This window comes from Stenella coeruleoalba, assembly GCF_951394435.1.
Source record: "Stenella coeruleoalba genome assembly, chromosome: 11".
In the NCBI taxonomy this organism is placed as follows: domain Eukaryota; kingdom Metazoa; phylum Chordata; class Mammalia; order Artiodactyla; family Delphinidae; genus Stenella; species Stenella coeruleoalba.
The window spans coordinates 60,398,096-60,532,932 of NC_137157.1; the positions used below are offsets into that span (position 1 = coordinate 60,398,096).

Consider the following 134,837-nt stretch of genomic DNA (forward strand, 5'->3'; position numbering starts at 1 on the left):
AGTCCTGGCTTGGCGGCAGCCCTGTTCCCTCTCAATGTCCCAGTGTCTCTGCCCTCGCTTCCTCTTGCTCCCCAGCCCCAGGGTCCCTGCCAAGAGAAAGAGATTCCTTACCAAGGACATGAGGACGCCGCTTCGGGGAGACCAGGCCACTGCCTTAGTCAGGAGACCAAGCAGAGACAGGAAGTGAATAAGGGGTCAAGCTGGGAAAATCTGGAACGCGGGGAGCTACAGTCCCCTACGACTTCACCTTCTTCCCAGGCTGCCTTTTCAGCCTCATCTTTCCTCTCCAAGTCCCCGACCACGGCCTCTGCTCCCAACCCATTTCCAGGGGTCAGGATCTCTAATTCTCACCGCACCCAAGTGCTGCCTCTATCCCCAGCTCTTCTCATGGCTATTTAAGAAGCGTCTCCCGTTCCTCAGAGGCCCTTGCACACACCCCCAGCACCACAGGGAGCTCTGCTTCCTGCCTGCTGGGTTGGGTGTTAGGCCGCTGTCTCGGTCCTTTGCTCTTTTTGCAGACTCCATCTGAGCTCTGCCCTGGGCCCCAGTCCTCAGTGCCTCCCCTCACCACCTCTGATTCCCCATCCTCTTCAACTCTTCCTTGACCCCTTTCTTCTGTTGTCCAAGTCTCTGGGGTGCACAGTCCTTCGTGTGTCCTCCTCTGCCTCTAAACACTGCTTCCCTCTCTCCACAGGAGGAAGCTCATTATGGCTGCAGTCCCCTGGCCATGCTGACAGCGGCGTGCAGCAAATTCGGTGGCTCCAGCCCTCTGCGGGACTCAGCGACACTGGGCAAAGCAGGCACAAAGAAGCCATACTCTCTGGGCAGTGACCTTTCGGCCCCCAAAACCATGGGCGATGCCTACCCAGCCCCCTTTTCAAGCACCAATGGGCTCCTCTCACCTGCAGGCAGTCCTCCAGCACCCACCTCGGGCTATGCCAATGACTACCCTCCCTTTTCCCACTCATTCCCTGGGCCCACGGGCACCCAGGACCCTGGGCTACTAGTGCCCAAGGGGCACAGCTCTTCTGACTGCCTGCCCAGTGTCTACACCTCTCTGGACATGGCACACCCCTATGGCTCCTGGTACAAGGCAGGCATCCACGCAGGCATCTCACCAGGCCCTGGCAATGCTCCTACTCCTTGGTGGGACATGCACCCTGGGGGCAACTGGCTAGGTGGCGGGCAGGGCCAGGGTGATGGGCTGCAAGGGACACTACCCACAGGCCCTGCTCAGCCTCCACTGAACCCCCAGCTGTCCACCTACCCATCCGACTTTGCCCCCCTTAATCCTGCCCCCTACCCAGCTCCCCACCTCCTGCAGCCAGGGCCCCAGCATGTCTTGCCCCAAGATGTCTATAAACCCAAGGCGGTGGGCAACAGCGGGCAGCTGGAGGGGAGTGGTGGAGCCAAACCCCCTCGGGGTGCAGGCACAGGGGGCAGTGCTGGCTACGGGGGCAGTGGAGCAGGGCGCTCCTCCTGCGACTGCCCCAACTGCCAGGAGCTAGAGCGCCTGGGCGCCGCGGCGGCCGGGCTGCGGAAGAAGCCGATCCACAGCTGCCACATTCCGGGCTGCGGCAAAGTGTATGGCAAGGCCTCCCATCTGAAGGCCCACCTGCGCTGGCACACGGGCGAGAGGCCCTTCGTCTGCAACTGGCTCTTCTGCGGCAAGAGGTTCACCCGTTCGGACGAGCTGGAGCGCCACGTGCGCACTCACACCCGGGAGAAGAAGTTCACCTGCCTGCTCTGCTCCAAGCGCTTTACCCGAAGCGACCACCTGAGCAAACACCAACGCACCCACGGCGAGCCAGGCCCAGGACCCCCACCCAGCGGTCCCAAGGAGCTGGGGGAGGGCCGCAGCGCCGGGGAAGAAGAGGCCAATCAGACGCCCCGACCTCCGGCCTCACCGGCACCCGCAGAAAAAGTCCCTGAAGGCAGCCCAGAGCAGAGCAACCTGCTGGAGATCTGAGCCGAGTAGAGGTTTCCAGCCCCTGGGCTGCCTTGCCAGTCTCTCCTGGCTCTGTGGACCACTGCTTGCCCCTCACTCCCTTTGCCCCATGCATGCTGCCCTTTGGGACTCGCTCCATCTCTCCCCCCATCATTCTGGGCCTGGGTATCTCCTCGCATGCCTCCTCCTCTCACTTCCTCCCCCTTGCCATGGGCCCCTTCTGCAAACTCTCATCTTAGGCCCTCACCTCTTGCCTGATTTCTGCTCTCAGGGCTTCTGAAGCTCTTTCCTCGCCACTGCTCAGTATCTCTCTCCTCTGCTCTTACCACACCAACTCATTTTCTCTCCATTTGGGCTCCCAACACTTTATTTCTCCATCTCACTAACTCCTTGACATGCATCTTTTCTGCTTCCCAAGCTTATTTACCACTATCCCTTAGCTTCCAGGCTCGTCTCCTCAGTGGACTTTGTAGTCCATTGCCTTCCATGCTCCAGAGCATTCTTCCTTTTTACAAACACAATGATGATGATGATGATAATAATTTATTGCCCCCTGGTGGCCTCTTCATTAGGGACCAGAGTTGGGGGATTGGGGTAAGTGACCTGGCAGGGAGCAGGGTGCCAAGAGGGGGGCAGACCAGTGGGGATCTGATCCCAAAGATGGGGTGACCCCAGGGTCAGGGAGGCTGCCCCCAGGCCTGTATATTTAACCCCTATGTTCCAAGAGAAATGAATAGTAATAATAATAATTCTATTTATCTAAGTTATGATGACAGGTCAGGTAGAGTGAGCTGGGGAGGGAAGCGGGTCCATTTCTGCTATGGAAATTTTAGCCAAATGCATCCCTGTCTAGAAAAAGTGATAGTGAGATCTTGTTAATAGAATTTCTATCATCAGGGTCTCAGTTAATGGTGTTTCTCATAATGGAATCTCTGCTAATAGGGTTGATTAGCTAGATCTCTGTTAAAAGAGTTAATGGGGTATCTCACAATTAGGGGATCCCTAATATTTCCAGCCCTGGCCAGAAGCTGTGAAACCTCAAGTCCTATGGAGGGGAGGACTGGAATGTACCCCAGCTCCCTTGACCCCAGAGCAGGTTCTTCCACTGCCCCTCCCCTGACACCATGACCCCATCAGGCTAATCCCTTGTTGCCATGGTAACAGAGAGCTTGCAGCTGCCATCTTAGACATGCTCTTTGGGGAAGCCCACTTAACCGGAGGAGGACACTGGTTTGGAGGTGTCTCTCTAGAAGAATAGGTGGGGAAGGCTTTCTCTGGGATCAGATCAAGAAAATCAAGTATTTATTGAGTGCCTACTCTGTGCAAGGCACTGTGCTAGGCTGGTGCCTAGAAGCCATGAGAAAGAAGAATTTATAGAGCTAGGAGGACAGAGGTTCCCAAGCTGACTTGGGGGTGCGTCCACAGGCCCCCAACCTGGGACTTCCGATGCTCCCAACTCCACCTCCAGTGACTTTTAAAGCCGCTTCGTGCCTTTGAATGCCTTTCCTGTGACTTTGGATCCTCCTTTTCTATCTCTTGCTCCCTCAAGGCCCCAAGTTAAAGGTTTAAAGCCGCCGGAGCTTGGGGAGAGGGTAATATTGTGGAAGGGAAGGGATCATGCCCTCATGGAGTCTTTTTTTTTTTTTAATTTAATAAATAAAAAATTCGATTTAAAATTTTGTCCTGGTGAGAAAAGAGGAAGAGGAGGGGAGAAGAGTGAGCCACAGGATTTCTGGTTGGCAAACTGGGGAGTCCCCGCGGGCACTGTCGTGCCTGTTTGCACGTTACGCCCGGGGTAGAATACTTCGGCGGCCCGGCCCTGCGGCGGAGGTCAGTTTTTGACCGCCCAGCCCAGAGCTCTCTGCGGAGTTGGGAAGGCGAAGAGGTTTTCTTCACCCGGCTCTTTCTCGGGCTCGGCACCAGCGGACACAGCCTGGACAGCAGCCGGGCGGCGCGCCGGCCCCGCGGTCGCCGTGCGGACTACGGCGCGGCCCGGGCCGGGCGAGGTGCGGCTACCGCGGGTGGACCCGCCTGGCACGTAACCCGCCCCCGGCCCCGGGCCTGCAATCAGTCGTGCCCGCCACGGACTCAGCGGAGGAACAAAAGCCACTCTGTCGCGGCCAGACCCCAGCCACAATAGGGCTTTGTGCGGCCTCCGCCCCCTACGGCGCCCCCGCCGGGCGGAGGGGCGCACGAGCCGCTCCCCCAGCCTGGGCCCGACTGCGGGCGGCGCCCCCGTCCGCCGGTGCCCCTTGCGGGCTCGGGAGAGGCGCTCCGCGCTAGAGCGGGGGAGGGGTCGGCGGGTCCCAGGCGGTGCTCGGGCTGCCGGTCCCCTCCCCACCCCGCCCCCGTCCAGGTGCGAAATCTCCTGCCCTTGGGCGGGGCTCCGGGCTTCAAAGGCGCTTTGAAGAAGGATCCGAGTTCCGAGGACCCTCCGGCCGGCCGGGGGCCGCGGCGGAAGAGCGGCTGAGAGGGGCGGGAGACGCCTGGGCGCGGGGCTGCGAGAGTGGGCGGCCCGAAGTGGACCCCCGGGCTCGGCGCCCACCCCGCGGGGCCGGCTCCTCGGGACCCCCCAGGGCCTGGCCCTCTCGCCTCCCGGCCTCCGCCTGTCCGGTGCCAGCTCCCGCCCGCCGCAGCCTCGCGGTCCTCCCCTCCCCGGTCCCTCGGCTCCTTTCATCTTCCTTAGACTCCGCTTGGGGTTTTGCTGGTTTCTGGGAGATAAAAACCGCCTCAAATAGCGGCGGCGCGCTGCCAGGACAAACAGGGCCGGGCGGGCCATGTGCGCCTGGTTACCGGCCCCGCGCCGGGGCGCCGGGCTTCGGCGCGCCCAGGAAGGGGCGGCGGGCCGAGGTCCAGGCACCCAGGCTCCCGCGATGCCTCCCGCCTCCCAAAGTGGGGGGCCCCATTTTAGAAGTTTCGGGCAGTGGCCAGGACGCTGCCTCGGTTTCCCGCCCAGGTCGTAGGGAGGGGCCCCGGTGGAGACTGCCCGCCGAGCGCTCTGAGCCCCTGGGGCGGTGGGTCACAGTCACTGTGTCGCCAGGGCCGCCGCGCCCCCTGGTGAAGTTAGTGGGGAGTGCGCTAGGCCTGGACTTCAGCCTCCCAAGAATCTGCAAATTGTGAAAAACCATTCAGCAAACCTTAAATAAGCTGTATGGGGGAGGCGGTTGTGGAGTATGAAGACACAGAGCACTGTTCCTTCTCTCCAGGTCACATTACAGGGTAAGAGGCAGGCACCTAACTGATAATTATAACACAGTCTGTTGGTGAAAATCAGGCTTCATTCAAGGGAGGGTGGAAGTCATAGTCCCAGGCTGTAGTGAGTTCTTGGGGTATCTGGGGTTGGATGATACAAACAAAAAATTTGTGGGTGGCTTCTCACTGCTCTCCACCAGTCTGTCAGGGTCACGGACTCCCACTTTTCCTTCAAACCTGTCCTGCTTCCCCGTCTCAAGGAGAGCTTTCCCAGCCAATTTCTCCAAACTATCCCCAGTTTTAATAATCTGCTCTTTAAGTTTTCTGTGACTTCCCAAGTGACAGTGAACTAATTAAATGGGGGACGGGCTACTTAAAGAGTTGTCTGTGCAGTATCACCTGCGGGCTTTTTGGAACTACAAGTTCAGAGCTCCACCCCAGAATTTGCATTTTAACAAGATCCTCAGATGATTCCTATGTCCATTAACGTTTTGGAGCCCCTGGTTTTCTGACCCGGGAATAACTCTTGGGGGAACTTTTCGTGTAGAAAGGAGGGGCAGATATAGAATCCGAGAATGTTAAACCAGAATGTCTCCTATAGTATCCAATGAGACTGGCTGCTCTTGGGGATGGGGAACTGTATGCCTTATACAGTTCTGGGTCCCCAGAGCTTGGTCCTTGGAATTGCTCATTAACATCTGTTAAATGAATGAACCAATGCCCAAGGTCACCTAGTTCATGGCAGAGTTAGGGCTATTCATCTCCAATATCTGCTTAGCACTTTACAGTTTATTAAATGGCTTTGTTTCCATTACTTTGTATGGGAAACAGCCATGTATAATAGTTAGGACACTGCAAGTGAGGGAGCTGAGTCTCAAAGAATTCAACGATTTTCCCAAAGCCACACAGCTGTAAGAAGAGGAGCCCCCATTCTGCATTAGATTCCAGTTCCAGTTCCATCCTTTGGGGTTAGAATAAGATCAATCTCACTTGTTTTAAAAAATTGATTTACGATATTATATTAGTTTCAGGTGTACAACACAATGATTTGATATTTTTATAGATTATACTCCATACAAAGTTATAAAATATTGGCAATATTCCCGTGCTGTACATTACATCGTTGTAATTTATTTATTTAATACCTTGTAGTTTGTACCTCTTAATCCTCTTTACTTGTTTTTGCCCCTCTCCTCTCAATCTCACTTTCATTCTGTAGTCAGAATGCCTTATACAGGTTTTGGTATTTTTAGGTCCGATCTCCCTGTGCCTCTTTCCTTATGGTGATATAACAGTACCCATCTCATGGAGTTGTTGTAAAGATTATACAAGCACTTACCATAATAAGTGCTCAGGAAATGTTAATTTCCCAATTGTTCCCACTTTTCCTTCTAGGAGGCCTAACCCCGTGGGCTCTAGGTTCCGGCGGGCACTGCACTCTCCCTCCCAAGGCCTCCCGCCTGACTTTCCGCCTTCCGGAGGCTTTCCCTCAACTTTCCAGCCAGCTGCCCCTGACACAATCCTGGGAGAGTTTAATTGGGTACTGCCCTGAACGTGGCTTATTTTGGACTTTTCGAGTGCTGAGAGTGAGTAGGAGAGCGTGTTGAGGAATTCGGAACTGGGAAAAACAGCAGTCTCACAGGAAACAAAAAAACGCTCCGACCCTTAAATAGTGGTCTGCCTTACGGACGTGTTTACACCGGCCCCCTCCGGCCGCCAGGCGGCGCGCGAGGACGCCGGAAGTCTGTCCCGGACTGCGCATGCGTCCTTCTTCTCCGTTACTCTTCCATTCACTTCCGTTGAGCTTTGCATAGCAGTTTGTCCCAGGCGACAACCCGTACGCATCCTAATCTAGCCAGGGAACTAAGAGTCGGCGGAGCGGGATCCGGGAGTTTGCTCAGTCCGGACGTCTTCGGGACCGGCAGGATGTGCTCCCTGGCGTTGTTCCCTCCGCCGCCGCCTAGGGGACAAGTCACCCTATACGAGCACAATAACGAGCTGGTGACGGGCAGTAGCTATGAGAGTCCGCCTCCCGACTTCCGGGGCCAGGTGGTCAGGGCGAGGAGGGAGGAGACCTACAGGCGTGGGGGGCAGAGTCGGAGAGAATGGGGGAGCAGAGGCAACGTGATAGGGGCGGGGTCGAGGTCCCCAGACTGGAGTATTGGAAATAGCCTGGCTCAGGCTGGAGAAGAATAGAAGGACTGGGATGTATTTAAGAGCTGGGATTGGAGGATAAGGGATGCTGAGGGGCTGTGGTGCGGGCCTAGTGGGAACGGAGAGTGAGGGCGAATCTAGGGGATGTGAGGGTGCAGGAGGACTTCTGAAAAGTTGGTACAGAATCTGGGAGAACTGGGAAGGCACAACCTGGGGAGTTTTTTCCTGTGGTGTTTCTGGGAAGGAAAAGGAAGAGAAACTTACATTTATTGAGCGTTTGCTTGGAAGAAAGGCTCTGAGTCAGGTGTTCTCCACAAATGTTTTAATAATGTGATTTAATCACAGCAACCCTATGAAATATTATTCTAGTTTTACAGATAAGGGAGCTAAGACCTGTTTCCCTGTCCCACAAGTGTTATATATATATATATTTTTTCTTTTTCCTTTAACATACTTATTGGAGTATAATTGCTTTACAACGTTGTGTTAGTTTCTGCTGTATAACGAAGTGAATCAGCTATATGCATACGTATATCCCCATATCTCCTCCCTCTTGCGTCTCCCTCCCACCCTCCTTATCCCACCCCTCTAGGTGGTCGCAAAGCACCAAGCTGATCACCCTGTGCTATGCAGCTTCTTCCCACTAGCTATCTGTTTTACATTTGGTAGTGTATATATGTTAATGTTGCTCTCTCACTTCGTCCCAGCTTACCCTTCCCCCTCCCTGTGTCCTCAAGTCCATTCTCTACATCTGTGTCTTTATTCCTGTCCTGCCCCTAGGTTCATCAGAATCTTTTTTTTTTTTTAGATTATATATATGTTCGCATACGGTATTTGTTTTTCTCTTTCTGACTTACTTCACTCTGTATGACAGACTCTGGGTCCATCCACCTCACTACAAATAACTCAATTTCGTTTCTTTTTATGGCTGAGTAATATTCCATTATATATATATATGCCACATCTTTATTATTTTTTAAAATTTATTTAATTTATTATTTTATTTTTGGCTGCATTGGGTCTTCGTTGCTGTGCACGGGCTTTCTCTAGTTGTGGCGAGCGGGAGCTACTCTTCGTTGCGGTGCATGGGCTTCTCATTGTGGTAGCTTCTCTTGTTGCAGAGCATGGGCTATAGGTGCCTGGGCTTCAGTAGTTGTGGCATGCGGGCTTCAGTAGTTGTGGCACGCAAGCTCTAGAGCGCAGGCTCAGAAGTTGTGGCTCACGGACTTAGTTGCTCCGCGACATGTGGGATCTTCCCGGACCAGGGCTTGAACCCGTGTCTCCTGCATTGGCAGGTAGATTCTTAACCACTGCGCCACCAGGGAAGCCCACATCTTCTTTATCTGTTCATCTGTCGATGGACACTTAGGTTGCTTCCAGGTCCTGGCTATTGTAAATAGTGCTGCAATGAACATTGTGTTACATGACTCTTTTTGAATTATGGTTTTCTCAGGGTGTATGCCCAGTAGTGGGATTGCTGGTCATATGGTAGTTCTATTTTTAGTTTTTTAAGGAACCGCCATACTGTTCTCCATACTAGCTGTATCAATTTACATTCCCACCAACAGTGCAAGAGGGTTCCCTTTTCTCCATACCCTCTCCAGCATTTATTGTTGTAGATTTTTTGATGATGGCCATTCTGACCGGTGTGAGGTGATACCTCATTGTAGTTTTGATTTGCATTTCTCTAATGATTAGTGATGTTGAGCATCTTTTCATGTGTTTGTTGGCAATCTGTATACCTTCTTTGGAGAAATGTCTATTTAGGTCTTCTGCCCATTTTTGGATTGGGTTTTTTGTTTTTTTTTTTGATATTGAGCTGCATGAACTGCTTGTATATTTTGGAGATTAATCCTTTGTAAGTTGCTTCGTTTGCAAATATTTTCTCCCATTCTGAGGGTTGTCTTTTCGTCTTGTTTATGGTTTCCTTTGCTGTGCAAAAGCTTTTAAGTTTCATTAGGTTCCATTTGTTTATTTTTGTTTTTATTTCCATTTCTTTAGGAGGTGGGTCAAAAAGGATCTTGCTGTGATTTACGTCATAGAGTGTTCTGCCTATGTTTTCCTCTAAGGGTTTTATAGTGTCTGGCCTTACATTTAGGTCTTTAATCCATTTTGAGTTTATTTTTGTGTATGGTGTTAGGAAGTGTTTTAATTTTATTCCTTTACATGTAGCTGTCCAGTTTTCCCAGCACCACTTATTGAAGAGGCTGTCTTTTCTCCACTGTATATTCTTGCCTCCTTTCTCAAAGATAAGGTGACCATATGTGCATGGGTTTGTCTCTGGGCTTTCTGTCCTGTTCCATTGATCTGTATTTCTGTTTTTGTGCCAGTATCATACTGTCTTGATTACTGTAGCTTTGTACTATAATCTGAAGTCCGGAAGCCTGATTTGTCCAGCTCCATTTTTCTTTCTCAAGATTGCTTTGGCTATTCAGGGTCTTTTGTGTCTCCCTACAAATTGTGCAATTTTCTGTTCTAGTTGTGTGAAAAATTTGATAGGGATTGCATTGAATCTGTAGATTGCTTTGGGTAGTATAGTCATTTTCACAATGTTGATTCTTCCAATCCAAGAACATGGTATATCTCTCCATCTGTTTGTATCATCTTTAATTTCTTTCATCAGTGTCTTATAGATTTCTGAATACAGGTCTTTTGTCTCCTTAGGTAGGTTTATTCCTAGGTATTTTATTCTTTTTGTTGCAGTGGTAAATGGGAGTGTTTCCTTAATTTCTCTCTCAGATTTTTCGTCATCAGTTTATAGGAATGCAAGAGATTTCTCTGCATTAATTTTGTATCCTGCTACTCTACCACATTCATTGATTAGTAGTAGTTTTCTGGTAGCATCTTTAGGATTCTCTCTATATAGTATCATGTCATCTGCAAACAGTGACAGTTTTACTTCTTCTTTTCCGATTTGGATTCCTTTTATTTCTGTTTCTTCTCTGATTGCTGTGGCTAAAACTTCCAAAACTATGTTGAATAATGGTGGTGAAGGTGGGCAGCCTTGTCTTGTTTCTGATCTGAGAAGAAATGGTTTCAATTTTTCACCATTGAGAACAATGTTGGCTGTGGGTTTGTCATATATGGCCTTTATTATGTTGAGGTAGGTTCCCTCTATGCCTACTTTCTGGAGAGTTTTTATCATAAATGGGTGTTGAATTTTGTCAAAAGCTTTTTCTGCATCTATTGAGACTATCATGTGGTTTTTATCCTTCATTTTGTTAATGTGATGTATCACATTGACTAATTTGTGTATATTGAAGAATCCTTGCATTCCTGAGATAAACCCCACTTGATCATGGTGTTTGAACCTTTTAATGTGCTGTTGGATTCTGTTTGCTAGTATTTTGTTGAGGATTTTTGCATCTGTGTTCATCAGAGATATTGGCCTGTAGTTTTCTTATTTTGTGACATCTTTGTCTGGTTTGGTATCAGGGTGATGGTGGCCTCATAGAATGAGTTTGGGAGTGTTCCTCCCTCTGCTATATGTTGGAAGAGTTTGAGAAGGATAGGTGTTATCTCTTCTCTAAATGTTTGATAGAATTCGCCTGTGAAGCCATCTGGTCCTGGGCTTTTGTTTGTTGGAAGTTTTTTAATTGCAGTTTCAATTTCAGTGCTTGTGATTGGTCTGTTTATATTTTCTGTTTCTTCCTGGTTCAGTCTCAGAAGGTTGTGCTTTTCTAAGAATTTGTCCATTTCTTCCAGGTTGTCCATTTTATTGGTATATAGTTGCTTGTAGTAATCTCTCATGATCCTTTGTATTTCTGCAGCATCAGTTGTTACTTCTCCTTTTTCATTCTAATTCTGTTGATTTGAGTCGTCTCCCTTTTTTTCTTGATGAGTCAGGCTAATGGTTTATCAATTTTGTTTATCTTCTCAAAGAACCAGTTTTTAGTTTTCTTGATCTTTGCTATTGTTTCCTTCATTTCTTTTTCATTTATTTCTGATCTGATCTTTATGATTTCTTTCCTTCTGCTAACTTTGAGTTTTTTTTTGGTTCTTCTTCCTCTAATTGCTTTAGGTGTAAGGTTAGGTTCTTTATTTGAGATTTTTCTTGTTTCTTGAGGTAAGGTTGTATTGCTGTAAACTTCCCTCTTAGAACTGCTTTTGCTGCATCCCATATGTTTTGGGTTGTTGTGTTTTCATTGTCATTTGTTTCTAGGTATTTTTTGATTTCCTCTTTGATTTCTTCTGTGGTCTCTCGGTTATTTAGTAGCATATTATTTAGCCTCCACGTGTTTGTATTTTTAAATTTTTCCTGTAGGTGATATCTAGTCTCATAACGTTGTGGTCGGAAAAGATACTTGATACGATTTCAGTTTTCTTAAATTTACCAAGGCTTGATTTGTGACCCAGAATATGATCTATCCTGGAGAATGTTCCATGAGCACTTGAGAAGAAAGTGTATTCTGTTGTTTTTGGATGCAGTGTCCTATAAATATCAATTAAGTCCATCTTGTTTAATGTATCATTTAGAGCTTGTGTTTCCTTATTTATTTTCATTTTGGATGATCTGTCCATTGGTAAAAGTCAGGTGTTAAAGTCCCCTACTATTATTGTGTTACTATTTCCCCTTTTATGGCTGTTAGCATTTGCTTTATGTATTGAGGTGCTCCTATGTTGGGTGCATAAATATTTACAATTGTTATATCTTCTTCTTGGATTGATCCATTGATCATTATGTAGTGTCCTTCTTTGTCTCTTGTAATAGTGTTTGTTTTTTTTGTTTTAATTTATTTTTGGCTGCATTGGGTCTTCGTTGCTGCACGCAGGCTTTCTCTAGTTGTGGCGAGCGGGGGCTACTCTTCGTTGTGGTGTGCGGGCTTCTCATTGCAGTGGCTTCTCTTGTTGCAGAGCACGGGCTCTAGGCACGTGGTCTTCAGTAGTTGCGGTGTGCAGGCTTCAGTAGTTGTGGTTTGCAGGCTCTAGAGCGCAGGCTCAGTAGTTGTGGTGCATGGGCCTTGTTGCTCCACGGCATGTGGGAATCTTCCCGGACCAGGGCTCAAACCCATATCCCCTGCATTGGCAGGCAGGTTCTTAACCACTGCACCGCCAGGGAAGCCCCTAGTCTTTGTTTTAAAGTCTATTTTGTCTGATATGAGGATTGCTATTCTAGCTTTCTTTTGATTTCTATTTGCATGGAATATCTTTTTCCATCCCTTCACTTTCAGTCTGTATGTGTCCCTAGGTCTGAAGTGGGTCTTTTGTAGACAGCATATGTATGGGTCTTGTTTTTGTATCCATTCAGCCAGTCTATGTCTTTTGGTTGGAACATTTAATCCATTTACGTTTAAGGTAATTATCAATATGTATGTTCCTATTACCATGTTCTTAATTGTTTAGGGTTTGTTTTTGTAGGTCTTTTCCTTCTCTTGTGTTTCCTGCCTAGAGAAGTTCCTTTAGCATTTGTGCTGGTTTGGTGGTGCTGAATTCTCTTAACTTTTGCTTATCTGTAAAGGTTTTAATTTCTCCATTGAATCTGAATGAGATCCTTGCTGAGTAGAGTAATCTTGTTTGTAGATTTTTCCCTTTCATCACTTTAAATATGTCCTGCCACCCCCTTCTGGCTTGCAGAGTTTCTGCTGAAAAATCAGCTGTTAACCTTATGGGGATTCCCTTGTATGTTATTTGTTGCTTTTCCCTTGCTGTTTTTAGTATTTTTTCTTGTATTTAATTTTTGATAGTTTCATTAATATTTGTCTCGTTGTGTTTCTCTTTGGGTTTATCCTGTATGGTACTCTCTGTGCTTCCCAGACTTAATCGACTGTTTCCTTTCCCATGTTAGGGAAATTTTCAAGTATAATCTCTTCAGATATTTTCTCAGCCTCTTTCTTTTTCTCTTCTTCTTCTGGCACCCCTATAATTCGAATGTTGGTGCGTTTATGTTGTCCCAGAGGTCTCTGAGACCGTCCTCATTTCTTTGCATTCTTTTTTCTCTTTATTCTGCTCCCTGGCAGTTATTTCCACCATTTTATCTTCCAGCTCACTTATCCATTCTTCTGCCTCAGTTATTCTGTTATTGATTCCTTCTGGAGTATTTTTTTTAATATATTTATTTTATTTATTTATTTTTGGCTGTGTTGGGTCTTCGTTGCTGTGCACAGGCTTTCTCTAGTTGCAGCGAGCAGGGGCTACTCTTCGTTGCAGTGCACAGGCTTCTCATTGCGGTGGCTTCTCTCATTGTGGAGCATGGGCTCTAGGCGCATGGGTTTCAGTAGTTTGCAGCACGCAGGTCCAGTAGTTGTGGCTCATGGGCTCTAGAGCACAAGCTCAGTAGTTGTGGTGCACGGGCTTAGTTGCTCCGCGGCATGTGGGATCTTCCCGGACCAGAGGTCGAGCCCATGTCCCCTGCATTGGCAGGTGGATTCTCAACCACTGCGCCACCAGGGAAGCCCCTAGAGTATTTTTTTTAAATTAATTAATATATTTATTTTTGGCTGCGTTGCGTCTTTGTTGCTGCGTGCGGGCTTTCTCTAGTTGCAGTGAGCGGGCGCTACTCTTCATTGCAGTGCACGGGCTTCTTATTGCAGTGGCTTCTCTTATTGTGGAGCACAGGCTCTAGGTGCATGGGCTTCAGTAGTTGTGGCACATGGGCTTCAGTAGTTGTGGCTGGTGGGCTCTAGAGCGCAGGCTCAGCAGTTGTGGCACACGGGCTTAGTTGCTCTGCAGCATGTGGAATCTTCCCAGGCCAGGGCTAGAACCCGTGTTCCCTGCATTGGCAGGTGGATTCTTAACCACTGCGCCACCAGGGAAGTCCAGCCCCTAGAGTATTTTTCTTTTTTTTCGCGGTACGCAGCCCTCTCACTGTTGTGGCCTCTCCCGTTGCCGAGCACGGGCTCTGGACGCGCAGGCTCAGCGGCCATGGCACACGTGCTTAGTTGCTCCACAGCATGTGGGATCTTCCCGGACCGGGGCACGAACCCGTGTCCCCTGCATCAGCAGGCGGACTCTCAACCACTGCGCCACCAGGGAAGCCCCCCCAGAGTATTTTTAATTTCAGTAATTGTGTTGTTCATCACTGTTTGTTTGCTCTTTAGTTCTTCTAGATCCTTGTTAAATGTTTCTTGTATTTTTTCCATTCTGTTTCCAAGATTTTGGATCATCTTTACTATCATTACTCTGAATTCTTTTTCAGGTAGGTTGCCTATTTCATCTTCATTTATTTGGTCTTGTAGGTTTTTACCTTGCTCCTTTGTCTGTAACTTTTTTTTTTTTTTTAAAGAAGATGTTGGGAGTAGGAGTTTATTAATTAATTTATTGTATTTTTGCTGTGTTGCGTCTTCGTTTCTGTATGAGGGCTTTCTCTAGTTGTGGCAAGCGGGGCCACTCTTCATCACGGTGTGCGGGCATCTCACTGTTGTGGCCTCTCTTGTTGCGGAGCACAGGCTCCAGACATGCAGGCTCAGTTGTTGTGGCTCACGGGCCTAGTTGCTCTGTGGCATGTGGGATCCTCCCAGACCAGGGCTCAAACCCGTGTCCCCTGCATTAGCAGGCAGATTCTCAACCACTACGCCACCAGGGAAGCCCTGTAAAGTATTTTTTTTGTCGTTTCTTTTTTTCTTTTTTTCTCTTTTTGATGGTGGTGCTGTATTCCTGTCTTACTGGTTGTTTGGCCTGAGACGTCCAGCACTGGAGTTTGCAGGCAGTTGGATAGAGATGGGTCTTGGTGCCGAGATGAGGACCTCCGGGAGGCCTCACTCTGATTAATATTCCTGAGGTTCTTTGTTAGTCCAGCGGTTTGGACTCGGAGCTCCCAGCACAGGAGCTCGGGCCCGACCTCTGGCCTGGGAACCAGGGTCTTGCAAGCTTCGTGGCATGGTAAAAAAAAAAAAAAAGAAAGAGAAAAAGGAGCAGTACAATATCAAAGAATAAGAAACAAAATAAAATTAGAAAGATAAAAAATATATTAGGAAAAATAAAACTATAGTTGAAGCAACTGGTTGCTGGGGGTTACTCCTGTCCCCTTAGGTGTCCATGGTTCCCCAGCGGTGCCTGGTAGGTGCCCTAGTTGTGAGGAGACACGAATTCCACATCCTTCTAGTATGCCATCTTGACTCCGCCCCTCTCCACAAGTGTTATATTTGTGGAAATGGGAAACAGGTCTCTGGAGCCTCTTACCCTCAGCCCTGCCGAGGGTTGGAGATGGCAGGACGTTCAGTAGAGATTAGGGAAGAGACTGACTCACTGTCATATCTCATTTCTGGCTCTAGTGGATCAATCTTCCTGTCCTAAACCTTACTAAGGATCCCCTGAAGACCCCTGGGAGGTTGGACCATGGCACAAGAACGGCCTTCATCCACCACCGGGAACAAGTGTGGAAGAGATGCATCAACATTTGGTGAGACATGGCAAAGGGTCTCTTGGGCCAGTGGTCTGCAGATCCTGGAGGCAATGAGGTCACCACCCCCTCTGCCTTGGCCTCCCAGCCCTCTCTAGCTCAGAGCTGTGTATCATTCAGCATATCAAATTATCAGTCCTTTTTGTGGAAGTCAAGGCTGTGCAACAGTAGTTCCATTTCAACTCCAGTGACTTGCTTTCCTTTTTGGTTTAATTCTGTGAACCTGTTCCCTCCTTATGTCATTATTACTTTCTGAGCCTTTACTTGAAGCTCAGCAAGGTTAGGTATAAGGTTGCAGCGAATAATCTCATACATAGGTCATTCATTTTGCACATGTAGGAGTGAAGCCTGGATTGAATTCCTGGCTGTGCCACTTTTTAGCTGTGTGACCTTGGTCAAGTTACTTAATCACTCTGTCCCTCAATTTCATCTGTAAAAGGGAGCCTATCTTACAAGGTTGTAGTGATGATTAAATGAGTAAAACACTTAGAACAGTGCCTGGCCCATATTAATCCCATCAAGAGTTAGCTATTATTCTTACTATTATCATCATCATCATATGTAGGATGAATTCCTACAAGTGAAGTAGCTGGGTTCAAAGGGTATGTTCATTTGTAATTTCATGAGCTATTGCCATATAGTCCTCTGTTTAAATTGTACATATTTACAGACCTACCACCAGTGTATGAGACAACTGTACTCCAATAAAAATTAAAAAACAGGGCTTCCCTGGTGGTGCAGTGGTTGAGAGTCCGCCTGCCGATGTGGGGGACATGGGTTCGTGTCCCGGTCCGGGAAGATCCCACGTGCCGCAGAGCGGCTGGGCCCGTGGGCCATGGCCGCTGAGCCTGCGCGTCCGGAGCCTGTGCTCCGCAACGGGAGAGGCCACAACAGTGAGAGGCCCGCGTACCGCAAAAAAAAAAAAAAAAAAAAAAAAAAAAATTAAAAAACATCAACAAAACAAACACAGTGTATGAGAGTGCCTGTTTCCTAACACATGTGCTATCAAGCTTTGATATTTGATATTGCATTACAGTTTAATTTGCATGTCTCCTTGAGTGCAGCTAAACATCAAGTCATGGTCTGAAAAGCCATTCAGTCCTGGGTGCTTTCTCACTTTCTGCCTCTCTAGCTGCTGCTTCTCTTCCTGCTCTCTTTTTTTTTTTTTTTTTTTTTTTATGAGGTACGCGGGCCTCGCACTGTTGTGGCCTCTCCCGTTGCGGAGCACAGGCTCCGGACGCGCAGGCTCAGCGGCCATGGCTCACGGGCCCAGCCGCTCCGCGGCATGTGGGATCTTCCTGGACCGGGGCACGAACCCGCGTCCCCTGCATCGGCAGGCGGACTTTCAACCACTGCGCCACCAGGGAAGCCTCCTGCTCTCTCTTAAATGTTGGTGTCCCTAGGCTGGACTTGTGATTGATGCTCCACACCTGGGTGTTCACTTGTCTGCCCAACACCCTCGGTTAGAGATATTCCACAGGCTTCATACACTCAGCTTGTTCAAAATCAATCTCTTCATTTTCCTCTCTAAGCTGGCTTCTTCCTTGTGATTTTCATCTCAAGGAATAGCCTTCCTAGTCATATAGAAGCAAGTGGTTTGAATGTAGGCTCTGGGGCAGGCAGACAGGTTGAATCCTGACTCTGCTATTTCCTACTTAGTTCACCTTTGATAATTAACCTCTTCACACTCTCTGTTCTCTCATCTAAAAATGCTGATGATAACAATACCTATTTTGTAGGGTTGTGATAAAGGCTGAATTAGATGATGCATGTGACGCATCTAGCCCAGCCCTGGCACAGTGTAAGCAGTATTAGATGCTATAATTATCACCTGCGTGTTTCCCTTGATATTGCTCTTTCCCTTACTAATGTCTAATTAGTCCTCCAATCCTGTCCATTCTACTTCCTCGAGCACTCAAATCTGTCTTTTCTCCATCCCCAGTGGTTCAGGCCACTTTGGCCTTTCTTCTAGATTCCTGAAGTAGCCTCTTAACCCATTTCTTTCTCTCCATTCTTTTTCCCCTCTAATCTGCAGCCAGACTGATCTTTCTAAAATGCCAGTGTGATCAGTTTATTCCTCAGCTTAAACTCTTTCTGTGGCTTTCCATTCACTATCTTAGGGCAAGTCTTTTTTTTTTTTAATAATTTGTTTCGTAAATTTATTTTATTATTATTTTTTATAAATCTATTGTTTATCAATCGATCTATTTTTTCTAAATCTATAAAATTTATTTTTGGCTGCGTTGGGTCTTTGTTGCTGCGTGTGAGTTTTCTCTAGTTGCAGTGAGCGGGGGCAACTCTTCGTTGCAGTGCATGGGCTTCTCATTGCGGCGGCTTCTCTTGTTGCGGAGCACGGGCTCTAGGCACTCGGGCTCAGTAGTTGTGGCTCGCAGGCTCTAGAGCACAGGCTCAGTAGTTGTGGCGCACAGGCTTAGTTGCTCCGCGGCATGTGGGATCTTCCTGGACCAGGGCTTGAACCCGTGTCCCCTGCATTGGCAGATGGATTCTTAACCACTGTGCCACCAGGGAAGTCCCTTAGGGCAAGTCTTGACTCCTTGATCTGTGCACAAAGCCCTGAAAGAGCTCTGAGCCTTAGTTGCCTCACTGGTGGACAATTTATATATTGTCCTCTCATGGGTACAATGAAAGGACTATATAAAGTACATGTCACATAGTTGTCACTCATTAAGTGTGAGTGTTATTTTTAATACATGTTTATTGAGTGAATGAATAGATGAACTTAGAGAGCAGACTGAAGGGATCAGAGTGACTCACAGCTCCCTCTCCTGTTCAGGCGTGATGTGGGACTTTTTGGTGTGCTGAATGAAATTGCAGACTCAGAGGAGGAGGGTAAGTGTGTTTACCTCTAGCCTTCTCTAGTTTTATGGTTGCCATCTCCCGTCCATATTCCCCCTAATTCATCCCAATACCTGTTGGCCCAGCGCCTTTCCCTTTAGCCCTGTATTTCCCAGCCCATTTGACTCTGCTGGTACCATCTTCTCTTCCCCTCTACCTACCCCCATACCATAGAGTGGGTGTCCGGAGCACTTGTTGGGTGGAAGGATCTGGGGAGTGCTTGCCCTTGCTCGTCCCTCACCTAGGAGGGTGCCCAGTGAGAACCCTGTGAATGGTTTAATCACAGCTGCTTTCTCAACCCCACAGTGTTTGAGTGGGTGAAGACGGCATCCAGCTGGGCCCTGGCACTCTGTCGATGGGCCTCCTCCCTCCATGGGTCTCTGTTTCCCCATCTGTCTGTAAGTTTGGCTTCCCCCCGGCCCTCCCTGGCTGCTGCTCCCCCACTCCCACCCCCTCTCCACTTCCTATGTCTTAGGGTCAGGGTGTGATGAGAAGACTGCAGAGGGTATGAATGGTGCAGCTCCCTTGTGGGAGCATCGAGGGGATAAGCTCCTTTTTTCCCAGTGCAACCTCTATCCGCTTTGTTATTACAGCTCAGGAGTGAAGATCTGATTGCTGAATTCGCTCAAGTCACAAACTGGTGAGTGTACAAGCTCTGGAGCTATTGTGGGAAGCAAGTCCTGAACCTTGGAACTTCTTCTGGGGAGAGGGAAATCAAGGCAGAGACTCCTCATACCCCTTTCCTGACTGCTCCCCACATTCTCCCTCCTACCGCCCCCAAAAAGAAAGAAAAGCAGTGAAAAATAATAGTGTCCTCACACAGAAGGGAACCCGAGCTCTGGGCCGGGAATGGCGAGGTGCAGGTCGGGACTCCTCACCCTCACTCCTGCCCCAGGTCCAGCTGCTGCTTGAGGGTCTTTGCGTGGCACCCACACACCAACAAGTTTGCGGTGGCCCTGCTAGATGACTCCATCCGTGTGTATAATGCCAACAGGTATGTGTGGGGCACGCTGGGTGGACTCGGAGTCTTCATTCTCCATCGGTCAGTCCCCACTTCCTTCTCCAGCCTTGGTGCCCAGGGAGTCCTGCAGTTCCTGGGCCTGGTCCATGGCTCCTTCCAGAACTGGGGTCAGGGAAGCCCCACAACTGGATGCGTCCTCTTTCCAGATCCAGTCTTTATCCTGTCCTCTGTCCCACAATACCCACAGGCCCTGGATGATCAGCTTTCTCTCTGGATTTCCCTCCTCAACCACAACTCAGGTCGCTGCGCCTTAGTGTCCCTGCTTTGACCCCATCCCCTCCCCTTTCACCCCAGCACTATAGTCCCCTCCCTGAAGCACCGGCTGCAGCGAAATGTGGCGGCCCTGGCCTGGAAGCCCCTCAGTGCCTCCGTCTTGGCTGTGGCCTGCCAGAGCTGCATTCTCATCTGGACCCTGGACCCCACGTCCTTATCTACCCGGTGAGTCCCAGCTGTCTCTCTCTTACCTTGGCCTGAGGGTCGTGGCCATGCTGGTGTGGTGAGGAGGTCTGGAAGGAGAAGTTCTTTTCCCTCACAGCACTTCCCAGGGCTACGGGAGAAGCAGACCTAAGGCCAAGGTGGAGGTGCTGAGAAGATCTAATCTAGAGAAAGGGACAGAACTGGGGGCTTCTGGGATTGTGGGGAGTTTGTACCTATGGATCATGGATTGGAAAGACTGTCTCTTTCAGAGGACTGCCAGATGTAGGTTTAAAGGAAAGGGGGAAGGGAATTAATATGGATAAAAGCTGAAACCGATGAAATTGGAAAAAATCCCCATGAGGACTAACTAAATATAAAACCAGAAACTGGTTCTTTAAATTATGAATAAAGAAGAAAACCTTTTGGCCAGCCTTAATAAGGTAAAATAGAAAATCAAAGTACACTATTTTCAAAATGGGAAAGGAGAGATAACCGCAAATATGGAAGAAAATAGAATTATTGAGCATATTATATATGTTTAGACTAACAGATTTGAAAACCTAAAGGAAATGTTTGTCTAGCAAAATATATGTTATCAAAGTGGACTGTAGAAGCAAGTAAAACGGATGAGCTCTACCCCTAAAAAAAGATGCCAGTCTGAGATGGTTTTATGAGAGTTCTATCTAATTGTCAAAGAAAAGATAATCTCCATGTTATCTGAACTAATCCAGATCATAAAAAATTTGGAAAGCCTCCTGATTTATTTTCCTTTTAATAAACTTTGTGCATAATTTTAGATTTTTAGAAAAGCTGCAAAGATAGTAGAGTTTTGGTATACCTTTCACATCATCGTTAACGTCTGATATAACCATGTTAGATTTGTCAAAACTAAGAAACTGACATTTGTACATTGTTATTAACTAAACTCCAAACTTTGTTCTAATTTCACCAGTTTTCTCATTAATGTCCTCTTTCTGTCCCAGGATCAATCCTGATTTCTTTCTTTTTATACAAATCTTTTTTAAAATATATATATATATTATTTATTTATTTGGCTGTGCGGGTCTTTAGTTGTGGCACTCGGAATCTTTGTTGTGGCATGCGGGATCTTTCATTGCGGTGCATGGGCTCTCTAGTTGTGGCACACAGGCTCTAGAGCACACGGGCTTGGTTGCCCCACGGCATGTGAGATCTTAGTTCCCTGACCAGGGCTCGAACCCACGTCCCCTGAGTTGGAAGGTGTATTCTTAACCACTGGACCATGAGGGAAGTCCCCATCCTGATTTATTTCCATAAACCTAATGTAACCTAACCTGACAATAGGTGGTATAAGAAAGAAAATATTTGAGCATAGATTTTATTTATTTATTTACTTACTTCCCTCCTTCCCTCCTTCCTTACTTTACTTCCTCACCATGCCTCGTGGCTTGCGGGATCTTAGTTCCCCGACCAGGGGGTTTTTTTGTTTTAAATTTTTATTGCAGTATAGTCAATTTACAATGTTGTGTTAGTTTCTGCTGTACAGCAAAGTGAATCAGTTATACATATACATATATCCACTCTTTTTTTAGATTCTTTTCCATATAGGCCATTACAGAGTATTGAGTAGAGTTCCCTGTGCTATACAGTAGATCTTTAGTTATGTATTTGATATACTGACCAGGGACTGAACCTGCGCCCTTGGCAGTGAAAGCATGAAGTCCTAACCACTGGACTGTCAGGGAACTCCCCTGAGCATAGATTTTAAAATGCTTAATAAAATATTAGCAAATAGAGTCCAAAAGCATATTTAAAAAAAAATCGTAACCAAGTAGAATATTCCAGAAATTAAAAACTATTCACCATTAGGAAGTCTATTAAAATGATTGTTACATTTGCAAATTAAAGGAGGAAAGTGTTTCTATAAATAAATGCCCTTCTCAATAAGCAGACATTCAGCTGAATACATAAACAGGAATACAAAGAGACAACCTAAACATAAAGAGTATATATGCAAAATCAGTGGCTACCATATTGAACAGTGAAATAGGAAATACTAAAGGTATTTCCAGTAATGTCAAGATAAAGACAGAGATGTCATTACCACCATTATTAACCAACATTATTTGTGGAGGTTCTTTTGAGGGCAGTTAAGACAAGAAAAGGAAACATGGTAAAGTCTTGTGAAAGAAGAGAAAATTATTTTTATTTGATGATATGATTTTAAACCTAGATAAGACAAGAGATTCAACCAAAAAAACCTATTTAATCTAATAAGAAATTTAAGTAGTAAGGTAACTGGATCCAAGAAACTGAAAATGTAATAGCTTCCCTTGGTACCAACAATAATCAGTTGAGAAATTACAATGGAAAATATGTTCTATTTACAACAGGTACAACAATTACTATAGATTACTAGGAATAAATTGTTAAATTTATTTAATCTGTTAGACATCTGAAGAAAGTGGTTGAAGAATATTAAACAAGAGCTTAATTAATGGAGGGATGTGTTATATTCCTGGGTAGGAAAATTTAATCATGAAGATGTCAGATTAAGTGTATTTCCCATCAGAATTCTGCTGGTTTTTGTTTGTTTTTGTGAACTGGACAAAATAATAGAGTTTTTATGAGAGAATAAATGTGGAAGGATTGCCAAGAAAAGTTTGAAAAGGAAGCATATTGAGAGGAGATTTGCCCTACCAGGTATTGAAATATTTTATGAAGTTATAGTAACAGAAAGTTATTGGCATAAGATCAAACAGATCAGTGTAACAGAACAACATTCAGGAACAGATCTAAGAATTTATGGAAATTTAATATATGATGAATTTGGATTTGCATTGCAATAGAGTAGTTTTTGTTTTTTTTTTTTTAGTGGTTTTGGCATAATTGGCTATCTATTTAGAAAACAATACAGTTTGTCCTTGCTTTACATTTTATATACAAATAAATTCCAAGCAGACAAAAGAACTAAATGTAAAAATAAATAAATAAAAGGACTAGAAGAATGTATAGAATGCTTTTTGGCCCATTCAGAATTATAGTATGATAATTATTATTTTTTTGGCTGCACCGTCAGGCTTGTGGGGTCTTAGTTCCCTGACTGGGGATTGAACCCTGGCCCTCAGCAGTGAGAGCGTGGAGTCCTGACCACTGGACCACCAGGGAGTTCCCAGTATGCTAGTATTATTAAAGTTGAAATGTTTGATAATATCCAATACTAGCAAGACTAGGAAAACTACAGGTAGAGTATATTGTGGTACAAACTTTTCAGAATATATTTGTTGGTATATTTATCTTTTGAAAGGTTCAAGCCTTTTTTTACCTGCAATTCCACTTTAATACTCTATTCTACACAAATAATGACGAGTACATAAAGATATAGGGAATATTTTTTGCAGTACCGTTTGTAACAGCTGAAATATCCATTTGTGGTGGCCTGACTGAGTAAATTGTAGTTCATCTATTCAGTGGAATGCAGTGGGGCCACTGAAAAGAATGAGATGGATCTCTGTAAACTGATGTATTGTAAAGTTAAGAGAGTTAGTTGTAGACTGGTGACCTAAGATCTCATTAGAGCTTAAGGGGGGTATAGTTGGGAGGAGAAAGGACAAGGTGGCATTAATTTGGCTAGTAGCCTGTACCTGTCAGGCCAAGAATGTGGCTCTGGAGATACAGAGCTGACGGACACAGCCAGGGCCCCTCAACTAGTTCCCAGTTTAGTGGGGGGGGGGGGGTTTGCCACGTGCGCCGTCTTTGATGAGGAGAAAATGATGTGGGAGCGCCGGGGAGGGAAGCTGATTCTGACAAGGAAAGGCAGAAAGACAGAGTTAGGAGCACAGGCTGAATCCTGGAGAGTGGTGGATAACTGTAGGAAGAGAAGAGATTGGAACCTTGAAGTGATGGCATGGATTGTCCCATGCTCCAGGCAGGATGGTCCTGTGGGGAGAGGGCTCTCATCTAGAGCAGAACATGCATCTCCCCAGCCCAGTACCTTCTAGCTTTACTGGTCAAAAGTTTTTGTCTCGTTCAGGCTTTTTTGTCCCTTTCACCTGTTTTCCTTTCTGGACCTCCTGATAGTGACTGCCCTTCCTTCCTTCTTTTTCTTTAACTTCCATGATCCTTATTCATTTTCCCCAACCTGGATTTGAACTCAGAGGGGCCATTGGGATTGGGAAGTTTTAGCAGGAGGAGGCAGGGGAATAGAATCATGGGCTTTCTTCCTGTTGTCTTCTAACTCCACACCCCGTTTCCCCTCGGCAGACCCTCTTCCGGCTGTGCCCAAGTGCTCTCTCACCCTGGGCACACGCCTGTCACCAGCTTGGCCTGGGCCCCCAGTGGGGGTCGGCTACTCTCAGCTTCACCTGTGGACGCTGCCATCCTGGTGAGTTGGTCCCCACGCCTCTTCTGGTCATTTCAGCCACCCCAGACTTGAGGAGAGAGCTTTCTTTGCCTGGTGGTGGGAAATACCCTGGGGGAAGGAGAGGAACAGCTGTCCATTCAATCTTAAACATATCCAGGGAAAGGTGCTGCACCAGCCTGACTCCTCAGATGTAGATTTCTGCCTGCTGTCAGTATAGACATAACCCTATTTCCTCCTGTTTTAACTGTCCCTTTCCCACGTCCTCCCCTCTGGTTCTTTGTACCTTAAGGAAGGGCGGCCCCCCGTGGGATGGTAGGGATGCTTGAGTCTCCCCTGTCTCACTCTCTTCCCCTTTCTCCTAGGTATGGGATGTCTCAACAGAGACCTGTGTTCCCCTTCCCTGGTTTCGGGGAGGTGGGGTTACCAACCTGCTCTGGTCCCCGGATGGCAGCAAAGTCCTGGCTACCACTCCTTCAGCTCTCTTTCGGTGAGTAGGGGGAGGGCGGGGAGGGGGGCAGGAACGACCTAGAGAAAGGCACTAGGCTCCTGGAACTGCGAGTGCCACAACCTTCTGTCCGCGTTCCCATTCACCTGAATGTGGGACTGACAGGAAGGGAAGTCCAGGCTGTGACACCTAGAGTTCCTAAGCTGTGACCTGCCTCTCTTTGGCACAGAGTCTGGGAGGCCCAGATGTGGACTTGTGAGCGGTGGCCTACCCTATCAGGGCGATGTCAGGTAGGAGGGACTGTGCGTCTCAGGAGCGGGGGCGGAGGTGGGCCCTGCTCCCCCAGGCGTGTCCCCCCACCTCCTCTACTTCTCTTCCTCGTGTGCTTCCCTCCTGTATTCCCATAGACCACTCTTTCCCTGCCTTTTGCTCCCTGACCCCAGACTGGCTGCTGGAGTCCTGATGGAAACCGCCTGCTGTTCACTGTGTTGGGGGAACCATTGATTTACTCCTTGTCGTTCCCAGAACGTTGTGGTGAGTCCAGGGAAACACTTCTGGATGCACAACATCTGGGGTAGTCGGAGGGAGACAGGAACCATCTGGAATATGCTGCTCTGAAGGATAAAGGGAAGAAACTTGGGGAAAAAAAAAAAGGAATAAGCTTGGGAGCCTTGAGAGGTGTTGATGCCTGTGATGGAGAGGAGGCAGGGGCCAGTGGGAGGCCCCTTTCTTGTCCTTAAGAGCCTCTGCCCTGATCCGCAGGTGAGCGAAAGGGGTGCGTTGGAGGCGCGAAGTCAGCTACGATTGTGGCAGATCTGTCTGAGACGACAGTACAGACACCAGATGGAGAGGAAAGGTGAGCTGGGTGGGCGAGGGAGGGGCAGTGAGACAAAGCTGGGAGGGACCACGCTGAGCCCTCCCAACCTGCTGTTCTGACCCACAGGCTTGGGGGAGAGGCTCACTCCATGGTCTGGGACCCAAGTGGGGAGCGGCTGGCTGTGCTCATGAAAGGTAAGAGGAGGGGAGGGAGGCCTTTGCTCCGGCCGCACCATCTTCCCATTAATTGGCTGTTTCCAGGCCCTGGCTGCAGTTCTTCTCTGCCCCTGCCCCTACCCTGGGATTCTGCCTCCAGAGTTCCTTCCTATCCCTGTATCCACTTCTTACAGGAAATCCACGGGTCCAGAATGGTAAACCAGTCATCCTCCTTTTTCGCACTCGAAACAGCCCTGTGTTTGAGCTACTTCCTTGGTAGGTGCTGGGCAGGTGTGGTCCCCCCCCCGGCCTCCCATACCAAACCCATACCCTCTACACCTGCCTTCTGCCTCCAGCAGCCTGCTCACCTTTCCTTCTGCCCCTAGTGGCGCTGTCCAGGGGGAGCCAGGAGCCCAGGCCCAGCTCATCACTTTCCATCCTTCCTTCAACAAAGGAGCTCTGCTCAGCGTGGTGAGTAGGCCAGCTGCTGTGGTTGCAGGAGTGGGCTGAGGAGCAAGGGCTGCAGCTGCTGTGTGGCTCTGCTGTATGGCCTTCTTTGGGCTCAGACTGGTCAGACTTTGCTTTCCCCTCTCTCTGCAGTGCTGGTCCACGGGCCGGATCGCCCACATCCCTCTGTACTTTGTCAATGCCCAGTTTCCACGTTTTAGCCCAGTGCTTGGCCGAACTCAAGAGCCCCCAGCTGGGGGCGGAGGCTCTATTCATGATCTGCCCCTCTTTACTGAGACGTCCCCAACCTCTGCCCCTTGGGACCCTCTCCCAGGGCCACCCCTTGGTCGGCCCCACTCCCCTCACTCCCGCATTCAATAATAAAAAGTGTCCTTTTTTTGTTTTCCATTCGATTATGAGACTCTTATCTTTACCCAACATTGGGGTATACTGAAGAAGAAGAAGCCGTGGACTTTGGGTTAAGATCTTGGCTCTTTCACTTTTTAGTCATTTCTTGTGAATTTGGTCAAGTTATTTACCCTTAGAAACTGGAGAGTTTCCAAACGATTTGGAAAGCAAAGCTGAGAAAATACCTAGCACAGGCTCTGGCACATAACAGATGTTGTACTTTTCCCAAGTTTCAGCAAGTTCCCAGAATGATACAGGGCAGTAATGGAGAAATACTTCGTCAGTATGAGACAGAAGAGATTTTATTGGACTAGGGAATTTGTGGGAGGCATAGGTGCTGGGCGCTGGGCCAAGGTGGCACGGGCCATGCTCAGGGCACCCTCTCGGGTACGGTGCCCACCAATGAAGCCACTGGTGTGGACAAAGACACAGCCAGGAATGCCACTGACCTGGTCCAGGGCCGCATCCCGAAGACCCCGCCATGGCTCTGGCAGGGGCAGCCTATGAGTAAGCAGAAAGAGGGAGTTGGTGGCAGCAAATGGAGGCCTTGAGGAACTGGGAGAGGGGGAGCAGAAGCCTAGGTTAGTGGCCTCCTCCTCTGATAGGGTTGAAACAGGCCTGAAGGGCTGCAGGGCGGTCCCCTAGGGCCTCACCTGCTCTGGAATGAATGCAGCTCCTTAGGCACACACTGTACCCGCCACTGTCCAGCCTGGTCCGTGTAGATAACAAAGGCGATGGTCCCCGGGGGGGACAGCCCCGATTCCAGGTGGTAGAGGTGCTCCTTCCAGGGGCATCCACCCTTCACCAGTTCTATTATCTCCCCACTTGGGTCCACCTGAAAAGGAAGTGGAGCAGGGATAGAAGGTTTAGGGTAGGAGTGGGAGCCCCTGTTGGCCAGCAGCCCACCAGGAATCACTAACCTGAGCCACAGTGCCTCCTCCCAGGCCAGTACCTGGAACCGCTGGGCCAGGGCCTCTTCCACCAGGGCCCGGGCTGGCAGCCAGCTGTGCTGGTAGAAGTCTAGTCTCTGCAGAAACTCCTCTCGAACCAGGTCCATTGCACGCTTGAATCCGGCCTGGGAATCACATGGGAATTAGAACCACAGTGCTGGCCCAAACTGCTAACTCTGCTAGGGCCTGACGGGACAGCCTCTCTCATTTTCCCGAGGTTCTCACGTGCCTCACGGTCTCTTCCCCACGGTCGTCCTCACCTCAGTGTCTTGGTTGGGCTGGTTCCAGGTGGGATTAAGCCGAGCAACCCGGGCGCTCAGCGTAGTGGTCACCGCGTACCGAGGCTCTCCCTCCTCCCACTGAGAGATCCCGTTGTCCACCGCATCCACCTCCTCCACGAAGTTCTCGTACATCTAAGGCAGCACAGGAGAAATGCTCTGGAGGGCGCCTGCCATTTGCATAAAGCTTCATAGGCCTCAAAGTTTGTGCATACACTGTCTTTAATCTTCACTACAGCCCTGCAAGGATCTCCCAACATTAACTGGATGAGGAAGGGGGGAATTGGGGAGTTCAGCAGCTGGCTAAAGGTCAGAGCGCATACAGTGCTGGGGCTGGAATTCAGATCACCTGATTTCTAATCCAGTGCTCTACTACCGCTCAAAGCCTGAGCCAAGGCCAGCCTGTGTGGGGAGGGGGGCTGCTGCCTTCTGAACAAGGAAAAGTCTAGAGTTCCACGAGGGGTTCTGTGGGAGTGGATCCTCATGGCCTGGGGGTGTAAAGCGCCAGGTGAGCTGAGCAGGCTATTCACTGATCCAGTTAAGAGGTACAGGAGGAGGGCTCCCCTGGTGGTGCAGTGGTTAAGAATCCGCCTGCCAGTGCAGGGGACAAGGTTCAAGCCCTGGTCTGGGAGGATCCCACATGCCGTAGAGCAACTAAGCCCACGATCTACAGCTACTGCGCCTGCGCTCTAGAGCCTGTGAGCCACAACTACTGAGCCCATGTGCCACAACTACTGAAGCCCGCGTGCCTAGAGCCTGTGCTCCACAACAACAGAAGCTACCGCAATGAGAAGCCCGTGCACTGCAACAAAGAGTAGCCCCTGCTTGCTGCAACTAGAGAAAGCCTGTGCGCAGCAACAAAGACCCAACGCAGCCAAAGAAGATGAGTACTGGACTAGACATCAGGGCTGGGATGTGGTCCCAGGGAAGCCCATGATGTGCCACGTGGCATCAGCAGCTGCTGCATCTCCTGAGGCTAAAGAAATGGTAGGATGGGGCTTCCTTGGTGGTGCAGTGGTTGAGAGTCCGCCTGCCGATGCAGGGGACACGGGTTCATGCCCCGGTCTGGGAAGATCCCACATGCCGCGGAGCGTCTGGGCCCGTGAGCCATGGCCGCTGAGCCTGCGCGTCTAGAGCCTGTGCTCCGCAACCAGAGAGGCCACGATAGTGAGGGGCCTGTGTACCGCCAAAAAAAAAAAAAAAAAAAGCTATAAGGACATACTATACTGTATGGCACAGGGAATACAGCCAATATTTTATAATAACTATAAATGGAATACAATCTTCAAAAATTGTGAATCACTATGTAGTTATACCCGAAACATACAATATTGTACGTCAACTATCCTCAATAAAAATAAATAAAATAAAAAAACCTTGGGCATAATTTAGTTCAATTGCTTAGAAAACCCTTAGCAGTAGAAGGGAAAATTGACCCAGGCAGTCTAAAACCTTAGTATTCCAGAAGCTCCAATTTATCGTTCATATTTCTTCAGTTTTGGATCAGAGAACTGAACTCAACAGCCTATCTGCAAAAAACAGAGTTGACTGCACCTGCAGTTTGACTTGCTGTGAACTTCACATTAGTGGGGTCAAGTAGGAGTCCTCAGAATCATCGATCCAACATGCACAGATCCAACATGCACACCGGGGACGCTAGCCCTGTTCTTTCCCCAACCACAGGCACCTGCTGAGCTGCCTGCAGGGGGCGCTGGTGGAACCTGAAGAGGTTTTCATAATCAATCCCTTCCCAGTTTCCCAACTCAGTGTGCCTCCAGTGAATACGGTGGTGCCCGAGATATGCTGCCCTCCACCTTCAGGGCAGCCAGAACCTCAGCCATATGCTTCCAAACATAAGCAGCCTCCTCTATTACCAATTTGTTGAAGAACGTACGTACGTCAGGTCATGCAAAGAAAGCCCTTCCCCATACATTACCTCATCCACTTCTCACAAGCACCCCAGGATGGAGGCAGGAAGAGATTAACCATTCCCCTGTGAGAAGGTGGGCCTGGCTGAGGGAGAGAGCAGTGGGCCAGTACAGGTCAGGAACCCCGACCCGAGCCCAATCCTGAGTGCCACTCCGGCCCGCCTGGTGGAGACGCATGTGGGGGGCATCTCTATCCTCGAGTCCCCACCTTGTCATAGAGGGTGCCCACCACGCTGTCCTCTTCGCTAGTAACCAGCAACTGGGCCAGCAGCTTGTGCCCGAAGTGCAGATAGATGAGTCCCGCACTGCTCAGCTTGGTCTGCCACGGCTTCCCAGGGGACAGGGAGCTCATGGTCTCCGTGAAAGACCTGAGGAGCACAGGGAGGTGGGGCTGAGGCAGAGCTGCCCCGGTTCACCCCCAGTGTCGTGTGCACGTGCAGGCACAGTGGGGTGAGGCGGCTGGGGAACGCTATGGGAGTCGGGAGAAAGCCCAGCTGGGAAGGCTTTGGCTTGTCCTCAGGGGTCAACATGGACATGAGTTTGGAGTCTCCATTCATGCATTCATTCGACAATGGTTAACTAAATGCTTACCACATGTCAGGCTTTGTGTTGTAGACATTAGAGATGAAAAAACTAAGACCTGTCCCTGCCTTCAAGTTCATCCACCTAAGGTGGACACACACGCACAACCAACCAAGGGAATGCTCTAGCGAGTTATAAACAAGGAAAAGGCAAGAGGGAGGAAAGGGTTCAGGAAGAGAGCATTCAGGTCATTTCTGAAAGAAATGCCTATTTTATATACTTTTTAAAAAAATTATGCAGTGTTTGACACATAAAAGAATATATTTAACATTTCTGGAATATAAAACATAAAATGAACACCCATGGGGCTTCCCTGGTGGTGCAGTGGTTAAGAGTCCGCCTGCCAATGCAGGAGACACGGGTTCGAGCCCTGGTCCGGGAAGATCCCACATGCCACAGAGCAACTAAGCCCATGCGCCACAACTACTAAGCCTGCACTCTAGAGCCCACGAGCCACAACTAATGAAGCCTGCACACCTAGAGCCCGTGCTCCTCAACAAGAGAAGCCACCGCAATGAGAAGCCCATGCACCGCAACGAAGAGTAGCCCCTGCTCATTGCAACTAGAGAAAGCCCGCGTGCAGCAACGAAGACCCAGTGCAGCCAAAAAAAAAAAAAAACCTAAATAATGTCAAGTGCCACAAAGAGGTTAAGGTGAGACCCTCAACCAGCAACCTTAGCTTGGTGTTGAGGTCACTGGTGCCCTTTCCACAAGCATTTCCAGTAGAGAGACTGGGAGAGAACTGGCTGAATGAATGAATAAATGAAAGGATGGATGAATGGAATGTGCAGCCAGGGTCAGCTCTTCTTCTGAAGAGTGGCTGAGAAGTGAGGGTGAGAGATTAGGCTGTAAATACCGGGAGCATTCCCTCCCGACATCATTTATGAAAGTAATACGTGTATTTGGAAAAAAAGGGAGAGAAATAGCGAGGGAAGGAGAGAGAGAGAGGGAGAGAAACAGACTTAAAACAATATAAAACCTCGGAAATAACCACTTTATACAGCGTGGTGTATATGAGGTAGGGTTTGGGTTTTTTTTCCCTTCTTTGTTTTCAAGATGGGAGATGCTTAAGCAGAGTTTCTTGCTGTAGGCAAGAACTAGAAACCCTGCCATGTGAAGCCCCAGAGCATAAAATGATACACTGGAAAGGGGGCAAGCAGAAAGAAACAATGTCTCCTGAGTTGGGAGAAGGGAGCTATTCAGGAGTGAGAAACTGAGGCTGTCCATGCAAGAAAAGCTCGACTTTCTTTAAAGGGAAGAGACAGGATCACTCACTAAGGTAGTTTGATGAGGCAGGGGCTTGAGGAGAGGGGAGAAGGACTGGAATGGTACTGTGGATAATGGGCTACCCTCGGATTAAGATTGATTTCCCAGTGGAAGAGTGTCAACGACAAAGGAAGACAACACACACCTCAACTATCACCACCCACCACAATCGTGTGGGCCCAGCAGTCTGAGGTGGGGCAGCAAGGGCACATGACTGGATTAATCCCAGCTGGGGTATTCACTGGGGTGACGATGGGGCTGGTGGGAGAAAAGCCTGACTGAGCCAAAGAAGGAGGTGAGTTGGAAGGGGTCCAGGGACTGACCCGGGCCAAGAGAGGCCCAAGGCCAGCTAGATGGGTGCAGAGCAGGTGGAGAGCTGGAAGCACGGAAGACGGTAGTCCCATGGGGCTCAAGAGTTTGCTTTCCAGGATGAGGCGGTTCCCTTCGCTGACGCGGACCACGGCAGTAGACTGGAGCACTGAGAAGAGTCAAGGAAACTTAAAGAAATGGTAGTGGGAACCCACCTCTGGTGATGGTCATATCGGTGTCTCTGAGGGTCGTACTCGCCACCCACGTCTACCACGATGTCACAAGAAGCCAGTTTCTCGGGGTCCCGGGTCCGCACAATCTCTGCATCCTGCAGGGGACACAGGAGGTGAAGAGGCTGCCGGGGTCGCACGGGTAGGGGATTAATGTTGGGCTTCCAGGGAGCCGGGGAGGGGAGGAGGGTTTCTCGGGCGGGACCCCGTTAGGGGGACGCGATTTGCCCCGGAGACTCGCCGGCAGCCCCCCGGTCAGTTTGCGCTGCCCGTACCCGGTACTCGGGCAGGAGGCGCAGCAACGCGCACGCCAGCGCCTCATCGCAGTGGAAAGTGCCGTTGTGCGTCCCGATTCGGGGCGGGGCCATGAGGTGGCTGCGGGGTCGTTTGGAGAGTGGGACGGACTCCAGGCTGCGCTTGAGATGCGGGCTTCGGCGGGGTGGCGGCAGCAGCAGCAGCAGAGGTAGAGAACCGCGCAGGAAGCGGTGACCCATGCAGCTTCCCCTGTGGGGAGGCAGGAGGCCGACCCGGAAGAGAAAGCGCCCGGGCAGCCCCCACTTCCTCTTGCCGGCCGTTTCCACGACAACCGGCCGCAAAGGGAGGGCGCGCCGCCCGGCACAGAATTTCGACCCCCCGCTCCTCGAAGGGCCCCGGGTGGAGCCTCCAAGATGAGCACTGTATCACCCCTGCTTATCAGGCTCCGGGAGGGGCAAACCCTCTCACCACCGCCCTCCCATCTCATCACCAGTCCCTTGCCTAATGCAAGAAAAGACCAACACTCTGCCCAGCTGGCGCATTTATTAGCATTAAACACAAGACCCTCCTCTTCCCGCATTGCAGGAAACCACGCCCACAAAGTCCCAGGCCCCTGAAGCAGGCGCCCTATGTCCGATTTCTGAAACAAGCTCTCAGGCCTTGGCGGTAGCCTGAGGTGCTCCCAGGGCTGTGAGCTGCTGAATTTTCTGGCTCATCATCTCCATGACAGCTGTGGGAAAAAAGAAGAGTCAGACCCTGGTCAGGAACTAAAGGGGAGAACCCAGAGTTAAGGAAAAGTGACAGGGAGACAACCAACTACAGTTAATAAAACTTTTAACACAGTGATCCACTGTGGAGGGCACACACAACACAAATTTAGAGTCTAAAATGTGTCAGTAAATATGAAAACCACTGGGATATAAAAATGAACAAAATACAGTATTCAAATGAGTCAGATATAACCAGAAAATAACGTGGAAAAGATGTCTGCCTTTAGAACAGTGGTTCTCAATCCTGACTGTATAACAGAATCACCTGGGGAGCTTTTAAAAAAACATTGTTCCCTGGAATCCCTGCCACCCCCGCCCCCCCATTGACTTACGGTTGATCCTTGAACAACAGGGGTTTGAACTGTGCAGGTCCACTTATTCGGGGTTTTTTTTTTTCAGTGGTAAATTCTACAGTACTACATGATCCACGACTGGTTGAATGTGCAATGCGGAACGGAGGATATGGACGGCAGACTGTAAAGTTATATGCCGATTTCCTTCTACTTCACCAAGGGTTGGCACCCCTAACCCGCACACTGTTCAAGGGTCAACTGCAGTTGGTTTGGAGTGGGCCCAGGTTCTCTTTTTAAACTCTCTGGGTGATTCTTAATGTGCAGCCAGGGCTGTAATTGCTAGCATAGCTAGTTAGGGCTGTATTTCTTCGCCGGGTGTTCATTTACATGCATCTTCTCCCTCATCCCATCCACACTAAATAGGAACTCAAACACAAAAACAAAGACATGATTCCCTTTCTGTAAATTTCTCAAGCACGGAACCCAGGAATCTATAAATAGTGGGTATATATTGCACAGAATCTAAAGAATAACACATCAAGACGCCAAAGAGAAAACCATGGTTTTAATCCAGCAAAGGGGACATCCCCATGGATCACAGTGCAATCCCTGTTTATTATGGCCGTAGAAAGGGTTCAAAGAGGTGCCCAAGGCCAAGCTTACCCTGTTTCATGGCATGCTTCTCCTGCAGAGCTGGCTGGATTTTCTCCATTTGCTTGGTGAGAAAGTCTATCTTCCTCTTGAAGAAGTCCCTAGCATCCTCAGCCGTCTGCAAGGTCAGAGGTGAATGAGGGGTTAAGAGGAGACCCCATTCTGCACTCTAGAACTCCCCTTCAGAGGGGCATCCACATGCTTCCTTCCACTCACCTTCTCTACATAGTAGCCAGTTCCCACATCGATGAGCACATGTTCCACATCATGCAGCTTCCCAGGGACATACATCTGAGAAGCAAGGATTAAGGGAAAACTAGCCCAGCATGAGTCATGATTCCCTGTCAGCTAGTGTGCTTGACCTCCTAACGCCCTTCTTTCTAAAAAGCTAGAAGGCAGGAATTCCCTGGCGGTCCAGTGGTTAGGACTTGGCACTTTCACTGCCGGGGCCCAGGTTTGATTCCTGGTTGGGGAACTAAGATCCGGCAAGCCTCAGGGTGCAGCCACAAAAATTTAAAAATAAAAAGCTATAAGGCCCAAGGACCAAATAATCTGGAGGCCTACAAACTCCAAATGCAGAGAGACAGGGAAGTTGGTTCCTTATGGAGAAAATCACATATGCTGATCTTGCCCTCATCCCATCTGCCACCTTCCAAGCAGTTCTTACAATTCTTCCCATTAGCCCTTCCAGAAAGACTAGAGTGATTTTTTTCCTGTTGCTGTTGAGTAGTTGAGTGAAAAGGCAGCCTCACTTTCCCTTTAACACTCCCAAACATGAATTAGCTAATTCCTGATGAATTTAATGTTCATTATTTAAGCAATCCCTACTACACTGCTATTCCTGTGTTTCCCTTTCAGCCTGTCAGTTCTCTGGTACAGTTTACAGGTGCCTATTGTCATAACTTACTCACTCAAGTAAAACATTCAACAGGTAGACACAATCCAGGTTTCTTAGTAACAACAGTTTAGGAATAAGAGCCACAGTTGAACTAAAATTGAGGATTAATAAACAGAACCAACACCCTTGTTTCTGTATCCTCTCTTCTAATTGCTTATGTTTTCTAAGTTACTAGTAGAACTGTAAACCACCAGTTTTACTTCCCTATTAGGTTATATCCTCAAACAGCAAAGGGAAATAATCACACCTCAATTCTACATACACCTGGGTGCTCACAAAGCATTAGCTGGATGTTGGCCCCGGGTTAGAGAGCAGAGCTAGGAAGCGTGTATAATAGTACTCTCAGAACCATCTGAGCACTCTGGAGTAATTAAAACCTCCCGTCCTTCTTGGCAGGTTAGATGTGAGGAGAAAAGGCGAGGGCAGGGTAGCAGTTCCTGCAGAAAGGATACAGAACTCGTCAGTGGGACCAGTAATTCTTTCCCTGTGAAAGCAATTAAGACAAACAAGTGGGGGAGGTTGGCAGCTCCAACGTTTAGACATTAAAGGGAGTTTCAACACGGCACAGCACCTAGAGACTGTACAAAAAGGACGGAAATAGGGAAAACAGGAGCAGAAGAATGTCCTGGACATTTCAATTCTGGGTAAGCAACATGCAAAGGGCTCCCGTAGCAGTATACAATACATAATGGACTGCTCTCTCGTCTCAGGTAAGGGAAACTGAATTAGGAGGCGGGAAGAGAGAAGCCGGCTCGCAACATCCCCCAGGTTGCCTTCACACGCCTACCCCGTACCCTCGTTGCTTTTGTTCAGCACGTTCAGACAGTCCTTGGCTTCCACATACTTGGTCTGTACCACCTTGAGCTGGGCAATGGACGTGGACAAGAACTCCACTTCCTACAGAGGATGGGAATAAGGGTCAGTGTGAGGGCTGGCGGGAGAAGGGGGCACAGCCGGAGAAGGGGCGGGTCCTGGCACCGCGTGGCGGTTTCGCCTGGGAAGGGAAGCCTCCCCAGCTGGGGAGGAATGGAGTGGGGTGAGGGAGTACCCGTGGTGGGGAGGGATGTGACGCGGCAAAGCGGTGTCTCTGGGGCCCATCCCCACCTGGTCCAGCTGGTTCTTGAGCATTTCTAGCTGCGGCAGAGTCAGCTCGGTGATATTAACCGACTGCGCCATGCTGGGAAGGACGACTTATGAAGCTGAAGCCGGCCGGGCGAGCAACGCTCTAGCCATCCTCTGTGCATCTCGATGGCTGCGTCGGGAGGCCTCGCTGCGCCAGACGTCTCTATGGTCCTCCGTCCCGGAAGGGAAGGAAAGGCTGGTTAGTCTCTGTGACTCCCATTGGAAGAGAAAGGGTAGAGGCACTTTATTTTCTCACAACGTCCCAAGCCTAGCGTAGTCAAGTTGTAGCAAACAGGATTCCTACGCTCAAGGAACCTAACCATAACCACAGCGTTGTAAAGCAATGTATGCTACTCCACGTAGGTGGTATAAATCTAGTGACAACAGGCAAGGAGGAAGCCTGTGAAGTTCTCCGAGTCGGGGGGAGTAGCACTGTGAAAGGAATGCTTTGGGGAGAGGAAGCGGGAGTCTGGCGGTGGAGAGAACACAAAGGAGGCCCGTTATCAACTAAAAACTACAGCAGTGGGTTTATTAATCAGTGCAGTGTGCTAAATTACCATGTGCTAGAAGTGAGGGATACATAAGAGTGTTAAGATACGTACTTCTGGGGGCTTCCCTGGTGGCGCAGTGGTTGAGGGTCCGCCTGCCGATGTAGGGGACACGGGTTCGTGCCCCGGTCCAGGGAGATCCCACGTGCCGCGGAGCGGCTGGGCCCGTGAGCCATGGCCGCTGAGCCTGCGCGTCCGGAGCCTGTGCTCCGCAACGGGAGGGGCCACAGCAGTGAGAGGCCCGCGTACCGCAAAAAAAAAAAAAAAAAAAAAAAAGATACGTACTTCTGAACTTAATCTAGTTGGAGAGATAAACCGTACATCAGCATCAGAACCCCCCAGAATCTGCTGCTAAAGTGCATGGCACTAACAAGTGTAACAGCTGTTTGTGGGGAAAGGACAGCAGCCTATAACATCCGCTTAGGAGGGGGGCAAAGCAACTGAGGCATTAAACTTGTGTCACTCCCGGGATACCTGAGGGCAGGAAGACAGGATAGACATGAGGGTACCTGGCCAAGACACTCTCAATGGATCTGTCTCTACCTTTCCTTGGGCCTTTGTCCCCACTTAATAGCATTTTGATGCCCCTCTCTCCTTCAGCTTTGTCTGCTGAGGCCAAGACAGGCCCAGCTTTGTCTGTTGGTTTTGCCTTTCTTCCCAAGACTCTCAGACTTGAACTCCTGCAAGCTATTCTTATCTATTTATAGTACTACACAGTAGGAAGCCAGCAATAGTCTTATCTTCAAATGTTCTCAGAGGAACTACACAAAACAGGGTTTAAGTGATGTATCTTTATTATATTAAAAATTAAATCAAAAGGAAATGTTGCATATAAAACACTGGGGAAAATCATTTAAAATATTTATCGTAAGGGCCAAATCTAAGTTTGGAGGTAGAACAGTCACATGGCTTCTATCAGCAACAGGAGAGCTCCAAGGGGGTCACTGCAGGGAGACAGGCAAGCCATAGGCTACAGGTGCAGCCCCAATAAGATACTTGAGTCGGGGAGCCTGGCGGGCCTGGCTGACATAGTACAGAAGTGGGGCTCCTGGGCCTGCTCCAAGCCAGCCCTGCAGCAAAGCCTCTGTGTAGCGGTCAATGTCACGGTCAGTCACATCCCAGAGGTTACCTAGAAACAGGGGGCTGGGAAAAGAGAAGGAAGAAATACAAAGTAAGGGTCTAAAACAGAACACCTAGGAAAACACGACTGGTGGTGGTGGTGGTGGTGGTGGTGAGTGAGTTGAGAGGGATTAAGCCAATGAGGAAATCCCTTGACCCATAGTTCCAGGAGGAGGATAGAGGATGGCAAAGGGTTAAGGGCCCAGGTATGCCAGGGAAGTAGGGTGGGAGGAAGGAGGTGGGGCACAAAAGAGGAAGGATTTAGGGTTCAGACCTGGGAAAGCACTTGGGATGGGGACCTAGGATGGACTTTGCCCCTCGAGACTCACCAGCCAGCCATGATATACTTGAGCACGATGCCAGCCCCCTCCAGGTTTCCGTGCACAGCCAGGGCTGCACTGCTGCAGCCGAACAGCAGGGCCACCGCCCGGCAGCTCAGCCGCAGGACAGCCTGCCCATCCAGGAAGCGGGCACCAGCCCCATGCCCTGCATAGCTGAGGCAGAAGGAGGCGAGATGAGCCTGACCTAGCAGGGCCAGGCCTCTGCTGTGTCTCCAGAGGTGTCCTGAGCCAGTCAGGGGCTCCAAAGCCCCAGAGCAAACCGTGGTGATACCCACCCTGTGGGACTGTCCCTCCCCCCACCTCCCTGCCCTGAGCACTCACATGTACAAGTCACGCTCCGCCAGGGCCGCCTGCACCTGTTCTGGGCTCGGCACCTCCCCGACCACCCCTTTCCAGCCAGCTTCACTACAGGGAAAAGGTAGGAGTAAGAAGGGTTATGGGGCAAAGAGGGCAGAAGGAACAGTAGGGAGAACGTGGGCTGCAACATTTGATTCTGGAGAAAAGGACATTTGCCCCTGTGTTGTGCTACCCCTCCCCACCCCGCTTCTTACTCTTCTCCCGCTGACCTGCTAAAATGAGCTCGGAATTGCTCCTCTGTGCTTGACAGGTTATTGTGGGGATTCAGGACGTAGAAGGTACTGCGAGGATCCACACCTTGGCTCAGCACCGACGAGGCCCCGGACTGATGGGGAGACAGTGGTGATCAGAATCCTGGTCTGGCCCAAGGGCCCAAGCTCCCACAAACCCCAAGCCCCTTTCCACAGCTGATCCATTCCTAAGACCTCCTTCTTCTCTTCCCAGGTTTCTCTACCTTTTCTTGCCCAGTCCCCAATCACCCCCAGTCCCCACTCCCTGAACCCCGCACCTCTTTGATGATGGAGTAGCTGAGTAGGAATCGGAAGGAGGGCAGCCGAGTGACAGGCAGGGCCCGGAGGCTGGGCATGCTCTCCCACGGGAGCTTCTGTAGGTCCTGGGCAAAGAGCACTCAGAGGTTACTGTCCTGAGCCAGGGGTACACAGGAGTCAGAAAGGGCATGGCGGCGAGTAGCTACCCACTGCCCACCAGGCGCTGCCCCTCCGGCCCCTGGCTCCTTACCTTGTCCAGCACCAAGACAAGATGCCTACTGCTTGGTACCGTCTGACCCTGTAGACGCTCTACTGCCTCACTCAGGAGCTCTTGGGCTCGTTCTGGCAGGGCTGGGCACAGCCCATAAGCCAGGGCCTGAACGTCCTGTGGGGTGAGGGTACTGGCACCACTGAGCATGATCTGCAGGGGAACAGTGGTCATTGAGTACCATAGCTCCCATCTCCACCCTCAGTGGCAGGTGGGAAAGTTAAGGCTACCTTCTTCCCCTTCCCTGATTGCTCAACTCACTTTCAGCAGAGTGGGGTCAGGATACTTCCAGCCACATTCCTGCAGCAATTCTTGTAGACGGGAGGCCTCCTGGGCAGGGCCGGGGTCCTCACTGGATGGCAGCAACAGCCTCCGCCAGCAGCCCAGCACATACTTCTCTAGGGAAGTGGTGAGAACCTGAATGCAGAACAGAGCTGTCAGTCAGAAAGGAAGCTGAGTTTCTTTCCCCACAGGCACCGACATGTTGGAGACGAGGAAATGGGTCTTCCAATAAGTGGATGTGCCTTACTTATCCTACTGCCAGTCATAAAAGGCAAGAAGCGAGAAACATTTTTTCATTTGTTGAGACTCTGGGGGAGTATAGATAAGACGATTTGTAGGGGGACTTCCCTGGTGGTGCAACAGTTAAGAATCTGCCTGACAATGCAGGGGACACGGGTTCGAGCCCTGGTCTGGGAAGATCCCACATGCCGTGGAGGAACTAAGCCCGTGCGCCAAAACTACTGGGCCTGCGCTCCAGAGCCCGCGAGCCACAACTACTGAAGCCTGCGCGCCTAGAGCCCGTGCTCCGCAACAAGAGAAGCCACCGCAACGAGAAGCCCGCGCAGCACAACAAAGAGTAGCCCCCGCTTGCAGCAACTAGAGAAAGCCCACATGCAGCAATGAAGACCCAACACAGCCAAAAAAAAAAAAAAAAAAAAAAAAAAAATATATATATATATATATATATATATATATATATATATATCTTTAAAAAAAAGATGATTTGTAATAAATCACTACGTTTTGACAAATACGAACAGGTGGGCAAAAGCTAAAGCCAGGAAGTGAAATGAAAGCTGTGGTCGGGAGGCTGATACTTGGGCTTAACTTCTTTTTTTGTACTTATCTTTAAACATTCCATTGCCATAACCCCTTCCAGTCTCAGACTCTTGTTTAAAGTGCTTCCCAAGTGACATAACTTTTTATTTAGGCCTACACTTCCAGAAAGGACTTGAGGTGGCTCAGCAAGAACCTGGGACCCCTGAGAGAGAAGATATTCCTAGGGCAGGCCGATCCCACCCCACGCTGGGGACACACACCTCCATCCTGCGGTCCAGTTCCAGCCGCCCCGTCCACCATTCCCGCTTGTCAGTACAGCTGCTGTTCTCTTTCTGTTCCTTCTGGATGGCATCAAACTCTTTCAGGGCTGAACTCACAGAAAGCTGAGGGAGATGGGGTTGTAAGAGTTCTGCTTGTCCACGTGACCTCCATCTCTCCATCCCCCAGCCACAGCTTGACCAGAAGCCTGCCCCAGCCCAACTTTGCTCCCCAGCCCAGAAAACCTACCTTGTTCTGGGCAGTGGGGATCTGCACAGTGACTGGGGGATTGTCTTTTTCCAGCCGGGTCAGCAGGAGGGTGTCACCCATGGTTCCAGGCTGGAGGGTGGCCAGGGCCAACACACACACGGTCACCCCTGACACACAGGACGTGCCCAGAGTTATTTCAGCTGTTACAAAGAATTCCCTTCCCTGTCTTCTGCATGCAATCCCTGTCCATCACTCAAGACAACTCCTAGAAGATTTCCCTGGCCACTGGAGTTCAAAGGTGCTCTCCCTTACCCTAACAGCTCCCTGTAGTCAGAGACCATGTTTTGTATTTATTTGTGTCCCTACAGAAACTAACAACCACTACCCCCCACCACTCCCCACATACAGTGAGGCACTCAAATCATCCGTGAACATGTTTCGTGTTAGCATAGGAAGACCCATGACACTTGAACCAACTTACCCCTAAAGAAAGAAAAACACTGAATTTGCTGGTAACTCAAATTGAGATTCAAAAAAAAAAAAAGAGGGGCTTCCCCGTGGCGCAGTGGTTAGGAATCTGCCTGCCAATGCAGGGGACACGGGTTCGAGCCTTGGTCTGGGAAGATCCCACATGCCGTGGAGCAACTAGGCCCGTGAGCCACAACTACTGAGCCTGCGCGTCTGGAGCCTGTGCTCCACAACGGGAGAGGCCGCGACAGTGAGAGGCCCGCGCACCGCGATGAAGAGTGGCCCCCGCTCGCCGCAACTGGAGAAAGCCCTCGCACAGAAACGAAGACCCAACACAGCCAAAAATAAATAAATAAATAAATTAATTAATTAATTAGAAAAAAGAAAGACTTCTAGATTTAAGGTATGTCTGTTTGGTGAGAGTTACAAAATGTCTAATCAATGGAAAATTTATGATCCTTCCGTAAGGATCATAAACGTGTGTGTGAACTAACTAATGCCTTAAACTCCTTCACCCAACTCTTCCCTAAGAAGAAGAATAAAAGAACAGCAGAGGCACTGATGCCTGCCGCCATACCACTGGGGATCAGAGCCAGGCGCTCCTGGAAACTCTCCTTCTCAGGCTGGGGGAAGTGGCCAGATCCTGATGCTCTGAAGGAAAAGAGGCGCTGGATGCGGGCCAGGGGTATGTCTCCAGGCCTCTCCTGGAGGTTCAGCCCCTGCAGCTGCTCTGCTATTTCAAGCGATCCTTGGCGCTTCTGGGCCTTGCTGCAGGCAACACAAGAGGGGGTGAGTTCTGCCTCCTTCAAAGTCTGGACCACTCCCCCCAGTCTGTCCCAGCACAAGCCTTAGGGATGGTGGGCACTCACCTGAGCTGCCTGTGGAGGTGGATGAGCAGCTGGTGGCGACAGGTGATGGAGACAGACTCGGTGACAAGGCAGGCAGTGGCGTAGGGATCCCGGTGGCCCAGGCACAAGGCCAGGAGGCGGCAGAGGTGAGCGTAGAGCCCACTAGGAGGGCAGTGACTGACCCCACGGAAAGCAATGCTTAGTGAGTCACAGATGGAATCCAGGATAGAGAGACCTAGAGGAAGGTCAAGACACCGATGAATCCCCGACTTCCTAACTGATAGGAACTTTCCAAGAATGAGTGTCTGTCTCCTCTCCCACGTGGAAAACAGCAGCTACCACTTATGAAGGGCAGTGTGCCAAGTGGGGAGCTACGCAGTTTACATGCATCAACTCTCTCCATCCTCCCCAAATTCCACCTTACGGTTAAGTAAATTGAAGCTCAGAGAGGTGGAGTGACTAGAGTTCAGCTAGTAGACAAAGAGTGCTAGGATTCAAACCCAGGTCAAAGGCTACCAGATCCAGATGGTCCAAAACCAGAACCAAGGACAGTAATGGAAAGGCACTGGGATCAAGTGATCACACCTTTGTGGTCAGCATACTTACTGACGGCTACGGGGGCCGAGGGGAGTCGGAGCGGAGGACCAAGATCCTTATCTCTCTCCTTGTCTGGGCCCCGGACGGGCAGCTCTTCTTTGCTGGCATCCCGTCTCAACACCTCACATTCTCCTATGGATGAATCGAGCCCTGGAGCTGGGGTCTTCCCACCTGGGCAGACAACACGACTTTCCTGTAGAGTTCCCTCTTCCTGCCATCCCCTTTGCTCTCCCTTCTAGGGTCTGGTCCCAGAGCCAGCAAAAGAACTTTCTTCCTGTTCCATCTTTGGCACCAGTTATTTCTCATGTTTTGGCCCCAGGGCAACCCCAAAAAATCATGGACCTCTATTTTCCACCCTTGCCATCATACCTGAGGCTGAGTCTTCCCCATCAGGGCCCCTGAGGATCTCAAAGCTCATTTCCATCTGCTTGTCAGTCAGTTCCTCCTCAAGGATGGTCCTCATCATCTCGGGGCCCAGCTCCTCACAATGTCCTGATGCCAGCTTCTTGACCCTCCGGCTTCTACCACTGAGGCCAGGGTGCCCAGGGGCACTGCCTGGGGCGGCCACCGAGTTTGTCTTCACGCTCGGGCCCTTCCTGGCCCGGCCCCGGCCCCGGCCCCGGCCGCAGCCCCGGGAAGCAGTGCCCCGTCCCTTGGGTCCCTCTGCAAGCCGTGCCCCAACTGAGACAGGGTCTTCCAGGTCACTGTCATCACTGAAGTTCACCTAGGATGGTGGGAAAGGGAGAAGGGCCAAATGACGAGACATTGTCCGCCAGCAGGTGGCGCTGTGGAGGCGCCATCATAGAGGCCCTTGGGGAAGATTTAAGAATCAACCTCCCAGGTATTAGGCCACACTCAACCAGGGGCAGTAACCCTGGGTTGTGGAAGGAGGGAGAGGAGGAAGGAAGAGAAGATAAGGAGGATGAAAAGGGAAAGGAACCGTATAGAGTGAAGAAAAGTCCCTTCTGTCTGAAACAAAGATGGACTTGAACTAGGTCTTGCTGTGGAAGATATAGGGGTCCTGCAGTAACAGAGCTTAAGGTTCCCCACCCCCACCCCCGCCAGCCCTAGGAAGCTATTCCAGAGACACCTGCTCTGCAGAACTCTCCTGCAGGATCACCCCCACTCAACACCAGTACCACCTAGCCACAGTCCCATCTCACCTTGAGGCGTGTCTGGGACCTCTGTTGTACCCTGGGGGCCTTGGGAACCTCAGGCTTGCTCTTTGTAAGGAGGACTTCCTCAAACACAGTGAAGGGGACACGAGGGCCACCCTGCCTGACCCGGCCTGGGGGCTTAGGTGTACAGGGTGGTCCTCCACCTTCCAGACCTTTCAGAGAGGTATTTGAGAGCGGCAGGGTAGCAGAGACCTCTTGCTGGCGTCTTCGTCCACAATGTTTTTGGCTCCAAGGCTTAGAGTGTTCTGAGCCTGCAGGGGTCTTTACTGATGGTGGCTGCCAGCCCCAGGAGCTCGCAAAAAGTCGAGGAGTGCAGCAGCTGAGGCTAGCCAGCTTTGCAAGGGCCTGAACCAAGAGCAGGTTGGCTCGCCAGGGCTCCAGGTGGGGTATCCGAGCCACCACAAACTTTAGCCCCAACTCCAGGATCTTCCCCAGGCTCTTGTTTGACGGCTGGCTCAGCCCCTCCAGTGCCAGCTGTGCGTATGCCTGAGCCGAGATCTCATCGAAGAGGCCCAGGACAGGAGAGGGGGGTGCTTTCTGATTCAGGGAAGCTTGTAGAGCTTGGGTGAGGCGCTCACTGGCTGCGGGGCAACACTTCAGCACAACCTGCAGCAGATCCAGGCCCTGGGCCTGATGGCCCATGGCCAGCCTCGCGCCCGCTGTGATCAACACCCAGCGCAGACAGACTACTGAGAGGACAGGGCTGGCACAGAGTGAGCAGTCACAAGTGGGCAAATGGGTCAGGAAGCCAGGGCTGGGCTGGGGCTTTGTTTTCAGGATCGGGGAGGAGTTAGTAGAAGGTGCTACAGGGCCAGGCTCCTTGGCCACGGTGGCCACCAGCTCCAGGTCAGGGCCTCTTAGAACAAGCTCTTCCTCTGGAAGCTCTGGAGGATGGGGCACCCAGGCCCGCTGCTTCCCCTTCTGCAAGTGGACCTTCTTCACAGAGTCTGGGTGCTGCGCTAGTCCGACAAACTCTGAGGGAAGAGTGGAAAAAGAATTACAAAATTGGGAGAAATGATACCAGTGTGTCCTGAGCTACCTCAGCGGCCAACGACCTATGTTATTTACTTACTAACTGTTCATATACGTTACTGTACTAACATACTAAATATTAGCATACTTACTATTTTTTCGAAAATTTCGAAAATTTTTCCTAAAATTTTCTGCCCTTCTAACAATGCATCAGCACAGCCCACAGAGCCCCCATATCTGCAGCTCAGAAGGCTGCATGGCTCAGGCCAGAAGGCCGGCACCCAGAGGCCCAAGTCTTAATCCTGTCTCTGGCCCCTGACTAGCCCCATGATCCTGGCCTCAAACATTGAATTTCTCAATTTTCTGAGTTTACAAATGAAAAAACTCTATGTTCCCAACTCAACTTTCCAGGATTTTGTGTGGGTCCAGTGAAATACTACAGGTAAAAGTGGTTGATAAGGAAAAAAAAAAAAGCACCATAAATACAATATTTTATTATTAGCTTAAACCCTTCTGAGGATGCTACATTTGTGCTGCCCCATACAGTAGCCACATGTGCGGCGTCTGAACACAGGAAGTGTGGCGAGTACCTAAGGCACTGAATATTCAATTTTATTTAAATTAAAATATATTAGTGCTGGGAATTCCCTGGCAGTCCAGTGGTTAGGACTCAGTGCTTTCACTGCAGGGGCCCGGGTTCAATCCCTGCTCCAGGAACTAAGATCCCGGAAGCTGCATGGCACAGGCAAAAAAACCAAAAAAAACCAAAAACAGAACAACAACAACAAAATATATATATATGTATGTGTCTGTGTGTGTGTGTGTGTGTGTGTGTGTGTGTGTGTGTGTGTATATATATATATATATATATATATATATATATAAGCACTGAAAACTAGAAGCAGGTAAGGTAGTCCTGGACAGCCTATCTGAAGGAGGGACACCAATGGTCTGACTGAAGTGAAGGGAGCTTTGCCCTGGGACACAAGTCAGTCTGATTTAGGAGAGAACCTAACCTTGACATGTAAAGCTGTGTTGCAGTGTGTGCATCACTCTCACCACCGCCCACGGGCATAGGGGCCGGGCTGCTCACCTGTGCAAGACTCGAGCAAGAACAGAACCTGCTGCAGGTCCGACTGACAGAGGTCGATGTCATTGCGCGCCAGCTCCAGCTCCCCCTTCAGCACCAGGAACAGGGCACACCTGGTTGGGAGAGAAGATGACGACCCATTAGTGGAATCCTTTGTTTTCCTGGAGAGTCTTTTTTTAAAAAATAAATTTATTTATTTATTTGTTTGTTTGTATTTTTGGCTGTGTTGGGTCTTTGTTGCCATGCGCCGGCTTTCTCTAGTTGCAGTGAGCGGGGGCTACTCTTCATTGCGGTGCACTGGCTTCTCATTGTCATGGCTTCTCTTGTTGTGGAGCACGGGCTCTAGGCACGCGGGCTTCAGTAGTTGTGGTATGTGGGCTCAGTAGCTGTGGCTCGCGGGCTCTAGAGCGCAGGCTCAGCGGTTGTGACGCACGGGCTTAGTTGCCCCGCGGCATGTGGGATCTTCCTGGACCAGGGCTCGAACCCATGTCCCTTGTAGTGGCAGGCAGATTCTTAACCACTGCACCACCAAGGGAGCCCTCCTAGAGAGTCTTTCTGCCCCTTTCCCAGGCAGAGCCATTACAGTCTTTTCCAGTGTCCAGAAGGCCTTTAATTCCTAAGGCTGACTTCAGGCACTCCCTGACGAAAACCCTCTACACTCATCTCTCAAACCAACTCACCCTCGTGCCTGAGGACAGGATTTCCCAGACCGAACTCCTCACCAAAAGGATCCTCCAGGCGAAGAGATTTAGGGAAACATTGTATACTAGATCTCCCTTTTGGAGATTGATAATGTGTGTTAGCATACTGGAGGACATGGTAAGTCCTATAGGAAATGAAAACATCTAATCTTGATTAACTCAGCATTTCCCACTTGTTCGCCATGGAATGCATTCTTCCACCAGCCCGTCCAAATATAACGTTAATCTGTGGAACAGTTTGGGAACCCACGGTCAAGGTCGTAGGCACTCAGGTTTGGGAATCGGCATCCTCTTGGGCCCTGTACTCACTGGCGCGGTATCTGCAGCTTTGTTGTAAGTTTCAGGGCCTCCAAGCAAAAGGCTTTGGCTTCGCTCACACTACCCAGGTGGACCAGGCGGGAGACCAGCTTCTCCGAGCAGCTTAGCACCTCAGTAAGAACCTGCCATTTTTGTACCAGATTTTCACCTGTAGCAAAGGAGAGAGACGAGACCATCATCATGTGGAACCAGGACCCGCAGCCTGGATCCTCTGCAGACATAACTGCCAGCCCCGCCATCTAGCCTGTTCCTTCCACCTTAGCTCTCCTCCTCGGACTTACCGTAGTCCAGAAATGGTGTCTCCACAGCTGTCTTCTGAGCCGAGAGCACATCGCTGCCCATGAGCAGGAGGATGATGCTTCGGAGGAGCTTGTGGGCATCGATGAGCGCTATCTCAGGTGTCTGCCAGCCTGCGCAAGCGTGGGGGGAAGGTGGGAGTGACAAGAAGGGAGATGATGTGGCCAGAACTTCCACCACCTTCAAACAGTAAGAAAGCAAATGCGAAGCATGCTCTCACCCTCTCCCTCCACACTCAAGGCAGACAGAGCTAATCAATCACAGAACTCTCTCCCCCGAGGCCACATGGAGTCTCAGAACCCTTGTCAGTGTCGTGTTCAGGGCAGTCACTGAGCAGTCAGTTAGAGTCAGCAAGCAAGCTGAAACTCATCTGCTATCTCAGGCCTGCTCTGGGCAGCTTCTAGTTAGGCTCATCCACGCAGCTGGACAGCAGAGGGGACGAGGGCAGAGAAGAGCTGACAGCGGACAAACCACACAAGGAGGGCCATCCACCCTCTTCTTTCACCTTGGGCACAGAGCTGCTCCCACAGGGAGGCCGAGAGGCTGCCTGATGAGAGGCTCAGGTAGACTGCCACAAGCTGCAAGGCCTGGACGCGCAGCAGGTACCAGGCCTTGGATGGCCTCTGGAGGGCAGGGTCCCGAAGCACAGACAGCAGCAGAGAGGCACCCTCAGCCACCTGGGGGGAGGGGGCAGGGGCGGAGGAGAGCAGTGAGTGAGGCAGGATCAGCAATTCAGAGCTCAAGGTGCCCCTACGGATCACGTAGCCCAGACCCCTGCTTTTCAGACGATAAAAGCTGGAGAGCAAACTAGAGCCTGAAAGGGCAGGAGACTCAGCCAAGTCACACAGCTAGTGTGTGAGGAAGCCCAGCCTTTTGGATCCCACTGGATCTCCAGTTGAGGGCGCCAGTGTCATCCCAGTTTCTAGTCACGGGACAGACTTTCCCCCTTGCCCCAGAGGGAGCTGGAAGAGGATGAAAAGGATGGAATGGCTCCTAGAGAAGCACACGTGGACGATCCACGGGAGAGGGCAAGGCGAGATGTTTCTGCTCCTCGGGGCCATGAACATTCTCTCCAGCTCCAGGGAAGCCTCAGGAGCCAGACAGATTATCTGGAGAATCCTAAAATCCTTCCCATACCCAAGACCTTCGGGGATCAAGAAAGTGAGAAGCACCTTCTGGCAAGCACAGTAGAGCTGACTTCGCAGGAGGTCACAGGTCAGGGAAAGGAGCAAGCATGTATCTGTGGTGCGATCCAGAAGCTTCAGACTTGATTCTGCCTCTTCCAGGTACAACTGAGGAAGCAATCGGGGGTGCGTGAGCATGCTGGTGAGGAGAGGCAGCCGGACTCTCCAAATTAAAGCAGATTAAAGCATTTGCAAGCAAAATGTTGACCTTGTCCAATTAAATATTAAATTATTTCAAATATTGTAGTCTACGTAGGAATTATTCTCACTCACTAAAATGCTCATTTAGTACCTTTCTGTTAACCACTAAGCTAGAGAGACAAAGCTGGATAAGCTGTAAGCGGGCCCTTCCATCCAACAGCTTGCAATGCGGGGGCGGGGGGGGGGGGCGGGGGGGGGCGGGGGCACCCAGGACCCAGGGAAAGTGGTTGATTTTACCCTTGAAGAAGGGGACATATAAAATGCTTTATGAAGGAGACAACTGAGCTAGACCTTGAAAAGGGTTTGCTGAAGGAAAATAAAGTTGGGGCGAGGGTGCATTTAGGGTGAAGGGTCTACCACAACCAAAGACAGCGGGGTACGTATGAGGAATATAAAGTAAGTGGTACAGATTAGCATAAAGTTCATGGTGTGGAGCGGCGAGACAAAGAGTGAACCAGAATGTAGAAGGTGTGCAATCCAGAGTAAAGCATCTGGACAGTATCCCTCAGGTAGCGGAGAAGCCAATGTAATCCTTTAAGCAGGAAAAGAGATAAGATCAGATCTGTGCCTAACATGATGCCGCTAGTAGCCGGAGTGGAAAAGGGAGGAACTGGAGGCCAGGAGACCAGTTAGGATACATTGTTAACAGCCCTAAGTGAACAAGAAGCATCAACTGGGACAACAGAAATGGCTGGGAAACCCCGGATTAGCAGCGTATTGCCAGTGCAGACTAGGTAAGACTGAATGAACAGTTGGTTTGGCAGTGGGACGGAGAAAGATCCCTCCTCTCCCCCAGCTGCGTCCCAACCACTCCACACTTTACCATCCTTCAGCCAAATGTGGCACGGAAGGCAGAGAAGCCACTCCTTCAGCAGCCTACCTTCTCAGAGGAGAGCTGGGTCACCGAAGCCAGGTCCCCCTGCAGCCCCAGGCTAGCGCGGCTGGGCACTCACCTGGGCGTAGCTGGGACAGCCGAGTGTCAGGAGGAGCTGGGTGGCGTGGCAGGAGGAGCCGGCTGCCTTCGCGTGGTCCTCCAGTCTCTGGGAGACGATCCGTATGAGCAGGAAGACCTCCAGAGCTCGCAGGGGCTGGGAGGCCAGGAGCAGCACATTTGCCCAGCTCGCGCTCAGCCTTCATTTCTAGCCCCTCCCCTCCAGCCCTTTGGGACCTTGGTCTGACCTGAGGGCCTGGCTGGAATGTGGCCACCCAGACCGAGCAACCACTGGCCATCCTCAGGGAGCCGGAGAGGAGAGCAGCGAGGGCGTCTGCAAACCCTCCTACCCCCTCACTTGTTTTAAAGCCCACACGCCAGTTGTCTTCAATAGCCAGGATTTCCTGAGCGTTTGCTATGTGCCAGGCACTGTGCCAGCTCACTTTATTTTCATAGCAACTCTAACCCTAATCTTACAGACGAGGAAACTAATAGGTTAACATATGTTAAGCTTCTTGTCTAAGTTCGCATAACACGTATGTGGTAGAGCCGAGACTCAAATCTAGGGCTCAGGCAGCTTCCCAGGCTCCTCCTGCTAGGAATATGACCTAATGCCCACAGTAACAAAGATCCTCTATGTGCAACGTCCTTTTTCAGAGGTTCCTAACATGGGGTCCAGGGAAGAGCTTCAGGGAGTCCTTGAAACCTGACATTGCATGTAAAAATGTAAAATTGTATCTGTAGGCATTTATGTATTTTTTCTGAGTATACAGGTCTCAAATTATCTGATAATTACCAATAATTATGGCTACCGTTTGAGTATTCCGTTTACACACACCATCTTTCACGCATTATCTCACTGAATGCTAACAAGGCTATGAGTTAGTAGTATTATTACCCTCATTTTAGAAATAAGGAAATGGGCTTGGAAGGTTAAGCAACTTGTTTAAGGCCATGTACTAGTAAACGCTGGAGCCTGGATTTAACTCAGGGAGACTGGTGACACAGCCCACACTGGATGACATGACTTCTCAGCAAGGACACAGGCCAAAGAAGGTGAAGGAGCTGGGTTTCTGGCCCGTGTCAACGCCCTGCCCCGTTACCTTTGCCACCAGCTGGTAGAGGGCCGCTAGGATCTGTAGGGAGGCTGCTGTCTGCTGCAGACACCGCACAGCGGGGGCCTGCCCCTTTGTAAGCACCTCCTTCCACAGGGCCAGGGCTTGGTCCAGGCATGTGGACTGAGCTGTAAGTCAGAAGAAAGGGACCAGCCATTCTCTCAGTGTGGGCATCTGGGGAAAGGTGGTCCTCTTCCCCATAATGGCCTCTGCCCTTGTGCCCACCTTCCACTCCACAGGGCAGCCTCCCTCACACCTGGGGCACCCACAGGAAGCCACAGAGGAGGCCCCATCCCACCACACTATGTTCACGGTCCTCACCAGCATCTGCAGCCAGGTTGAAGGCAATGTTACTGTATAGGAAACGATCTTCCTGGAGTTTATCTTCATAGTTCAGGTCATTGACTTCAAACTCCTCCAGGTTACGAGGGGCCTGGGCCCTCCGATCCCGCTCAATACCCTGGATGGGGCGACCAGGGTGAAAACACGGTTGTCACGAGCTTACTGGGGCCCAGGGAAAATAAACCCTGTATCCAGTCCTGCTTAACCCACAGCAGCCATGCTCACCTCCTGCATTTTGGCCTCCAGGGTACAGATGTAGAGCCACAGCAGGGCCTGTGCTTTATCATCCAGAAGCCGATCCTCGGCCTGGGCCTCGGGCCTCACAGACTCCAGAAGCTGCAGGGCTTCCCGGATGGCATCCAAGGCAGAGCTATAGGGAGAAGATGCACTTAAGCCAGGCTACTGTGAGTGCCTGCCACGCTGTCCTGGGAAGGGCCTTCTGCAGCACAGCTGGCCTCATCCTTTGAATTGAGTTCCATGACCACAAACTCAAGGGAGTGCTCAGGGACGTGGAGAGGGAAACGGGCTCCAGGAAGGGTAAGAGGAGCTAGGGCAAGAAGCAAGAGTGGCCTTCCCAGGCTTTCCTCCTCACCAGTCGGTCTGCTGGGCAAAGTCGTGATAGCAGAGCACCTGAGCCAGTTCCACCAGGTGGGTGGCTCGGGCCCAGGCCCCGGCCGGAGTTTCCTCGGGGCTCAGCTCCAGCAGGTCGCAGATGACATTGAAACGTTCCTGCCCCGTGTTGGCCCGCACCGCCTTGTAGGTCCGCAGCTCCTCCCTGAGCAGGACGGCCAGGGTCTCTGGGTCCCAGCCGCTCAGGCTGTCTCGCAGCGTCCTGAGAGAGGGCAGGCTCAGCACCGGGGAGCCCATGAAGCACGGCGCCTCTGCCCCAGGCCAAGGAGTCCCCGCCTCAGCTTGCTGAGAGCTCCAGTGGGGAAAGCAAGAGCAATTGCCTGTCACCGCTGTCCCCCCAGCTACCCAGCACAGTGGCTGGCACACAGTCGGCACTCAATCCATAATGATGAATGGAGGAAACAGTGCCTTTTTCAGACATGAGGATGAATGTGACCATGAGTGCCAAAGCAGCCCTCTCCAGGGGATAAAAATGGTTGTCCCCTCCCCACCAACTCACTTCAGCTGTAGCTCCTTGTCTCCGGCTCTGGCTGCATCCATCTTGACCCGGACCCAGAAGGTGACTGGCTCAGTCATGTGTTTGGGGCCACAGGGCTGCAGGGCTGCCAGCCACAAAGTCACCATCTTGCAGCCCTGGGCCTGTTTACCCAGTTTCTTCAAACTCTCTACGTGCAGCCGGAAGCATCTGTGCAACTGACCAGAGGAAGAAAACAGACCAAACTGGAGAGAGGAAGCAAGGAGTCTGTACCATGGGGGAGGATGTGTGTGCTCAGGGTCCTCCTGCCCCCAAGCCCGCCCCACAGACACCTAAGAACTAAATATCTGGGTGCTCTCAACCTGAGGCTTCGACCCATCCCACCCATATATCCGTCACCCACACCCCTGCAAACCTGCTCCTTCTTTTTTTTTTTTTTTGTTAGAAGATGTTGGGGGTTAGGAGTTTATTAATTTATTTATTTATGCTGTGTTGGGTCTTCGTTTCTTGTGCGAGGGCTTTCTCTAGTTGTGGCAAGCGGGGGCCACTCTTCTTCGCGCTGCGCGGGCCTCTCACTATCGCGGCCTCTCTTGTTGCGGAGCACAGGCTCCAGACGCGCAGGCTCAGTAGTTGTGGCTCACGGGCCCAGTTGCTCCGCGGCACGTGGGATCTTCCCAGACCGGGGCTCGAACCCGCGTCCCCTGCATTAGCAGGCAGACTCTCAACCACTGTGCCACCAGGGAAGCCCCTCCTGACCCTTCTCAGCAAATCACCACCTTCTCCTGAGTTGGAAAGGCGAGACCATCTTGGCCTCTTCCTTCTCCCTCCCTCACACCAGCCACTTTCCAGGTTAATCCTTGACTTCTTGCACTCACCCACTTCTTTCCATCCCTTGGGAAGCTGTTTCAGTTCAGACGCCCACCCTTTCCTGCCTGGGCTGCTAGAGCCGCCTGGGTGCCTGGTGTTGTCCTTTCCTTCTGTTTATTCGCCACAGTGATGCCGAGAAGCCCAAGATACCAATCCGATACCAGGCCTCCACTTAAATCGAGAGGCTCATCAAACGAAACCCAAGGCCCTCTCTGACCCGTCTTGCCAACCCATCATTTCATGGGTATTCCTGCTTTATGACAGTGGTTCTCACTCTGGTTGCCCAAAGGACCACGTAGAGGAACTTTAAGAAAAATATCCAGATGCCTGGGCTCCAGTGCCAGAGATTCTGAAGCAATTAGCTTAGGACAGGCTGTAGAATTTTTTTTTTTTAGTTCACTCAGGTGATTCTAATGTCTAGTCAGGTTGAAAACCACTGGCCCAGGACAAGGCTAAATATAAAAAGTGAATCCAAAAAAAAAAAAAAGTAAACATGAAGGCGTGGTGAGATTAAAAAAAAAAAAGTGAATGAATCAAAAAAATTAAATAACAGTACAGGTGAGGTCCGGGAAACACTGCCCCAGGTACTGCTGCCAACATGCAGCTCCTAACTCTCTACTCCAAGGCAGGGTCCTGGCCAGGCCCTTTCACGCTACTCGAGCCCCTCCTCCCTTCAATATAACCTCCCTCCTGCCCTCATACCTTCTCAGGAGGCACCTCAGGATAGGTGTCTGGCTTTGCCAAGCCCAGGTGCTGACAGAGGGGCTCGGAGATGGCACAGGCCTCGGCATAAAGCTTGTGACTATAGAAGTTGTAGGCCAGGTTACTGGTGTAAGAGGCTGCAGGGGAGAGAGACGACAGCTGACCGCAGGAATGGTTCCACTGCCCTCTGCTGTTGGAGGGGCAGCAGAGAGATGCTAAACCTGTGGTCAGCTCAGCAGTCCCCAGATCAGCCAGGAACCCCCATCGCTAGGGAATGAGAACGGGACAGCTCTCCCCTTCATGCTCCAAGTCAGCCCATGCCCTCCATTCCAGGAAGGTAACCCCACACCAGGCAGCCTCTCTGCACTTGTTTTACAAGAGCCAAGTCCTCATCCCCACACAGGGCCTGTCTCTCCTCACATGCCAATCTCTGTCTTCATCTTGCTCCAAAGGTCAGCATTTTGGGGGAAACGCTCTGGCCTATCCTTTACTTCCCTCTCCTTCCCTCATTCCACTGAAGCCACAGTAGCCTCCCTGCTAGTCCTTGAAGACGCCAGCCCCTCTCCTGCTGTAGGGCCTTGACACTGGCTGTTTCCTCTGCCAGGGGACGTCCTTTCCCAGTTTTCCACATGGTCAATTCCCTCACACCCTCCAGGCTGTGCTCATGTCACCCTCTCCAAGAGGCCTACTCGGACCACCCTTTTTTTTTTTTTTTTTTTTTTTGGCCACGTGGCATGTGGGATCTTAGTTCCCCAACCGGGGATTTGAACCCACACCCCCTGCACTGGAAGTGTGGAGTTCCAACGACGGGACCGCCAGGGAAGTCCCTGACCACCTGTTTAAATGGTAATTTGCCCCCCCTCACCTGCCCTGACCTCCTAATTCCCTTTCTTATCCTGCTCTACTTTTCCTTTCCCTCCATATTTCTGATCACTTTCTAACATGTTGTACTTCAATTATTCTACTGTTTATGGTCTTTCTCCCCCAACCAGAATGTGGCTTCATGAGAGCAGAGATCTTCGTTTTATTTACTGACATATCTAAGTACTCAGAACAGTGCTTAGCACATAGTAGGTACTCAATAAATATTCACTGAATGAATACAATTTTCCTAAGTTCTAGTTTAGGCAGCTTCTTGGCTATCGATGTAGATGGCTGGGAGAAAATAAAGAAGGTCTTCAATATCAATACTCTGTGGGAAGAATTTTCATACTATTAATTTTTGTGACTCCTGATGACCTGTGGCCAGGTTCAACCTGATAATGTGAATATGAAAAACGCTCCAAAACCTTCTAGTGACTGAACTCATTAGGTTTATATGATTCAAACTAAAGGGCTATGCTTTTTGTAAAACTGAGGGGGAAATTTATTATGAAATACAAAACAGGTAAAACTAATTGATGCTGTTAGGATAGTTAGTGGTTACTGTTGGGGTGTGGGGACCAGAAGGGGGCACAAAGAGGGGTTTTCTCAGGTGTCTATGTCATGCTCTGTTACTTGACCTAGATGTTGGTTACAAACCAAGCTCACTTTGTAAAAATCCATCAAGCTGTCTGCTTATGATCTTTGTATTTTCCTGTATGTATATTTCAATAAAAAGAGTGGGGAGAAATATTCATGCCTGTTGGTTAATATATACATATACATAGTATATATACATATAGTAGATATACACAGTATATCTCTAGAGGGATACATAAGAAATTGACCATATTAGCTGCCTCTGCAGAGTGGGACTTGGGTGACTAGGATTAAGCACAGTAGAGGGACTTTTCGCTGTACGCCCTTTTGTGCAATTTGTATCTTGAATCATGTGAATGTTCTACCTGGTTTTAAAAAAATTAAGTTATAAATGTTCTACATTTTCATGAAACAAATACCAAGTCAGATTTCAAAGCCAATGAGAAAAAAATTCACATCTGCTATGATAAATGAGCCTCATCACTTCTCTCCTGCTGTTAAATACAGAGATCCTTATAAATATCTTTCTCACTGCCTCCCTGAGCCATAGGGAGGTCCCACAGAACTATCCAGCTCCTGCTACCTGCCTGCCTAACAAGCGATGACCCTCCCAAGAACCCTGTATCTGGGCCCTAGGACACTAACCAGTCATCCCCAGGTAGTCAGTCAGCTCTCGGCCTGACAGGCCCTGTAAGGCCTCCATCATCCAGACAACAGTAGATTTGCAACTTTCCACTAGCTGGGCCAGGTCAGCCAAATCACCTTCCTGAAGGGACAAAAAAGGTGAGAGGAAACATAATAGGTCTAAGGTGATGTCCACCCCACCTCGTGCCGAAAGCCAAAGCAACCCCAGAGCTCTACTGAGGGCAGTCAAGCAACTCCAGACCCTAGGACCGCTCCAGGCTTTTTGATTCCAGATGGTACCTGACAGCCTTGGGCAAAGTCATAAACCACCGTAGTGTAGAGGTGAAGTCCCTGAAAGTGCATCTGAACCAAAGCCTGCAGTTGCTTGGCGGAGTCCCCACAGACCTGAGGAAGGAAAGGGGAGCTTGGTTTGAGGGACAGGGAGCTCCAAGCTGAAGACTGGCCCAGAGCCCTGGAGAGCTGAGACAGCCGGGGAGTAGGAAGAAGGACATCAGGATGGGCCACTGCCCTCTCAGCGTATACGAGGCTGCTTGCTGGCTGGCAGGCATGGTCCAGAGAGCAGCTTACCAAGGCGGGAGCCAGGGCTTCCAGATCTTACCCAAGACCCTAGCCCGATGGAGTCCACAGAACCACATTCCCACCCTACCTCTAGGTCCTTAACTCACGCCATCCTGCAGCTGCCGGATGAGGCAACAGTAGCTTCCAAGAAAAGCAAAGAGGCCCAGAATGGCATCAGGTCCATAGTGCCCCTTGGTGCCTCGCTCCAGGACTGAGAGGAAGAACTGGCAGCTGTCACACAATGCCCGCAGTGCGGGTGACGGTGCCTCCATGCTGTTCTTCAGGACAGCTGATGCCTTGAGCAGAAGCTTGGCCACCGCCTGGGGTCCTCCCTCGCCAACCTGCTGAAGTTCAACTGCCAGCTGGCAAAGCTGGAGGCTGGGGGCCAGACTGGTGCTCCTCAGGTAATCGTAGGCCTTCTCCACTGCCCTCGTGGCTCTGGCGTGGTGGTGGCCCCAGCAGAGGCGACGGCAGTGTTCCAGGGTGAGCTCCAAGAGACAGAGGGCCCTCTGCGGGGAAAGAGGACCAGGAGAGCCCCCTCCCTCTCCCACCAAAGCTCTGATCACATGCCTGGAGAGCAGGTCACCTAGGAAATCAGCATCTGCTTCATTCAGACCATGCCCACTGCCTTCAAATAGCTGATTGGCAGCTACCACTCGACAGGCTGTGGGAGAAGCAAAGTGGGGAACCTCACAAGGGGTACTTTCATCCTCCAAGAGTACTAGAAAGCTCAAGGCCTTTAGCCGAGCTGACAATGCAGCCTGCCGCTCCACCAGGGCTTCTGCCCCCTTCCAAAGCAGAGAAAAGCTGCCCCGAGCCACAGCCTCATAGTCCTGGGGAGCAGCTTGTCGAGAACACTGCACCAAGCAGGTATGGAGGGGCTGAGCGACTCGGAGTGTGGCCTCTGGGATTCCCTGTGCAGCAGTGTTCCGCAGAAAGATGAAGAGAATTCGTTCCAGGTAGAGGGGTGGGCGCTGGGGTGTAGACATCAAGTAGCCATCGCAAGCCACCTCTGCCAGCTCCAGCAGGCTCCCCAGGTGCCTAGGGCAAGCCAGCTTGACAGTCAGCTGCTGGTTGCAAGCCCTCAGGATGGCATCACAAGCTTGCCTCCTCTCGGCATCAGATCGGCAGCTGGGAGAATCAGGTGGAAGCTTGGACAGGAACTCCTAGGAGGAGAAGAAGATGTGAATGAGGCTACCAAAGGAGAAAAAAAAAAGATAGGGAAAGGAACTAGAAATGAGATGGCTCAAGAGTGGATCTCCTACTAATCTGTCTCTTCAAATAAGTCAAAAAACAAAACAGCTCAGCTTGGTAAGCCAGGTGTATCCACAGCCAAACAGCACTCCCACCTTCAAGTCAGGCAGCAGCTCTTCAGCCTCCTTTGGACTTCTTAGCAGAGTCCCAAAGTTGACTCCTTTGAAGCTCCTCATGGTGCCGCGGGACTAGGGGAAAGAAAACGGATTAGGGAAGGCGGAGAAGATTTGTAAAGGAGCTAAATGAAGGGCGGGAGAAGGGCTTGAAGGCCGCGGAAGGCGGGGGGTGGGGGTGGGGGCAAAAAATCCCATCAGAAATCCTATCGGAAAAACATACATGCCAAGACGCCGGGCTCCCGTTATAAACCGACGCTTCTGCTATTCCTTCCTCCCAGCCTATCCCCAGCCTCACTACCCGTCCCACCAACCAACGCCCCACACCGGAGGCCTCCACCGAGCTCTTCAGCACCACCAGGACGTCCCGAGGTCTCCCGACCCTACCTCGTAGAGACGCCCGGCCTCTTCCTCAAGTCAGCGCTGGGGCCCCATTCACCTCGGCGCATACATACGTTCACGAGTACCTCCAGGCCTTCCGTCCCAGAGATAGTTCTTCTTCCCAGAGGCAGGACTTACCCACTAGACTGAGTACTCCGCAAGGATCCAAAATGTATCCTTCGTCTTCCGCGCCAGCCCCTCCTTTCAAATATGCCCAGCGACCAATCAGCGAGAGCTACGTAACGTCGGCGGGCCGCGAGGCGCGCTGGGAGTTGTAGTTTACTCACCGCGCTGCGTCCTCACGTGACGCCGGCCGGCGGGGTTTAGCCGCTATGAGGGCGAAAGCCTTTCGGGAATGCGGGTTTTTCCACATTTTCTAGTCGGGGCCGACTTCCTCAGCTACATGTAGCTTAGCTGCTATTGTGAAGGCCAGTCCCCTGCCTCCTTCTCCTCCCCTTTATCTTCAGAGCTCGGAAAGAGTTTAAATTTGCAGACAAGGGAAATAGGTTAGATAACAAAAAGAACTTACTTGGAAACTCGCGGTTTGGGTTACTAGGAAAAAAGGGTATAGCCTTTCATAGAATTCTTTAAAAATATAGTTTTCCGGGGCCACTGACATGAGTACTGTGGCGACTTCCAGCTCTCTCTGCCTTCCAGCCTTGCTCCTTGCATCAGTTGGATTGTTTGAGGAAGACAGAGGATCTTCTTGATGGGGGATGGAGGGTAGAGGGGTGGGGTGGAAGCTGTGAGTTACGACGGGAAACTCATTCACTGGGATATTTCGCAGTTTTTAATCGCTTATATTCGGTAAGTACTAACTACTTCCCCAAACATACACGTTCACTTGGCTCTGCTTCTCTTCCCTTCCTCCAAAGAATTCAGTTCACAACTTTGGGTCTTCCAGTTAGCTTTTCCCTGATGAACTCTATTAACTCATCCTTCTCTATTATTGGTTTTCTTCATCATCATCAACCTCTTTTAGGAGCTGAGAATCTAGCAGGGAAGACTATTTAAAAACAAACAACAAAAAAAAGCAATGACGAAGAATCTCAGCGCTGTAATGGTAATATTGCTGCAGGGGCTGAATGTGTATGATACATCAGTTCTCTCAGTACTCATTTCGTCTTGCTTACTCCTTAGCAGTCAGTGCTTTGACAGTGTTCTAGGACTTTTTCCCTATGTATATCTATTTGATTCTCCTGAAGGGCAGAAAACATCCTTTTTTTTTTAAAGAAGATGTTGGGGGCAGGAGTTTATTAATTTAGTTATTTATTTTTGCTGTGTTGGATCTTCGTTTCTGTGCGAGAGGTTTCTCTAGTTGTGGCAAGCGAGGGCCACTCTTCATCGCGGTGCGCGGGCCTCTCACTATCGCAGCCTCTCTTGTTGCAGAGCACAGGCTCCAGATGCGCAGGCTTAGTAGTTGTGGCTCACAGGCCTAGTTGCTCCGCGGCATGTGGGATCCTCCCAGACCAGGGCTCGAACCCGTGTCCCCTGCATTAGCAGGCAGATTCTCAACCACTGCGCCACCAGGGAAGCCCTAAAACATCCTTTTTTTATGCGTCTTCTACTTCTAACAAAAAGGAAGTTCTATAGAGATCAAAAAGTGCTGACAAGGGACTTCCCTGGTGGACCAGTGGGTAAGACTCCTCACTCCCAATGCAGGGTGCCCAGGTTCGATCCCTGATGGGGGAACTAGATCCCGCATGCATGCTGTGACTAAGAGTCTGCATGAGGCAACTAAAGATCCCGCATGCGGCAGCAAAGATATGCCACAACTAAGACCCGGTGCAGCCAAAATTAATTAATTAAATGGTCCACATAAAAAAAAAAAAAAGAACTACGATAAAACTGAAAAAAAAAAGTGCTGACCAATGTGAATTTGAGTCACATAATTCAATCCCTCACTTGAATCCCTGATGTTTACAAAGAGACAGTACGGGACAGTGAAAAGAGCTTTCAACTTGAGTTTGGACAGAGGAGCCAGGTTCTAGTCCCAGCTGAATTTATTATTAATCTGTGAAATGGGGTAGTAACATCTAGCCTCGCTCCCTGCCAGGGATTCTGCCAGCCTCAACTAGAACAGATATGAAATGCTTTCCAAAGGCCCAATGAGGCTTCGCAGCCGTTAAAAGGCGTGTTTTATATATAATGACATATGAAGATGCCAGAGATACATGAATGCTTGTTATAGTCTTCCTATGGATTTCAATCGTTTTAAAAAGAGAAAACCAAGATATACTTTTATGTAAAAAACAAGATATACTTTTATGTAAAAAACAAACAAGTTGCAACATGAAAGCTATGATTCATTTTTATTAAAAAGCATTCTATGCACTAGACTATAAACATTTAACAGTGGTATGATGAGCAGGCTTAAGGGAGCCTATCATTTTTTACATTTTATATTTCTATATGTATTTATATTTGTAATATATTTATACATCAATATAAATATATGTATTTTAACATTATATACACATGTATTTACATTCACATATTTATATTAAATATATATTTCTGTATTTGCATTTGACTCTTTTACAATGAACCCATATTACTTTATTGTTAAAAATAATTATTGGGCTTCCCTGGTGGCGCAGTGGTTGAGAGTCCACCTGCCGATGCAGGGGACACGGGTTCGTGCCCCGGTCCGGGAAGATCCCACATGCCGCGGAGCGGCTGGGCCCGTGAGCCATGGCCGCTGAGCCTGCGCGTCTGGAGCCTGTGCTCCACAACGGGAGAGGCCGCAACAGTGAGAGACCCGCGTATCGCAAAAAAAAAAAAATTATTAAAGCAAATGTGACATATTTTTATAACATTAGGTCTGATCCCAAGCATGACAAACTTTTGTTTGTCTAATAATTCTATTCTGTGGTTCTGTGGGGAAGTGGTGGCAAAAAATAATAAAAGCAACAAGGAGAACCACAGGATTGGGGTTAGGGAAAGTGTGTTGGGGAGTGGAACCTAGACCCAGCCAAAGGGTCATGGCTATTCACTGGGGGTAGCCATTCCCCTCCCTGAGCAGGGACTGAATTTCCAGGAAGAGGTCATTCTCCAGCCTCAGAACGCAGTACTGTCCTCATGACCCAGTCCTCCTGCCTTCTTGTCCATTGGCTCCTGGTTCCTTGGGCTGTTTCTGTTCTCCTCAGGATCACTTAAATGCTCCAAATAAAATAATTATATATCCAGCTGGATGGAAAGTCAGAAAATCAGGAGCCTCTCTTAGTGAAAGATGGTGGTGTGTATCAAGTCTGACACCAAGCTGACCTTCCCACTTGAGGAAGAGGAAATGAGTTCAAGTGGAACACACTGACACCCTCCTCAGCTGCTCACATACCCCAAAGAAGAAGGCTTCTCAGATAGCTTGATCCTGCTCTCTGGGCCGGGACCAAGGATAAACACTGCTGGGAATCACCCAACCACTGGGATGGGTTGGAAAGTCCTACACCCCATTACAGTCCCATCCACTCATTCTCACACCCAAATCTGGCTAGGCTCAGCTGGATTGAAAAAGTTAAACAATAAAATATGAAAGCAAACACTTATATAGTACTTACACTGGGGGCCAACTGCTGCTCTAAGTGCTTAATTTAATCCTCACATGAGCCCTAGGAGTAGAAACTACACCATCATCCCCATTTTATAGATGAGGAAACTGAGGCACAAAGTTGAACCCAGGCAGTCAGGCTCTGACTCCATGCTCTTCACCAGTTCCCTCTGCTGCCTCTCAGCAAGGCATCACAAGCGGCGTTTTGCAGGCAGCATGCGCCTGGTGAAGCAATCCCTCATTTGCCCCATATGGGTAAATATCCAAAGGTGGGCCAGGTGGCCACGGCTAAGTGCTCCCACACTCTTGCCCTTCTCCAGGGACAGGGCTCAGGAGGAGGGAAGAGGGCTAGAGGGGGAAAGGCAGGTAGGTGAAGACCCAGGGGACAGAGTCAGTACATGCCATATAGAAGGGGTACTGCGCAGACAGCAGGAGGCAAGGTTTGGCCTTGGCTTTGCCATCCACTTGCTACATGCCCTTTAAGTGGGTTTTCCTCTTGGGTAAAAAATTTCACCAGCACCTAGCAATACAGTGCATGGCATATAGTAGGTGCTCAATAAAAATATGTTTAAGGCTGACTGGACAATCTCTAAGATGCCTGTGAGCTCTTCACACCCGATGAGTCTTGACAAGAAGAACCCTCCCCACTCTATCTGCTACCAGCTCCTTTGAAGAAAGCTCAGCAGGGACAAAGCTAAGGGAAACTCATTAGTCTGTCTCCTCTACCCCCCCATTTCCCTATCACTTAGGAATATGGGGCCCCCTCATGCTTCCATCAGTAAACAATTACTGTCATCCAAAACAACAAATCATTAACTAGGCTCTGGATTCTAGTCTAATAGATTTCCCAAATGGGCGGCTCTTGAAAAGCCACGTGTGAGCTAGCCTGTCTCCTCTCCAGACATTTACTGAGCACAGCCACGGGCCAAGCCCCCACTTGTGTGTATATATGGGGGAGGCAAGGGCAAATAGGACACAATTTCCTCCTGTCTTCAAGGAGATCATACTGTGGTAGAGAGAGACGGAAAGTCTACAAATAACTAAAGTACATCGAGGTCCAGCTCCACAGGGCAGAAAGGGGAAGTGGAGTTACTGCAGCAGACTCTGTTTTAGCCTCAAGATGGGGGAAGGAAAAGATACCTGTTTTTTCATACTTAACCTCAACTTCTATTCCCTGCAGGCTGGGTGGGGGAACGTGTTTTTTCCCTTGTCTGACTAGGGAGCTGAGACCACCACTCTTCCCTCCCCCTTGGCCTCACCCTGCAGGAGCACATCCACCCCACATTCCTCCTACACCAGGTGATACTATCTCGCCACACAGGTTTGGACCTGCAGCTCTTGGAAAGTCTTGCGTCTTCCTGTCTGGGAAGTAGTCTAGGACCCACGGAAAGGTCATCAACCTCTTTTCCAGACAGGTAGGTCCCTCATGCCCACCTCAAGCACATTCCAGGACACACCCTTGGGCCTACCCTCCCTCCATCCCCACCCTTCTTAACTGCTGGCTCTGCTTCCCCTGAGAAGCCCAGGTTTGGGTGGGAGGAGAAAAGGCAGATACAATCGGAGGTGAGGCAGGGAGGGGCTCACAGAACTGGTGTTCCCACTGGTACTGTTTCCTGCCCTGATGGCTCCCTCACCCTCACTCACTCTGGGTGGGGAAGAGTCAGGTACAGACAAGATCCCAGTCCCTCATCCATTCACTGCTCTCTCTCCCTGGCAGCCCTTCACTTGGGTTTCATGCAAGGATACAGGAGCTGGTGGACCCCGGTGATGCTGGACAAATGGTGCCTCTACAGCCGCAGAGGCAGAAGGCAGACAGCACACATGTGCTGAGCTGCAAGCTTGTTCCTGAAGGAAGGCTCCGGATTTGCCCCAAGGGGTGGTCACAGACGCAGCTCAAGCCCCTGGAATCTTTGCTCAGAGGCATGGACATCCACCCCATATGCTCCAGAGACTGCCTCACCCTGCATGTGGAGCAAGGTGTTTGCTTGGCAACCGGGGAGGGTGCCTGACCCCAGAGTAACAAGATATAGAGGATCTAGGGGCCTCAGGCATTTCCCACCCATTTCTGTTGAGAGGCAATTCCACAGCTCTCAGTTTAAGCTGGAGGCAGTCTTAGGCTCTTTTTTTCTTTTTTTCTTTTTTTTTTGCGGTACGCGGGCCTCTCACTGTTGTGGCCTCTCCCGTTGCGGAGCACAGGCTCCAGATGCGCAGGCTCAGCGGCCATGGCTCACGGGCCGAGCTGCTCTGTGGCATGTGAGATCTTCCCAGACCGGGGCACGAACCCGTGTCCCCTGCATCGGCAGGCGGACTCTCAACCACTGCGCCACCAGGGAAGCCCTGGAGGCAGTCTTAGAGAGGCTAGAACTACAAACCTTCTGCTGGTAACCCCACCTCTCACCTCACAACCTCCAGCTGCCGTCTCACCAGAACTACTGAGGTGGGTACAGGTGAGGATGAGTAAATCAAATCGATGATCAATTAAAAGTGTTTATTTTTAAGTAGAAAGGGGGAAGAGAGTGACACAGACGCAACTTTTGGCATCTTCTTTCCGGGCCATCACCCCCATGTGCTTCCCAACCCAAAGCACTGGCAGGAGGGGCCCCAGGACAGGATGAGGGGCCAGACAGTCGCAAAGTCACAGAGAGATCTGTACAGCCCTGGAGAGGTGGGATTCAAGGGTCCATCCCAGCTCCCTCGTCCTGGAACAGGATTAGAGCTCAGGGGCATAGGGCTCCCCGGTGGGTGAGGGCACCCGCAGCTCAGCGTCATGCCTGACCACGGTGAAGAGCCCCACCACCGCCAGCAAAGCCATCACCATAACGGCGGAGCAGATGCTGAACATGTTCCGAGTGCCCGTTTTGCGATCGCTGTCATGGAGGACCAGAAGCCCCAAGCAGGCCAGTAAGTGCAGGGGCACCCGGAACCAGTTGAGGACACCAGCTTGCTCTGTCTCAGGGATCACTTTTCTCCGCAGGAAGCCCATGCTGGGAAAGTACAGCCCACAGGCTAACTCGATAAGGAGGAAGGCTATAAAGGACTCCACTGGACTTTCCTGGCCTGGGCTGGTAGAGAAGGTCAACATGAAGAGGGAGAAGACGACGATGAGGACAGCGAGGGAGACTAGGTGCATGGGCTGAAGGTGGTACCTCTTGGAGGTAGCGATGCGGTACAGAGAAGAGCCGAGCAGGCTGGCTGCCATGAAGCTGGAGAAGATGATGCCCAGCGGGGCCCCATGTGGGTCCAGCACAGGCGTCCAGAGGAAGACAAAGATGAAGATGACACTCTCAAACAGGGCCTGAATGGTGCCTAGCAGCAGCACACGACGGTCCGACAGGAGACAGCGCAGACCCCCAGCACAGGTCCTGGGGAAGGCACGCTGCCGACCGTAGTTCTCTCCCCAGTTACGGAGGGCCAAGGCCCCAGCCAGAGCCAAGAGAGGGATGGCAGCCACAAAGGGTGCCACAGGCCCCAGGCCCATCCAGCAGGCCACGGCCTCAGCTGCCACACCTGCCACTACAGCCAGCACGTGATTCCAGAAGGCAGCTCGGGCAAAGGTAGCCGGGATCCACTCTGCGGGGAAGTCATGCCGTTCCACATGCTCGTGGATGTACCAGGCCTCAAAGGCCGAGAAGAGCAGGGCTGTGGACAGCCCACCAAGTGCTCGGCCCACCAGCAGCACAAAGTAGTCCTGAGAGAGTTTGGTTAAGCAGCAGAGAGAGTAAGTGAGGGAGAAGAGGACACAAGACTTCTTGCGACCCAGCCAATCCACAAGGGAGGAGGCCACCAGTCCAAAGAGGACTGTGGAGGCAAGGCCGCAGACATAGAGGATGGCGATTTGTCCCTCCAGGAAGTGGTAATGTTGATAGAGTTTATAGAGGTAGGGGGCCTGGAGCCAGTCAGCCGCCAGGGCCAGGAAGTAGACCTGATAGAAGTCCAGTTGAAACCGAAGGAAGGAGGGATTGCTGCAGGCTCTTCCAGAGGGCTTAGCCCGGCATCTTGACAGCTCCAACCCCAGGCAGGAGGCCAGGAGGACCACAAAGGCAAGGTAGGCAGTCACCAGCATGGCCGGCCCCCGGAAGACCTAGGGAGAGAAAGGGGCTTCAGAGTCACATCCATTGCCCGGATAGCGCCGTCAAGGAGCTGCGTGTCTAAGCAGAAGGCAGCTCCACCCAACCCCCACTGCCACCTGCACTTCCCCACCCCTCAACTCCACTCCCCCGGAGCTCAGACCAGAAGGACCAGCTGGGTGGGTGGCAGGAGTGGCCCACCAGAGCGGTCTCCAAGGACACTGTGCGGCAGGGAAGGGGTGGGAGAGGGGAGAAGATTGAGCATTCGCCCCATCCTTGCCTGGTATAGCAGAGAGGGAGTTCCTTCACTAATCCCAGCCCTGCAGTTAAGGGGCTGCTGCCCTCTCCCACAGTAGCTTATGCATACAATACTTCCTTCTGTTACCTCCCATCCTCTTTGGGGAGCCCGTTTTTGCCCTCAATGTCTCGTCATCTGTCCCGGGCATCCCCACCGCCCGCGCGGGCCTCTCGAGTTGCTTCTGGGTCACGCGCGTGCATCTCAGATTCTCCCTCCTCCAGGTCAGGGCACCCCCCCCCCCCACACACACACAATGCGCCCCCTAGTCCCTGCCCAGCGCCGCCACATCCGCTCGCGCCTCGCCCAGACACCATTTCACCTGCTGCCCCGGTCTGCGGGGACGCTCCGGACACGCCCGGCTCCAGGCCGCCCGGCCGCCCTGCCCGCCCTGCCCGCTCTGCCCGCTCTACCTCCGGCTCGGGTTCCCCCAGCGCGCCCGCCCCTCACAGCCTGCTTCCGGGAGCCTGGGAGCCCTCTGGCCGCAGCCATGATGGGTCCCGTCACGTGACGGGGGCGCGGCGCTCAAACCCCGCCCCTACTCCGCCCTCTTGCCCCAACCGGGGCGCTGAGCTCCGGACGCCTGCTGGGGCTCAACGGGAGGCGGTGGTGGTCGCTGCTCCGGGTTTGGCCCTGTCCGCTGCCCTCCCGTGACACCCGCTCCTTCGACTCCTGGATACCTACGGGGCCACGTGGAAGTAAAGACAGTTTCTGTCTCTTCGTCCGTGCCCTGGGTTAGGGAGCGCAGCTGTGTCTGGGAAAATGCCAGCAGTACCGCAGAGCTGGCGCTCGAGCTTCTTGAGGAACATCGCCGCCCCAAGCCGAGACAGGCTCCTCGCTTCCCTCCTCTCCCAGAGTAGTGACCTCCAGGCCAGAAGTCAGTATGGCCCAGACACCTGAGGGAGGCAGTGTGGTGTAAAGGACTTGGACTTTGGTTTGCAGACGGCCAAGGCTCAAATCCCAGCCCTGTGGCCTCGGGCAAGCCATATGACTTCTCAGTGTCCCAGTTTCTTGGTCGGCAGTCATAGGAGGGCAGCGCCCAAAGAAAAAAGGCTGAAGTTCAGTGGCAGTTAAGGGTTAAGAATTTCAGCCTTGGAGCCGGATGCCCACCCTCTGCCACTTACCAGCTGTGTTACTTTGGAAAGATTATTTAAACTCTTTCCAGCCTAGTATTATCTCCTCAAAACCCTCCAATGGCTTCCCATCTCACAAAGCATAAAATCCAAAATCACTATAATGGCCTACAAAACCCTCTGTCCCCTGTTCCACTGCTACATCTCTGACCTTATCTCCTACCATTCTCCTTCCTACGCCTCCTCCATCTATACTGTCTACCACCAGGGCCTTTGCACACTGTGCCCTGTAAAGTTCTGGTTCTTCTCCCAGATATCCACATGGTTCCCTCCCTCAGCCCCTGCAGTTCTGTCTTCAAGTGTCACCTTATCAGAGAGGCCTTGCTTGGCCAACCTGTTTGAAAAAACACCACCACCTCTGCCACAGTAATCTACCTGCTTCCTTACCAACTCTCTAGTCTCCTTTGCTGCATTTTCTCCATAGCACTTAACACCATCTGGCACACTATATATTTTGCTTATTTACTATTTCTTCTCCCTACAGATTTTCATCTGTTTTGTTCACTTGTATTCCCAGTACTTAAAATGGTTAATGGTACATAAAAACATTCAATAAATATTTGATGAATAAATGAAGGAATAAGTTAATACGTGTAAACTACTCTAAAAAATGCTGGTCTTTATTGGCTGGTAACACTTATCAAACAGTTATTATGTACCTAAGTTCTGTCTTAAGTCCTGGGCCAACTGCTGTAGATGAATTGTTTAACTGTCACAACAACCCTTTAGGTAGTTACTATGATTATCCTTCAGAATTGGAAAGGTTAAGTAACATGACTAGAGTCACATGGTAAGAGGTAGAGTCAGAACTGGGACCCAGATCTTTCCAGTTCCACACTCATGATTTCTAAGAAGATTAAATGGGTTCACCCACCTGCACAGGTGATAAGCAAATGTTGGTTTTCTTTTTTAAAAAATTTTATTTATTTATTTATTTTTGGCTGTGTTGGGTCTTCGTTTCTGTGCGTGGACTTTCTGTAGTTGCAGCAAGCGGGGGCCACCCTTCATCGCGGTGCGCAGGCCTCTCACTGTCGCGGCCTCTCTTGTTGCACAGCACAAGTTCCAGACGCGCAGGCTCAGCAGTTGTGGCTCATGGGCCTAGTTGCTCCACGGCACGTGGGATCCTCCCAGACCAGGGCTCGAACCAGTGTCCCCTGCATTGGCAGGCAGATTCTCAACCACTGCGCCACCAGGGCAGGCCCTGTTGGTTTTTCTTTATACTAAAGTTTGGAGGGTAGAGGGTGGGAAGATCTGGAATTATAACTTGAGAAATACTTTCTTATGATAAAGTAAACAGCTGAGATTTATATCCTACAAGTTCCAAGTTGCCTTTATCCCTAACTGGCAAACTTCTAGAGAGTAGAAAAGGTATTGGTTCCCATGCATTTGTCTAGAAACACGAAGACTCAAAAATCATCATTTCCCAAGGTCATTCAGTGAGTGAGGGCATAAGGGATCGAAATGGCCTTCTATTCTGATCCTGGACTGAAACCCCTTGAACTCCTGACACCCAGTCTCTCAGTTCCTGGTGGTCTTTTCTTTGAGGGAGGAGGTCATCCTGAATGAAGGCAGGGAGTGGGACAGGATGGCCTTACGTGCTTTGTCTTCTGTTTTCCAGGATGGAGGCCAGTGCTCTCCATTATTGAGTTGCATTTTACTCAGAAGCACCTGACAAAGAGAGACTTTAAGGAAGATTACATTATTTTGGATTACTTTTATTGTAGGACCTATTCAAAATATGTTAACTCTTTAAGGTTCCCCTGGCCCCTCGAAGCTGTGAAGCACAGCTGGGAAATGTGCCAGCTGAGCAGCAGGGGACTGAAGGGGATAAAGGACAGCCTGGGAGTGCAATTCCATCTCTAGGACACACTCCTAGTAGAGGGCAAGGAGGGCTGGGGTCTCTGTGTGGGGAGTCACAGGGGAAGTCTGGCTTTCAGGGCAGGTGGGGAGGATGCTCTGGGAATTACTAGGAACCATGCTTACCAGAGGAGCATCATTTAAAACCTCTGTTATGAAAATGTTCAAACATACATAAAGGTAGAGAGCATAGTTCTATGAAACCCTATATACTTAATTCAACAATATTGATTTTTGTACCTTTGTTTCTTCTCCTCCTTTCTTTCTTTTTTCGTTTGCCAAAATACTTAAAATTAAATACATCACTTCACTCCATACTCAGTGTGCATCTGAAATACGGACCTTTTCCTACATAACCTCAAAGCCATTTTCACATTTAACAAAATCAACACAGATTCCTTGGCATTGTAAGTACTCAGTTCATAATTAAATGTTTCCAGCAGTCTAAAAATGTCTCTTTACAATTGGGTGGTCCCAATCAGGAACCAAACAAGGTCTCCCCACCACCACCACCAGCCATTGACTAGTTGAAGAAATCCAGTCAGATCTCCTTTAGAATGTCCCACGTTCTGGATATGTTTTCTCACTTCCTTGTTTTGTCATTTAATATGTTCCTCCACCCCCCATGTTTCTCATTAAATGGAGGTTAGCTCTAGAGGTTTGATTAGAATCATGTTCAGTTTTTTTGTTTGTTTCTTTGTTTGGCAAGAGTCCTTCACAGGTGGTGCTGAGTGCTTCAGATTGCATCACATCAGGAGGTACACGGCATGTGGTTGTGCCATTTTTAGCGATGCTAAGATTCATCAGTGGGGTCAGGTAGTGACAGCCTTATTCCTCCATTGTAAAGTTCTCCATCAACCACCATCCTTGGTTTCATCCATTGACGATTCTTGCTTTGATCAATTATTTCATTAAGGGGTTGCAAAATGGTGATTTTTCTAATTCCATATTCCTTCTACATTAGCTGGAGTTCTTCTGTAAGTAAGAAGTTTTCTCCACCACTTAGAGTTATTTGGCCACCCTGAAATATAAGTTACACAGGACAGGCAGCATAAATGCATAATTCTTTTTCTTTCTGGTTGCCAATTTTCAGAATATGAAGTTGAGAGAAAAACTTCATTTTTTAAAAGTTTTGGGCTTAGAGCTGAGTAGGGATGGATGGCCTGGACAGTGGGCAGGGGAAGAAGGGTCTATTCTGGTAGCTCTGTCCAGCCCTCACTCATTCCAGGGCATGGGGTGTTTGGGGGACAGCTGGACAATGGAGGACTTGGTGTCCTGGCCCTTGGGCAGCAATGAGATGGGCATGACATAGGCCTGGTGTGCAGGCAGCTGCAGGACCCAGAGAGAGAGAAAGAGAGAGAGAAAACCAGATTTTGGGGAGGCAGAAAGAGAGGTAGGAATTGAAAAACAGCTGGACCCAGAAGACAGGAACAAAGACAGAAAGGGAAATAGAAATGGAAGAGATCGAGAATGACTTGCACCCAGAAGCAGAATAGGACAAAGGAGAGAGGCAGGAGGTGAATCAAAAGACCAAGGAAGAGGAACTTCCCTGGTACCGCAGTGGTCCCAATGCAGGGGACGTGGGTTTGATCCCTAGTCCAGGAAGATCCCACATGCGGTGTAGCAACTAAGCCCATGTGCTGAAACTACTGAGCCTGCGCTCTAAAGCCTGAGCTCAACTATTGAGCCTGAGCTCTAGAGCCCGAGCCACAACTACTGACGCCCCTGTGCCTAGAGCCCACGCACTGCAACGAAGAGTAGCCCCCGCTCTCCACAACTAGAGAAAGCCCACAACGAAGACCCAACGCAACCAAAAAAAAATTTATTTAAAAAAAAAAAAGGAAGAAAACAAGATTTTAAATTGGATGGGGAAAGGGAGGGACGAGTAGGGGAAACAGATGTAGAGATACAAATTAGGTGAAGGCAGAAAGTCCAGGTGATAGAAACAAGGAAACAGAAATGGAGAGAGTGGTGTAGAAAGCTAGAAGGAAAGATAAGCAGAAGGATAAACAGAGATAGAAAGGAAAGAACAAAGGGTTCCAGAGAAGGAGGTTGAGAAAGAGAAGATTGAAACAGACCAGCGTCAGAGAACTTGGGGAATGTGGAGGGGTGCTTAGGGGCTCTCAGCTTAAGATCCAGTCCCACGCAGATGCCAAGGTCTATCACTTCCAGCTTCCTCTTGGTGGCTTCTCCAAACCCCCAGCCCCAGCCCCACCCGCAGGGACAGGGGACTTATGACTAGCTATGTGTGGATGGGATCATTGGGACCCTGAGTCAAGGGTTCCCAGCTTCCATCATCCCCCTGCCAGATGAGCATGGATGTAACAGATGGGATTATTGCTGGAAGATTGAGGTCATGCGGCTGGGCGAGCACTCAGAGATTTGAGAGATAAGACATCCAGGTAGAGAGCGCCAGGTTCCTAGAAGCAAAGGACCATGAAGGATGTCATGATATCCAAGGGGAGGGAGGAACCAAGAATTCTCTGCTCAGCCTCTTCTTCTGGTCCAAGAGCCGTCGACCTTCCTTACCAGGCTCATGATGAGAGGTAAGGGATTCAGAGATTCTCGGGTCATTTAGGGATATGGGTGGAGGTCCACAGGGCAAGAAAAGTGGTCCCTGGACAAAGGATCCCCTGTCGCCTCTAGAGGAAGAATCCATCTCATCCACGCAAACTGCAGAGAAGCTGAGCCAGGAAGGGTCTCCAGGGGAGGGTGACCAGAGGGGAAAATGGCCAACTTGCTCACCTTCAGGGGCTGTGGGAGAGGCTCTGAGAAGAACACTTTCCATTCCAGAAGTTGCGGAAGAGGAGGTTCTGGACCCAGTGAGAGCACGCCCAGAGCATGCCTAGAGCATGCCTAGCTTCAAAGCAGACGTCCCGGGACTGAGGAGGAGGCCGGGGGATCTCAGCAACCAGCCTCCTCTCCCTGCCTGCGTGAGGGGTCCAGCTGATCCTTCTCCGTCCTCCAGAGCGTCTGCCTCCTCCCTGAGGAAGCAGCTGCAGAAGTGCCCTGGAAGATTGGCAATCTCTCAAGGGGCAACAGCCCAGCTAGACTATCAGACAGTGTCGAGAGGTGCGGTGTCCCCTGAAGCAGCAGCTGCAGCGGCCGGCGGAGCCTGGAGGTCCCCGGGCAGCCCCCCGGCCACGGCCACAGCTGTCACTGCAGCCCAAGCAGGAGCTGGAACAGGCGGCTTGACCCCTGGAGCAAGGGTACATGGGGCAGGGAGAGGGGTGGCAGCAGGTCAAATGCGGAGCAGAGCAGGGGCTGCAGGAACTGAGGGGACAAGTCAAGGGCGGACAGGCAGGGCAGGGAGGGCAGGGGCAGGTACAGGGTGGGCCAGGGAGGCCGGGACAGGAGGGGCAGGGAGCTGCGTAATAGGGATAGGTAGTGCAGGAGCAGGTGGGAGGGGGACAGCCAGGGCAGGGGCAGGCACAGGGAGAGGGGGGGCAGGACAGACAAGGCGAGGCAGCTGGTGGGCCGTGCCCGGAGGGTGGAGGGGGATGTTGGTGGCTGGCCTTCTTGTTCCGAGGCCCCAAACGTAGGCCCAGAGAGAAGTCCATTCAGCTGCAGGAGCGGCCAGGCTGGGGGGTTGGGTGAAGGGGAGGGCAGGGGTGGGGTCAGAGGGGGGACAGTGGGGAGCAGGGGTGTGGGCAGGATTAAACTTAAGCCACTGCTGAGCCTCTCTGAGCCTGCAGCAGCTCAGACTTCCCCAGCTAGCCCTCCGCTTCCCGGCCTGCCTGCTCCCCTCCCCTCCACTGAGAACCTACCAAGGGCACCAGACCAGAGCACATCCTCCAAATAGCATGTGCACTTTCATGCCTCCAGTCCTTTGTTTCCACTCTTCCTTCTGCTCCCAGTGCCCTTTCTCTTTTCTCCACCTGGCGAGGTCCCATCATCTCTGAAGTCTTCCCCTTTATTCAATCAGAAAGTATTTCTTGGGGACTTCCCTGGTGGCACAGTGGTTAAGAATCCGCCTGCCAATGCAGGGGACACGGGTTCGAGCCCTGGTCCGGGAGGATCCCACATGCCACGGAGCAACCAAACCCATGCGCCACAACTACTGAGCCTGCGCTCTAGAGCCCGTGAGCCACAACTACTGAGCCTGTGCACCACAACTACTGAGCCTGTGCTCTAGAGCCCGCATACCACAACTACTGAAGCCCGCGCGCATAGAGCCCATGCTCTGCAACAAGAGAAGCCACCGCAATGAGAAGCCCGCGCACTGCAACGAAGACCCAATGCAGCCAAAAATAAATAAATAAATTAAAAAAAAAAAAAAAAGTATTTCTTGAGCTCCAGGCACCTGACACCTGCCCATCACTCTCCAGCCCTGAAGGCCAGAACGGCTGCTTCAGGCTCCCATATGGTCCCTAGAGGAGACGTCGGGAAGCAGCAACAGCACCAGCAGATGCTCTGAGACTCTTAAGACTGAGCCAGGATGTTGGTGGGAGCTGGCAGGGGAGGGAGGAAGCCTAGGTTCTGGGAGTTTCCAGACAGGGCAAATCCCAGGTGTGAGGGTTGGGGGAGGGGCTGGCTGTCTCTGGGAGCCTGACAACCAGCCTGGACAATTATTATTTGAGGGCCTGTCATGCAGCAGGCACTGGCCATGGGACAGAGCAACACAGCTTACTTTAAAGTGAGGCGTGGGGCAGGGTGGAGACAAAAACCAAACAGGTAAACAAACAAAGGTAAACAAATACATTAGCTTACTTCAGAGCAAGGGAACGGCTATGAAAAACAACAGGGTGGGGGCTTCCCTGGTGGCGCAGTGGTTGAGAGTCCGCCTGCTGATGCAGGGGACACAGGTTCGCACCCCGGTCCGGGAAGATCCCACGTGCCGCGGAGCGGCTGGGCCCGTGAGCCATGGCCACTGAGCCTGCGCGTCCGGAGCCTGTGCTCCGCAACGGGAGAGGCCACAACAGTGAGAGGCCCGTGTACTGCAAAAACAAAACAACAACAACAAAAAACCAGGGTGATGTGATGACTCAGAGAGGTGGACCCTTCAGGAGGGGCAGCTAGACAGCCCCCAAACAGTCAGCTATGATGGCCCTTAAGGGTTTGGGAGGAGATAAAAGCACTGGCAGGAACTTCCCTGGTGGTCCAGTGGTTAAGACTCTGAGTTTCCAACCTGCATGCCACGTGGCAAAAAAAGAAAAAAAAAAGTGCTGGCCGACCAGGGGAGAGCTGCTTGAGGCTGAATGGAACCCAGGTGGCTGGACTACGAAGAAAACTAAAGCTGAGAAGGGTATAAGGAGGGCTGGAGGTTGCAATAGAAGATTCAGTGGTCGGGGAAAGCGCCAGTGAGAAGTGACATTTTAGCAAGGACCTGAAGAAAGTGAGGGAGAGAGCCATGGAGATAGCTAGTGGAAGAACATTCCAGAGACGGGGGACAGCAAGTACAAAGAGCAAAGGGGAGAGTCAGATGGCACAGGCAGAGAGCCAGGTAGAGGCCCTGGGAGCTACGGCAGTGACTTGGATCTTATTCCAAGGAAAAGAGAAGACCACTGAGAGTTTTAGGTAAGAAAGGTGTATGGGTCTTCTTGATCCTACACCTGCCCCTGGTTAGAACGTTCTGCTTCCTGTGTAACTGATACAACCATTTTGGAAAACAGTTTGGCATTATCTGGTAAAAATTGAGATTTCCTGTACATACATTTTGACTCTTAGTTTTACGGCCTAGAAAAACTCTTGCATGTATGTACTGGGAAGCACACACAAGAATGTTCTTAGTGGCATTATGACAGCCCAGACTGGAAACAACTCAAACTTTCACCAACAGTAGAATAAAACAATTAACTGTGGTATATTCAAGCAACTGAATGCTCTGTAACAATAAAAAAGACAGTTATGTGCAACAATTTGGATCTCTCTCACAAACAAGAAGTTGAGCAAAATAAGTAAGACACAAAAGGGTAATACAGTGTCATTCCATTTATATAAACCTCAAAAACAGGCAAAATTAAGTAATATCGATTAGGGATGCATACATAGGTGCTAATCCTATAAAGAAAAAGAAGGAAATAATTATCACAAAAGTCAGGATGGTGGTTACTTCTTAAGGGAGGGAGGGGATGATGGGAGGGTCACATGGGAACTTCTGGAGCAGGAAGTACTCTATTTCTTGACCTGGATGCCAGCTGAGTAGGTATTCGCTTTATTCCAATTTATTCTGTACCCTGTTCATAATATATTTCTTTACTCTTTCAGAAAGAGAAAATAGAAGTACTGTTTCTTTCTCCACTCCATGCCGCCTCATTCAAATCATTATGCTGAAGTTAGATACTGCCGAGTTCATACACCTATCTTTCCCACTAGACCTCGAGTCAGCAACCTTCCCTGTCACTGGTCTGGCACCTGTCCGGGCCTGGCATACAGCAGATGCTCAATAACTGTTTTCTGAGTTGGATTGAACTGAATTGATTTTTTCTAAGTCTCTCATCTCATGGAGAGGTGGGCAGCTGCAGAAGAGGAGGAAGCCTGTCGTGGTGAAGAGACCTCAGGACCACCAAGACCTAGGTTCCCATCTTAGCTCTGCTATGTGCTAGCTGTGTGATGCTATTGGGCAAGCTGCTTAACCTCTCTGGTTCTCAGCTCCCTCCCCTGTGATGGGGTTGATAATAACTGCTACTTCTCTGGACTGCTTTGTGGATTAAATGAGTAACGCACATGCCCTAGCACAACGCCTGGCACATAGAGATGGTCAACGAAGGATAGCTTCCCAACACCCTCCCCCCAGCCCCACATCTTTTCTTCGAAGGGGTTCACTAGAAAGGGCAGCCAGACATCATATATGGTCCCAGAAAGTGGGCCCACATCCTCAGGGCCCCTCAGGGCTAAGGCGGAGATGTAGTCTGGAGGAGAGCTGGCAGACAGGGAGATCCCACTGTAAGTGAACAGAACCCAGGCTGTTGGTGGGAGCTGGCAGAGGAGGTAGGACACCAGGGTTCTGGGAGTTTCCATCCAGGAGAAGTCCCAGGTGTGGGTGCAGGGGTGCCAGGCCTGCCCCACCCAACACCCTGGCCCCAGGGCATGTGGGCACAGGGAGGAAAACGGGTCAGAGCAGGGCTGGAACTTAACCCCATTGGTCCCATGACCTCTTTGCCAGCTCCGGAGGAGGCATGGCCACAAGAAGCCTGCTCCCTCCTCCAAAGGACCCTCCATCCCTTTTCTTCAGAAAGGAAGAAGCTTGGAACCTCCGTGTCTGGGCAGGAGGGGCTGGAAGCCCCCCAGTGGACAGAGGAGAGATAACCCCATAACCCGGGATGGAGGTTCTGTACAAAACGGACTGCTGCACCCACCCACACCGGGCCTGGCCGCCACCTGGAGCAGTCAGCTCACAAACTCCGGGCAACTGTGGAAGCAGACATGCTCCTCATTCCAGGGAGTGGAACAGGTCAGGGCTGGATCCCAGAGGGGGAGGGTGCACGGTCAAACAGATCAGAGTAGAAGGGTTTTCTATCTGGTGAGGCTCCAGCCAGGCAAACTCAGGAATCCCTCACCCTGAGGGATTTGCCAACAATGTGCGGCCTTGTTTTCTCTATGTAATCTCGGGCCTATGCCTCTGGATTCCTCCTCCCTATCTGTGCCTCTGTTTCCCTTTCTGGAGGAAGAGATGAAGGAATGGGTGGAATCATTCCAGGGCAGGATCACCAGGTGTCCCAGGGGCCTGCTTTGGCCATTAGGAGGTGCTTACCATCCCTCCCTTGTAGCATATCAAAATCCAGGTGAGGAGGGACCTTCTTCTTTCTGGGGGAGCAGGGTGGCTGGGAGCCAGGACCCTGATTCCAGGGCCTTTGCACATACTCTTCTGCTGCCCTCCCTTCTCTCTACTGCCTCCCCACCCCCCCGCAAAACTCTTTTCTAATCTCCTTGGCTGGGGGAAAAGACTCTTCTACTATCCATTCTCACAGCACCTTATACCTCTCCACGCTGGTTGTCACTTGCAATTTTGTGGGTGATTTATTTCATGTCTGACTCCTCTACCAGACTATAAGCCCGCAAGGGCAGAGACCATACCCAGGGCCTAGCACAGTGCTTGGCATATAGCGGATGCTTAATGAAGATTCGTTGAATTAATGAATGGTGCATGTTCAGGGAAGAAATTCCTAGAGTTGTTTAGGCCAGTCCTAAAATGCTGTGTTTCAAAATCAAGGCCTTATTCTATGTGGGGATCTGGGCAGCTCTGAGGCTGGTAAGTATCTTCCACACACAAACTCATTCACCAGGAGAACCAACAAACTGGCAAGCAGCAACACAGGCCTGATACAAGGGGTGGAACTGAGCAAGCACCCAGGGCAAGGCTGGCACCAGCTCGGCACGGAGCAGGCCTAGGGGGAGGAGGTGGGAGAGGAGGGGAGGAAGGGAAAGAAGACACATGTTGTACATGTTTTCCTCACGCTCTCCCTGGGTGCCTCTGGTCTCCAAGCCCCGATGGTACTTCTGTGCCGTAATGATGTCCTTGGGGGTTGTAACATAGCTCCCCCCACCTCCCAAAGACATCTGCCAGCCACCTCTGAGCGTGGCCTAGGACATCCTCCCAGTACCAGCCTGGGCATGGGGAAGTTGCCTGTTCAGCGTCCTGATGCTGATGGGGAGCCGGCAAGGGTGAAAACTAGGGGCGGGCAATACGGTAAATCAGGGCAGCTGGGACAGATGTGTGGATCCTTTTCCTCTCCTCACAATCTCTCCTTTTGGTCTTCGTGATGAAGGGAGCAAAGGAAGCCTGGTCCTAGGGCCCCCAAGATATCATTTTCTCCAAGTTGCCAGGGTGACCAAGTGAAGCAACCACAAACAGAGCAAAGCCTAGAACTGGGGATGACCCAAGAGAAAGAGAAATGAGGGGAGCTCTCGCTACCAGTTTCCAGAGTGGGAGACCCCCTTCTCCAGCTTCCTCCGAGAATCCCTGGACAGAGCACAGGCGGCAATGCAAGATGGAGAGAAGAATCTGAACCCCTCACAATGCCCCTCTTCTCTGCTCCCCAGTCTGCCTGTTTGGTTTGACTTCCAAACCGCTGCAGCCCACAGACCCCAGTCATTGGGTCCTGGGGAGAGGCGGGGGCGGAGGCGAGGCAATCCCGAGGGGAGGGGCCGGCACAGGGCGGGTCTTCCTGGGCATCGCCCCCTGGCTGCTGTCGTTGGCTGGGGACCGTACAGGCTGCCAGAAGGGCGGAGCCACAGTTACCAAGACAGATGGACAAACACCCACCAGAGACAAAGACAGAGGCAGACAGACAGACAAACCAAGACAAAGAGGAAGGCAGAGACAGATGGAATTCCAGACCCGCTCTCTCTTTCCAGGCTACCCAAGAGTTTTGTCCCCCGTTAGCTTCCCTGGCCCCGTTTGCTACCCCGGCTGCATAGTCTCAGAGCTCTCGCTCTGGGGGACCAGACCCTGAGCCCCTCTAAGAAGGAGAAGGGGAAGAGTTGAGAAAGGGCTACCCAGCAGGGAGAGCGTTCCAGGGGTGGGTGGTGTCTGGTTCTGTGTCAGGATGCCCGGCCAGGGGCCAGGGAGGGAGTGGTGCTCTCACCCGGTTCATGAGGACAGGAGACTCATTCACTGTAAACCAAGTGCAGATGTGCTGGGAGAGGGAAGGGGAATTAGGGCCACACTCACGAACCGCAGCTGGGCCCGCCCTCCTTCCGCCAGCTACCACCACCACCAGGGCAGGAGGGGTTAACTTCGCAGGCTCCTGACGGGGATCCCTGCCACAAAGGCTGAGTGCCATCCCACCCCAGCCTGGACGCCTCGGTCCAACTCTCCGACACCCGCCCCTCTCACACTGCTGAGAGCTGCTCCCAGGGTAACCAAGCAAAGTCAACAGCAGCCAGGCCACCTGGGGACGGGACCCTGGAGTACCTGTTCCCGGCTCTTCCCACCCCCAGTGTGAAAGGGAGGGCCTTGTCTGCACCCCATCAACGGCTCCTGTTCTCCTGAGAGAGCCACAGCAGGCCCCTCTTTCCTCTCCCCTTCGCCTGACTCTGGCTACCAGAAGTGGCCTTTCCCTTTCCCCGGAGGGAGGCTACCTGGTCCCTAGGGTGGCAGTGAGGACAGAGCAAAGTGATTCCGGTATGGGAAACGTGACGTGACCAAGACTCAGTGTCCCCAGTGCTGGCCACCCCAGAACTGTTGCTGGGGAAGGTCCCTTGGGTGCATCTCTCCAGCCGAGTCCAGCCCCCACTGCTACTGCTGCCCTTCTCCACTTTCTCTCTCCCATCCTAGCTCCTGTAGGAATGTTGGAGCTCCATGTATAGAGCTTGGACTCTTCTCTTGCTCTGCCCTCAGTAGAATGGACGCTGACGCCCCGGGGTTCCTACTCTGGGACTGAGAGTCTGTGGTGGTCACATTGAAGTCAGAGAAATGTCCCCATCAGACCCTGACACTGACACTGGTTGCGCGTGCCTGCACACACACACACGCACACGCACACGCACACGCACGCGCGGCTGGAGTCAACAACATCTGTGGTGCATCCAGCAGGCAGGCAGGCAGGCAGGCTCTAGGTAAGGCAGACACACCCCCCCCCGACTTGGGCTTTCCCCCTCACACCCAGCCCCAGGCTCCTTCCACTCCCAGCTACAGTTCCCCTTGCCCTCCACCCCAGCCTAAATGTAGGCAGCCAGGGACCCAGAAGCCCTAGCCCAAGCTTACTCAAGGCAGGGTGACAGGGAAGAGGTCTTGAAGCCCGGGACTTAGCATCCGCACAATCTCCACTAGTTCAACCAGTTTGCTCTTGGGACCAAAGGACAGGCTGGGGTAGACAAGCGGAAGTGGAGCCTACTTTGACCTGCAGGTGAAGGCTAAGCGAAGGGTAAAGACAGTGGCATCCGCTCTGGCATATCCCTGCGCGGTCACTCCACCCCTTGGGGGGACGTGGATACAGCCCCCCACTGCCTACCCTGCAGAGGTACGGAAACTGGCCTCCGTGAACCACAGCCCGGCCAGAGGACTCAACCAGTCCCCCCAAATGGCAGGAAGGGGAAAAGTGCCAGAGAGAAAGGGTAGCATCATGGGCCCAGGACACTGACCTCTTCTGCCAGCCTTGCCCGGCCTCCCGGGGACGGAGCCAAGGAAGCCCAGCAAATGGGCGGGACAGAGACCCAGGCGTCCTGGCCCGCCCCGCCCAGCCCCCCTCCCACCCACCCCGCCGCCCCTCCGCCCCCCAGCCCCAGGGCACCGAGGAGGGAGCCGGGCAGGGGCAGGCGGCAGGGGAGGGAGGAGCGAGGGCGGGAGGGGGAGGAGGGAGCCAGGCTGGGAGGGATGTGGGGGGGTGGGGAGGGAGAAAAAGAAAGAAAATATTTTCCGTGTCCCCGCCTGCAGAGTCAGTGTGCGGTTTGGGAGAAAATGTGTCGGATATTTTGGGGCGGTCACGTGGGCGGGCGGGCTCCGAGAGGCCCCGGGACCGTCCCAGCCTAGAGTCTGTGCCCCCCCAGAGCCCCCCATCACCGAGAGCCCCTGCCTCTGCGACGCTCTATCCCCGCGACCGCCCGACGCCGGGACCTCGGGGCTCGGCGGCCTCCCTTCCCCCTCCCTCCCCCTCCAGGTGAGTCAGGCGGGGAAGCAGGCTCGGCCGCCGCGGACGCCCGGGTCCTCCGGCGAGGTGGGCCGGGGGCGGGGGCGCCGGGAGCCACGCCGGCTCAGTTCCTCCCCGCGCTGGTCCGGCTATCCGCAGGGGTGGAGGGGGACTTCCTGCCCCGACTTGGGGGTCAGCCCTGATGTGGGAAGGGAATGGGGAAGATTTTAGACAGGCTGGGTTGGGCTGGGCTTTATCCACCCTTCACTGCGGTGAGTAGTCGGGGAGAGCTTTGAGGGAAGAGTCTTCAGCCAGGGGCCTTCTATCCTATGTTTGTGCCTGGAGTGTGAGGGCAGATAGGGTCCCCTCCTGCGGGGAAGGTCCACCATCCGCCTCCCCTGAGGCTTTCCCTGGGGAATCCGAGGGGAGGATTTCTGGTCCGCGCTGATCCTTCCCTAGTGGAATGCCACAGCTTGGACAACAGAAGGGCGCGGAAAAGGTCCAGAGGCAAGTGATTCTGGCCGTCTGGGTCCAGCAGTTTGGAGAGACAAATGGATGGGATAGGGGTCTGTGAAGTTGCCTTGAACCGCAGTGCAGGATTCCCTCTCATATCCGCAACCTTGGGTGTGAGTCCGGGCTCCCTCCAGCCAAGGTCGGGGGCTCCTCTGGAGTATTCTTGAGGGGAGCCCGAATGGTACAAAGGAAGAACAGGGACACTGGGGCAGGGACCTGGGAGTTCCAGTCCTGGAGCCTCACTGACGCTGCCTCACTGTCTCTAGCACTTACAGCCCAGTTCCCTCAACCTGACCCAGTTTGTAGGAGGGAATCTCTGCAGGTGGCCAGAGAGTAAGAGTATGCAGGGTTGGGCAGGGGGTGAGGTGGGGTGGTGGGCAAGGGAGCCCGAGGAGGGGCCCGTAGGGCAAGAACCTGAGATGACTGTGCCCCTTCAGGGCCCACATCCAGGGCAGCTACCGTCCGAGTCCTCAGGTCTGAGGCTCCTGCCCTTACCCCTTACCATCACTCCTCAGATGCTGACTGGGGGTTGAGGACCACAGGCAGTGTCCCATATCCTGGAGGCGAGAAAATAGAGGACAGGGAAGGGGGCAGGAGGCAGTGTGTGAAGGGTGCCTGGAGCTTGGGTATCCCAAATAGGGAAACACACACTCACACACACATGTACACACACGCCGTGGCTTAGAGCCTAATAGGCAGCACAGGGCACACACCCCCGTCCCGGCACACCCCCACCCCCTGGCTCAGAAAGCCACCCAACTGGCACCTCCAGTTCCCCCCTCTGCCCCACCCTACCCATGCCCTCTGATGCCCACACACATTCCACCGGCCTTGCCTGCCTGCCTCCTGGGTACTGCCCCTCCCTGGGGCCAGTGAGGTAGAGGGAAGGCACCTGGTAATGGGAGGTGGAGACTCAAGGGTCTGGACTCCCCCAAGGGTGGCACGAGGCCAGGGAAACCCAGCCCACTGTTGCCTCCCGGGGAGCAGGCTGGGGGCCCAGGCTAGAGCAGAGGATGCCCGGGTTCTCTGCCCAGGCTGGGGATGGGGTCATGGAAAAAGGTGGTCGTGTTTATACAGAGGGGAGGGGGGCAGCGGGTGGAGTGCAGCCGACAAGGGCAGCTTTGTTCCAGGCTCTGGAGCGGGCAGGACGGCAGAGAGACGCCCCCCCACCCCCACCGCCTCCATCCAGCAGCCCCCTTCATCCATGCCCTCCCCTCAACTCCACCTCAGCTCGAAGAGAAGCAACTTCTCAAGGGCCCCTTTCCCCTGGTCAGCCCCCCTCAGTCTGAGGTGGCACCTTGGGAGGAAAGAAGTACATTCTCCCTTCCTCAGGTCCCCCAAAGTACCAAGACCTCTGGGTCCCTAGTTTAGGATTTCCTTTTACGCTGTGTACCACTGTCTTCAATTCCTTGGTCCCTTCCTCTACCCAGGACTTAGGACCCTCCCCTTCCCTTCCTAGCCAAGGCAGAAAACCAAGGCTCAGAAGTGGGATGCGTCTCTGTCCCCTTCCTCTGTTCACTCAACTCTCAAGTTCCTTCTCTGAGGCAAAATAAGAGGAAGGCCAGGGAGAGCTTGGCTCCCTCACAGCTTCATTCCTCCGTAAGGACCAGGAGCCCGAGCATCCCTCTCTGGGACCCTCGAAGTCCTCCTGCCCCACCCCCAGGTCTCTGTTTCCCACCCGCAGGTGAGAAGCAAAGATAGTGAGTGCTGGAGCCCAGAGCCGGGTTCTCAGTCTAAGCCAGTCTGGGGAAGATGGGGTGGGGGGGACCTCTAGTAGCTTCTCATCCTTAGCATTGGAGGGGTTAATCCACCTGGAATGTGGCCCAGCCTGTTGAGCTATGGCCCAGGGGCCTCAGGGGCCCGGACGCCTGGCTCTACCTGGGCTTAACCTGGGACAAGGACTTCAGGGAATAGGGGAAGGTAAAGGAGGTGGATCCTGGGGGCTCATAGCTCAGACTTTTAGGGCTTGGGGAGACACTGGGCTGAAGAGTCAGGGTGCTGGGGAGCTGGGTGGTGGCTAGTGAGGGACTGAGTGAAGGGTGGTAGCTTGGGGTCTGAGTTCCTGTAACCTCCATCCAGTTTACCCTCAGGAGCTTGAAGGCCAAGGCAGATGAGAGATAGAAAAGGAAGGAAGAAAAAAAGCAGAGGTACAAAGACGGAGCGATATTGATCTTAGAAGCAAAGACTGATGGAAAGAGATGCAAAATACCCGTCACCTACTTCTGGGCCTGCCCACCCCAAGGACTCTGTGTTTCACTCTCTCTCGGCCCTTCTCTGTCCTTCTTCATCTAGTCCATTACGGTTCTGGCTGGTAGAGGAGGCCTCCAGGCTGGGGTGACTCTCCTTCCCCAGCCCCTAACTCCCTAGACAGGTGGGTAGTTCTGAGGCTCCTGGGAAAGCCTACCTTTCCCATGTCAGAGCATCAGGAGAGGAACCACCTGCCTGGCCCTAGGATTCCCACTTCCTCTTTCCCTCCTTCCCCTCCCCCTCCCTTGGGCTCAGGTTAAAAACCTCTGAGGTCAGGTTACATTTGAGGGAGGGGAGGATGTAGGGAGGGCTTCCTATAAGCAGAGGGCTCAGGAAAGAGAGAGAAGAGATGGAGAAGCAAAGTAAACTAAGGACAGGGAGAGGAGCTTCTTAGCATCATACCTGGGACACAGCGGGGCTTCCATTAACCTCTGTGGATTTGAGGAGAGGTTAGGGAGGGACGGATAATTGGAGACAGAGACAGAATTGGGAGGGGAAACTGGGAGAGGGAGTATTGAGGAAGGTGGAAAGAAAGGAAATGCAAATTAAAAGAGAGGTATGGAGGAAGAGAAGGTACAAAGAGAAAGAACCGGAGACATTTCTATAGCATTTAGTATGTGCCCTATATGATTCTAGACACTTTACATATGGTAAATTATTTAAGCCTCCTAATAACCTTATGAAGTGAGGCTTATTATGATTCCCAATTGACAAAGGAGGGAACTGAGGCCCAGAGAGATTAAGTAACACTAATACATCCAAGGTCCTGCAGCTGGCAAGTGGTGGGGATCAATTCAGGTAGTCTGGCTCCAGAGTCTGTGTTCCAGAGAGGTGTAACATTTTTTAACAAAAATGTTAAAACAGATATGTTTGCTTTCTCCAGGATGGTAGAGAGTTTGAGTCTTGGCTCTACTCTTTACAGCCATGTGACCTTAAACTAGTCCCTAAACCTCAGTTTCCTCATCTGTGAAATGGGAATCGTAATTTCTACTTCACAGGGTTGATGTGAGGGTTAAATCTAGTGTCCAGCCCATGGTGGTGTGTAATGGTCACTTCTTAGCCTAGGAGTCCTCTCTGCCAGGAGTTTGAAGACCGTGATTCACCTTGGAAACTCAAGTTACCCTTCCAGGAGAGTTTCTCTGAGCCTGCATCAGCACCTGCCCTGCCTCCCCTACTGTGTGGCAGAGGGCAGCAAGGAGGGAAAAGACTCCAGCTGGGAGAGGGCCATGGGGCTTGGAACCTCAGAGCGATCATTCTCTCATTCCTCCTTTTCCTTTCTTTCTCCTTAGGAGCCTTGGAGACCCAGTGAGCAGGCCAAGCAGGGCGGGCACGGAGCCTCCCAGGCCAGGGCAGTGGGCATGGGCGGGGGCTGTGGCTGAAGAAGTCCCCCGCCCACTGCAGACCCCAGGGGATTCAGCCTCCCACACTGCAGCCGCCATGGCCACCAATAAGGAGCGACTCTTTACGCCTGGTGCCCTGGGGCCTGGCTCTGGCTACCCAGGGGCTGGCTTCCCCTTCGCCTTCCCAGGGGCACTCAGGGGGTCTCCACCTTTCGAGATGCTGAGTCCTAGCTTCCGGGGCTTGGGCCAGCCTGACCTCCCCAAGGAGATGGCCTCTCTGTGTGAGTCTCAGGGATCTTGGGGGATGAGGGCAAGTGGAAACAGGAGGGCATTTCGTGGGTGGATGATAGAGAAAATTGGTGTCCCGGTTAGGAAGACAGGCAGGGCTGGGGGTTTGATCTAATGGAGGAGGTGACAGGGGTAGCCTCGAGGGGGTTTGGATGTGGAGGCAATGGACGTGCTTGCAAATGAGAGTTCTCCTGTGCAACTAGAATGGGAAAGTAACACGCCTAAAATTTGGGGCTCTGCAGTTGCCTCCCGAATGACTCAACTAGCAGGGAGAACCCCTTTGTATGGGCAGCCAAGGGTGGGTCTGGTGAAGTCTGAGGCTGCTGCCTGCCTGCATTGCGGGGTGTGGGGAGCCAGGCTGTGAAGTGGAGGAGTCTGGGAGGCCAATACCCCAACTCTGTGATCAAGAGGTAAAATTGTTCTGAATTAGGGGGAGCCTGCAAAAAGAGGAATGGAGCCTAGTGCCAGGTGCCCAAAGATGTGTAGGGTCAGGAAACTTCCCTCTTGGTTCTGGGGAGGGTGGAAACAGCCGCAAAGAAGGTAGCTCTTGTACCATAAGTAATCCGGGGAGGTGCAGGGGGTGTTCCAGAAGCATCCTCTCCTCCAGCCATGTGGGTTGTGGACTCCTCCCCTCTCTCTAGGTCTGGCACGGTACCCACATGCTGTGCAGATCCCTACTTGTCCCTCAGGCCTGCCCTCTTTGGGTGAAGCCTTTGAGTGCTGACAGCAGCAAGCCTTAGGCCTCCCTTCATCCCTCTGGATCCCCTCTCCTTCCACTTGGTAGCTGTTCCTCCTCGCTAGGCCATTACAGGCGTGGGTGCCCATGAGCTGGAAGGCTGGGATGCTGGCCTCAGTGTGGGAGCTGTTACAGAGAAGCCTCCACCTGGATAGAAGGGGAGGTGATAGAGAGAGGGGCAGTTCCAGAGAGAGAGAAAGGGAGAGGGAAAAGAAAAGACCAAAAGATAAAGACATCCTTTATAGCTCCATAAGCTGAGAGAGAGAGAGGGAGAGGTGGAGAGAAGGGGCCTGCCTTTAGGAGCACTCAGAGGGGGTGTGTGTGTGTGTGTGTGTGTGTGTGTGTGTGTGTGTGTGTGTGTGTGTGTGTGTGTGTGTGTGTGTGTGCTCTGCTGGAAAGAGCTTGCTCGTCTAGAGAAGGTGTGTGCGTGTGTGAGAGGCCATATGCAGTTGTGTGTGCACAGCATGGCCCTGAGACGCTGCTCACATACAGAATTCCAGGGTTGCAACAAAGAGTCAGTGTGAAGAGTGAGGCAGTATTTCATAGGGCTGCTGACGGTGTGTCTGGGGTTTGGTGAGGCCGGCCGGTGGCCTGTCTGTAGTCCAACAGGGGTTATTTGGGTGGCACGCAGGTGAACGAGAGAGCACAAAGCCCCCCTTTCTGGAAACCTCAGCTGGGCTTCCCCTACCTCATTTGCACCCCAAGAATCTGTCCCAGGGTCTGCGGGATGGGAGGGAACCACTCTCCCCACATGAATGTACTTCTTGCAGAGGGCAGTACAACTCAATATCTTGGGACTTGATTTTCCAGAGTTCCTGAGGCAGCTAAGGGAGCGTGAGTGAGGAGGCAGAGTAGAGAGAGTGGTGGCGGGGAGAATGCCGAGAGCCGGCAGCCAGTCCCCAGTGAAGTTCTCCATGTGCCCCTGTGCCCTGGACACACTGAGACCAAGGTCAGGGTTCAAAGTGAGGTCAAGGTACGGGAAGCGGTCAGACTAGGCTGCATCCCCAAAGGTCGCCCTGCAGGAGGAGGGGCTGAAAGAAGAAATCCCAGGGAGGAGCCAGAACCAGGGCAGGTAGCTGGGGAGGGTGCGGCTGGCAGCAGGGGGACAGGCCTGGGCAGAGAGGGGGCAGTGGAGTGGGGAGGAGGGGAAGGCCTGGGTCCAGACAGCTTGCATGGGAGTGGGGCACGCAGCACCTAGTGGTGAATGAGAGGGACCAGTGGGGAGAGGAGGGGATCCTGGAGTCTGGGAGGCCTCCCGCAGTGGGACAGTGGCTGAAGGGGGAAAGCGTATTCTCTCACTTCTCTGCCCTGCTGTCCCTTTTTGGCTGGGACATCTAATGGAGGGGGATTGGAGGCCTAAGTCTGATGCCAAAGCCACACTCACCTGGAGTCTGGGTCTCTCTCTTCAGCCTCTCTCCCCTGATCTGTGGGAGGGAGTGGGGGTGGTCCCTGAAGGAGTCTGGAACTTCTCCCTGGGGCTGGCTCCTGAATCCTACTGCTGGGTCCCTAGCACCTTGGAGACATCCATGTTGAGAAGGGCAGCCTTGCTCCATCTGTTGGGGTGCTCTAGGGGCCTGAGTGGTTAAGGCAGGCGTCTCAGAACCTCATGGTGGAGGAGGGTAGCGGGAAGGGGAGCACCTGCGGCCGCCGGGGCAGCAGAGGCCTGTGTGCGTGGGAAAGCGGAGGGGTGTGTGTGTGTCTCTGTGTGTGTGTGTACACACACGCACACAGGTTTGGGTGTGCTTGCTCACACACATGCATAAAACCCTGCTATCTGTGTCCTCGTGTATCTCCATGTTTATGAACACTGGTGAGTTGTATGTTTGTTTTATCGAGACTGCAGGGAACAGAGTGTGATGGGAGGGAAGGGAAGCCTTGCCCTCCTCCCCATCTTGAGGAGATAGCTGGTGTCCTGAGGACCTAGCTCTGCTTGTCCTCTGAACTTGGTGACAGTGTCTCTGGGCAAAGGAGCCCAGGCTGCACCATACTAAGTCACATGGAGAAACTGAGAGCAGGCTGGCACAGGAAGAAAAAGAGTTCTACTTAAAAGAAACTGAAAAAGAGAGACTCAGAGACCTAAACGAGATGAGAGGGAAATAACACAGGCTGAAAGGCGCAGACACAGAGAGAACCCAGACTCCAGGAGAGGCAAAGGGCCTTGTTAAGCAGGCGGTACCGGTGGTGAGCAGGCGGCAGCGAGGCCTCCTCCAGGAAAAAACCCAGCCGACTGCCTCCTTCCCCTCCCCTCCCTGGTCTCTCCTGCTCAGGCTCGGGCTCCAGCTCCAGGCCGACACAAACGGGGCTTTGATTGCAACAGGAAACCTCTCTGGCGGGGGGAGCTGGGCAAGCCGCCGCCGCTGGGGCCCAGGCTGCACCCCCCTCTCCTGGCCCCCTCCCCGGTCCCAGCCCCCATCCTGCCCAGCACTCCTGCTTTGGGGCCCGTCCCTCATTCACACCTCCCTATTCCTTCGCTCCACTGCTGCCCCCTCCTCCAGAGACCCCTCCTATTGCCCTTCAGGTGGGACTCCTAAGTTAGGACTTACCCTTGGGGTGGGGCCTCCTTTGCTGTGAAATGCCCCAACTTCAGTTTTTTGAGGGAAGGTTCTGGAAGAAAAGGAGAATTTAGCTTGAGGAATTCAGAGCCAGTTATCCTCAAGCCCCTTCCAGAAGGTGGCAGGAGGGGAGGAAAGGAGGGATGAAGGGGTTAGCTGTTCCTCCCCGCACAGCCTCTTGTTGGCCAAATTCATCCTTGCCAGGGTGGTAGAGGCTCTGAGGGGTGACCACACCAGATTCAGTGCGAAGGGCTTCATTAGTGGGGGAGGGGTACATTTCTCCTTGCCTCTGGGGCCATGACTTTGTGGGGCTCTAGCTGGGAGGGGTGCGCCTTGGTGGTGGGGATCACAGGGAAGGGGGTGAGTCAGGCAGCAGCCCCCCCTCATACTCCCACCAGGCTGGTGGAGAACATCTGGTTCCCATGAAATGCTAGAAGGCTAATGGGTCTAATTGCTGCAATAAGGGCTGGGGGGACTTTGGGGAAAAGAGGGGGCACTAGATTCCTCCATCCTCTTACCTTCTCCTCGAGGCTAAGACTGTCTAGAATGGGGGGTCGGGGTTGGAGGTTAGGGTGGGCCTGACACCCCAATGCCTGGTCCCTTCTAAGGCCCCCTCTCCCTGCAATGCCTGGGAAGCACACACAGATGGGGTGATGAGGAGTGGGGTGCATCTGGTGGAGAGAAAAGGGGGCTATTGAGAACTCATGACTTCCTGGAGCCCTCCCCCCACTCCTCCTGTGCCCCACTCCCAACCCCCCTCCCTGTGGCCTGGCCACTTCTGGTTCTAATTACCAACCAGGCAGGCCTGACTTAATTGGGACCTTTCAGATTTCGGAGGGGGAAGGGTGGGGGGGACTGACAGCCTACAGTTGACTAATCAGGGCTGTCTTCTCCCCTTGTTTTGGGGGTACTCCCCACTTTGCACTTAATTGACTTTTTTTGCCACTGGCCATGTTCTGATTCAGAAGTCTGTCACCCCTTTTTTCTTTTTGTGGGGGATGGCTGGAGTCAGAAATGGGGTATTTGGGGTTGGGGGCAAGAACTGGGAGCTCAGGCTGGACTGGAAAGAGCAATGCATTCCCTCTTCATCCCTGCTACGAGTCCCCCGAGTCGGCCCTGCCACCCCGCGGCCCCCCATCCGCCAACCAGGCCCTCCTTCCCAGCCCTGCCCCTTTCAGTCCCCGGCAGCCACCCCGGCCCCTCCTCCGCGCCTGCCTTCCCTTCCCTCGCCTACTCTGGCACCCCTTCCTGCTCTTTATTCTTCCAAACTGGCGCCCCACTCCTGCGGCACCCCAGTGCGCCCCCCACCCGGTACAACAGATTCTTAGAAAAGCGCGCCCCGCCCTGGCCCAGCCACCGCCGCCGGGAGGGGGAAGGGGCCGGGCCGGGCGCCTCTCCCGCTCCCCCGGCACTCCCCTTGTGAGCGGCGCTGACAGAGCCGGCTGGGCCGGCCCGCCGGGCGGCCGGGCGGCCGGGCGGCCGGGCGGCGGGCGGGGCGCGGGGAAGGGGGCGGTTTCCGGGAGTCGCCGCCGCTGGCGCTGTCCCGGGGCCAGGGTCCCCGACTCGGCCCGGCTCGGCGAGGGCAAACTCTTGACGTGGCCCAACTCCCGCCCCCCCCACCCCCTTCTCCGCCGGTCGAGGGCACTCAGTGCCCGGAAGGGGCCCGCGAGGGAGGAGTGGGGCGGCCCTCGGAGATCCGAAGGGCACTAAGTGTGGCGCTGAAGGGGAGAAGGGGCAGTTTGCCACTGGTGGGGGTATTTAATGACTCTGAGAACGGTTACCGACCAGACGCGCAGTTATTGCCGAAGAGGCACTTGGCACTTGGGGGCGACTGGCACGGTAGCGACTCTGGGGGAGGGGAGCTGGCACTCAGGAAGGCAGTGTCGTCCGAGGCGCAGCTGGCACGGCGGGAGCAGTTTGGGGTGGGAGTCTTGTGCTGAAGTCAGGTTCGAGGAAGGGGCATTGGATGAGCTCCGGGAGTGTCAGCCGCAGGATGGGGTTTGGGGGACTCGGAGGGAGGCGGCCCGGGCCGCGGCGGAGGGAGCACTCCTCGGCCTAAGAAGGGTAGACTCCGGCTGCGCAGGAGGGGCGGGGGGGGGGGGCTCCGCGGCGGCGCGGGCTACGGCCTGGGCGGGGTGGGGCGGGGCCGGGTCAGGAGGAGGTGAGCGCGCCCGGCCACCCGCCCCGAGGGGGGTTCCCGGAGAGTTCACGGCGGGAGCGCGCTCCGGCCCTCCGACCGGGAGTGGGAGGACGGGAAGGAAGGAGCAGGCCGCGCGCGCCGAGCCGCAGGAATGTAATGTTCGGCCCTGCAGCGCGCGCGCGGAGGGAGAGGGAGGAGCCAGGCCTGGGAATGAGCGGGTGGAGGTAGTGCAGGTCCCTGGGCTCTGGAGAAGTGCCGCGCGCAGGGAACTTACATGTTTCCTCTCCCCAGTCCTCCTTGACAACCCTGCCTGTACTGACTTGTGTAAAAAAAGGAGCGCTGGGGGGAGGGGAAACTCGAAAGGAAATGCGTGTGCTCGGTTTCTCCACTCTTTCCCCCATCCCCGACCTTGGCACGCGCCTAAGTGCAAAAGCTTGCAAAGCCTCCGAGCAGTGGAGAGAGAATCCTTGCAAACGTTCTCCCGAGCCAGGTGTGTTTGCAAAAACGTGTGTACACCTCTAATTTTATGCGCGTGCAGACATGCATGTGCACTATTGCCTATTTGCAGATGCGTGGTGCCTGCCAAGATAAATGCACGCTCGGATGTGTGTCTAAGCAAGCAAGCGCGCCACGGTGCGAGTGCGTGTCTTCCACTCCCAGCTCTGCTCATCTTGGTGCCCGGCCCCCTTAGCGCTCCAAGCCCCACCCCCCACCCCGCCGGGCTTCGCTTTTACAAAACGTCTCCCCAGTGCTAGCCGCCGAGGCGCCCAGAGTGAGGCGGACAGCGGCTGGAGCGGCAGCCCCGGCTCTGCGCCCCGCCCAGTCCCTTTCCCCTGCTGGGGATCCCCTTCTTCCCCGCCCACCCCTTACCCCCTATGCAGCCCGGCGCCCTATGCTAGCCCTCCCCCTCCCCCCCTCCAGGAGCGGGGCGCCGCCGGGGGAGGAGGGGGAATCGGCTGCGGGTCCTCGGTGTTTCTAGCACCCAGCTTCCCTCCAAGCCGGGTCGCGATGTACGACTGCATGGAAACGTTTGCCCCGGGTCCGCGACGGCTGTACGGGGCAGCCGGACCCGGGGCCGGCTTGCTGCGCAGAGCCACCGGCAGCTCCTGTTTCGCCGGACTCGAGTCTTTTGCCTGGCCGCAACCCGCCAGTCTGCAATGTAGGTACCCGAGCCCTACATTGGGGGTGGGGTGCGGGGTGCGGGACAGGCAGCGGCTCTCTCGTTCCGTGTGTAAAAGGTGGACTTGGGTTGCAAGCGGAGATTCTGACCCTTTCCATGTGAGGGCCGGGTGTGTAGGAAAGAGGTACTGGCCCTTTAAACGTGGGGGCCTCAACGACTCCTTTGGGTGTGTGCAGTAGTGTTTGGAGTGTGTGTGTGTTTTTTATGGTGGGTGTATAGCTAGGACCTGTGGTTGGTGACCCTCCAGAGTTCCCGGGGATAGGGAGAGGCCGAGGTGCGTTGGTAGTTTGTGCCGGCAGGTCCGTGGCCCGGGAGGGTTATGGCACCCAGGACCGTGAGTGGAGTTCGTAAAGTCCATGTGGGAAGTCGCGAGTGTAAAAATATTATTTGCAGAGCGTGTGCATCCCTGGAGTGTGCAACGCCTCGCTTAGGCGGTGCGGGTGTGGGCGTAAGGGTCTCTCCAAGCAGCGTCGCCCTCCGCCAGCGTTGGCAGGTCCGCATGGCCCCGTGTGGGGATGTTTGTGACTTGAGGCCGGGAGGGCGTGTGCCCTGCGTGGCTGCGGGGGCGGTTTTGGAAAGTGCTGTGTTCGAGCGTGCACCCTCTGTGTGTGCTGCGTGCGGGGTGTAAGGGGTTGTGCACGCAAGCGGGGCCAGGCTGGGTTCTGGCGTCCCCCTCCCCCATTGAGAAAAGAAATTTTAGGAAATGTGTATAGGGTTGTGTGCACTTTTTCCTATGGCTCGAGCCCACAACTTCAGTAGGAAACGAAAAGTTTCAATAAAAGTTGGGCTTACGGTGAGGAGTGGCCTGGAGGTGGCAGCGGCGGGGGGAGCGGGACTCCTGGGTCCCCAAATATCCACCTTCCCTTTTCTGTGAAATGGGAGATGCCAGGCCTGGGGCCCTGGAACCCCTTTCCAGAGCGGTAATAAAAAGCCGGGGATTGAGAGGCAGTAAAAATGAAGTCCAGATGAGAGGCGGCTTTGAAGCCCGGGCTGAAGTGCCTGGCGGGGGTGGGGGGGGGGTGGGGAGGGGAGCCTGGAACACCCCCGAATTTCCCCGGGCCTGGGACGGCGCTCGGAGCCCGGGGACGCGGGGCTGGGGGGCACGCTGGGAAGGGGCGGGCGGCGGGCGCCCTGGGAGTGCGCGCGCGGGGTCACTGAGCCCCCGCCAACGCGCCTCGCTCCTTGGCACTCGGCAGCGCTGTTTACGAGATCAGCTTTTTTTTTTTTTTTTTTGGTCTTTTGGTTGCAGGGCAGAGCTGCTCAGATTTAACAACTGGGAGACTGGAAGAGGGAGGTGGCAAACAGTACCGTGAGGTGGGGTGGGGCAAGAATGAAAGCGTAGCATTTAAAGGGCGGGGAAAGTGTGAACTATTGCCTTGCACCAAATCCTTGTGAATTCTTAACCTTCTCTCATGGCCCAATAGAATGGGGACGTGGGGTATGTTGGGAGGGGTGCTGAGATGGAGAGAATCTCCCAGGAAGGGTTTTTGCGGGGGCTGGGCAGGAACCCCATCTTTTTCAGGCCCAGGGAAGCCTGTGGGACTTGGCTGGCAGTATGTTTTTGCATTTCAGTTTGGACCAACAATTTTGGCCTCTAGGGTCTTGGTGGGCCTCGGGCCTGCTCCACACACTTTCAGAGAGAAAGTAGTTTAGACCTGTGTGTCTAATCCAGGGAAGGAAAGAGGTCCTTTGGTGTGTTTGTATCTGGCAGCGTCGGTGTCCTGGTGCTGCGCTGGCAGGCCGTGGGTGTTTGGGGGCAGAGCTTCTCGCTTGCAACGGTGAAACGAGCGCTGGGTGTTGTGTGTCCTCCTTGTGACTTGTGCATCCAGCTCCACGGTGTGGCTGGAGTGAGTGTGCCTCTGTGCCCGCCTGCCTGGGTGTTCTTTTGTGCCAGGGTCCCGCTGGGGTATAGGAGCCCATTGGTAAAGTGCCTGCTTTTGTGCCCAGTGTGTTGTTGACGTGTGAGAGTGTCTCCAAGGAGGTGTGTGTCAGATTGTGAGTCCAGGCTTCTCGGCCCTGGGCCTCGCAGCTGGGAGTGTTTACAGCCGGTTATAAAGAGTTTGTTTGAAGCTCCGCACAGCCTGGCCAGGAATTTCCTCAATTTCAGCAATTTGGGCTTTAAAAGGAGAAAACCCCAGAGCCACCCCCCTCCTCCCCTGCAGGGGCCCCTGCTTAGCCAGGAGCAGCATCCCCCCGGTGCTGGGGTCTCTGCCCAGGGCTGAGAAGGGAATCTCAGTGGAGTGACAACGATTAGCCTTCCTGTGCCCTTTGCTCCCAGACTGACCAGAGCTACTGGGCTGCGCTTTAGGGTTCAGGGACGGGAGTGTGCCAGAGGGGTTCCGAGAAGGGGTGACAGTACCACGCATATGAGAAAAGCTGCCCCTGGGCCTGTCTCCCTGCCACCCCCAGTCTCATAATAATTGGCTGGCAGTGGCCCATGCCAGTCTGACCACACCCAGGCCCTTTTGCAAGAGAGGAAATGAGGCAGCGCTCTGCGGGCAGGGAGGGCGTCAGCGCCGAGTGAGCACCACCCCACGCACTGGCCTGTGGGCAGCACATGTGCCCTCAGAGGACACCGGGACCATCCTGAAAGGCATTCCAGCCCACCCCCCATCTCTCAGCACCAACCGCCTCCCCCAGGCCCGACCCCGGATTTCCCACCAAGTCCTGAATAGACTCCAGGCACCCTCCTTTCCTCCCCTCCTCTCTCCTTTTTCATTGGGGAATCTCACTCCAGCTGGATTCTTATGCTAATTGAGTGTCTGTGTGTGCCGGGGGGTGGGGAGGGCTTTCCTCCTGTGGGGAGGGTGGAGCTAGCCTGGAACCCCTGCGTCCGGGCCTTCCTTCTGTCCTTCGGGTGGCCTGGGTGGACTTCTGACCAGGTGGGCTACGGCAGGTTAGAAGGAAGAAGGTGTTCATGAGGTGGGTGCAAGCAAGGGACGCTCCTTAGGGAGGGTCTTAGGGTTTTCTTGCATTAACTTAGGCCCTCCAGGTTTGGGCAACTGGTCCTACAGGTTGAATAATTTATAGATTTTTTTCAAGCTTCTGAAGATCAGCCACACACCCAGAAGAGGTTTACTCAGCAGCCTCCCAAACAGAGGGCGTCCTCCCCCCCGCACTGTGCGTGGCATGGGCGGAGATCTCTTTTGAGCTGTGTTTGGGTATTTGCAGGGGAAGTTTAGGAGTGAAGACACGGCTCAGAGAGGGTCCAGAGATGGCTCCCCTCCCCCATCAGCCCTGTTTACCCACTGTCGCCTGACTTCTCTGCTTTGCTACACCCCCAGCAGCTTCTAGACCTGAGAATCTGAGCAAATACCTGTCTCCCTTTCCCAACTTCTCTAACTCCTGGCCAGGTCACGTAGATCTAGTTAGAAGACCTGAGAGCCTTGGCTCCACCATAACTGGCAGTGTGGCACTGGGCTGGTCGCTTCTCTCTCTTGGCCTCAGTTTCTTTGGGTGTAAAATAAGGCTGTTGCATGTGCCCTAAGCTACCTTCCCAATACCTGTGTCCCATTTCCTCCACTGTCTCCGTGGTTTCTGGGGAAAAGGACACTGGCGATTGTTTGGGGGGTGATATGAGGGGGAGAAGCTCAAGGATTGTCTACCCTGTACTGCTTGAGAGAAAACGAGGTTCTGTTCTGCCTCCTGAACCTCCTGGCCATTTAGCCAGGTGCTAGCCACAGGTGGTCTGGAATTGGCCTCCTCACACCCAGATCTATGGCCTCGTGAGGAGGAGAAGGGTAGGAGGAAGACTACCCGGCAGGGACCCGATGTGAGAGGGAGTGACTAGAGAGTTAAGAGCCACGGGCCGTAACACACCTACTTTGTGGCTGGGGAAACTGAGGCCCAGAGAATTTAACTTCTGGGATGGCCTCGACCTAGAATTTGGAGAATTGAGCAGTGTCCCGTAGGGCATTATTGTAGGGGGAGATGGCCAGACCGGGAGGTCGTAGTGGTTGTTTAGGGGTTTCTGGACGTGTTTACTATGGGGCTGTAGATGGGTTGTTGGGACTTTAAATCACTGTGGTGGCGATGGTGTTGTCACCGCTGAGCCAGAGGAAGAAGTGGGAATGGGAGGGGCAGTGTGTATCTGATGAGGATGCCTAGAGATCTGAGGGGTCCTTCTTCCCTGACCCTCACATCACTGCTTCCCCACAGCGGTGGAGACGCAGAGCACTAGCTCAGAGGAGATGGTGCCCAGCTCGCCCTCACCCCCTCCACCTCCCCGGGTCTACAAGCCGTGCTTCGTGTGCAATGACAAGTCCTCTGGCTACCACTACGGGGTCAGCTCTTGTGAAGGCTGCAAGGTGTGTACGTGCTGGAGGCGGGAGCACTGGGCATCCAGTTACCTGCGTGAGATCAGAGACTCACTGGGTGTGGGTGGGTATCCCTCTGAGGTGGGAGGGACTGGCTGCTTTGCACAGAGGTGGTTAATAGATTGGCTCAGGCCTGCAAGGCCTGTGAGAGGCTGGTACTCCCAACATCCTGCTTCACTGACCCTCCTCCCTTACCCCCAACTCCAGGGCTTCTTCCGCCGCAGCATCCAGAAGAACATGGTGTACACATGTCACCGCGACAAAAACTGTATCATCAACAAGGTGACCCGGAATCGTTGCCAGTACTGCCGGCTACAGAAGTGCTTTGAAGTTGGCATGTCCAAGGAAGGTAGGCCCTCAGGCCTGCCTGGGCAGGGGTGCTCCTGTCCTAGCCTGTGGTTGCCACCCTCTTCCCACTGGCCACCCCCACTTTCCTGACCTCTGCAAGTCCAGCCTCCAGCCGCCCTGGAGTGCTGTGCCTCCTCCCTGGCCAGTCCTATTTGATTAGCTCCATTCACCCAGGAGACCCCACGCCTTCCCATTCTCCCTTCTCAGAGCTTAACCCTTCCTCTGAATGAGTGAATGGGGGTTACCGGTGCACATGCCCTGTTTCATGGGGAAGTTAGGGGGGCTTGCCAGTCCCCTCCCCTGCTCCCAGGACTGAGCCTGAGGTGGATCTGGGGTGCCCCCCCTCCCCTGCACCATTGTGCTGCCAAGGCTATAAGTGGATATCCTGCTGCCTGCATATCCTGCCCCCCCCCCCCAGCTCCTGCAGGGTGACAGGAAGGGCAGGATGGAGCCGAAGGGCCTGGGGAGGGAGCAGGGCCTGCAGGCCCTGGGTGGGGCTGGGGAGAGCCAGCCTGGGAATGGGAGCTAGTGCAGGAGACAGGGAAACTGAGGCCCCGTCCAGGGTCCCAGGGAAGGGATGCTCCGGAGCACATTAAGTTAGGGTAAGAGGGGATACCCAGAGCGAGGTTCTGAGGGTCTTGATCCTCTCCTTGCACCTCCACCCCCCCAGCTGTGCGGAATGATCGGAACAAGAAGAAGAAAGAGGTGAAGGAGGAAGGGTCACTTGACAGCTATGAGCTGAGCCCCCAGTTAGAAGAGCTCATCACCAAGGTCAGCAAAGCCCATCAGGAGACCTTCCCCTCGCTCTGCCAGCTGGGCAAATACACCACGGTGAGGAGTGGGCAGGGCCCCAGTGAGGGCAGGGGAACATTGACTTTGGAGAACGGGTAGGGGTTGTGTTGGAGGCCATGGTCCGGTGCTGACAAACAAGGAGGGCATCCGAATGCAGAAGGGAGAGCCTGGGGTATTGGCAGAAAGAAGACAGCGCCCAGGATAGGCCTTCGTTTGTGTTCTAACCGGACCTTCCTGCAGAACTCCAGTGCAGACCACCGGGTGCAGCTGGATCTGGGGCTGTGGGATAAGTTCAGCGAGCTAGCCACCAAGTGCATCATCAAGATTGTGGAGTTTGCCAAACGGCTGCCCGGCTTTACGGGGCTCAGCATTGCTGACCAGATCACTCTGCTCAAGGCTGCCTGCCTGGACATCCTAGTAAGTTAAGACCCGTGGCCTGTCTTCTGCCACAGCCTGACCCTCATATGAGACCAAGGAGCTGGTCCACACAGAGATTTCATTATCTCTCTTCCCCCCTCCAATCTGGGACTCCCCAGATCTCCTTGAAACCCAAGCTCTTTTTGTCTTAATCTCTGCCCCTGAGATCTGACCCTAGACTTCTGGGTGCCCTGCCTCCTTCTGACTTCTCTTCCCTCCCCCAACTTCAAACCCTCCATCTCTCTGCCTCGCTCCCCCTGCCAGCTTCAGGTGGCCCTCCTTCAGGACCCAACCTCCTCACTTTCCACCTGCACCTCATTCCCTCTTTTCCCCGTCCCCATAGCGCTCCTTCCCAGAGACAGCACTAACCCTGCCCCCTGCCTACCTCCAGATGCTGCGGATCTGCACAAGGTACACCCCCGAGCAGGACACCATGACCTTCTCTGACGGGCTGACCCTGAACCGGACCCAGATGCACAATGCTGGCTTCGGGCCCCTCACAGACCTCGTCTTTGCCTTTGCTGGGCAGCTCCTGCCACTGGAGATGGATGATACAGAGACAGGGCTGCTCAGTGCCATCTGCCTCATCTGCGGAGGTGCGGGGGCGCCCCCTGGCGTTTGCTCGGACTGCTTTCCCACCACACCCTACACCCGATTGATCTCCCACCTGGCGGGAGACCTTGGTCCCATCCACAGACTCCTCAGCTCCAGTACAGACTCCCCGGCAGCCTGCAACAAAGGACAAGAAGAGGGGAAGAGCCAGGGGGAGCTGAGGAGACCCCCGATACCAGTGCTGACATAGAGGTCTGGGCAGGAGTGATTTACCAGAGAAAACCTCTTGCCAGAGGCGGGGAAGGGATTGGAACAGGGGAGATGTCCTGGGTGGGGCTCATGGTCAAAGTTTGGGGCCTGGAGGGCCATAGGGCAGGGCCACTTGTCACTGTCTTCCCCATCTCTTCCTCTCTCACTCCCCTGTGCTTGTCCCCCCAGACCGCATGGACCTGGAGGAGCCTGAGAAAGTGGACAAGCTTCAGGAGCCGCTGCTGGAAGCCCTGAGGCTCTATGCCCGGCGGCGACGGCCCAGCCAGCCCTACATGTTCCCGAGGATGCTCATGAAGATCACTGACCTCCGGGGCATCAGCACCAAGGGTTAGTCGGGAGCGAGCCTCCCCTCTCTCTTCCCGGAGCTGCTGGTCTCCTGGGTCAGGCAGAGACAAGAACAGAGTGGGTGAGAACCAGGCAGCCTACACGAGCATCCTAGCTCAGCCGCATCCTAGCTCAGCCACTTGCTAGTGGGGACACTTGGGCAAGTGCTTTTCTTTTATTGTTTTTCTGCTTGTAAACTGGGCTAGACTTACAGCTACCTCCTAAGTTCTGTGAGGATGAAACGAGTTAACACACAATGGGCTTAGAACTGCACTGAGTTACAAATTCAGTTCCTCCGTTGCAGTAGCCACATTTCCAGTGCTCAGTAACACTGTGCAGCCAGGTACTCCTGCGCTGGACAGAGGAGGTATTTCCTTCATCACAGAAAGTTCTATTGGACAACACTGGTTTAGGAGGATGCCTGGAAGATAGTGTTTGATAAGTATTAGTTCTAATTATAAATGTTATTAAGAACAGACCTAAAAAAAAAAAAAAAAAAGAACAGCCCTAGGAACAACTGGCAAGCTATGGACAATGGGGGCGGGGGTCCAGGGTCCAGGGAGTGGGGCTGGAATTGGGCACCACGTGATTTTTGAGGAGACAGCCTGAAAGGATGGGACAGATGGGCAACAGGCTTGGCAGAGAAGACAGGCAGAGGCTCCAGGCAGAGGAGCAGTCCCCGGGAACCCTAGAATAGGGAGAGGGTGACAGAGGTGGCAGGCCGGTGCTGGGAGCCCCCAGAGGGGAGCTAGAGGGCAGTCCAGCAAGGTTAAGGTGTCAGCCTTAGGGGCTGTACCTCAGCCCCCCCGAACCTCCTTGTCCCTCCATTGCAGGAGCAGAAAGGGCCATTACCCTGAAGATGGAGATTCCGGGCCCGATGCCTCCCCTGATCCGAGAAATGCTGGAGAACCCCGAAATGTTTGAGGACGACTCCTCGCAGCCTGGCCCCCACCCCAAGGCCTCCAGCAAGGATGAGGTTCCTGGGGGCCAGGGCAGAGGGGGCCGCAGCCCCCACCCTGACCAGGGCCCCTGACTTCCCCTGTCTCAGGGGTTGGGGGCTCCAGGCAGCAGACTGACCATCTCCCAGACACCGCCAGTGACTGAGGGAGGACCTGCTCTGCCCTCTCCCCACCCCTTCCACTGAGCTCCTTGTTTTTGCCAAAGTTTCCAGGGGTGCCTCCGTGTTCATCCCCTTCCTGCTCTAACCGGCTCCCTCTCCAGTCTTGGGAGCCTGCCCTGTTCCCTCCAGGAGAGAGGGCAGAGGGGTGAGCCTGAGTTTGGACTCTAAAATCTCAGCACTGCCCCTCAGACACCAGGGTCCCAGGCTCCCCAGGGCAGGAGGAAGACCCTGCCATTCCACAGCCCCTTCCTCTGCCGGGTGCTTAGGCCTCTGGGAGCAAATAGGAACACTAGAGACCAAAGGTGGGGGGGCGTAGGGGGAGGGCTGAGCCCACCCTCTTGCCCCAGTCCTTGGTGCCTAACGCTGCATAAGGCACCTGCTGGGTGCACGCTGCCCGCTGTGCCCCCGTCCTCGTGCCAGGTCGGGCCCTGCATTTCTGTGGGGGGCCAGAGGGTGAAAGGGACAGAGGCAGGTCCATTCTGCACCTCTTTGCTTGGGCCCAGAGTTTACCTTATGCCCTCAGTTACAAGCCCCTCCCCCAGTCCTGTCATGTGCCTTGGGCTCCCCCTGCCCCCCATCTCAGCCATGGGGCAGGAACCCTCCTACACTACAGAGGGGCCAGGGGATCCCTCTCCCCCTGGTGCCTTCCCCCCGTGACCCCCAGAGCAGCTTGGCCCAGGGAGAGGGGGGGTGGGCACTGCTTAGCTGATCCCACCCTGACCCCGAGGAAGCCTCTATTTATTTATTAGCTTTTGTTTACACCCTGGAATTGACCCCTTCCTCCAGGGGTCTTGGGAGGGGGAGCCCAGGGCCCCTGTGACCCCTCCCTTCTTCCTCCAATCCCCAGTTTGTATTTAGCTGCCAAATAAGATTTCCACTGGCTCCCCTTTTTCTCTGGGGGGGTCAGGGTGCTGTCCCCTCCCCTGTTTACATCTCCCCTCCACCCCGCTGTGTCGCATATTGCTGAGTTTTCTATTTTTGCAAATAAAGTGATGGAAACTCATGGGATGTGGCTCCCTCTAGGGGGGAAGCAATGAGCTGATCTGCAGAGGGACTGGGTGGGGAGGGTGGATTTTGCAGCTTTCTTAGGGGAACTAAAGAAATAGGATGAAATGTATCTGGTTGGGTGTGGTGGGAAGGTGGCGGAAAGGGAGTCCACAGGGCCCTGTCCTGAGTGTCTGGGCCTCCGTGATCACCAGGTGTTGGAGCTTTGATTGGGCTCTGTGAACCTCTAGTAAGGTCCTGGGCCTCAGAGGTCTTTAGGCTATCCCCACCCCCAGTTCTGTATACATGCACATCTGCCCTTCTCTGGGGAGGAGGTTGATGCAGTTTCAATTGGTTGTCATGAGGGTCCCTGGCCCCAGAAGAAAAGAACCACGGTGTACGTCTAAGTTACAGTGTTTCTGCTTTATGCCAGCCCCTCGCCCCATAAGCCGCCTACACTGTGACCCCACTATCACCTTCTGAGTCACTCCTTCTGCCCCCACCCTTCTCCCTGTGACCCTGCTTGCCCTCCACGACCCCACTGTTACCTTCTGTCCTAATACCTCTCCCTGCCCCTGCATGCCTTAACCTCTGCAACACCCCAACCTCAGCCCCATTGACTTTGGCCTCTGCCACTGCGCCCCTGGACTCTTCCCCTGCCCTCTGTGACTCCCCATTAACACCCACCCCCACCCACCTTCTTCCCTGGGACAGTGCCTTGCCTACCTGCGCCTGGCTGTCTTCACCGATGACCCGACCGGTGCATGTGGGAGAGAGAGGTTGAGGATGTGGGAGTGGTGCAGGAGAGGAGAGGGGGGAAAGCAGAAGAAGAAAGTGAAAGAAACTCTAGAGGAAACCACAGGGCCTGTGGGGAAGGAGGGGTCATTGCCATGGCAACCCTGGTTGTGGGGGAAGGGCAAGAGGTCTGAGCCAGTGGCTGGAGCCCACCCAGAGGAGGACGCCCTTCTCCCTAGTTGCTCCTCCTACGACCCATCTGATGTTCACTGAACACCTGCTAGGAGACGGACCCTGCGGCCTCAGTCAGTCCCTTGCCGGTGGAGGAGACAGACCTGTGAACAGACGTCACATCCAGTTCCTTCTCAAAACTCCCTGTGGTCAAGTGTGGGCCTCAGCCTCTTTTCCCTGCAGCCTCGTCCTTGCCTGGCTCCAGCTGCCATGCCCGTGCTCAGCTTTGCGCAGTTCGCCTCCTCCACCCACGTCCCGGGCCCCGGCACCATTTGGCTCCTTGGCCCCCCAACTTCATTCTCCGAGCCTGGCCCTGTGCCTGTCTCTCCGACTTCCCAGCTGCCTGGTCCTTGAATTTTTCAAAGCCTCCCACCCCCATTACTTCTCATCCACCGATTCTCTCTCTTATCGAGCCCTTAGTAAGTGCCATGTTCTCCTCTAAGCAACTGATACGAATAATCTCACCTAATTCTCACAATAATGCTATGAGTTCCACTTGACAGATGAAAAAACAGCCACAGGAAGGGTAAGTAATTTACCTGGGGTCCCACTACCAGTAAGTGACAGAGCTAGGATTTGAACTTGGGCAGTTTGGCTCCAGAGCCCGTGTAGTTAAGCACACACTGTAAGACAGTGGGCACCAGGTTTTCAGAATGAACAATAGTCACTAATTTCCCCCTCCGACAGTACTTATTGCCTCCATATTTCTTCCTTCCTGTCATGTTCCTATATGAGAAAATAGAACATCAATCTGGGAGGCAGGCAGACCTGGATTTAAATCCAGACCATCTAGTTGCTAACTATGTGACCTCGGGCAAAATACTTTGTACTTCTAAGCCTCTATATCTGTAAAATTAGGGGGCTGGAGGGAGGTTAACACCTATGTCATGAGGTTGCTGCTGTGAGAATGAATTGTAACATTATGATACATCCAGTACCTAATGGGTGCTCAACAGATGAGCTTCCTTGCTTCCTTCGTCCAGAACCCTGTATCATCAACTCCCTTGGCCCAATTTCACCCTTATCTGCTCCACCTTCTCCTAGGTCAGTCACCCCCACCAGCCCCAAGTCTCCCCCACCCTGGGGCGTGTCACTTCCTCCTCTGCAGCCTCCCAGATCAGTACACAAAGGCTGCTGCTACCACCGGAGGGAGGAAGGGCTGCTCCGCACGCACCTGTGAGTACCAGGGCAGCAGCTCTCCTGCCTCCTCTCCTACCCGCCCAGGCCCCACCTGGTCCTAACCTCCTGGGAAGAGGGCTCTGACCTGAAGACACCCAGGGTTCAGCTGAGTCTTGAGAAAGGCTCTGAAGACCTCTCTGCATTCCCAAGATCTCCTGTTCCTGTTTCCTCCTCCAGTCTCACAAGCCCTCCCTCCCCCCACCCATCCCTCTTGTGTTGGTTTCCCAAGAGTGGGACTGGAGAGAGAAAAAGGAGGTAGGGGGTGCATGAGTGCTATCATTTGCTTGCCGGCTGTGTGTTACGGATTATGACGAGGTAAGTTTCTCCCAATATTACTCCCCAGCTGCCATCCCTGCTGCCTGATGCCTTGTGCTCAGCTCGGGCCTCCTCCCGGTTGGTACCTTGGCCACAGATCCCACACTCCTGGAAGACTGTGGCTCAGCGGCTCAGTTCTGTCCCCTCCTTGTGACACTGAGTGGGCAGCAGAGGGTTCCTCCTGACTTGGGAGATCTGGATGGGTTGGGGAGATGCTCTCTTTCTCAGCTGCTCAGGGGGCAGTGGGGTATGTATTGGAGTCAGAATTAAGTCCAGGAGAATGGATAACCCCAGAGGGAAAGAAGCGAAGATACAGGAAGGCCAGAAGGAAAGAGAAAGGGGATCAGATAGAGCCCATTGGGGCTGGTGGGGAGAAGGCACAACTTTCCATGAAGATGGTGCCCGGGTTGGAGGGGAGGAAAGCAACAAAGCGGGAGGCCTGGCCTGTGTCAGTCCCTGCTCTGCTGTAGTTCGCTGGGGGACCTTGGGCAAGTCACTCACCACTCTGGGATTCAGGTTTCCACCTGTAAAAAGAGGGGGTTGAAATAGAAGATTCTGCCATTCTACGGTTAGGATCAGAGTGGGAAAGGAAGTAAAACAAAGAACTGTGAAGAAGTGGAGAAGAGAAAAGTAGCTGCAAGATGGAATCAGATCTCTGACTAGGAAGGGGAGACAGAGAAAGGGAGAGACAGATTAAGAGAAGCAGGTGGCAGGTCACGTATCCTGGGGAGGGGAGAAGGGGGTTGGGGGGGGAGTCCAAGGGCCCCCTTTAGGGGAGATGAGTGACTCCTTTGAACTCTCTGGGACTTTCTTATCCTGGGGGACAGTGTGGCCCGGAGCCCCACCTGTGAGAGATGAGTCAAAACTGGGCTGCAGCATCCCCAGCCTCGCCAACCACAGGCGTGCAGAGCCAACAAGGCTGAGGTTACGCTGAGGCTGAGCCCTGGGCTAGCCTCTCACGGGAGGGTGGAGGCTCTGTTAAATATATATCTACTACGCCTGAGGTCACAGGTGGTGGGGAGCAAGACGGGGGAGGTCAGCAACTTGGCACCACACCCCTTCGCCACAGCCCGTGCAGATCATCTGGTACCAAGTCTGGGCCCAGGCTGAGAAGGATGCAGATGCTTCCCGACAAGGAGTTAGCTGGCCTTTCAAATGCACTGTCGATGGGGACGTGAACGGGCACAGCCCTTCAGGAGCTCATGTCGGTTATGTTGGCACTACTCACCAGCATTACAAATGATACCTATTTATTAACCCTACAAATCCTCTTCCAGGGGTTTATCCTACAACATGCACACGTGAAATGATAAATCCATGAATTTTCACTGCAGCGTTGTTTATAATAGTGAACAATTAGAAACAACATAAATTCCCATTACAAGAGACTAAATACAACATGACATATCCATGCGATGGAAATCTATATAGCTGTAAAAATGAACAAGGGAGTTCTTTATTTTCTTGGGTTGCAGGAACTCCAAGAAAACTAGTCCAACCAAGTAAGATGCAAAACTGGGTGTAAAGTATTCTAGCATTTGTTGAATTCTATTGTTTGATTCTATCATTTGAAGAGTATATATGTGTTCATGTTAGTCTGTATATACACTAAAAGTCTCTAGAAAGATTATAGGCAACAAAAGATAATAATAAATGATGGTTATTTATTTGAAGTTAAGTGTGGAAACTGGGGTGGATGGGGGATAGGAGTGGGAGATTTCTATCATCTTAACTTTTTGGTTTTTTAAATTGTGGGAAAATACACATCAAATTTATAATTTTAACCATTTTAGGTTACAATTCAGGGGCATTAAGTACATTCACAGTGTTGTGCAACCGTGACCGCTATCTAGTTCCAGAACTTTTTCTTCACTCCAAAAGGAAACTGCCCATTAAGCAGTCACTCCCCATCCGCCCCTCCTCCCCAACCCCTGGCAACCACTAGGCTACTTTCTGTCTCTATGGAGTTGTCTAGGCGGGCTATTTCATATCAATGGAGTTGTACAATATGTGGTTGTTCATGACTGCCTTTGTTCATTTAACATAATGTTTTCAAGGTTCATCAACGCTGTAGCATGTATCAGTCCTTCATTCCTTTTTATGGCCAAATAATATTTCATTGTATGGATATACCACATTTTATTCATCCATTGATCAGGTGATGGGCATTTGGGTTGTTTCTACCTTTTAGCTACTGTGAATGGTACTGCGATGAACAGTATTGCACAAGTTTGTGTTTGTTTAAACACCCGTCTTCAATTCTTTTAGGGATATCCTTAGGGGTGGAATTGTCAAGTGCTAGGGTGATTCTGTGTTTTAACTTCTTGAAGAATCAACAAACTGTCTTCCACAGTTGTACCGTTTTACATTCCCACCAATAACGTATGAAGGCTCCATTTTCTCCACGTCCTCAACACTTATTTTCTATTTTTTTTTATTACAGCCATTCTAGTGGGTGTGAAGTGGTATCTCGTGGTTTTGATTTGCATTCCCCTGATGACTAATCGTTTTGAGCATCTTTTTATCTGTGGTTAGTCACTTGTCTATCTTCTTTAAAGAAACATCGAAGTCCTTTGCACATTTTAAAACTGGGTTGTTTTTCTCTTTGTTGTTGTTAGAGTTCTTTAATATATTCTGAACACTTAACAGATATGTGATTTGAAAATATTTTCTCCCATCCTGTGGCCTGTCTTATCACTCTCTTGATAGCGTCCTTTAATGCATAAAAGTTTTAAATTTTGATGAAGTCCAATTTATCTATTTTTTCCTTCATTGCTTGTGCTTTTGATGTCATAGCTAAGAATCCATTGTCAAGTCCAAAATCATGATGATTTATCCCTATATTTTCTTCTAAGAGTTTCATAGTTTTAAGAACTTATACTTAGGTCTTTGGTCCATTTTCAGTTAATTTTTGTATATGTTGTGAGGTAGGAGTCCAACTTCATTCTCTTACATGTGGATATCCAGTCATCCCAGTACCATTTGTTGAAGACTATTCTTTCTGTATTGAATGGTTTGGCATCTTTGTTGAAAATCAACTGACCATAAGGGATGGATTTATTTCTGAACTCTCAGTTCTATTCCATTGATCTATTTGCCTATCCTTATGCCAACACCACACTGTCTTGATTATTGGGGCTTTGTAGTAAGTTTTCAAAGTGAGAAGTGTGAGTCCTCCGACTTTGTTCTTTTTCAAGATTGTTTTGGCTATTCATGCAATTCCATGTGAATTTTAGAATTTTAGGATTTTCCATTTCTATAAAAACGGCCATTGGGATTTAACTTTTTGACTTTTGAAGCATGGTAATAAATTGCCTATTCAAATTTTTAACCTAGATTCCCTTTGTGCAATGTACAGGAAAGAGAAATTTTTATCAAACCTGGCCTTCCTTCCTCCATTATCCCAGACCTTTAGACAGTTCTTCTTATGGTCTAATCTTTATTCCTCTTGCTACCATGTCAGTTAATTACAGCTGACTTTTCCTGCCTCTTGCATGTACTCCCTCATCTGCTCCAGCTTCATTTCCTCTCATTCCTAATCCCTGACTTTTCCCCCTTATTTAGAGCCCCTGACCCTCTTCCTTTAGAATCCAAGGTTATGAAAGCTAGAAGGGCTGTCAGATTATTTTTTCAACTCCCTTACTTTACGGTTGTGGAAACTAAGGCTCAGAGAGAAAATCTGACTTGACACCAGCCAGTGAGTGACTGAGGCAGGACCAGACTTGGTCTGTTTCCTGTTTGGTTCTCTTTCCACTATGGCTTGGAATCTTGGTGAACAGACCTGCGTGCAGACCTTAGTGCCTCCAGGTCCACTCTCCAGACTCTTAGTTAGGCTATTTTGCCCACTCCGGCCTCATGAAGTCTGCATGCAGGAGGGTTGGGTCTTTTCCAAGGCTCCTACCCTAGCCTGGGATCTGCCCCTTCCTGCCATTTTGAAGAAACTGCTGAATCCACAGGGGGAAGTGAAACTATGGGGACAGATAAAGAGTTGGGGTAGAGTTTTGAGAGGGACGACCACAGGCTAAGTTTAGAGGGCTGAGAGCTTGGGGGCCCTCGCTGAGGACCCACATGTCCCCCTTTATATCCTATTACAGACCATGGTGGCTTTGTCAATGGTCCTTGTTTTCCTGCTGGCCCTGAGCAGAGGTGAAAGTGAACTGGACGTCAAGAGCTCATCCCCACAGGAGACCACCGAATGGGGGGATCCTGGGCTGTCCCTACCAGGGTCCTGCCAGCCAGCTCCCTCCTGTCAAAAGTGCATCCTCTCACACCCGAGCTGTGCATGGTGCAAGCAACTGGTAAAGATGGGCCTGTGGCCTTTGAACCGAGTGTATGTGTGTGTACAGCCTGGATACACGAGTGTGATTGTGTGGGTACGTGTGTGACTTTCTGGGTGCACTCTGTAGTTCTGTGTGTGACTGAGTTTGTGCACATAGGACTCCTGTCTGTGATCGTGTGTGTGTGTGTGTGTGTGCATACACGTGCACTCGAGGTTCCTGCGCATGTATGTTTATGTCTGTATCTATGTATTTGTGTATATGTGGAGAAGACTTGTGACCATAAATTTGGAGGAAGCAAATGTTCCTGCTGGAACTCACGCTTGTGTCTAGGGAGAGGGATCTTTTGTGGGTGTACATGTGAGAACGTGTATTTGTCAGCTTGGGCTGTCATAGCAAAATACCACGGACTAGGGGGCTTAAGCAACAGAAATTTATTTCTCACAGTTCTGGAGGATGTGAAATCCAAGATCAAGGTGGTAGCTGATTCAGTTCCTGGTGATAACTCTCTTTCTGGCTTGCAGTTGGGCTGCGGACAAGCTCTCTGGTGTCTCTTCTTATAGGGATCTAATCCCATCATGAGGGTTCTACCCTCATGACCTCATCTAATCCTAATTCCTTCTCAAAGGCCCCATCTCCAAATATCATCATGTTGGGGGTCAGTCCACTGCAGAAAGTATGTGACTGGGTCTCTGGATCTGTGTTGGGGGGGGGGCATGTTCCTAGGTATGTAGCAGCCTGTGACTGGGAGGGTAGAAAGGAAGGAGCTGGAAGCCTGTGGGCTTTGGGGGAAAGGCTTGAGCTACCTAAGTGACAAGAAGGATGCTGCGGAGAGGGTGTCTCCCTGGCTGGTCAAACAAGACTGTTTTTTTTTTTTTTAATTTTTTGGGAAACTTTAATTAATTAATTTATTTTTGGCCATGCAATGCATGTGGGATCTTAGCTCCCCGACCAGGGATCAAACCAGTGCCACCCCCTCCATTGGAAGCAGGGAGTCTTGACCACCAGGGAAGTCCCAGGCTGTTCTTTTTTTTTTTTCCGTACGCGGGCCTCTCACTGTTGTGGCCTCTCGCACAGGCTCCGGACGCGCAGGCTCAGCGGCCATGGCTCATGGGCCCAGTCGCTCCGCGGCATGTGGGATCTTCCCGGACCGGGGCACAAACCCGTGTCCCCTGCATCGGCAGGCCAGGCGGACTGTCAACCACCGTGCCACCAAGGAAGCCCCAGGCTGTTCTTTTGTTTATGCCTTAAAGAGACAGGGCTCATGGTGTAGCAGAGCACGAGGGGCGCCTGAACTGGAGGGTGGGGCAGAACTGTCTCTCTCACAGGAAGATGGAGAGTTAGATGAGATAAGAAATGAGGGCACAGTCACTAGGAGGCCGAGCTACAAAACTGAGTGGGTCCAGGGGAAAGGCACATAGTGAATCTGGGAGGCCGGGAAGGGGAAGACTCAGAGTCAGTGGGAGGCAGAGGCCAGAGGTGCCAGGCAGGGACTCTTGGGACAGCTGGGTATATGTCTGTCTCCTCCAATCCCCCGACCAGAGGCTGGCACCCGGCTCAGCTGAGAAGCCACTCTAACCATTTCCTTCCCCTGTGGCTTCCCAGCCAGTGCCAGGGGTACCAGACACATTGAGGGGGAGCGGGGGGTTCTCTCCTGTCCCTATCCTTCCCCTTCCCAGGGACTGTGGGTCTTAGTCTGACCCCCTTCCCATTTTGGCCTGAGCATTCAGGGGAGGTTGGACTGGGAGGTCAGGCTCCTCCTTTTTTAATGGCAGTGAGGTCCCTGAGATCTCAACCGGAAGTCTGTGGCACTGGGGGAGTGGAGAGGTAGGGTGTCTGGGGAAAGGGGGCATCCAGGTAAGGGTAGGAAAAGGAGCGGTGCTGTAGGAAGTGGGGTCTGACAAGGAAGAAAGGACGGCGTTCAAGGGTAGCTGTGGGGGCTTCCCTGGTGGCGCAGTGGTTGAGAGTCCGCCTGCCGATGCAGGGGACATGGGTTCGTGCCTCGGTCCGGGAAGATCCCACATGCCGCGGAGCGGCTGGGCCTGTGAGCCATGGACGCTGAGCCTGTGCGTCCGGAGCCTCTTGCTCCGCAACGGGAGAGGCCACAACAGTGAGAGGCCCGCGTACCGCAAAAAACAAACAAACAAAAAAAAGGGTAGCTGTGGAAGGGAGGGGAGGGAATCGGGGCGGGGGGGGGGCCCAGAGAGTTGCCTGACAGGGGAGGGCTTGGAAGTGGCCGGGATGCCAGGGTGGTTCTGGGAGCAGGGCTGAGGGGTCCAGGGGACTAGGGTCCCGACGCGCTTCCCCTTGCGGCGCAGAACTTCACGGCGTCCGGGGAGGCGGAGGTGCGGCGCTGTGCCCTTCGAGAGGAGCTGCTGGCCCGGGGCTGCCCCCCGGAGGAGCTGGAGGAGCCCCGCGGCCGGCAGGAGGTGCTGCAGGACGAGCCGCTCAGCCAGGGCACCCGCGGCGAGGGGGCCACCCAGCTGGCACCACAGCGGGTCCGGGTCACGCTGCGGCCAGGTGAGTTAGGGGGTGGTGGGCCGCCGGGCCCGGGGCTGGGATTCCACCGCGCCCCACCGACCTCCCCACTACCTCCACCCCCAGGAGAGCCCCAGCAGCTCCGGGTCCGCTTCCTTCGAGCCGAGGGATACCCTGTGGACCTGTACTACCTTATGGACCTGAGCTACTCCATGAAGGACGACCTGGAGCGCGTGCGCCAGCTTGGGCACGCGCTGCTGGTGAGGTTGCAGGAAGTCACCCACTCCGTGCGCATTGGTGAGCCCAGCGGAGCCCTGCCCCGCACCTGCCGGCCCTCTGCCTCTAACCAACCGCCACCCTAGCTTCTGCCAATGTCTAGGGCACACAAGGGCCCCACCTGCTCTCTCCCGTTTTTTTGTTTTTTTCAAGAAAGTAAGGCAAGGGTTTACTTAAGTGAAAGTATGCTCTCAAGGGAAGAGCAGGGAGACTCAGGTGAGTAGCTGCCCTGAGTTTTTTTTGCCAGCCGGTTATGTGGGGCATAGAAATGAAGGGGCAGAATATTCACTGTGCCCTCTCCCGGTTTTTAATGGACCTGGCCAGGCCACGGGTTCCTGACATCTCTCCCCAAAGACATCTATCTTCTAGGTCAGAGCTAGAGGGGGTTTGAGAGACTGTCCAATAGGACCCCTCATTTTACTGGAAGGGTAACTGAGGCCTTCAGTTTGGAGAGACTGTGTTCAGACAGCTCCCAGGGTCAGACAGTGCCCTAGACGCACCCACCTGGACACTGCCCTGGTGCCACTTCTCAGGCCCGTGTCTCCTGGACAAGGTCTAAATGCCATTATCCCTGCTGTACATTCTGCATTCTGCACTCATCCCTCTCCTGTTCTAGATCCCCTCCTTCATCTTATGCTGCTGCTACACCGCACACGCGTCCATTCTTCCCCAGCTTTAACCAACCCCCTGCCTGCCCACTGCTGTGCCCTCATCTCTATCCTCCACTTCCCTGAACATGTGCTCTCACCCCTTTGCCCCTGCTGGGTCCTGGGTCCCGGCCCTCTAGGAGCACCCTCTCCCATCACCTCCGCTATGACTGTCCCCCCCACCCCCCACTTCCCAGGGACTCCCCTCCTGAGTCCTCAGCAGTGCCCCCCCCGCCCCCCCCCCCCCCCCCCCCCCCCCCCGTCCTGCATCCTGTTGCTGTCCAGTGACTTCTGCCACTGTCTTCATGACTCCTCCTCCCAGGCTTTGGTTCCTTCGTGGACAAAATGGTGCTGCCCTTCGTGAGCACAGTGCCCTCCAAGCTTCGCCACCCCTGCCCCACCCGACTGGAGCGCTGCCAGCCGCCCTTTAGCTTTCACCATGTGCTACCCCTCACCCGGGATGCTAAGGCCTTCGAACGGGAGGTGGGACGCCAGAGCGTGTCCGGCAACCTGGACTCGCCTGAAGGTGGCTTTGATGCCATTCTGCAGGCTGCCCTCTGCCAGGTGAGGGGGCGGGGAAGGGCCCTGAGTCTGAAGGGCTGCTTGGGGCCAAGATGGCCACCAATGGTTATGCAGTTCACAATTCTAGGGGGTGGTCTTTGTATTATAGTCTCTGTAGTTTGCATATCTATTTTGACAATTTGCTGGTGGATTGGAGTAAAATGTCTTGAGGAAGAGGCATGTTTTCCTTTTTTTTTTTTTGATGTGGACTGTTTTTAAAGTCTTTTTTGAATTTGTTACAATATTGCTTCTGCTTTATGTTTTGGTTTTTTGGCCACGAGGCATGTGGGATCTTAGCTCCCCAACCAGGGATGGAACCTGCACCCCCCTGCACTGGAAGGCAAAGTCTTAACCACTGGAGCGCCAGGGAAGTCCAAGGCGTGTTTTTCTAATTCACAAGACGGCCTCCACTAGCAGCAACCCTGTTTGAAGGGCTGGGGAGAAGCAGGGAGCTGGAGACAGGGGGCTGGACAAACTGACCAGAACAAGGCTGGCCAAATCCTTGCTCCTACAGCAGGCGGGGGTGGCTCAAGGGCCATCCATGCCCAAGTGCACAGCCTACCCCCCAACCCCACTCCAGGAGCAGATTGGCTGGAGAAATGTGTCCCGGCTACTGGTGTTCACTTCAGATGACACATTCCACACAGCTGGGGATGGCAAGTTAGGTGGCATTTTCATGCCCAGCGACGGGCACTGCCACTTGGACAGCAATGGCCTCTACAGTCGCAGCCCAGAGTTTGTGAGTTGCCACCCTCACCTGCCCCGCTCCAGCAGAGCCACACCTCCTCTCCTCCCAGGAACCCACCCTCCAACCTCACTGTCCTTATGGGTGATGACCACCCTGCCATCTTCCCCAGAAGTTCCTCCTCTCCACGTCCCCCCACTGCTCAGACAAACCCAAGTCACTCCACTCCCTGGCCCTTCCCTCCTCCTTGCCAAGCCTCCAGGGCTCTTCTAGCTGGTGGAACCCTGGATTTCCTGGGTTGAGGGTACCTTGCGTGTTGTGAGGGGGACTTGGGGTGCTCACCTTGTCCTGACTCCCTGCTCCAGGACTACCCCTCCGTGGGTCAGGTAGCCCAGGCCCTCTCTGCGGCAAACATCCAGCCCATCTTTGCTGTCACCGGTGCCACACTGCCTGTCTACCAGGTGAGAGTTGTCTGAATGCCAAACCCTCCCACTCCCAGCCTTTCTCACTTCCCTCACAGGCCCATTCTCCTTCCAGACCCCCAGAAGCTTATTTCCTTAGAGCTGTGACCCACCATTTCCCTCAACTCCTCACGCTGCAGGAGCTGAGTAAGCTGATTCCCAAGTCCGCAGTGGGGGAGCTGAGTGAGGACTCCAGCAATGTGGTACAGCTCATCATGGATGCTTATAATGTGAGGGGCCAGCGTGGGGGCAGGGGGAGGGGGAGGGTGGGCACTGGGGAAAGATGGAAAGGGACCCTTAGGTGGGGTGGCGGAACTAAAAGGGGATGGTCACTTTTTGTGTAACACTCCACAGCTCCTACCTACAGTCTGCATGTGGCTGTCATTAATAGCTCATTCACTCAGTCAGTCTTGCATTCATAAACCTTAAGTGCCTGATTTGTGCAGAGCATGGAGCCCTGCTCTGGGCAAGGAAGGGAATTAACATTGATTGAGCTTTTATTTCATGCCAAGCACTGTCCCGAGTACACACACTGTTTGCTGTCTTATTTATCCCACTAAAACCCCTGCTTGGAAACTAGTGTTCCAATTTTATCGATGGGGATACAGACACAGGGAGGCTAAGTGACTTGCCCAAGGTCACAGAGATAACAGATGGAACGGCTGGCACTTGTCCCCCAGTCAGTCTGTACATAAAGAATGTGACATCTGGAGACTGCCTTCACTAAGCTTATAAATAATTCGGAGATACTCTTCACAGGAACCATAGAATTTTACAGGTAGAAGGAACCATAAAAATTGGTTTCTTGGGTTTAGGTCTTATCTCTGCAACTAGACTGTAGCCTTCTTGATAAGACGGACCATGTTCCAAACCCATGGCAAGAAAATCTGAGACAATATCAAATTTCCCAGGACAAACTCAATTGAAAGAATCTGCCCTTTAGACCTTGTATGCACACCGGTTATGTGTCCTGATCTGGGGTTTGAAAAACACAGCCACTGCATGTTTACAGTGCTGGCCAGCCCGGCCCCCAGCAGGCCTTCGCTGCAGCTGCACTGAAATGCTGCGTTAGAAGCCTCTGGATTCTGTGTTCTCACTCAAGGTTATCACGGGTCCTTCCTGCAGAAACTCCTCCTGACTGGGCAGAATGGAAGGAGTGCCCAGGTGGGCTGAGGGCAGGCTTCTGGCAGGATTTGGAACAGCTGGAGAGGGCATGAGGTGGGGTTGGAATCCTGCCTTCACATGGATACTCTCTCTCCCTTTCCACAGAGCCTATCATCCACTGTGACCCTTGAACATGAACGCTCTCTACTCCCTCCTGGGGTCCACATCTCTTACGATTCTCAGTGTGGGGGTCCTGAGAAGAGACAGGATGAGGCTGGTGACAGGGGCCAATGCAACCACGTCCGAATCAACCAGACAGTGAGAAGGAAGGGCGTGGGGGTGGGAGTGGGAAATTGAGCAGGCAGGGAGAGACGGAGGACAGGCCCAGGAAGCAAAGCAAAAAGCATGGGGTGGCCTTCCACCCATCCTTTCTGAGGCGCTTTAACGAGCAGCCTGCTCAGGAGTGTTTCTAGGAGGTGGGTGTTAGCACGACCCTATCCCTTCATTTACTAGGAAGTAGGGCTCTGGATGACCAGTGTGTTTGGTGTGTGCCCGTGCACATACAGGAGTGCACGTGATCTTAGTTTGATTTCCGCCTGCCCTGTCCTCAGGTGAATTTTTTGGTTACTCTCCAAGCTACCCACTGCCTCCCAGAGCCCCATCTGCTGAGGTTCCGAGCCCGCGGCTTCTCAGAGGAGCTGACTGTGGAGTTGCATACACTGTGTGACTGTAACTGCAGTGACACCCAGCTCCAGGCTCCTCACTGCAGTGACGGCAAGGGGCACCTACAGTGCGGGGTGTGCAGGTGAGGGCCTCCTGCTTCCCTTCACCTATATGGCTCCCCTGTATTCCTCCTCCCTTGCCTTCCCTCCTCCCACTGGCATCTCTAGACATCTTTTTCTTAGACATCCCAAGACTCCACCCTGATTTTCACCTCCTGAAGCTTCTCAGAAATGCCAAACCCTCCCCTCCACCAGAACCACCCCCCCGACCCCCTCTATACTCCTTGGTGCTCCATTATATTCTGGCCTCCTGTCAGCCGCTGGCGGCTCTCCAACTATCTTGAGATCTTGGGTTTAGAGGATTCTGGGAAAGGCAGGTCAAGGCATGGTCAAAATCTATGACTCCCCTTTCCCTCCCCTGCCTTCCCCTCCCAGCTGTGTCCCTGGCCACCTGGGTCGACTCTGTGAGTGCTCTGAGGCTGAGCTGTCCTCCTTGGATCTGGAATCTGGGTGCCGAGCCCCCAATGGCACAGGGCCCCTGTGCAGTGGGAGGGGACGGTGCCAGTGTGGACGCTGCACCTGCAGTGGACAGAGCTCTGGACGTCTGTGCGAATGTGATGATGCCAGCTGTGAGCGACATGAGGGAATCCTCTGTGGAGGTACCTGGAGACTTTGGGGAGAAGGACGGGGTCAGAGTGGCTTCCCCAAGGGTGTTCAGGCTGTGGGAACTTCTCTGCACTAAGGGGAGGAATCAGAGATTCTGGTGTAGGGGTTGGAGGGCACCCGGCACGCTTGCGAGGGAACTGGATGCACAGGGACAGGTCAGCTCTAGGCAGCCTGTGGCGGCACGTGATGTCCAATGCCTGTGGGGAGTATGACTGTCACCCTGCGCGTGGCTCTGCCTCAGGCTTTGGCCGCTGCCAATGTGGAGTGTGTCACTGTCACGCCAATCGCACGGGCAGAGCATGCGAATGCAGCGGGGACACAGACAACTGTGTCAGTCCCGAGGGAGGGCTGTGCAACGGGCATGGATACTGCAACTGCAACCACTGCCAGTGCTTGGATGGCTATTACGGTGCCCTATGTGATCAGTGCTCAGGCTGCAAGACGCCATGCGAGAGACACAGGTGAGCCCTCAGGCCTTGCGCCTTGGGAACAGGGGCACAGGGCTCCTTGAGCCCCTCCCACCCACCTGCTCTTTCTGCATGTGGTTTGGGTGACATCTGTCCAGCTGGTAACTTACTGGCACCCGCTGGACAGGGACTGCGCGGAGTGTGGCGCCTTTGGGACTGGTCCTCTGGCCGTGAATTGCAGCCTGGCGTGTGCCCATGCCAACGTGACTCTGGCTTTGGCCCCTATCCTGGATGATGGCTGGTGCAAAGAGAGGACCCACGACAACCAGCTCTTCTTCTTCCTGGCAGAGGATGAAGCCGGAGGCAGGGTCATGCTGAGAGTGAGACCCCCAGAAAGTAAGTGGGCAGGGATGCTGTGGACATGCCAGATGGGGCCCTGGAAGTTTAATGGGTAGGGCCTCAGAACTCTGGAGGTAAAGACAATGGGAAGTCAGGCTGGGGGTTGAAGCGGAGCTAATGAATCCAGGCAGAAGTGCAGGTGCTGGACCAAACGGACAAGGCTAAGGCCCTGAGCACTGGGATAACCTTGGACCCTGTGGAGGTTCCCTTTGTTTTCAATGACAGGCAGGTCTGGGGAGGCTGGATGAGGCTGGACACGCTGTGGGTAACTGGTGATCAATTCCTAGGCCCTCTCTTGTTTCTTTCCCATAGAGGGGTCAGACCACACCCAAATCATCGTGCTGGGCTGTGTGGGGGGCATCGTGGTCGTGGGACTGGGACTGGTCCTGGCTTATCGGCTCTCAGTGGAAATCTACGACCGCCGAGAATACAGCCGTTTTGAAAAGGAGCAGCAGCAGCTCCACTGGAAGCAGGTGAGGCTGCCCGCTACCCCACTGGGTGGGGTTTTCCTTGCTTCCCCTGGTTAGGTGGGCTTTGCTTTCTGCCTCACCGTCGCACCCTCCACCCTGACTCGTTCTACTTAGCCGCCCCGCTGCTGGCCTACCCCCCTCTGTGGGCTTACTCTGGTTCCTCTGCTAATTCCCATCAGCTCCTGGGGTCCTCCTGCCCAAGTTCTAGGCTGGCCTCTTAGTACTAGATAAAATCGGAGTCCTGGGACTTTTCCTCATCACTTCCGACTTCTTTCCCCAGGACAACAATCCTCTCTACAAGAGCGCCATCACGACTACTGTCAACCCCCGCTTTCAAGAGGCAGAAGGCGCCGCTCTCTGAAGTGGGGAGGGACACTCACTGCAGGGCTCTTCTCTGGCGTGGAGGGAATTGGGGCATGGGGTCTCGCAGTCAGCAGCTTGGTAGGGGGCTAATCCACTGCTGAGTGGTCACCCATACTTCATTCTTAGGGTGACACCCGAGAGGGGACTACCTTCTGTGGCAACCTTGCTTCCCTACCTCAGAAGTGGGGGCTACCCCCCACGTATACAATAAAGAGTCTTACCTCAGAGCACACGTGTCAGTTTGCTTTACCCCAAGGCCAGAGCAGGCTGTAGAGCCTGGGCCTCAGGAAGGCTCTTGTGCATTCCTCCTCCTGCCACCTGAGGGCAAGGAGAGGTTCTCAAACTTAAAGTGCAGAGCAGACTGCACGATATGGGTTGCCTGGGGAGAAGCAGCAGTGGGCTGGGGTGGGCTACTGAATCCTCAAGTAATGCTGACGTAGGCGGCCTAGAGACCATGCTTGGAGAACCGCTGCCTTTGCTGGTGTCTGGCCTCATTCTGTCCTGCTGTGCATGTTTTTTTTTTTTCCTTATTCTGAACTGATATCCTGTATTTATTCTACTTGTTGCTCTCTGCAAAGGGGAGCTTACAGGGTGCTGGAAGTCGTGGGGTGGTTGGTTACACTTGGTGGAAAAAAAGAAAACTACTTCGGCCCCAGTGAAAAAGCTTCTCCCAAGGATATTCTTCCCAAAGAGGAGATAGTATGTACAAAAGCCCCATTTTCTTTTTATTTAAATATCCTAAATATATCACGAAGGAACATACACTGCACTTTAATGGTAAAAAGATACAAGTTTATAACATTTTATAAAAACTACCATTTAAAAGTGATCTTGTTCATTTGATATTCCCCTCCCCCAATAGCAAAATAAGTATATTAAAAAAAAAAAAAAGAGGATGGAGAGGAAAGGTAGGGTAGGAGGGATTAAGATAAAAGCCCCAGGGCCACATAGAGGCAAAGAACATCTGGGGAGAGGGTTAAAAGTTGTGGCGGACTCCACACCTCATTTAACCCTCCAATGTCAAGCCATGGGGGCACAATCAGTAGCTAAGTGATGACAAGAGGCTATTGGGGGGGGTGGACGGAAAAGACTTGGGGTGCTGGGAAGGGCAGGGCTGGTGGGACCTGGTACAGGAGCCCACCTAGGAACTGGCGCTACTCTTTCCCAGGTCCCTGAATCCCATGTCCTGGTCTCTGAGAGCCGGCCCTACCTCCCTCTCCCTTCACTCCAGACACACCTGAGGCGGCTTTCCAGTGCTAGACCCCACCCAGCAGTGGGGTGGAACATTGGGCCCAGGAGCCTTTGCAGCGGTCTTGGTCTGTGATTTCCCTGGGGTGTAAGTGGGACTCCTGGGCTCCCTGGGCGCTAAATCGCTCCTTTGGACTCTCAGCTCCTCTCTCCTCACACATCCATGGCCCCAGAACAACAGCACCTGGACAACTGAGCTAACCACCTGCTCCTGTGTTTCCCCTCACCCAGTCCTCGGCAGGGGTGGTTCTGGTATGGCTCTTTGCACATTCGCTTAGAAGTTCCCTCTCTCCCACCCACCCAGGCAGGAAGCCAAGGTCTGCAAAGGGCCAGGGCACATCTGGACCTAAACACACATTCGCACACTCAGGGGCACAGATCACTCGTGTGATTCTCTCCACACATACCCCAACTCACCCCAACCATAAACAGATTAGCCGCAGGTGACAGGAAGCAAAGCCTCCCACTTTCAAAAGCGCGTTTGGAAGGACAGAATTTTCTAAATGTATCCTAGACAAATCCCAGCCCCCAGCAGAGCCCTCTAACAGGGAGGGGGCTGGCTCACATGCAGAAAGATGCCCTACTTGCAGGGACCAAGGGCAGGTCCAAGGACTCGCGGTCTAGTTTCTGGACCACATTAAATGGGAGTGCCAGCACAGAACTAGAAGAGCACAGGTAGCAAACACATTCCCCAGCGTCTCCCCCACAGGATCTCAGATGCTGTCAGGGAAGATCTAAAGGGTGTCACGCCTCCTTTCTTTTTCCCTGAAATCCTCACACCTCAGAGGTATGGAGACCCCCGCCCCGCCATTTCCTCCAGAATAGGTAACAGCCAGGAGTCTGCTGCTGCTACTGCCTACATTTTTCTGGGAAATGAAATCACTTCCTGGAGATTGCCATCTCAGATCCCCACTGACAGCTTGGTCAGGTTCACCAAGTCAAGTCTCCATGATTCTTCCATAATTACTCACCCCTCATCCCCACAGGTCAGGGCAGGCCACAACCTGGGAGTCAACCAAACCCCAGAACCTCCCATAAGGATCCTTTCCTTAGCAGGAAGAGGGTTTTTATTTCACTTTAGAAAATTCATATTCACAAGCCCTGATTTGGGTTAGAAACATCCTAACCACCAGTCTGTGGAATCAATCTTAAAAAACCCCTCCAAAACAAAGCCCTCCAGTCCCCCAAGTTGAGTTCTTCTCTTGGGACCTCAAGCACCCTTCAGATTTGCTGGGGTGGGGAGGTGGTCAGGAGAGGCTGCTTTACGCTCATCCTCCCCTGAGCTGAGGGCTAGAGAAGGGTTTGGCTCAATAATATGCCATCTCCAAGCATACAAAAACACTCACATACCACACACACACCCACACACCCACACCCCGCACTCCCGATCGCTTTTTGGGGGGTGGACAGGGTGGTGGGCTCGGAGCAGAGAGGAGCAAAGAGTACAGTTAAGAGTAAAACCTACGTTAGGTTTCCTCCTCAGTTTTTTCTCCGCAGCATCCCCACGCCCTGCAGTTCTTGGTTGGGTAGGGACGGCCATCAAGAAGGAAGCCAAGACCTTGTTCTTTGGGACTGAAGGCCAGACCCCCATCTCCTCTACCTGAATACAGTGATAGGACTTGGGCAGGGAGAAGAACTCACACTGCCCAACAGTCATGTCAGGGGACACCAAATTCCTTTCGTTTCTTCAACAGCTGTTACCCAACTTGGGGCTAGTCTTGGGTTGCTCCTAAGAGGGCACAAGGAGAGAGATCCCACTTTGACATCCATGACTTCCTGCTCAACATCTGTCTGGCTTAGGAGTCAATATCAGCGAGGTAGCCAAAAACTATCTCCAAGACCAACTGCCCAAAGAGAGAAAGGAAAGGGGCCACTCTCACCCAAGTTTCCTCCAGAAGGCACTTGAGCTGACCCCATTAGGTACCAGTGTGGCATGGGCCATTACAACAGCCATGGCCACAACTCTTGCTCTTCCCCGAAGGAAATGAGAGGTACCTGTCCACTCTTCTTGGATCCAGCCCTTGTCTGCTCCTGTCACTGTTCTTCCTTTTGTCCCTACAGTGTATAAGGAGACCAAAGTAAGCTCAGCTGCCATCCCTGATCCTATTCTCCTTCAAACAGGAGATGAGGTACAGGGCTGTGGAACATTGAGGATCAACTGCAACTAAAAACTCAATTTTGGGGGAGGGCTGGACCAGCCACAGTCCCTACTTTGACCAGGACTCTATACCTCCGTATTACCTGTTTCCACAGTGCACCTGCTGAAATCGTTTTTGGATAAACAAAAACAAGAACCGAACAAACAAATCCCTCTCCCCGATCTTTTCCACTTCAGCTGCCAGCTGGAGTCCAAGGTTGTGGGAGCCACACTTCAGTCTTGGTCCTGTACCTTTAGTCCCCACCTAAGACCTCAGACAAGGGTCCAGGGACTAGCTTCCCTACCCAGGAATGCTGAAGGAACTTCCCCGAGATACTCATAGTCTCAGATTATTTACAGAGCTGAAGCTCTGGGGCCTGCTGTCCCCGATGCACTCTTCTGGTCTCCTGGGTCCACTCCTCCAGGAGGGGGACAGGTACAGACGGGGTGGTGGTGGGACCATCAGACCAGAGGGGTGCGCTCTTCGGTAGAATCTTCTGATCACTCCCACCACCCGGGGCCCCTTGCGCCTATAGAGAAAACTGCCCGTCGGAAGTCTTGGACTGGCACCCTTGGCACATCCGTTTGTGTCTGAGTAATCGATCTGTCCGAGAAAAACACTGAGAAGAAAGGGAGGGTTAAGTGCCTGAGAGGAGAAACTCAGTTACTATTGGCTAGAGCTGCCTTCCCCACACAGGAGAGGCACACATCCCATTCTACACCCCCTTGGCACGTACACAGACGGCATGAGTGCACAGTGGTTAAGAACGCAAGCTCCGAAGTCTCAATTCTGGCCTAGAGCTTAGTAGCCGTGTGACCATGGGCAAGTTATCTAACAGCCCTGAATCTGTACACTCATCTGTAAAATGGGCTAAAGGTACCTACTCACAGAGTGGCTGCTTCGTTTATCACATATTTATTGTGTATCTATCTCAAGGCAGGTACAGTTCTTGGGGCTGAGGACAGAGTGGAGAACCAGAGGGACAAGGTCTCTGCTCCTGGAGCTTTCATTCTAGTGTTCTGCAGATTCAACCTAAGAGCACGGAGCAAAGCCTGAGACCCAGCAAAGCATCCAGGAAGTGTTAGTTGTTATCGTTTCTCATCTCTTGTTCTTGTCTTATTTTGGTCCTGGCTCTTACATTCTCTACAGATCAGATATTGACCTCCCAGGGCAGAGATTTTATCTCTTCCTCCAAAGTGCACCTGCTCTGAAGTTCGATTCAGTTCGTCTCTTGTCCCGGATCTGCTGTGTCCTTGGGAAACTCAACCTCTCTAAATCTCAATTTCCCCATGGGTGAAATCAGGACAACACAGCTTCCTCACGGAGTTAATGTGAAGGTTAAACAAAGTAATGTCAGATATGCTCTCACAGTGCCTAGCACAGAGTAAGTATCCAAGAAATGCTATTATTATTATTACAATTATTCTAATGGCCCCTACCCATGATCAGCTACATAAGGCCAGAGAGATATACATCACCCTGAGGTACTAACTCTAACATGGCCAGGAATGCTAGGTGGCCCCTTGTCAGGCAGGGAATGGCGGCAAGCCCTGGTTCTTAGGGAAGAAAGTCTGTGTGTGGGCGTGAATGGATGACACGTGAGCTTACCTGATGACACCGTTCACACTGGTAAGGCTTTTCCCCACTGTGTACACGCTTGTGACGCTCCAGGTGGTACTTCTGGATGAAGCGCATATCACATATGTCACACTCAAATGGCTTCTCACCTGGCCCAGGTGGAGAGAGAGAAGCGAACATCAGGAGGTATACATGGCAGGGACCTCATTCCAGGTATTTTCCCAGAAATCTTTTAGTAATATGCAGACACCTAATGGGGAAGGGTCCCCAAAGCTGCTGGTCTCAGTGACACTAGATACATACAATGTCTCTGCCTCATTCACTTACTTTCTTTCTCTATTAGTATTTCTAATACTTACTCCTTAAAATAAACCCCACAAGAGCTACACGCAAATATAATACAAACTATGGACTATTCTCCCCCTTTGAATGTGAGCAAGAGACTTACCAGTATGAATAAGGATGTGCCTCTTGAGGTGGTAACTGCTCCTAAAGGCTCCAAAGCAGTGTTCACAAACAAAATTTTTGGGAATCTTTACTTGAAAAGAACCATTTTGTTCCACTACCACCACCTGGGGGCAAGAGTCAGGTATGTCATGAGGCTATCCCTCTGCCCTCTTCTTGCCCCCATTCTGCTCTGGGTCTATTTCCAACTGCTGGACAAAGTAACTTCTCTGATGCTGTCATCTCCCATATTCCTTAGAGTTAAAAGACCTTCTAAGGAAGGAGGTAGGGTGTGCAAGCTATCTGCCTCGTCAAACCCAACACTCTGAATTGACCTGAGGGGGAGTCGGCCTGCCCCTTTGCCACAGAATTTCATGCTCCCCTGACCCTCCTTCCCTTACCAAGGATGTTTCAGAGAGGGCAGAGATCAATTACCAAAGTGGTCCCTGGATGGAATCGGGGTGACACACTCACTGGCTATGAGGGAGCAAAACGTCTAGGGAGAGCTCCGGGTTGAGCCAGAGAGGGAAGAAACAGGAGGACTGCCCTATTCCCAAGCTGGACCAGTTTGGGAGTTACCCCATTACCTGCCTTTTTCTTTTCTTTTTTTTTGGCCGTGCTGCATGGCTTGCGGGATCTTAGTCTCTGACCAGGGACCGCCCTCGGCAGTGAGAGCGCCCAGTCCTAACCGCCGGACCGCTGGGAACTCCCCATTACCTGCCTTTTTAACAGTCTTTTTTGAATGGGAGGCCTCAGCCAAGCTGTCATCGTCTTTGCGGCTCCGGGACTTATCGCTGTCTTTTCGGTGGCTCTTTGAATACAAATCAAATCTAAATTTATAGTCCATCTCAGAACACAAGACAGGAGGCCAAAAGCTGCTTTGAGACAACTTACAAATGAGAGTAAATCACTGCCCCGAAGGTTTAGAGAAAGTATGCATTCATTTCCTCGCCAAGTACCCTGGTTTTAAGGAGCTGTTGTACAGAAAAGACCTTCCTTTTCTGTACCCTTTTCTGTATCCTCTAAAATACCCACATTCATTCATTCCCCAGCTGGATCCCCTTTCCCACTTCCCTAAATAGAAGCACTAAGGAATCAAAGCTGGGCATCTTCTGGCAGAGAGCTCGGGCCACCCGACCCCCAGGTGCCGCAATGGACTCAAGTGCTGTACCTGACTCGAGCACCTCAGCATATCAGGGCTACCTGCCCGCTCTCCATTCTCGGCCTGCTTGCTGGCAATCTGGCTCAGCATCATCTTCTTGCTGGCTGCAGTGGGAACCAAACTCACACCTGCTAGGCCTTCACAAGCCAGGAGACTTGCCTAAGTTGAAAGGAGATGAGGTGTCAGGTCACCTGGCAGGGCAGGGCAAAAACAGACTGCCAACTTCTAAAGAACTACCTTTCACACCCAGCTACTAACATGCTGCTTCTCTCTAGGGAGCGTCCCTCCTCACCACAAAACCCTGCTTCCTTCAAGAGTCCTCCCTAACTCACCTCACCAGGAACTACTCACTTTGTCATCTGTCAGCATTTAGATACAGACCAAGTGAATAATCAATGTCACTGACACTTCTGTCATTGACACTTCTGTCATTAGCACTGTGCTGGGTAAAGCATGTGTCTATGTATTACTCTGAAGTATTTCTAAGCCTTGTGTGTGGGCATGAGGGTCTCTCCTGTTGACCCACTGACACGGGAGATTTCTAGGGGAACTTCCTTCTTCCTCCCTTGATGACACTCAGCTTCACAGAGCCCACTTACGATTGGCAGACCTCACTGGTGCCAAATGTACATTCTATCGGGTCCTACAAACATGTTTATCAGTAAAGTTAGATTAATTTCTCCCTTTAGATTTTAAATTCCCTAGATGTTGCCAATTACAACAGATATAAAAATTAAAACACTTGGAAGGATTTTGGAGTTGAATATACAATTTCTCTCCTCCACCCCGGCCCACCATTTATATGTGTGCATATCCATATTTTTTCACATTCCCTGCTATACATACAGTTTAAAAATGACTTAAGCAAGAGTGAACACGATGCTGTGAAGTGGGCTGCAAACAAAGGAAGAAGAAACTGAAGGGCTCCTACTCTGCATGGAAAGGAGGAAGCTATGCATGCAGCTGGAAGAAAGCCAATTATACTGTAATCAGGCTGCCATCCTGGTGAGACTGGTAGGGGAGGGTCCCTGGAAGGAAGCTGGGAGCAGCTCTGGGGTTGCCTGTATATAGCTTTTCTACCCAGATAACTACAATAACCTATCAAATCATCCTGTCTCTCCAATCCATCCTGTATCCCCGCAATGACAATTACCTTCCAAATACACTGATGTGACGTCACTCTGCTGCTTAGCATTCTTCAGAGAGTTCCCATTCCTTACAGAATAAAGACTAATTCCTCAGCAAGGCATAAAAGGCCCTTCAGTCACTCTGCTTGTTTCCCCAGGAAACAACTCCCTTTCCCTAACGTTCCCATCTATCACTATCTACCACATTCCTCTAACCAGGCCCCACTTAAATCCTTTCCTCCTTAACTAGCAAACTACCTGCTGTACTCCTAACATCACCACATCCTTCCATGTCTCTAAGCCTCTGCCCATGCAGTTCTCCTTGTCTGAATGCCCTGTTCTGCTTGTTTATCTAGCAAAATCCTATGCATCCTTCCAGCTTCAACTTTTTTCATCCAAGCAGAAGGATCATTCCTCTCCTTCAGTGTACATACCTCTATTATTGCACATTCCTTCAATCAACAGATTCACTATGTCTCTACTACTAGCCAGCCACTAGGCAAGGTGTTGTGAATATAAAGATAAACAATAGAGTGTCTCTTCATCTCCCCCCGCCCCAACCCAACTAGCCTGGAAGCTTGTTGGGGACAGGGACAATTTTATTCATCTTTGTATTCCCAGCACAATGCCTTGCATGTAACAGGAGCTCACTAAATTCCCGTTGAAAAAAACAAATGAAGCATTCACCAGACTGTTCACTCCCTCGTGCCCCTCAGCAGTTAATGTACCAAGTGTAAACTGAGTACATGTTGCTTTGCAAATGTCCCATCAGGGCCTGTGATGCAGTATAGCCTACCTCCTTCATTTGACTGGAAGCTCCCTGAAGGCAGGGGCTGTGGCCTGTCTCCTTTCCTTCCTCTAGATCTCCCCCTGGTGCTTAATACAGAGCTTCGCTCACTGGGTTGGTCAATATGTTGACTAAGGCAGCATTCAAGAGTGAAACTGCAAACACGCCTCCCAGTGATCTTGAAGGAGGAGGACTCGAGAGCTTTTTACCTGAGCCATGCTGATTTCTCTTAATGCAACCCAAAAGTTCACGAGTTTCTCGATCCACCTTTTCTTAAGACACTGTTGTTTGAAGAACTGTCACCAAATCACTGTAACAGCTCCTTCGTGTCCCTTCAGTCCTGCTGCCATACTGAACTGCCTTTGTCTTCAAACAGAACTTAGTGTCCTCCAAAAGGAAGATAGATGTTCCAAGAATCCCTGGTCTCTGCCTGGTTCCTGCTTACTATCTGAAGAAAAAGAGTCTTCCAGTCTTGGTTTTCCAGCTGAATTCTCTAGATGAAGTTCACGATCTGTTTCAGAAACCTGAAACCAGAAAGGGAGATGGGGCTGTTAGGTGCAACATCCTCAGGCCATACAACCTGCAGTGAGGTGAACTCTTTTTTTGCCAGGCGCTCTCTGTGCAACTCCAAAAGAAGACATCAGTCAAGCAGAGTTTTCTTTCTAGGTCATGAGTTGAAACTGGTCTCCGCGCAGCCAACAGGAGCAAAAGTAACTGGGGCCTCTGGTGGAGGAACTGCAGCAGGCCAACGGCTTGGCTTTTCCATCTTAGAACTGGAAGAAGGGGGCGGAGGTCGTCTGGGGCTTTTGTGTACAGTGGGCCGGCCCGCGAAGCTCGCACTCTATTAAGGCGACCAGAAGTGTGGTAGAGAAAAGCTCAGGGGCTATCGCTGGGCGCTTGGGCAGCAGGCAGAAATCGAACCGGCAGTACGTGCCCGGGCCAGCCCACACGTGCGCATTCTCCGAGTCAGCCCGAAGGTACGTAAACTCGCTGCGGAGGTGGAAGGCAGGGAGGCGAAGCCCAGCTCTGTGCATTCCCTCCCATCTTCCCTCCCTCGCGCCAGCCAGCCAGCCAGCCAGCCAGCCAGCCAGCCGCTGCGCCCGCCGCACGCACCCGGAGAGAGCCGAGGAGCGCGCAAGGTGCGTGCTCGCGCCCGCGTCCCTTCAGAGCAAGCCCCCTCAGCCCAGCCGGTGACGCGGCCGGACGGTGATGTGCGCGCGGCCCCTACCCCTCTCCGGGAGCGCCCTCCCTTCGCCACGCGCCCCTCCTCCCCTCCCCTCCCCCTTCCCGCGGGGCGCCCCACGGCCTGCGAACTGCTGAAGCGCTGCCGTCTGCCCAGACGACGCTGCGCTCCCTGGGGCGTGCTCCTACCTGCCAGGCGCGGCCTCCTGCTGTCTCCCCGGCCGCGCGGCCCCTCCTCCAGGCCGCAGCACGCCGTGCCAACCCCGTGGCCACCGCTGCCCCCGCCGGAACCGAGGCAAGTTTACAAACACCAACCCGGGACCCGTTTCCCCGGAAGCACTTCTCCTTCCCCCCTCGTCCTCTCCCCCCTGAGCAGCATTATCCACTTCCGGGCTCGCGACCCTGGACGGGCGGGGGCAGACAGAAAGGGGGTGAGGCTGAGGGCTCACCGAGGGAGTGCAGCTGGCGAGTGGGCGGTGCCGGCGCGCGGAAGGACGGGAAGAGGGAGGATCGGAGGTACGGCGCTTGCGCCGTTGTAGGGGGCGCGCCCCGGCGGCCATCTTGATTCAGGGAAGGAACGAGGGCCCTGAAATGTTGGTACGCTGAGTGTTAGTTGAGCGGTTTTGCCAGGTGAGCTGGTTAGGACTCCTTGAAGAACCGCCATCACTCTCCCTTCCTCCCAGATGTTCTCCCTGTCGCTTCTGAGCCTGGAGCCCCAAATAAAGCCAGAATACTTTGTACCAGACTTTTTCATGTAATTCGGTCGAGGTCATCTTTACCCGACCTTTCCATCAGGCCCAGATCTGCAGATTCTGAGGGCCGCCGCGTCAGCTGGGAGGGGAGTTAACTTTTTTTGCACGCTCCTGCCGAGTACACTCGACTCCACTCTGAGAACGGATGCCCTGGCATGGTCTGCGCACCCCGAAGCCTCTGATTTCCCTATATCGCTTCCGCCTTTATTCCAGACCGTCCACAATCTAACATTGGCCTCCTCGCCTGGAAAAAGCCATAGGACTCCCCTCAGTAGGAGAATGTAATCTCTTTGGAGACTTAGCGATGCAGGGTGCCCGTGGGACCGGCTACATTGGGAAAACTTGAGCCTTTCTTTAAATTCTATTCCCAACTTTAGGGAGGGGTTCTGCTAAAGATGGGCTATGCATTTAGTGCACTTGATGGAAGGAAATGTCGGTTCTATTTAGGTGTGTCAGATTGTGAGTTTAGGAGAATTAACAGAGATGCCAAAAGAAAAAAAATATTTATGAAAGAATTGCCAGCTACCTTTTGTACACAGATTTAATTTCCCTGAGCGCTCCATTTTTTGAGTAATTGACAGCAAATCCTTGTGCTCTTAGGATCATCATAGAACAGATAAAATGGAGCGAGATCATCAGAAATAAATCTTTAATTTAAAAAAATTAGCTCATGCTTATTTTAATAAGTCCACATGGCACAAAAGAATTAAAAGGCATGGGCTTCCCTGGTGGTGCAGTGGTTGAGAGTCCGCCTGCCGATGCAGGGGACGCGGGTTCTGTGCCCCGGTCCGGGAAGATCCCACATGCCGGCGGAGCGGCTGGGCCCGTGAGCCATGGCCGCTGAGCCTGCGCGGCCGGAGCCTGTGCTCCGCAACGGGAGAGGCCACAGCAGTGAGAGCCCCGCGTACCCCTCCCCCCCAAAAAAAAGAATTAAAAGGCAAAAAATATTTTGCCATTTACTATTCCATGCTCCTGAAGGTAGTCACTTTTACAAGTTTGGTGTATATACATCCAAGCTTTTTTCTATGTTCATAAATTTGTTATTTCATCCAAAACATATTTTTGAGCACCTACAATGGACCACACAAGTGTATTTTAGACATTTTCTAAGTCATTTCACATTTTAAAAATTGTTGCATAGTATTCCAACTATTTTAATTTGTCTAGACCCATCCTGATGAACATTTAGGTTACTTATAGCTTTTTTGTATAAGTATAGTTTCTTTTTGTTTTTCTAGATAGATTCGTAGGTAGGATATGTGCATTTTAAATTTTAATAGATTCTGTGAAATTGAATTTCAGAAGTTTGTAACAATTTACACACTCAGAGCCATGTGTGAATGTCCCCATTTCCTACAACCTTGGCAATACTGGATGCTATGAATTTTTGTACAGTTGCCAACTTGATAGGTGAAAAATAGTAATTTCATTATTTTAAGTTGCATGTCGTTAATAGTGAAGTTGAGCATCTCTTGTTGCTTTTTTTTTTTTTTTTTTTTTGCGATACGCGGGCCTCTCACTGTTGTGGCCTCTCCCGTTGCGGAGCACAGGCTCTGGACGTGCAGGCTCAGCGGCCATGGCTCACGGGCGCAGCCGCTCCGCCGGCATGTGGGATCTTCCCGGACCAGGGCATGAACCCGTGTCCCCTGCATCGGCAGGCGGACTCTCAACCACTGCACCACCAGGGAAGCCCCTCCTGTTGCTTTTTGACCATTTTAATTGTTTTCGTAAACTGCCTGTTCACATCTTTTGCCTGTTAAGGAAAAAAAGATCATTTGTCTATTTCGTATTGATTGGTAGTAATCTCTATGTTATATTAACTTTTCATTTGTCATATGCTTTTAAAATATTTTCTCTTAGTTTTTCATTTATCTTTGAACTTTTCTTAGAGTGAAAGTTATGCTTTATGGGAAAATATTTGAAACATTCCTATGAAAATAGGAGCAAGACAAGAATGTTTACAATCAAAACTAATATTCTATTAAAGCTACTGGCCACTCAAAAGTCATTATTATTTTCATATTTTTATACTCATTATTTTCACATGATATATCCATCCACAAAGAGAATCAGTTGACAAGATACTAAAACCAGTGAGTTCAGCAGCATCGCCAGATATACGATTAACAAACAAAAATTATATAAATAAGATATGAGAACAGTAATCAACCATAAAAATGTCATAGAAGGTTCTCATTCACAATAAAAATGTTACATTATAGACGTAAATTTAATAGGAAATTGCAAATTATGCATTAAGAAAATCAGATTATTTTAGTGGAAGAAAAAAAGGGCTGATTATTATTTTTGGCTGCACCACGCGACTTGCGGGATCTTAGTTCCCCGACCGGGGATCGAACCTGGGCCAAGGCAGTGAAAGCACTGAGTCCTAACCACTGGACTGCCAGAGAATTCCCAAAAGGCTTGATTAGATGGAGAGTTTTACCATGTCCGTGAATAGGAAGACTTAATATTGCAGAGACACAGTTTTTACTTTAGGTTAAATTCTTATTAAAACAGGACTCTGCATGGAACTTAAGCTGACTTTTAAATCTGCATGGAAAGGAAAAATTGCGAGGAAAGCAAAAACCGTTTTTGGAAAGCAATGAGTAGGTAAAATAATGGTGGGGGAGGGGAAATAAAGCCATAAATCATCTTTAACCACTTTATTTATTTAAAAAATATTTATTTATGTAGCTGCATTGGGTCATAGTTGTGGCACGTGGGATCTTCGTTGCCACGTGCGGGATCTTTAGTTGTGGCATGCGAGATCTAGTTCCCTGACCAGGGATTGAACCCCAGCCCGCTGCATTGGGAGCGCAGAGTCTTAGCCACTGGAGCACCAGGGAAGTCCCTAACCACTTTATTGGTGTCTTTCTTTGCACAGAATTTTAAAAGTTTTATGTAGTCAGATCTGCCTGTGGCTTTTGGGTTTTTGTGATATGCTACCTCAAGATTATAGAAATATTTCCCTGTACTTCCTTCTGGTATTTTTATGGTTGTATGTTTTCAGTTTTATGTCTTTATCTCAACTGCAGTTTATTTTCTTTAATTTTTATTTTCTTTCTTTATTTTTAAATTAATTAATTTTTGGCTGCGTTGGGTCTTCGTTGCTGTGCGTGGGCTTTCTCTAGTTGTGGTCAGTGGGGGCTGTTCTTTGTTGTGGTACGCAGGCTTCTCATTGCGATGGCTTCTCTTGTTGTGGAGCACGGGCTCTAGCAGTGCGGGCTTCAGTAGTTGCAGCACGCGGGCTCAGTAGTTGTGGCTCGTGGGCTGTAGAGCCCAGGCTCAGTAGTTGTGGCGCACGGGCTTAGTTGCACCGCGGCATGTGGGATCTTCCCGGACCAGGGCTCGAACCCGTGTTCCCTGCATTGGCAGGCGGATTCTTAACCACCGCACCACCAGGGAAGTCCCTGCAGTTTATTTGTGTGTGTGGTGAGTAGTGAGAAATGCCAGACTTAAAAGGGACCAATAATGTAATGGGAGAGGTACTAGCCTAGATGCCAGAAAATCAGTGATCTAGGCTTCCTCCCATGTCACCTTTGTAATTTTGGACAAATTAATCTCACTTTTTTTTTGTCTCAAGAGCCCTTGACTCGAAAATGAGGGTGAATAAATACTTTTTCAGGCAAATTTCTAGCACTACTGTGAGGCTCAAATGAGATCATAGGTGAGAAGGCTTTACGAAGAAAAAAAAACCCTTTGCAAATCTTCTAAGTTATCTTTAATACTGATTTTTGGTTTATGCATATCAATGTAAGTGTAGTGCAGCATCATTTTTCAGTATCTGGAAATAGTTTATTCAAGTTTGTGGAAGACTTTGGGGGAAGGGAGAGGAGAGTGGGAAAGATGAAAACTAACATTTTTCTGAATGCCTATTTCATATTTGGTGCTTTACTTAAGGAAAGATAAGACTTAGACCTCTCTTCCCAGGAGTTTACAGTCTAGAAGAGGGGAAAACACTGTACACATAAGAATTGGAGCCACTGTTAACGTGGGTGTTGAGTCGGTGGGGTTTGTTAATAGGTAGACAGCTAGGTCAGTGTTTTCACTTTCTCACGATAAGCCTGGCTGAAAGTGCTTTAAGAAGCAACTGCCCTAATCCCTTTGCCCTCAGGCAGGCCTCCTCCTGGGCGACCTTCCCCACTTTCTCTGGTACACTGTCCCCTCAGGCCCACCCCATCTCTTTTTCAGGTAGTATTGTAATGATTACCGATTAGTCTTTTCCTGTACCAGATCTCTATTGCCTTAAGGACAGCCGGAATGTTTTCTCTTTGAAGGTTGCCCTGGGCCAATTGAGCAGAGTTAACCAGCCCTCCCTTTCTTTAGTGAGGAGCAAGCCTTTATTTTATGTGCTGGCTTCCCTCCTGGCCTGTTAGCTGGAGCAAACAAGGCAGACACAACACCTGGGGCAGTGCCAGGCATTAGATAGTCAGTGTTTGTTGAACTACCTGAACTCGTTCCTCTCTCTGAGAGCCAGTTAGGCTGCATAGTAGAAATGAGCAGTATGTGGCTACCTTTGTCACCTGGTAGACCTTTTAGATGAGAGTTGATTGAGGAGAGTTGGGAAACCACGTGGTGTAATGGGGTCATTCCTTGAGCCTGGCAATTTGTTTGTTTGTTTGTTTTTTTTTTACATCTTTATTGGAGTATAATTGCTTTACAATGGTGTGTTAGTTTCTGCTTTATAACAAAGTGAATCAGTTATACATATACATATGTTCCCATATCTCTTCCCTCTTGCGTCTCCCTCTCTCCCACCCTCCCTATCCCACCCCTCCAGGCGGTCACAAAGCACCAAGCTGATCTCCCTGTGCTATGTGGCTGCTTCCCACTAGCTATCTATTTTGCGTTTGGTAGTGTATATATGTCCATGCCTCTCTCTCTTTGTCACAGCTTACCCTTCCCCCTCCCCATATCCTCAAGTCCCTTCTCTAGTAGGTCTGTGTCTTTATTCCTGTCTTTCCCCTAGGTTTTTCATGACATTTTTTTTTAAATTCCATATATATGTGTTAGCATACGGTATTTGTCTTCCTCTTTCTGACTTACTTCGCTCTGTATGACACACTCTAGGTCTATCCACCTCATTACAGGTAGCTCAATTTCGTTTCTTTTTATGAGCCTGGCAATTTGTATAGTTTGGAATTCTTGTTGCCCCTTCATTCCTCCTTAATCTTTTACGTTGCTTAAAAATAATATTTATTTTAATTACATAAGTCAATGGAATTATCATATAAAATTATAAAAATATAGAAGTGTGTAAATAAGAAAATGAAAATCATCTATAATCCCGATACTGAGAAATAACCGCAGTTAGTATTTTGAAGACTTTTCCCATCTTTTCCAGTTTTTAAAAAAAGTGCATGGGGAGTGACTGCTAACAGTTATGGGGTTTCTTTTTGGGATGATGAAAATGTTCTGGACAGTGTGATCGATGCACAACTTTGTGAATATACTAAAAACCACTGAATTGTACACTTTAAAAGGGTGAGTTTTGTGGTTTGTGAATCGTATCTCAATAAAGCTGTTTTTTGTTTCTTTCTTTTAATGCTTGTAAGGGTTAAGAATCCACCTGCCAGTGCAGGGGACACGGGTTCGCGCCCTGGTCTGGGAAGATCTCACGTGCCGCGGAGCAATAAGTCCATGCGCCACAACTACTGAGCCTGTGCTCTAGAGTCCGCATGCCACAACTACTGAGCATGCGTGCCTAGAGCCCATGCTCCGCAACAAGAGAAGCCACAGCAATGAGAAGCCCGCACACTGCAATGAAGAGTAGCCCCCGCTCGCCGCAAGTAGAGAAAGCCCGCGCACAGCAGCAAAGACCCAATGCAGCCAAAAATAAGATAAATAAAATAAATAAATTTAAAATGCTTGTAGGTACATACACACAGTATTGTTTTCTGAACTGAAAGTGCATATACAGTGCTTCTTTGCTGCTAAATGATTTAGCACGTTTCCTAAGAATAACATTCTTTTACATAACTACGATGCAATGATCAAGTTCAGGAAATGGAGCACTGATAGAAGAATTCTAATACTTATGAGGCCTTTCATTGTCAGATTCCACCAGTTCTTCCAGTAACTTTCTTCACAGCAGGTTTTTTTCTTCCTTATCCAGGAGGCTATTTAAGATCACATATTCCTTTTGGTTGTAATGTCTCTAGTTTCCTTCAATCTGGAACACTTCCTCAGTCTTTCTTTGATTTTCATGATGTTGACAGTTTTGAAGATTACAGGCTACATTGTTTTGTAGAATGATCCTCAATTTAGAAACATCTGTTTCCTCATGTTTAAATTCAGGTTGTGCTTTTTTGCCATTTTTCCATACCTCACGTCAGAAGGCCCACGATGTCCATCCATCCCATTACTGGTGATGTTAGCATTGATCACTTGGGTAAGGTGGTGTCCACCAGATTTCTCCACTGTAAAGTTACCACTTCCCTTTAAAGTGCTTTTAAGGAAAAGAATTTTACAGCATAACACAGAAGAAAAAGCTTTATCCAGGTTTTAGTGTTCTGCTGATTTTTTTTTTTTTTTTTTTTTCTGTACGCGGGCCTCTCACTGTTGTGGCCTCTCCCATTGCGGAGCACAGGCTCCGGACGTGCAGGCTCAGCGGCCATGGCTCACAGGCCCAGACTCTCCACGGCATGTGGGATCTTCCCGGACCGGGGCACGAACCCGCGTCCCCTGCATCGGCAGGTGGACTCTCAACCACTGTGCCACCAGGGAAGCCCCTCTGCTGATGGTTTTTTTTTTTTTTTTCCTGCTGATGTTTTGAATGAGAAATAAAGATATAACATTTGAAGACTAAATAAAAAGGAAAAAAATCAGCCAAGGATGAGGAGGCAGGAGCTCAGTTAGAATCTAGGTTTCAGAAGATGGTACCATTCACTTAACCAGGGAACTCAAGAAAAAGAGCCTCAAGAAAAAGGCTCATAATGAGTCCACTTTTGGACCTGTTGAGTGTGAAGTCCTGTGAGACTTCCAAATTAGGCAGGTGGCATCATGGATCTTGGCTGGGGAGAGATGTCTGGGATGGAGGAGTCACCAGCATGTAGCCCTGGAAACAGAGTAGATTGTCCAGGGAGTGGTGCAGAACACAGATGAAAGAGGCCATGGGATAGAACCCTGAGGGAGGGCCAGAGGAAGGTGAAAAGGCAAAGGGAACTAAGAAATGGTCAGGGGTAGTCATATGGAAGCCAGTGAAAGAAAATGTTTCAAGATGGGATGGCAAACTATGTCTTTTGGCTCCAGAGGGGTCAAGTAGGATAAAGATGATATGTGTCCATTGGATTTGGAGGCAGGGATGTTCTTGGTGGCATTGAAGGTGTAAGCTACATGGTGGTGGGCTCAGGAAAGTGTGAGAGGAGAGGAAATGAAGATGGAGTGGAGACAACTCTTTTAAGAAGGTTGGCTGAGAAGAGGAAGTGGCTGGAGTGGGAATGTGTTGTGAGAGGTTTAGACAATTTAAAATGCTGTGAGAGGGCTTCCCTGGTGGCGCAGTGGTTGAGAGTCCACCTGCCGATGCAGGGGACGCGGGTTCGTGCACCAATCCAGGGGGATCCCACATGCCGCGGAGCGGCTGGGCCCGTGAGCCATGGCCGCTGAGCCTGCCCGTCCGGAGCCTGTGCTCCGCAACGGGAGAGGCCACAACAGTGAGAAGCCCGCGTACCGCAAAAAAAATAATAAAATAAAAAATAAAATGCTGTGAGAAAGAGGTAGTGGGAAGAAGAGTTGGAGAAATGGGGGACGGGGGTCATCAAGAGGGTATCCCTGAAGGAGAAGGAGAGGAACCCCTTAGACCAATGGGTCCAACTCAGATGTCTACAGGGCCAGGCAGGTAAAGCAGATGAGTGAGGTGGAC

At 51.9% G+C, this 134,837-nt stretch overlaps 10 protein-coding genes and 1 long non-coding RNA gene across 25 annotated transcripts; 4 read left to right on the plus strand and 7 right to left on the minus strand.

The window, feature by feature from the left end:
* The first annotated feature begins 691 nt into the window (after positions 1-691).
* On the plus strand, positions 692-1,973 carry SP7 (Sp7 transcription factor). The gene has a single exon (XM_079937724.1). It carries the CDS (start codon positions 728-730, stop codon positions 1,967-1,969), a length of 1,242 nt encoding a protein of 413 aa, XP_079793850.1. The 5' UTR covers positions 692-727; the 3' UTR covers positions 1,970-1,973.
* A 5,002-nt stretch (positions 1,974-6,975) lies between these two features.
* Positions 6,976-26,519, plus strand: AAAS (aladin WD repeat nucleoporin). Of its 2 annotated transcripts, XM_079937725.1 has the most exons (16): positions 6,976-7,189; positions 15,505-15,632; positions 18,427-18,482; positions 18,795-18,886; positions 19,082-19,128; positions 19,384-19,482; positions 19,804-19,947; positions 24,169-24,289; positions 24,631-24,755; positions 24,943-25,003; positions 25,157-25,247; positions 25,476-25,569; positions 25,657-25,724; positions 25,880-25,961; positions 26,072-26,156; positions 26,286-26,519. In XM_079937725.1, the coding sequence occupies exons 1-16, from the start codon at positions 7,067-7,069 to the stop codon at positions 26,511-26,513; spliced, it is 1,644 nt and encodes a 547-aa protein (XP_079793851.1). In that variant the 5' UTR covers positions 6,976-7,066; the 3' UTR covers positions 26,514-26,519. The 2 variants fall into 2 exon arrangements, with proteins under 2 accessions (XP_079793851.1, XP_079793852.1); XM_079937726.1 differs by lacking the exon at positions 15,505-15,632 and having other exon boundaries at positions 7,019-7,189.
* A 252-nt stretch (positions 26,520-26,771) lies between these two features.
* Positions 26,772-32,804, minus strand: MYG1 (MYG1 exonuclease). Its single transcript, XM_079938085.1, has 7 exons — positions 32,359-32,804; positions 32,069-32,181; positions 29,905-30,064; positions 27,751-27,903; positions 27,493-27,615; positions 27,194-27,375; positions 26,772-27,041 (listed from the first exon to the last, which is right to left on the minus strand). Exons 1-7 carry the CDS (start codon positions 32,575-32,577, stop codon positions 26,843-26,845), a joined length of 1,149 nt encoding a protein of 382 aa, XP_079794211.1. The 5' UTR covers positions 32,578-32,804; the 3' UTR covers positions 26,772-26,842.
* Positions 32,805-32,859: 55 nt separating this feature from the next.
* On the minus strand, positions 32,860-36,379 carry PFDN5 (prefoldin subunit 5). The gene is made up of 6 exons (XM_079938086.1): positions 36,055-36,379; positions 35,745-35,847; positions 35,403-35,434; positions 34,269-34,343; positions 34,065-34,170; positions 32,860-33,068 (listed from the first exon to the last, which is right to left on the minus strand). The coding sequence occupies exons 1-6, from the start codon at positions 36,124-36,126 to the stop codon at positions 32,992-32,994; spliced, it is 465 nt and encodes a 154-aa protein (XP_079794212.1). The 5' UTR covers positions 36,127-36,379; the 3' UTR covers positions 32,860-32,991.
* A 1,031-nt stretch (positions 36,380-37,410) lies between these two features.
* On the minus strand, positions 37,411-58,342 carry ESPL1 (extra spindle pole bodies like 1, separase). Of its 5 annotated transcripts, none has more exons than XM_079937972.1 (31): positions 58,190-58,342; positions 57,653-57,745; positions 56,411-57,469; positions 56,025-56,129; positions 55,746-55,866; positions 53,640-53,776; positions 52,095-52,288; positions 51,558-51,797; positions 51,191-51,335; positions 50,945-51,083; positions 50,612-50,751; positions 49,531-49,665; positions 48,365-48,484; positions 47,698-47,869; positions 47,177-47,305; positions 46,887-47,043; positions 45,880-45,989; positions 43,800-44,788; positions 43,006-43,360; positions 42,646-42,807; positions 42,061-42,274; positions 41,769-41,959; positions 40,763-40,890; positions 40,516-40,638; positions 39,455-39,610; positions 39,176-39,346; positions 38,946-39,050; positions 38,647-38,762; positions 38,402-38,485; positions 38,069-38,233; positions 37,411-37,763 (listed from the first exon to the last, which is right to left on the minus strand). In XM_079937972.1, the coding sequence occupies exons 2-31, from the start codon at positions 57,731-57,733 to the stop codon at positions 37,562-37,564; spliced, it is 6,345 nt and encodes a 2,114-aa protein (XP_079794098.1). In that variant the 5' UTR covers positions 57,734-57,745; positions 58,190-58,342; the 3' UTR covers positions 37,411-37,561. The 5 variants fall into 5 exon arrangements, with proteins under 5 accessions (XP_079794098.1, XP_079794097.1, XP_079794096.1 ...); XM_079937971.1 differs by having other exon boundaries at positions 49,531-49,617; positions 51,558-51,887; XM_079937970.1 differs by having other exon boundaries at positions 42,646-42,768; positions 51,558-51,887.
* A 4,615-nt stretch (positions 58,343-62,957) lies between these two features.
* On the minus strand, positions 62,958-66,363 carry MFSD5 (major facilitator superfamily domain containing 5). The gene is made up of 2 exons (XM_079937754.1): positions 66,283-66,363; positions 62,958-65,679 (listed from the first exon to the last, which is right to left on the minus strand). Exon 2 carries the CDS (start codon positions 65,659-65,661, stop codon positions 64,309-64,311), a length of 1,353 nt encoding a protein of 450 aa, XP_079793880.1. The 5' UTR covers positions 65,662-65,679; positions 66,283-66,363; the 3' UTR covers positions 62,958-64,308.
* Positions 66,364-69,033: 2,670 nt separating this feature from the next.
* Positions 69,034-72,510, minus strand: LOC307194818 (uncharacterized protein; the record flags this gene model as incomplete). The annotated part of the gene is made up of 2 exons (XM_079938171.1): positions 69,034-69,971; positions 71,696-72,510. The coding sequence occupies one exon, from the start codon at positions 72,508-72,510 to the stop codon at positions 71,998-72,000; it is 513 nt and encodes a 170-aa protein (XP_079794297.1). The 3' UTR covers positions 69,034-69,971; positions 71,696-71,997.
* Positions 72,511-80,426: 7,916 nt separating this feature from the next.
* Positions 80,427-89,623, minus strand: LOC307193714. 2 transcript variants are annotated; one of them, XR_013830386.1, is made up of 4 exons: positions 88,655-89,623; positions 88,128-88,188; positions 81,476-81,530; positions 80,427-80,659 (listed from the first exon to the last, which is right to left on the minus strand). It is a non-coding gene; the product is annotated as an uncharacterized lncRNA (long non-coding RNA). The 2 variants fall into 2 exon arrangements; XR_013830387.1 differs by lacking the exon at positions 80,427-80,659 and having other exon boundaries at positions 80,862-81,530.
* Positions 80,447-100,546, plus strand: RARG (retinoic acid receptor gamma). Of its 2 annotated transcripts, XM_079936053.1 has the most exons (9): positions 80,447-80,490; positions 84,510-84,841; positions 95,615-95,763; positions 95,980-96,121; positions 96,791-96,951; positions 97,153-97,329; positions 97,721-97,925; positions 98,320-98,478; positions 99,309-100,546. In XM_079936053.1, exons 2-9 carry the CDS (start codon positions 84,658-84,660, stop codon positions 99,506-99,508), a joined length of 1,377 nt encoding a protein of 458 aa, XP_079792179.1. In that variant the 5' UTR covers positions 80,447-80,490; positions 84,510-84,657; the 3' UTR covers positions 99,509-100,546. The 2 variants fall into 2 exon arrangements, with proteins under 2 accessions (XP_079792179.1, XP_079792180.1); XM_079936054.1 differs by lacking the exons at positions 80,447-80,490; positions 84,510-84,841 and adding an exon at positions 91,153-91,435.
* A 2,125-nt stretch (positions 100,547-102,671) lies between these two features.
* On the plus strand, positions 102,672-116,590 carry ITGB7 (integrin subunit beta 7). 4 transcript variants are annotated; one of them, XM_079936050.1, is made up of 15 exons: positions 102,672-103,039; positions 107,134-107,337; positions 109,635-109,836; positions 109,921-110,091; positions 111,040-111,281; positions 111,859-112,017; positions 112,329-112,424; positions 112,565-112,654; positions 113,694-113,846; positions 114,140-114,333; positions 114,686-114,909; positions 115,158-115,377; positions 115,511-115,719; positions 116,035-116,195; positions 116,473-116,590. In XM_079936050.1, the coding sequence occupies exons 2-15, from the start codon at positions 107,137-107,139 to the stop codon at positions 116,551-116,553; spliced, it is 2,403 nt and encodes an 800-aa protein (XP_079792176.1). In that variant the 5' UTR covers positions 102,672-103,039; positions 107,134-107,136; the 3' UTR covers positions 116,554-116,590. The 4 variants fall into 4 exon arrangements, with proteins under 4 accessions (XP_079792176.1, XP_079792175.1, XP_079792178.1 ...); XM_079936049.1 differs by having other exon boundaries at positions 102,678-102,721; XM_079936052.1 differs by having other exon boundaries at positions 102,701-102,721; positions 115,565-115,719.
* ZNF740 (zinc finger protein 740) lies at positions 114,793-126,668 on the minus strand. 5 transcript variants are annotated; one of them, XR_013830385.1, is made up of 9 exons: positions 126,411-126,668; positions 125,249-125,563; positions 123,135-123,284; positions 122,685-122,774; positions 121,968-122,091; positions 121,550-121,668; positions 119,799-119,858; positions 115,494-115,664; positions 114,793-114,920 (listed from the first exon to the last, which is right to left on the minus strand). XR_013830385.1 is itself a non-coding variant. In XM_079936057.1 (8 exons), the coding sequence occupies exons 2-7, from the start codon at positions 125,255-125,257 to the stop codon at positions 119,838-119,840; spliced, it is 513 nt and encodes a 170-aa protein (XP_079792183.1). In that variant the 5' UTR covers positions 125,258-125,563; positions 126,411-126,668; the 3' UTR covers positions 119,513-119,647; positions 119,799-119,837. The 5 variants fall into 5 exon arrangements, 4 of the variants coding, with proteins under 4 accessions (XP_079792183.1, XP_079792182.1, XP_079792181.1 ...); XM_079936057.1 differs by lacking the exons at positions 114,793-114,920; positions 115,494-115,664 and adding an exon at positions 119,513-119,647; XM_079936056.1 differs by lacking the exons at positions 114,793-114,920; positions 115,494-115,664 and having other exon boundaries at positions 119,741-119,858.
* Positions 126,669-134,837: the final 8,169 nt, after the last annotated feature.

Coding starts and splice junctions, on each gene's coding strand:
- SP7 (XM_079937724.1), top strand. CDS start 728: ATGCTGACAGCGGCGTGCAGCAAATTCGGTGGCTCCAGCCCTCTGCGG.
- AAAS (XM_079937725.1), top strand. CDS start 7,067: ATGTGCTCCCTGGCGTTGTTCCCTCCGCCGCCGCCTAGGGGACAAGTC. Junction 19,483..19,803: donor CGTGTGTATAATGCCAACAG/GTATGTGTGGGG, acceptor CTTTCACCCCAG/CACTATAGTCCCCTCCCTGA. Junction 25,248..25,475: donor GTCGTTCCCAGAACGTTGTG/GTGAGTCCAGGG, acceptor CCTGATCCGCAG/GTGAGCGAAAGGGGTGCGTT.
- MYG1 (XM_079938085.1), bottom strand. CDS start 32,577: ATGGGTCACCGCTTCCTGCGCGGTTCTCTACCTCTGCTGCTGCTGCTG. Junction 30,065..32,068: donor CGATATGACCATCACCAGAG/GTGGGTTCCCAC, acceptor TGTGCTCCTCAG/GTCTTTCACGGAGACCATGA. Junction 27,042..27,193: donor CTGCATTCATTCCAGAGCAG/GTGAGGCCCTAG, acceptor GCTTACTCATAG/GCTGCCCCTGCCAGAGCCAT.
- PFDN5 (XM_079938086.1), bottom strand. CDS start 36,126: ATGGCGCAGTCGGTTAATATCACCGAGCTGACTCTGCCGCAGCTAGAA. Junction 35,848..36,054: donor TCAAGAACCAGCTGGACCAG/GTGGGGATGGGC, acceptor CATCCTCTGTAG/GAAGTGGAGTTCTTGTCCAC. Junction 33,069..34,064: donor GAAGCATGCCATGAAACAGG/GTAAGCTTGGCC, acceptor TTTTTCCCACAG/CTGTCATGGAGATGATGAGC.
- ESPL1 (XM_079937968.1), bottom strand. CDS start 57,733: ATGAGGAGCTTCAAAGGAGTCAACTTTGGGACTCTGCTAAGAAGTCCA. Junction 52,289..53,639: donor CTGAGGTGCCTCCTGAGAAG/GTATGAGGGCAG, acceptor TCCTCTGGTCAG/TTGCACAGATGCTTCCGGCT. Junction 39,347..39,454: donor CTGACCCCACTCTGCTGAAA/GTGAGTTGAGCA, acceptor GTTCCCCTGCAG/ATCATGCTCAGTGGTGCCAG.
- MFSD5 (XM_079937754.1), bottom strand. CDS start 65,661: ATGCTGGTGACTGCCTACCTTGCCTTTGTGGTCCTCCTGGCCTCCTGC.
- RARG (XM_079936053.1), top strand. CDS start 84,658: ATGGCCACCAATAAGGAGCGACTCTTTACGCCTGGTGCCCTGGGGCCT. Junction 84,842..95,614: donor CAAGGAGATGGCCTCTCTGT/GTGAGTCTCAGG, acceptor GCTTCCCCACAG/CGGTGGAGACGCAGAGCACT. Junction 95,764..95,979: donor GCTCTTGTGAAGGCTGCAAG/GTGTGTACGTGC, acceptor CCCCAACTCCAG/GGCTTCTTCCGCCGCAGCAT.
- ITGB7 (XM_079936050.1), top strand. CDS start 107,137: ATGGTGGCTTTGTCAATGGTCCTTGTTTTCCTGCTGGCCCTGAGCAGA. Junction 112,425..112,564: donor CCACACTGCCTGTCTACCAG/GTGAGAGTTGTC, acceptor CTCACGCTGCAG/GAGCTGAGTAAGCTGATTCC. Junction 115,378..115,510: donor ACGCCATGCGAGAGACACAG/GTGAGCCCTCAG, acceptor CCCGCTGGACAG/GGACTGCGCGGAGTGTGGCG.
- ZNF740 (XM_079936055.1), bottom strand. Junction 122,092..122,684: donor CAAAAAAGACTGTTAAAAAG/GCAGGTAATGGG, acceptor TCTTGCCCCCAG/GTGGTGGTAGTGGAACAAAA. Junction 121,669..121,967: donor GCACATCCTTATTCATACTG/GTAAGTCTCTTG, acceptor CACCTGGGCCAG/GTGAGAAGCCATTTGAGTGT.